Source organism: Blennius ocellaris, assembly GCF_963422515.1.
Source record: "Blennius ocellaris genome assembly, chromosome: 12".
NCBI classification, from domain to species: Eukaryota; Metazoa; Chordata; class Actinopteri; order Blenniiformes; family Blenniidae; genus Blennius; species Blennius ocellaris.
In genome coordinates this window covers 5,175,074-5,318,102 of record NC_137661.1, presented here as the reverse complement: position 1 = coordinate 5,318,102, position 143,029 = coordinate 5,175,074, and the positions used below count along the sequence as shown (strand labels likewise).

General features: G+C 42.4%; 10 protein-coding genes across 10 annotated transcripts in view; 2 read left to right on the top strand and 8 right to left on the bottom strand.

The window, feature by feature from the left end:
- LOC308137870 (uncharacterized protein) overlaps positions 1 to 193 on the bottom strand; it is a 2,484-nt gene extending 2,291 nt beyond the window's left edge. Inside the window, exon 1 of the mRNA XM_080506748.1 lies at positions 113 to 193. Coding sequence (XP_080362874.1) covers positions 113 to 164 — 52 coding nt within the window. The 5' untranslated portion in view covers positions 165 to 193. The remainder of the gene's footprint in view (positions 1 to 112) is intronic.
- A 23,019-nt stretch (positions 194 to 23,212) lies between these two features.
- LOC308138046 (uncharacterized protein) lies at positions 23,213 to 25,821 on the bottom strand. Its single transcript, XM_080506982.1, has 5 exons — positions 25,741 to 25,821; positions 25,211 to 25,321; positions 24,946 to 25,107; positions 24,710 to 24,826; positions 23,213 to 24,429 (listed from the first exon to the last, which is right to left on the bottom strand). Exons 1-5 carry the CDS (start codon positions 25,790 to 25,792, stop codon positions 23,687 to 23,689), a joined length of 1,185 nt encoding a protein of 394 aa, XP_080363108.1. The 5' UTR covers positions 25,793 to 25,821; the 3' UTR covers positions 23,213 to 23,686.
- Positions 25,822 to 44,445: 18,624 nt separating this feature from the next.
- Positions 44,446 to 47,022, bottom strand: LOC308137944 (uncharacterized protein). The gene is made up of 5 exons (XM_080506849.1): positions 46,942 to 47,022; positions 46,408 to 46,518; positions 46,143 to 46,304; positions 45,907 to 46,023; positions 44,446 to 45,626 (listed from the first exon to the last, which is right to left on the bottom strand). Exons 1-5 carry the CDS (start codon positions 46,991 to 46,993, stop codon positions 44,905 to 44,907), a joined length of 1,164 nt encoding a protein of 387 aa, XP_080362975.1. The 5' UTR covers positions 46,994 to 47,022; the 3' UTR covers positions 44,446 to 44,904.
- A 17,345-nt stretch (positions 47,023 to 64,367) lies between these two features.
- Positions 64,368 to 66,739, top strand: LOC308137742 (uncharacterized protein). Its single transcript, XM_080506548.1, has 5 exons — positions 64,368 to 64,445; positions 64,865 to 64,975; positions 65,079 to 65,240; positions 65,360 to 65,476; positions 65,757 to 66,739. Exons 1-5 carry the CDS (start codon positions 64,394 to 64,396, stop codon positions 66,485 to 66,487), a joined length of 1,173 nt encoding a protein of 390 aa, XP_080362674.1. The 5' UTR covers positions 64,368 to 64,393; the 3' UTR covers positions 66,488 to 66,739.
- A 10,544-nt stretch (positions 66,740 to 77,283) lies between these two features.
- Positions 77,284 to 79,538, top strand: LOC308137833 (uncharacterized protein). Its single transcript, XM_080506695.1, has 5 exons — positions 77,284 to 77,361; positions 77,780 to 77,890; positions 77,994 to 78,155; positions 78,275 to 78,391; positions 78,671 to 79,538. Exons 1-5 carry the CDS (start codon positions 77,310 to 77,312, stop codon positions 79,357 to 79,359), a joined length of 1,131 nt encoding a protein of 376 aa, XP_080362821.1. The 5' UTR covers positions 77,284 to 77,309; the 3' UTR covers positions 79,360 to 79,538.
- A 6,108-nt stretch (positions 79,539 to 85,646) lies between these two features.
- On the bottom strand, positions 85,647 to 88,355 carry LOC308137263 (uncharacterized protein). Its single transcript, XM_080505879.1, has 5 exons — positions 88,280 to 88,355; positions 87,759 to 87,869; positions 87,494 to 87,655; positions 87,258 to 87,374; positions 85,647 to 86,601 (listed from the first exon to the last, which is right to left on the bottom strand). Exons 1-5 carry the CDS (start codon positions 88,329 to 88,331, stop codon positions 85,850 to 85,852), a joined length of 1,194 nt encoding a protein of 397 aa, XP_080362005.1. The 5' UTR covers positions 88,332 to 88,355; the 3' UTR covers positions 85,647 to 85,849.
- A 4,230-nt stretch (positions 88,356 to 92,585) lies between these two features.
- LOC308137108 (protein wntless homolog) lies at positions 92,586 to 109,699 on the bottom strand (the record flags this gene model as incomplete). The annotated part of the gene is made up of 12 exons (XM_080505682.1): positions 92,586 to 92,677; positions 92,871 to 93,036; positions 95,028 to 95,111; positions 95,841 to 95,984; positions 96,280 to 96,343; positions 96,427 to 96,524; positions 96,602 to 96,770; positions 98,464 to 98,600; positions 99,116 to 99,271; positions 108,345 to 108,469; positions 109,238 to 109,501; positions 109,594 to 109,699. The coding sequence occupies 12 exons, from the start codon at positions 109,697 to 109,699 to the stop codon at positions 92,586 to 92,588; spliced, it is 1,605 nt and encodes a 534-aa protein (XP_080361808.1).
- A 1,948-nt stretch (positions 109,700 to 111,647) lies between these two features.
- Positions 111,648 to 116,851, bottom strand: dr1 (down-regulator of transcription 1). Its single transcript, XM_080506846.1, has 3 exons — positions 116,112 to 116,851; positions 114,309 to 114,472; positions 111,648 to 111,956 (listed from the first exon to the last, which is right to left on the bottom strand). The coding sequence occupies exons 1-3, from the start codon at positions 116,329 to 116,331 to the stop codon at positions 111,795 to 111,797; spliced, it is 546 nt and encodes a 181-aa protein (XP_080362972.1). The 5' UTR covers positions 116,332 to 116,851; the 3' UTR covers positions 111,648 to 111,794.
- A 7,541-nt stretch (positions 116,852 to 124,392) lies between these two features.
- Positions 124,393 to 127,732, bottom strand: LOC308137987 (retinol dehydrogenase 8; the record flags this gene model as incomplete). The annotated part of the gene is made up of 6 exons (XM_080506906.1): positions 124,393 to 124,620; positions 124,730 to 124,913; positions 125,020 to 125,113; positions 125,187 to 125,366; positions 125,700 to 125,861; positions 127,636 to 127,732. The coding sequence occupies 6 exons, from the start codon at positions 127,730 to 127,732 to the stop codon at positions 124,393 to 124,395; spliced, it is 945 nt and encodes a 314-aa protein (XP_080363032.1).
- A 278-nt stretch (positions 127,733 to 128,010) lies between these two features.
- scinla (scinderin like a) lies at positions 128,011 to 137,713 on the bottom strand. The gene is made up of 17 exons (XM_080505639.1): positions 137,607 to 137,713; positions 133,873 to 134,070; positions 133,586 to 133,740; positions 133,317 to 133,478; positions 133,064 to 133,213; positions 132,897 to 132,983; positions 131,607 to 131,739; positions 131,087 to 131,175; positions 130,763 to 130,978; positions 130,537 to 130,670; positions 130,183 to 130,273; positions 129,694 to 129,864; positions 129,431 to 129,605; positions 129,225 to 129,340; positions 128,681 to 128,758; positions 128,529 to 128,589; positions 128,011 to 128,443 (listed from the first exon to the last, which is right to left on the bottom strand). Exons 2-17 carry the CDS (start codon positions 134,060 to 134,062, stop codon positions 128,298 to 128,300), a joined length of 2,154 nt encoding a protein of 717 aa, XP_080361765.1. The 5' UTR covers positions 134,063 to 134,070; positions 137,607 to 137,713; the 3' UTR covers positions 128,011 to 128,297.
- Positions 137,714 to 143,029: the final 5,316 nt, after the last annotated feature.

Genomic DNA, 143,029 nt, shown 5'->3' with positions numbered 1-143,029 from the left:
TTAACAGATCATTAAACTTTCTTTTACTGATTTTAAATTGTATTTCTGTGTTAATAATACATGAGGTTGTGTTGTACCTGCATAAGTTGTATAGTAAAATAAGTTTGGTTACCTGTGCTGGAGAATGCCCAGAGGAGAGTGAGAGAGAGGATCAGCTTCATCATGATGATCAGGAGTTTACAGCAGAGTCTTCCTGAAGGCTGGATCTGTCTCTGCTGAGCATTATTCGTCTTTTTATATCGTTCAGGTGTTCAAGCATTTGATGAAAAATGTGCGCGGAAGCACCTTAATTACTGGGTGTGTTGTCCATTCTTACAGGATGATCGTTCAGACACTCCTGATTTGATTCTTTTGAACAGTCACCACACCCTTTTTATTTATTTGAAATGTTCCTCAGCTCAAAACACTGACGGCATTTCTCTGTGCTAAACTTAGGTGTTTGGCTTTGTGTGCACACTGAACTGTCCACCTCCCTTTATATTTCACTTGACAACTGAATCATTGTGTGTCGACTGTGAAACCATGCTCACTGTTCTCTATTTATGGAAATGAAGAGTTTCCATTAGGTCAATGAATATTTAAACGCTCCCTAAATCTTGAAAAAGCATCACATTGATGCTACAAACAGATGCAGCCACCATCATAGTTTCACCTCATTTATTTCTTCCATTCATATTTATTTTATTTACAGAAACCCTATCAAACAACTTCTTTCATCTCAGCACATTCAGTGTTATTTTTATTGATTCAGTTTGAGAGGTTTATGTAGTTATGACTAAGATTTCTTATCACAGTTTGTCAAAATGTTTTTTAAATGAAGTTATTCAAATGACATTATAATAGTATTTTGAATTGAATATTTTTCCCCAATTGTACACGAGCTGATTAAGATTGCTTTATGAAAGCCGAAAGGACAGTGGGGGAGTATTGCCAGACCTGGATCAACAAACGGACAGACGGACAGACGGACAGACAGATAAAACCAACTGCTTTTGTCTCTTCACATATGAAATACATATTTTTTTATCAAATTAATTCAATTCAATTTAACTTAATTTAATTTATATAGCAACAAATAAAACACAGTCATTTCTAGGTGCTGTTGGGATTTATGATTGGTTATTTGCATTAAAATGAATGTAAATAATAGATTACTGAAAGTAATAAATCACTGGAAGTAATTTATGAAAAATAAAAATTATTAATGGAAGTAAATGGTCATTTACCCATTAACAACTCCTTGAGTCATTAAGTAATTACTTAAAAGTGAATAAATTGTCAAAAATTATTTATTTATGCAAATTTTCATAAATTGGTTATTTATCAAGTAATTATAAAATTGGGGCACCACCAGCTAAAGTGGAAATAGCTAATACCAAAATATCAGTGTCATTTGTGTCCTTTTGTCTTTCACCCGCACAGAAAAGAGAGGACAGATCTCTTGGTTAAGGGAAGCCGCGGTGAACTTTAAATATAGTTCAACAAACCTTGAGATTGGATTAACACAGTAATTTATTACAAAAGACAGAAACACTGGCCATGTAGAGAATCGCCTTATACTTAGCCGTTAAAGCAGCTGAGGATAAACGCGCCTCATGTCAGTCGAAGAGCAGAAGGAAGAAGAACGCTCCACACAGTGCTTCCGCCAGATCAAACACGCGCGCTGCTTAATCCCCTCTTCCCATTGGCCACCGCTGGAAGGAGGCGTAAGCAACGTGCTCTCCTATTGGCGGACCTTCACACAGACAGAACAAACTACGGTACCCATGATGCATTTCGGTATTTGTCCATCATCTACAGCTCAATAACAAAACAGTCCGCCGCCATTTTAACAGTTTGAATAAGTCCATGCAGGAAGCGTCACAGTTCGGAGGTCAAAGAAAACGTCATAACTCTAACAATAGCTCTCTTGATGTGATTCTATCACATCACAAATAAACATTAAAAGAGAACAGATTAGTTTCATCTTCTGGATCAAAATGACCTGGTTCACCTGTGGAAGTTAACAATGCCATATTTACTACATCCTGTTTGTCAGGGGAGATGGCAGTGTTAATCAAACGAGTAAGAAGCTCTCTATTACATGGAATGCAACAACAAATAGAAATCAACACAGACATTACCAAAACCTTGTAATTACCAAACATGTCAGCCAAACCGTCCCACATGAATGTATCAACTCCTGAATGATGATGAATAATAATTTTTTTATATTGAGTGTACGCAAACCTTCTAGAGTCCTAGTTAAGGTGCCATCTGCTGTTGTGTTATTAGGGATGAAAATACACTTATCACCAAACATAGCACATACTCCTCCTTCAGCCAGGAGCATATCAACGGCTATGCGGGTCGGATAAGCCATAGTTGAGGTTTCTTGAAGCTGTTCGTGGACGGCTGCAAAACCCATTTCTGTCCAATTGCCTAAACGTTGAACATTATAATGAATATAATTAATCCTATCTACATTTTTATTAGGTGTCACCGGAAAAACATTGAGATAATTGGTAGGTTTTCAAAACCTGCTGCTATTTGATCAACTAATTTGTATTCATCAGGCACTCCTATCGCATCTATATAAGTTGGATCTAATTGTCTTCTCCAATCTCTTTTGCGACGTTTAAAATGACTTTTTGGTGCACCTCAGTGCGTTGTATTAGAGTAGAAATTTGATCTATGTTTAAAAGCAGGACTTTTACTGGAATTATTAAAATTACAAATGCATATAAACCTCTAGCCTGTCTTGGGAGTCCATCATAAATTTTATTTGATCCACACCACCACCATACATCTGACCTAGTTAATAGCGTGAAATCAATGGGAACTTGAAGTGTTTTTTTCACACCAAGTTGAATCAAGAGTTCCTAATTTGTGTTCAACTTTATCAGCATTTACTTTAATACAGGTGAAGTTTTGTTTAGCGACTGTGCTATGAAATAGGGTTTTTAAGTTTAGATATTGTAGTTATGAGAAAAGTTTCTTACAGGTGTTACTAGGTATAGTTTGATTCATTAAGTTGACTATACAATTTGAGTTTACTGGAGTCGGCACTACCTTAAGTAGAGGTCGAGAATGCATACACAAACATGAACCTTTAATTGTGTCCTGGGAGATTTTAGAAGCTTGCTCTGCCATTAGCAACCAATTATTTACATCACCTAAAATTCCTGTTGTTATTTTGAAATAATCATTTACTTCTTTAACTTGAGTAATGGTCCTAATTCCTACACGTTTTGTTGCTGGAGACATCCAAGCTTTAGCTCCTATTTTATTTTGGCAGAGGTAATCACACAATTTTATTGGGAAAGGTACATCTCCCTTATCTCTCAATTCCCATAGAAGGAAATCCCAACACACTCCAAAATTACCTTTAGGGAAAACAGGGGGAAAAGTAGTATGGTTGTTAGTTAGATCTACCTTAATTTCTATTGATTCACTATTTGAAGTTGGTGATTTTAGCGTGTGGCTGATGTAAGTGTGTTTACTTGATTTACATTCGTTAGAGAACTAATACCTTTACCTGCGGGATGGGCGGTGACATGTACAAAAACCAGGATGATAAGACAATTAGTAATGTAAGTATTAATCTACATAAACATTTCCATGATCCACACATACTGGACCTCTGGCTATGACCAGAACCTTCACAGTTTTTTCAGCCACTTCATCCTCTGTTCTTCTGTGAAGATGAATTCTTGATTAATTCTTTCCGTCTTTCTATATCAGTGCTGCTCCTTGGATCTTTGTGTTGTACAATGTTTTGCGATCTTCTGACCGGCTTGAACCTAACAATGTTTTCTCTTTAATCGTCAGGGGTTGCTGCAGTGCACCCCTGGGGATCTCTTGTCGTCGGTGTCGTCGCGATGATTTCCTCCTGGTGTCGATTCTGCGTAGGATGCTCCCTCGTTGTCATTTGGCCCCTCCTGGTCGTTGAATTCCTAGTCGTTGTCAGGAACGATGATCTCTCTGTCGGATGAATCTGCCTTGGTGCAGTAATGAAGATGGCACCACGCTCGATGTCCTCCGACCCTCACGGCGTGTGATGTCTTCTCCGTCACTCAGAATGGACTCCATCACCTTGGATTCCTGTAAACATTACAAAAAATTCTCCAGAGATGGGGGAAGACTCGAGTGTCTTTCCTCACCTGCTGTGAGCAGGAAACTTCACCATTCACTTGCTCTCTCTTTTGTCTTGTAGATAGCTGGTGTTGTTTACAATCTCACCCAGCTTTTATTACCCCTTTTTGATGTGGTTTGCGGGCCGTCTGCTGAGGAGTTATCTCTATTTCAAAGGGATTGCATACACCATGTGTGTGTGTGTGTGTGTGTGTGTGTGTGGAGACAAGAGAATTGAAAGGAGCATTTGTGTGAGTTGTGTCATGGAAGTACAAAACAAGATGGTGGATCACAAAATACTACATTTCAAATGGCAGTTCTCAGAGAGCAGGAGAACTGTCCTTGGTCTCCACCATGTGTTGATGACAATGGAACAATAGAAGCTTAGCCGTAGCATCTGCTTCCTATGTGTCTTTGCTAAAGGACCATTTCTAGAATAAGTTTATGTGAATGCGATTTATCTTGTAAAACGTCATAAGTCATCAGCTGGTGTTCAGTCGCAGTGTGATGTTGTCTTTGATATATGTGTAGGATTGTGAATTAACCAGTTAGTAAAACAGATAAGCATGCAGACCCTGTGTCTGTGGCAGAGTCAACGTTGGTTTACACATTATTATCTGCTCCTAATATCATTATCAAAAGAATGCGATCACTGTAACAGAATTAACACATTTTCATGAAAGTTAAACAGTTCTATGCATAATCATCAAGTTTAACTAATCTCAATTAAACCCCAATTGTTACCACTGCCTTAAAGCAGTTCAGTTGTCGTCTTGCTGGAGGGAAACTGGTGTCTTCTCCTTTAGTTAGCAGCTCCTGCTAACTGTGGCTGCTGGTTCTGCAGGCTGAGGAGAAGAAAATGAAGTTGGTGTTTCAGGAGCTGTCCTTTACAGCTCCGAGTTGGTCCCCTCCAGACTGAAGACCTGGTGGCTCCAAGCTATGACGGTTTTCCTGCTTGTTTGAGGAAAACACAAAGAAGTTATGTGAGATGTCTTTTCTTGGTCCCGTCTTGGAAGAACCGGTCGGTTCCCTGGAAAGCAGACTCTGGATCGCTGGTCTCTGGATGTGGGAGGTCTGACCCTCATGGTAGGGTCAGCAAAGTTGAGGAGTGGAGGTCGCTGGTTTAAAAGCCTCTCATGTTAGTAATTAACGTTGGGTGAGTTGAACTGCTGTAACTCACCTCCTCTGAGCGAGGCTCCCAGGACCCCCTGTGACACGAGTGCATCCAGAGGTGTGAAAAGTCTGCTAGCTGAAGCAGTCTTAATTACACGTTGTAAACAGAGAAAGAGGAAGGGGGAAGGAGATCCTGCAGAGCTCCTCCAACCCCCTACTAGGTGCGATAGTCAATCACATTCCTGAGTCTTTTTTCATGTCATGGCTGCGTCTTGTCCTTTTGTCTTTCACCCGCACAGAAAGAGAGGACAGATCTCTTGGTTAAGGGAAGCAGCGGTGAACTTTAAATATAGTTCAACAAACCTTGAGATTGGATTAACACAGTAATTTATTACAAAAGACAGAAATACTGGCCTAACAAAGATTAGTCTTATACTTAGCCGATAAACGCGAAGGAAAACAGCCAAGGATGAAACAGGTCAGCACAGCACAAGGAGGAAATGGACAGAGAGCGTGAGGCAGCTGGAGCGTCCGCTCTATATAAAACACGCGCTGCTGTAAATCCCCTCTTCCCATTGGGCACCGCTGGAAGGAGGCGTAAGCAACGTGCTCTCCTATTGGCGGACCTTCACACAGACAGAACAAACTACGGTACCCATGATGCATTTCGGTATTTGTCCATCATCTACAGCTCAATAACAAAACAGTCCGCCGCCATTTTAACAGTTTGAATAAGTCCATGCAGGAAGCGTCACAGTTCGGAGGTCAAAGAAAATGTCATAACTCTAACAGTCTCATGACAAATGGAGATTTTTTCTACTAAAATTAACAATCCAAATTAACAATCCTTCTGTGATCCTGTGTAATCCCAACATTCCCCCTGTGGCCTCAGAAGCATTGTCGACAAATGATTCTGAGGGCACACATGTTCAGTCTACAGATAAGAAAGTTCATATATTAATTCATTCATGTGGTATCATCTGGACACCTGGTAAACAATTAGGCCTTGTCGGTACAATCTACCTCTGCTATGCAATAGTACTACAAAACAATCCTTCAGGTTATGAAACACAATTCAGAAAAACCACAATAACACTGGCATGATGTTAAATAACTACTTTTGTCCCAGTTAATGTTGGTGAGACACAGGGTTGGTAATTAAAATAAGTTGAAGGGGGGTCACCTCAATGAGCACTGTATGTGAATGTATATTTATATGACTATGTGTAAGTCATACTGAATCCTTACTAGTGTTTCAACGTACCTATGTGTCTGACAAAATTGTGCACACATTTAATACAAGTGTACTTGTTAAGTGGACAGCGATGTTTTAAGTCCATCTGAGGTTAATAGCAGGGTGTCTTGCTATTACTTGTTTAGGAATCGAATTCCTGCTTTTGCAGCTCAAGTCTGCCTGTCTGCAGAGAACAAAGAACTCATTACAATAGCAACTGTATCAATGTTGCTGCGGGGGTTGTCTGTGGACAAGCCCTGGTTCTTGGAGACAGAGAGACAGTTAGAGGCATTCAAATTCATCACATGCCGCTAAAATGTCCCTCAAATTCATTTCAAATTCTTCACTTTTTTCCTTCATTCTCATACTAACTATTCCATCTTTCCACAATACCAATACTCTTTACTCTCATTTGCTGGGCTAACTTTTTCTACCTGCCTTGTTCCTTTCTTTCCATAATAGCCAACAAAATAACATACTTTTCCTTCAAAACACACTTCCTCTTCTCCTTCAATATAAATCACATTTCTATTTCTCGTTCTTTTACTTAAACCACTTTCTATTTCTCGTCCTTTTACTTAAACCACTTTCTACATGAAGAGGGGGTTTCTGCTTTACTTCTCCCCTTATCCTGTGTCTTTATCCCTTTTTCTCCTACTCAAGCACATGGAGATAACAAAGCACACAGCATCCATTTTTTTTTCTTTCTTATACTTTAAAATGCCACTTTTTCAGTTTCAAAGCTGAGAAATGTCTCACTTCAAACTGCCTAAAGATCTCCAATAAAAGGCTGTCTTTACTCCACTAGAATAACCACACCGTAAGGTTTATCAGTCATCTAGTGTTTCAATTCGGACACTTTTCATTCACACAGTCATTCACAGTGTTATTCTCGGATTGAAAACTACTTTTTCCACTTATGATAAAACAACAACACAACTATATCAACTTACAGCATCACCCACACAATTGTGTATTTTACCAGAACATGAGCCTGATGCAAACGCACAATACATACAAACCACTCACACAATCTCTTCATGCTTATAAAATATTAAAAAAATGACTGCAGTTTCCCTTAAATAGCGCTTTTCTAGTCTAACGCGTCCCGGACGCGGGGCAAAGTTTGCAAGTGGTAAAACTCCAAACTTTGCGGGCCTTTAACCCTTATAGTTTCTTTTTAAACTTTGACTATAGAATTCTCCAGAATCTTGTTTAAAGTTCCCCGAACTGTAATTATTTCACGAGACTTTAAAATCTCTATTTAACGTACCCAGTACGGTTTTTTGTTTCGGACTTATAGATCCTAAGGTCCCTGACCTCAAGCCCCAGGCTTTGAAAAAACACTTTTAAGTACTTTCTCCTTCAGCGTGCCCCAGGCACCTGGGATATAAAAAACTGTATAATCCACTCTCAAGTTTTTGAACTTTAACATATTTACCGTTAATTCTATAAAATTTAGCAATATCAAACGGCGTTCAACTTCACGTACCACAGAGCCAATTTATCGTGTCCAATGTACAGTTATTCGGTAAAACAGGAAACTGCGCACCTTTCAATTTAACCCGGGCGGCTCAGTATTACGTTCAGAAAAAAATAGTTTTTCACTCACCGGACCAATTCGTCCAAACTTCCCTTCCGTTAAAAATCGTGTTCGTGGCGCCATTTTGTCCTGTGTTTCACTCCCCAGCACAGAAGAGAGGACAGATCTCTTGGTTAAGGGAAGCCGCGGTGAACTTTAAATATAGTTCAACAAACCTTGAGATTGGATTAACACAGTAATTTATTACAAAAGACAGAAACACTGGCCATGTAGAGAATCGCCTTATACTTAGCCGTTAAAGCAGCTGAGGATAAACGCGCCTCATGTCAGTCGAAGAGCAGAAGGAAGAAGAACGCTCCACACAGTGCTTCCGCCAGATCAAACACGCGCGCTGCTTAATCCCCTCTTCCCATTGGCCACCGCTGGAAGGAGGCGTAAGCAACGTGCTCTCCTATTGGCGGACCTTCACACAGACAGAACAAACTACGGTACCCATGATGCATTTCGGTATTTGTCCATCATCTACAGCTCAATAACAAAACAGTCCGCCGCCATTTTAACAGTTTGAATAAGTCCATGCAGGAAGCGTCACAGTTCGGAGGTCAAAGAAAACGTCATAACTCTAACATTTGTAAAAAGGGTTCTTTAAATTCGTTAAATTTTATGTGCAAAATATAAGCATCTTAAATAACAGGGAAGGTGTAAGATTCGAGCACAGACTGTTACAAACCAGTGAATTGTCAATAATAAATACACATTGATTACCAGGAATCAATCAGTTCAGCTAAAAGGCATTTATTAACAAAAATTTATTAATTCAGAAATTATTCAGAAATTATTTTATAAACCAACACAATCAATGTGTTAGATGTGGCATCTAACACAGAGATCTAATCTACTGAACAGCAAACACTATGTACAAAGAAAGAGGATGTGTGTGTGTGTGTGTGTGTGTGTGTGTGTGTGTGTGTGTGTGTGTGTGTGTGTGTGTGTGTGTGTGTGTGTGTGTGTGTGTGTGTGTGTGTGTGTGTGTGTGTGTGTGTGTGTGTGTGCGTGCGTGCGTGTGGGAGTGTCTTGGGAGTCTGAGTGGGGATATAATGACCCCGAGTGTCCACCAGGTGGCGACGGACCTTGGAGGGTCAGCTTGAGCGGATGCCAGAGGGAGGCAGGTGTCTGGTTCGGGGCAGTGACTGTGACAACCATGAGGGGTGCGCAGAGGGAGCGCGCAATGACTTGATGTGACCACCAGGTGGGTGTAAAGTGTGATTGCGATGACCCATGCAGCCATTAGATGCGCTCGACTCATTCTTTCTCAGAACGCGGCAGTTGCTTGGCCACCAGACACATCCATTGTGCGTTCCCACGATCCAAAAAAAAGAAAAATGGAAAGAGAAAAAGGATAGTCCAAACAGTGTGTTCTGCTCGCCAGCGGGCTGAACCTTGGTTTGGTTCTGTGGTACACTTTGTGCTCTCTTGGTCTTCCCGGTGATGCAGAGACGTGCTCGGGAGTCGGGGTGAGAAGCGGGGGGGGCAGTTGGTTGGGAGGCAGTTTGACCAAGTTTGAATTTCGGACACCTGCGGTGTCCAGGTCGGGTTCCCAACCTGGGGCTTTTGGGCCTCAGGGTCACTGCCCTCCCCCCCATACTGTTTTATTGCCTTTCCATTGTTCCCTGCAGTTTGTCCTCTTGGGTGGGGAAACTGCTGCATGAAGTTGAAGCCTGGATGCTGGGCCCAACAGTGCTTTTAACAGAGAGAACCCCAACAAATCCACATGAGCGACTGTGGAAAGGAAAAATTCGCACCTCCCGTGTGGGTTTGTTTTGAGTTAGAATTTGTGATAGAAGGAGTTGTGCATGCTATAAATTCTGGCCTGGCCATGAGCCTCATTATTATGTCTCTGACGGACGAATAAAATCATTGGCGTATATCTGTTTGTCTGTATGTATGTTAGCTAGATTATGTCAAACGTACTGCACAGATTTGTCAAAGTTTTCAGCACACATATGTAAATCTTATACCGTGGAAGATTCCATTAAGTTTTGGAGAGGACCAAAAATCAGACCGGGCACCAACAGATGCACATAGAAAAGCCAGTGTGGGCATTTCACTTGTTAAAATGCTGGAAGATGTTATTCTGATAGATATATGAAGTACTTTGAACCTATCAGCGAGAGATTTTACTTTTGTCAGGTTTAGGCTACAGACATTTATTAAATCTGCAAGAAAGAAGAAGACAACACGAATGAGCTTTGGTTACTCGCGAGGAGAATGGCCTAGGAGCGTGTTCAGATTACACCTCCTGCCCACTCTGAGCTTCAGACCATTCTCCTGCGTTTTTATTTCATTAAACAAAGGGGAGGGTTTACAGGATACACATCATAGTAACAAAACATTCTGTGAGTTTTAACAGTTTATCAACTATGAATACAATCAAAGGACATCCCGCGCATGGGACGTCGAGATGGCAGCTGTGTGGAAGACGCGGCTCATCTTGTTTATCAGCCTCGGTCAGGTTGACCTGCTCAAAACATGTGATTAGTGAGCAGCGCCTGAGAGGCGCTGCTAAGAGAGAATACACAGAAATAAGATAGAACTTGAATATGAATATAATTAAGCACGAATATGACAACTACATATAAAATTACTCTGACATATTCCCCCTGTTTGTCATATCTGTGCTTACATTCTCACATCACTTGTAACCAACCACTTCAATATTGATTTTCAGCTGCAAGATCATTTTTGCAAGAACACAAAACAGTTACACTCAGGTTTCTAATGTTTTACTGTTACTCGTAATCTTCAGGGTCTGAAAAAAGGTCGGGCAAGGATGGAAAGTCATCATACTCGCTAATTTCAGAGTCATGATCAGCATTCCCCAACAACGGATAAGCCTGCGCCAGGTCCTGTTTCATGGGAGAGATAGCAGTGTTGATTAGGCGGGTGAGAAGGGCGCGGATACATGGAATACAGCAGCAGCCACACAGGGTGAGGATGGCGATGAAGATAGCCGAGGAGACCAAAACAGACATTACTAGAGCCTTGTATCTCCCAAACATATCAACCCAACCATCCCACATAGATGTGTCGACGCCAGAGTGATCTTTCATCTTTTTATTCAAAGTACGAAGACCCTCCACGGCGCGTGTGAGCGTCCCATCTGCTGCTGTGTTGTTCGGAATAAAGGTACAACATTTGTCACCAAACATCGAACACACACCCCCCTTCTCTGCCAACAACATATCAACCGCTATACGTGTCTGGAAAGCCGTCGTCGATGTTGCTGAAAGCATCAGTCTGCAACAACTTCTCAGAGATTTGAGTTACATGCAGGGGAAGGACGTTTTACTGGAATGATTAAAATTATGAGTGCACACAATCCTTGAGCTCGCTTAGGAAGGCCATCATAGATTTTGTTTGGGCCACACCACCACCACACGTCTGCTCGTGCTCATGGTGTGAATTTGGTTGGAGCTTGAACTGTTTCAAGGCACCAGGAATTGTTTAGGCTTCCAAGGAAATGTTTAGGGTTTGTGCTCGTGATGTTTATGCAGGTGAAGTTCTGAGGTGCTACGGTGTATCTTTTATGTCATTAGTTAAGTAGTCAGTAAGTCTGTTTGGAATAACAGTACAGCACATTTTCATATGTTGACAATGAGACAATGTCTAAAAAGAAAAGGGAAAAAAAAAAAATCAAAAGTACCTCCTATCTGTTCCTGTCTCGAAAATTATTTTCCCCAAAAATTTTAACGCAAACTAAGTATTTGTTTTTCCTTAAACAGTTATTTAAACTGAATTTATTAATATTAAACAATTTAAGTTGATCTTGTTGGCGGTGCAGCAACATCAGTTCAGGATCCACCTGCAACATCTCACATCAGATTAGACAGTTCGATAATTTTATTAATGATCAACCACCAAAGAAATACTGACTTTAAATTATTGTCATTAGAATTTATTCTATGTGCTCCTTATTACCAAATGTGTCTTTTGAAGATTATCTTTTAACTCTCATCATGTTTTTTTTATTGCTTTTATATATTTATTGCCATTCCCCCTTTTATAACAGAAATAGAAAACATTAAATAATCTTTTACTTTTAATTTAACATTACTTTTAATTTAAAGTATTCCCCATTTATCCTTTATTCCACATCAACACAAAAACATCTCTAGTTGGATCACTGTGCTCCTCCTGTTCTCCTCTGTCAGCGTCTCCCATGAGAACTGTCCTGGACAAAACATCGTCTCGTGAGGAAGTCATGTTTCCACCTCATGCTCCTCGTCTGTGGTGTTTCTGATGTGTCACAACAATCTCTGCAGAGAACCCACGGTCTGTCCTGAACTTCTTATCAGGCAGGTGGTGTTCCCTTCATACCACAAACAACGTCTGAGTCTGTTGAGGGACTGGACAACGATGGTCAAGAGGATAAGAGGCTGAGGTGACAGTCCGAGGATGCATCAGTAGATTTAATTATCATCATTTGAATTCAAAGGGAATGGCTTTGCCCGTCGCATTAGTTTGACTTTAAACAGGTAAAAAACCGTAAAACTAGTTATTTTCATATCTCTTGGTTGGTTCATTTATTGGTTTATTAACTTTATTCATACACTTTTTCCTGTAGAAAGTTGAATCACTAAATTTGGAGTTTGAAAGTATTGCCCTGGTGGTGGTCTGTTTAAATTGCATCTGATGGTTTGTTATTTGGACTTTTAGTTCAGTTCTTTTGATATTAATTATGAGACCCACAAGATCTCTTTCTGAAACTTTTACTCCTGGTAAGTAAGTAATTAAGCAAAATTTATTTATAAAGCGCTTTTCACAGATAAAAATCACAAAGTGCTGTACAGGAGAAAAGGTAAAAACAACAATATAAAATGTATATACATGTGTAAAATTTAAGTGACACTAGTGAAAAAATACCCATCAACCAAAAGCTCTTCTAATTAAACATGTTTTCAAATCCTTTTTAAACGAGTCTGCCAGGTAGACAGTATTAACTAGAACCTGTTCTGTTAGTTCTTTTAACTAAACCTGCTGGTTGGAAGTGATAACTTTAATTTAATTTAATTTAGTTTAATTTAATTTAATCAATTTATATTAACCATGTTTCTTTTCATTTATTTTACTTGTTAGATTAAATCTACATCAGTTAAAAAACATTATTTTAGAATAATGGCTGGTAGTGTGTTTGATCTAGTTTGGTTTCTTTCACTGTGTTGAGGCGGTTCCCACAGGAACCACACTAAGGCAAAAAGCATTATTACGATTGCTACGACGGTTAGGGTCCGTTTGACTTTGTCATTACTGCTCAGTTCGGCTTCCGCTAAGTCACTTCACGGCTTGTAATGGTTCTTCTGCTGACTTTCAGGTCTACCCAGGCTCTAAACGTCTGAATCCACCCTATTATCAGTCTTTTGCTCGCTAGGTGGGGTCGGAGACTCAGCAGTGATGACTTTTTTACAATGTGATAAATGTATCTAAGTTTGCCTTTCTGCTATTTTGAATATATTTCCACTAAACCAGCTCTTTCTGGACAAAAGCACAACGATTTTTAATTTCATTTAATTTTGTTCCTAAATTTTCTGATACCTTCTATGTGAATTTGTTTACCGAATGGCTTCCATTATCGCTGTAAATTCTTTTTGCTATTCCGTATGTTGGGATTTATAATTTTTGCAAAGTGCTTTTGCTAATGTTACAGTATCTGGATGTTATGTTGGAAATAGTTCTATCCATTTAAAAAATGCATCTATTATCACTATTCTGGTTTTGGAAATTTACCTCCTTTTTTGTTTTCTGTTTTATACAGATTATACATACTGCTCCAAAAAAATTTTTTTGTGAGACCTCAAATTCAATAGCCACATTAAGACAATAACAAAATCAGCTTACTACCATCTGAACAATATTACAAGAATCAAAGGATTTCTGACCAACAGGATTCTGAGAAACTCGTTCATACATTTATTTTCAGTAGGTTGGATTACTGTAATGGTGTGTTTACAGGCCTCAGTAACAAAATCTGTCAGCCAACTGCAGCTCATCCAGAATGCTGCAGTGAGAGTCCTCACCACCACGAAGAGGGTGGAGCACATTACACCCATGCTCCACCATCTCCACTGGCTGCCTGTGTGCCAAAGGATTGACTTCAAAATCTTACCTCTGGTCTATAAAGCTCTGAATGGCCTCGGGCCCAAATACATCTCAGATTTACTTGTAGAATAAAAACCTCTAGACCTCTGAGGTCCTCAGGAAGAGGTTTCCTCAGTGTTCCCAGAGTCTGAAACAAACAAGGTGAAGCAGCTTTTAGTTGCTACCTCCTCCGCTGGGGAACGAACTTCCTGAACACCTGAAGACTGCTGACACACTCACTTCTTTCAAATCAGGACATAAAACATTCTTATTTGCACAGGCTTTTGAATTAAAAAAAAAAAAAAATTTCTACTTTATTAAACTTATTTTATTAAACACCTTACCTTAATTATTATACTTTTCTTAATTATTTGCTTTCATGCATTTCTTTCATTTCTTGTAAAGCTTTAATGTATTTTTTTATTGTGTATTTTGTTAGAATTATAACGTTTTCTTTGACCTCCGAACTGTCACGCTTCCTGCATGGACTTATTCAAACTGTTAAAATGGCGGCGGACTGTTTTGTTATTGAGCTGTAGATGGTGGACAAATACCGAAATGCATCATGGGTAGCGTAGTTTGTTCAGTCTGTGTGAAGGTCCGCCAATAGGAGAGCACGTTGCTTACGCCTCCTTCTAGCGGTGGCCAATGGGAAGAGGGGATTTACAGCAGCGCGTGTTTTATCTGGCGGAAGGTCCTGTTGGCTCTCTCTCTGTTTTTTCCTCCTCGTGCTGAGCCGACGTGTTTCATCCTTGGCTGTTTTCCTTCGCGTTTATCGGCTAAGTATAAGACTAATCTTTGTTAGGCCAGTATTTCTGTCTTTTATAATAAATTACTGTGTTAATCCAATCTCAAGGTTTGATGAACTATATTTAAAGTTCGCCGCTGCTTCCCTTGAAAAGAGATCTGTCCTCTCTTTCTGTGTGGGTGAAAGACAAAAGGACAATTTCTTTAACTTCTTTTAAATTTTTATGTAAAGCACTGTGAATTGCCTTTTGTTTTAATAGTGCTCTATAAATAAACTTGCCTTGCCTTGCCTAGTGGTTACATACATGCTATCCACCCTTAACACCCATAATTACTGTGAACATTATAATAATGACACATCATTTGCATCTGCACAAGCAGAATGGCAACTTCATAATATTCTGAATGCGGAATTGGCCTCGGTGGCACAGTGGATTACAGCCAACAAATTAGTTATTAATGTTGAAAAAACTAAATGCGTAGTAGTAGTTCAAAACGCCTATTAAAAACGACACGGATGTTATATCTCACTTTAGGAAATACATTACTATGCATTACTAGGATTTTTGTTGTCAGAAAAATGTTTTTAAAAGAAATTGAAAGTGTTTTTGTTTGCACAAGAGTGAATTTTGGTTAACTCTCTGTGATCAGCAATTAATAATGATGATGGTTGTAATATCAATAATAATGTAATAATAACAATGATAATTGTTATTGTTGTTACTGTTTCATTTTTATTTTTTGATGACCCCATAGTTATTATAGTTACTGCAAGTGATGGCCAAATGAAGCTTCAATGAAGATTCATGAACTACTTTCTATATTTGCTGACTCCTCCAGATGGCACTCTTGGTTTGCAGATTGAGTCTGAAGACTGGCAATGTATTTTGAAACATTTAAGGTTAGGGTTAGGGTTAGGCTGGTTCGCAGAGGCAGCAGTCTAAGCAGGGATGCCCAGACTTCCCTCACCCCAGACACTTCCTCCACCTTTTCCGGTGGCACCCCAAGGTGTTCCCAGGCCCACCAAGACACATAGTCCCTCCAGCGTGTCCTAGGTCTGCTCCGAGGCCTCCTACCGGAAGGACATGCCCGGAAAGCCTCCCTGGGGAGGCGTCCATCCTAAAGAGATGCCCGAGCCACCTCAGCTGGCTCCTCTCGATGTGGAGGAGCAGCGGCTCTACTCCGAGCTCCTCCCTGGTGACTGAGCTCCTCACCCTATCTCTAAGGGTACGCCCAGCCACCCTACGGAGGAAGCTCATTTCAGCCGCTTGTATCCAGGTTCTCCTTCTTTCGGTCATGACCCATAGCTCATGACCATAGGTGAGGGTAGGAACGAAGATTGAAAATCGAGAGCCTGGTCTTTTGGCTCAGCTCCTTCTTCACCATGATGGACCGATACAACATCTGCATAACTGCAGACGCCGCACCAATCTTCCTGTCGATCTCATGCTCCATCTTACCCCACTCGTAAACAAGACCCGGTGTACTTGAACTCCTCCAGTTGGGACAAGGGCTCTCCACTGACTCGAAGGGGGAAAGCCACCTTTTTCCGGTCGAGAACCATGGCCTCGGATTTAGAGGTGCTGATCCTCATCCCAGTTGCTTCACACTCGGCTGTGAACCACGCCAGTGCACACTGAAGGTCCAGGTTTGATGAAGCCAACAGAACCACATCATCTGCAAAAAGCAAAGACAAGATCCTGTGGTCCCCAAACCAGACCCCCTCCAGTCCCTGGCTGTGCATAGAAATTCTGTCCATGTAGGTAATGAACAGAACCGGTGACAAAGGACAGCCCTGCCGGAGGCCACCATGCACTGGGAATAGGTCCGACTTACTGCCGGCAATGCGAACCAAACTCCTGCTCCAGGAGTACAGGGACTTTAACAGCCCTTAACAAAGGGCCCCATACTCCACAGTCCCAGAGCACTCCCCACAGGATGTCCTGAGGGACAAGGTTGAATGTCTTCTCCAGATCCACAAAACACGTGGACCTGGTGGAGAGTATAGCGCTGGTCCAGTGTTCTGCGACCAGGAGAAAAACTGCATTGTTCCGCTTGGATCTGAGGTTCGAATAAATGCCGGATCCTCCTCTCCAGTACCCTGGAATAGACTTTCCCAGAGAGGCTGAGGAGTGTGATCCCCCTGTAGTTGGAACAGGAGCCCGGCCGGGAAGACAGTGGCTCATGAAGCTTTATTGAAACTTCATTTGGTCAACATTAGTTACTACGTGGTGTTTTTGGATTTATGTGTTCTTTTGACATGTTTGGTTTCACAGTCAGCTTAACGGTTTGTCGCGTGATTGTGTGTGTGTGTGTGTGTATGTGCATGTGACTTTGCATGTAATTTTGTAGATAAAATTTGTAATGAAAAAGGAGACCCCAGGCAGAATAACACCTGCAATTAGTCAGGAGCATATGGGGCTCTCATTAAAATGAACAAATGAACCTTGGAATTCTCACATGTACGTATGTACATATGTATGTTGTAAAGGAAAAAGAAAAAATAGGAATTGTCAAATGTAGCACTGTGTCATGGGGTTGATAAAACTCTAAACTCTAATTTTCCATCTTTAAAGTTGGACCAAATCAGTCTTTTTAAAAAAATAGCATTTACGACACATTATAGGGAACAAGTCAAAATCCTGTCAGTTGGCAAATTGTGAATTGTCAAATTGTTGGTTGATTGACTAAACTTTGAGCAAGAGTACTTTCATATAAAAGTGATAAACTGGAGCTTTACCAGCCCCTGGGTCAACCCAGGACTCGCTGGATTATAGAACATCTGCTCAGGTCAAGCTCCTAATTTATCATCTTAGATAGCTGAAATAATAGTTCATCAGTAAACGATGCAGCAGTTTACAAACCACATGGCACCACGTTTTGGCAAAATAAACTATTTGGAGCTTATTTTTTATTCATACTCAAGGCTGATTTGAGGATTATGAGAGAGAGAGAGAGAGAGAGAGAGAGAGAGAGAGAGAGAGAGAGAGAGAGAGAACTTTACAGTGCATTAATATATGTTCCTCATTCTCTTTCACACCACATCTCTCACACTTGTCAGTATTGTTTTTACCCATTATATCCATTGTGCCATTCAGACCAGTATGTCCTACCCTGAGTCTCATCATGATTTCTTCTGTTCCTTTCTTTAAAGATTTTTGTTTTCTATGTTGTAATATTTCCTTCCTTTCTCATCTTTTTCCCATCTTTCCTGCCATATTTTCATACCCATTTCCCTTATCATTGTTTTACCCTCTCCTTTTCCATGGGGTATTTTAACTGTTATACTCTTATCCAGAGTCTTTTTTGCTTGGTTATCTGCCACCTCATTGCCCTTCTGCCCTGTGTGAGCTGGCCCCCAGCAGGACTGTACCTCAATGCCCCCCCTGTGCAGTCTATGTAGATTGTGTTGCATTTCAGTGAGCAAGTCTTCCCTAATACTGTGTGTTGACTGGAGGCTTTTGAAAATAGCAAGTGAGTCAGTGCATACCACCACCCTATCTGCTCTGACCTCCTCCACCCACTGGAGACTGATGATTGCTGCAACCATTTCTGCTGTGAAGACTGACAAGCCATCTGATAGGCGTTTTACATGTACTAGGTTTATGATAGGATTCCACTCTAAATGTCTATGTGCTCTGTCTTCTTCTGTGTTTTTGATGTTTTTGGTGACTCACTGCGCTCATAAAGGCCTGGCATGTGTACTACATGCCCTGAAGCCTCGTGTTGAGCCGTGTTCATATTGAGGGGTGGACAGAATTTCTTTTGAGAAGGCTGGGGAGAAAAAAGAGGGGTTTTTTCGTCGTGTGGATGTGGCCTTAGACATCCAATCTCAGCCTCAATCCATGAGCTGGAGGACTTTATAACAGGAATAAAAAATATATCCAAATAGTTTACATGTATTCACTGAGAAGGATGATGTTTGGGAAGAGCAACCAGGCGATAAAGGTGATGATGACAAGCCCTCACCTTGAATACTCTTCCTTCCTGTCTGGCATCATGAAAGAAGCTCTTCAGTCATGACGTGAAAAAATAAAAATAAAAAAAACAACAACACACTCCATCCAACCTGTCACCGCTGAGGGAAATGGAGCAGTCCTCGGTGTGGTTGCAGCTCCTGGAGTGGTTGTTTTGCATGTTTTTCTCCTGAAGCTTTCCTCTCGTGAAAATCTCAGTGTGAAAATAAAACTCAGCTTTAATTTTAGAAAAAAAAACTGCAGGTTAATAACAATACTTATGTTAAAAGGAGAAATGAAATTTATTTTGGCCGGACCAGAGAGAGAGAAAGAGAGAAAGAGTCTGTGCTTCTTTAAGGCTGCTTCATCTTTCTTCTATTAAATATTTACACAGAGTGGCTAAATTAGCAGTAATTTTGCGCTGGGTGCTGAAACATGGCAGATTTGCCAGCCGTCACTCTGTGAGAGAGATAGACGGATGTGGTTCTTTAATTAAACATTTAGGTTAATTGATTGTTTGTGTTCACATGATATAATTGGCCCGTTTAGTTAGCAAAAGGTGTTTTAAAAACTTAAATATTCTGTGACATCTTTATCGCTGTGTTGCTGGAACAACACGCAGCCTGTGTTTCAGGACCTCATGATTTACAAATGAAGCTCTGCACTGAGACCAAAGAAACTGTGTTAGTAGTATGTGATCAAAACTGGCATATTAAGGGGTACGTTTCAGTGTTGGTGGATCAGATCATGGCATAGAATAAACAAGAAACAATTCACAAAGAAGAAAATAATATTTTATTCCAATTGAAGGTTCAAAGTGCAAATCGTCTTTTTAACAGACCCAAGTGTTAGCCCAATGCATAACTTCAGGTATTTATCTGCATCTATTTGAGACGTGAACATTCATATTTTACATGAAGGTTGAATTCCAATCAGGTAAAATGTCAATTCATTGAACCAACTTGTGGCCTATCATAACCTGCATACCATACAGCTGCTGGAGGGATTGTTTACCTTTTTATTGGTTAATTAAATAATGTTTTTACCCAAAGGAACATCTTTAATTTCAAGTATGCATTGTCTCACATTACAAATGCTTGAATTCATCAAGTAATGTATTAGTTAACATAACATATGAAGCCCCTGATTAGTGAAAAACACTTTCTGTGCAAATGAGATATTTTTCTGACATAATCATTTGAAAAGTAGAATTTAAAGTCTCCACTCTTGTCTATTAATGTTGCACTTTATCATGCACACAGCACAGGAGCAGAGTAGTAAAACTGTATTTTTTCTCTCTGGCATCTACAAAACAGCTATTTTCTCCACTAGTAACTAATCAATAAAGCAACAAGTTGCATTAAACATGTGAAACGGTGAGGAGGCTGGCCGAGGACGCTTGAAGCGGGAAGCCGTGGAGCGCATTCGCAAGCAGGTTACTCGTACGAGAGACACAATCTTCTGGCACCGGACCCGCCTCACTGCAGGGCTAAAGAAGTGGGAGCAATCAATTACTCAATTACCTGCAGGAGTGTCAGTGAGGGAGGATCCGGTGTGGAGCGAGGTGTGGATCCTCACAGTAGCCCCCTCTCAATGGTCGCCACCTGGCAGCCTACCTGGCTTGTCTGGGTGCTCAGCGTAGAAGTCCGAGATGAGCGTCTCTTCCAGGATGAGCCGACGGGGAAGCCAGGACCGCTCCTCTGGACCGTACCCCTCCCAGTCCACCAGATATTGGAAACCCCTACCCTGGGGCCACACATCCATGATCTTGGACACGGTGAAGGCAGGATGGTCGTCGATGATCCGAGGGGGTGGTGGGGGTTCAGCAGGAGGACACAGGGGGCTGGAGGAGACTGGTTTGAGAAGAGAGACATGAAACGTAGGGTGTACCTTGAGGGAGTCGGGGAGCTGGAGGTGGACAGCCGTGGGGTTGATCACTTTAGCGACCGGGAATGGGCCGATGTAGCGAGGAGCCAGCTTCGGCGACTCGACCTGGAGGTGAAGGTCTCGGGAGGACAACCATGCCATCTGCCCAGGTCTGTAGTCAGGAGCAGGAGTGCGGTGACGGTCTGCGAGTCATTTGTTGGACTCCGCGGATCAGGAGAGCGCTGCCCTGGCCGATCTCCATACCTCCCGGACCCGACGTAGGTGGTCCTTGACCACGGGGACAGCCACGTCGAGGTCCTGATGTGGTCTTGACCTCCCCTGTTCCTGATTTGGGAACAGGGGAGGTTGAAAATCGTAACAAACCATGAACGGCGACATCCCAGTGGCTGAGTAGTAGAGGGAGTTGTGGGCGTATTCGATCCATGGAAGATGGGAGCTCCAGGATGAAGGGAACTGCGTAGCCATGCACCGGAGAGCCGCATCGAGGTTCTGGTTTGCCCGCTCCGTCTGGCCGTTGGTCTGGGGGTGACATCCAGAGGAGAGGCTGGCCGTTTCCCCCAGGGCCGAGCAGAACGCCTGCCACACCCGGGAGGCGAATTGAGGTCCCCGGTCGGACACAACATCCAAGGGAATTCCGTAGAGCCTGAACACATGGAGAACCAGGAGGTCAGCCGTCTCCCGGGCCGTCGGCAACTTCCGGAGAGGGACGTAGTGGACGAACTTCGAAAAACAGTCCACTATGGTCACGATGCTGCTGTTCCCGTCTGAAGGGGGAGCCCGGTGACGAAGTCCATGGCGATGTGGGACCATGGCCGGCTGGGAATTGGCAGCGGTCGCAGGAGACCTGACGGAGTTTGATGGGAGGACTTACTGCGGGCACAGGTGGAACATGCTGCACTGAACTCCCGGGCCATACCAGGCCACCAGAAATGTCGCTGCAGGAAGGAGAGGGTGCGTCCGGCTCCAGGGTGGCAGGTGAGTTTGGAATGGTGCCCACACTGAAGAACCTGGGAGCGCATGGAGTCCGGAACGTAGATGTGGTCCGGCAGACCGGTGCCAGGATCCGGGCCTGCCACCTGAGCCTCCCAGACGGTCGCTTCGATGTCCCAGGCGGCGGCACCCAGGATGCAGGACGGTGGGATAATGAGGTCTGGTGACTCAGGAGGAAGGGGAGGAGTGGAGCCGAGACAGGGCATCGGGTTTGATGTTCTTGGATCCAGGTCGGAAGGACAGAGTGCAGTGGAACCAACTGAGGAAGAGGGACCAGCGTGCCTGACAGGAGTTGAGCCTGCGGGCCAAGCGAAGGTACTCCAGGTTTTTATGGTCCGTCCAAATGATGAATGGAACTGTTGCACCCTCCGACCAGTGTCTCCACTCTTGCAGAGCCCGCACCACCGCCAGCAGTTCCCGGTTCCCCACGTTGTAGTTTCTCTCGGCCGGAGAGAGCCTGCGGAAGAAGTAGGCGCAGGGGTGGAGCTTGTGGGAGCCAGGATGCCGTTGGGAGAGCACCGCTCCAACCCCGGTGTCGGAGGCATCTACTTCTACCACGAACTCCTGAGATGGAGTATTGTAAAATAAGTTTGGTTACCTGTGCTGGAGAATGCCCAGAGGAGAGTGAGCAAGAGGATCAGCTTAAAAGTGATAAACTGGAGCTTTACCAGCCCCAACCCAGGACTCGCTGGAGAGATTGGTCTGGGAGCGACTTGGGGTACCCCCAGAAGAGCTGGAGGAAGTAGAGGGGGGTAGATACACTGAACAGGAAAGAAGATGGATGGTTGGATGTTAAATGATTAAAAAAAAAAAGCTGATTAATTCAACTGACCAAACCTTTCTGCCTTCACTAAAAGATAAATCAAAGTTGTAATGTTTCTAACTCCCTACAATGACTGCATTCCACCATAATGGCCGCAGATACAATACTGTGTCTTGATGGCTTTCAACACTCACACACTTTTTCTTCAGAAACTACCATTCTTGTTATTACAGTGATGACAGACGTGACAGTGTCAGTTGGCACAGTGAAATGGAATGCATTCCTAAACCAGGTGATAGAAAATAATTCTGTGCAAAGATTCAGTTCTTGTTCATGTTTGTGACATGTATGGATGTAACTTTGGGCACACATTGAATACATACATTACTCTGCTCTTTTCTAAAGTGATTTCTTTATTCTACACCTGGTGAGTAAACTGGTGACAAGAGCAGCAGCAATGAAGACGCTGTTAAACCTCCTTGTGCACCTCTGAGCAGCAATACTGCAGCTGCAAGAGGGAAATCAGTTGATACTGAGAAAAGAAAAAGGCTAAAGGTAGTAGGTAGTAGTAAAACTGCCCATTCAGTATTTCAGAGACTTTTTTGGTGCTGAACCTTTGAACAATATTGTGGCACAAAGCAATCTCTACTGCAACCAAAAAATTTTAATTTCATTTATCGTGTGAAAGATAAAATTGCTTTGTCTTGCCAAAAAACATAACAGACAGAAAATGGGAAAAAAATTAAAAAGTAAAACATCTTAATCAGTTGCAAATATAGCTTTAATGAAGTGAAAATTGAAACATGGAAGAACAGTAGATGAAATTAAAACTAAATTATAGGATGAATCCCATTTACATACAAAGTATTTTACTGAGAATAAAATCCTTTCCTTTGAATTTACCAAAACAGATAAAAGTCACAATTGAAATCTGTAAGTGAACCACAGTGATTGTTGCAAAACTGATTACGTCCCTTTATTAATTATTTGAGAAGCATAACTTTCTTAAACAGAAAATTAAATGAGAAAATCTAAAAAGAACAAACATGATTGACTAAAATCGTTAAACTGTCTTGAAGAACAATCATTTCATAATTTTACCAAGGAGAAAAATAGAAATTCAAATCCAAAAGTTAATTACAAAAGATTAATAAATTATTGAACAGAGGGTGACTGATATCTAATCTTCATCTTTGGGAGAGCTACTACTGGTCACAGCGGTACTGCAGGTTACTGGCGTAGTGGGGCAGCAGGTTATAGTGGTGGCTCTGGAGAAGTCCTTGTATTTGGTAGAGGACCTGTTGTTCTTCCTGGAAGAGCGCCAGCAGGTTCTGTTGCCCGCAGAGAGAACCGTGGATCTGATGCAGCAGCACCTGGTGGTTGTTTACCAGCAGGCATTGCTGGTAGTGAAGTGGAAGTTGATGGTGGTGGTCGACTGGCAGGTCCTCTTGTTGTTCCAGCAGGTTGTTTTGGTCACTAAGCAACTTTAGATGCAGTTGGAAAAGCACCAGTTGTTGTTGCTTAAGCAGCTCAAGGTTTATGTTGGCAGACAGTAGTCGTACTTTCAGCAGCAGAGCTTTTATTTGTGCTAAGAGCTCACGAGACGGGGTGTAAACTGTTGTTGGGTCACTAACAGTAGTATAAGCCGGAGTGGTTGTGGTTGGTTCAGGAGTGGTTGTAGTTGGTTCAGGAGTGGTTGTAGTTGGTTCAGGAGTGGTTGTAGTTGGTTCAGGAGTGGTTGTAGTTGGTTCAGGAGTGGTTGTAGTTGGCTCAGGAGTGGTTGTGGTTGGGGCAGGTGTAGTTGTTGTGGTAACAAGGAAACAGGTTGGTGTACCAATAACTGTACCCACTTCTTCCAGGAAAGGCAGATTTCTGATGTCATTAGCGATGTCACACACATTTGAAGTTCCACATCCACCAACAGAGATCAGTTGACGATCTATCAAGACTGTGGATGAAAAGATTGAATTTCGTGGTCAAATAAATGTCTTCATTACTCATGTCAGACAAATATATACTGATTCAAGAGATGGAGAAAACTGATTCACATTTTTTTGTATCTACAGAGAAAGAAAAAGTGCATTCTTGATGACTTTGAAATATATATCAATCGTTCGCCTGTTCAAAGGCATGCAGTGATTTTATGTCCTTACACTCGTGAAACAAGTTTAAACAGAAGCAAAGCAGATTCAGAGATTTTTTGTTAAATGTACAATAAAAATACTGACTTTGTGTCTGAAAGCAGGTGTCCTCCTCTCCTCCACAATTCACTACTGAGTCGCAGTTGTCAGTGCTGGGATCACAACCCCTGCATTCTATACCATTTTCTCCAGGAATAGCAGGGACTGAAACAAAAGATATGAAACCATAGAGTGAATATTTAAGCCTTTTGACTTGAAAAGTATTTTGAAAAATTTGTTGTTTGTTCTTTTCATCACAATTCTTCTGATCCAAATATACTTACATTCCAGGTCCCTCAAGTTGCAGTCATCAGAATCATCACAGCACTCAGCATTTGCAACTGTGTGTATCCCACCCAGGTTGGCTGCAATAGTAGGGAAGCCTGTGGCTGGACAAACCTCGCTGTTTGCACAGTCCCTGTAGATTCTCTGTATTCCATTGGCTTCTGTTGTCAAAAAAGAGCATTGTGAATTTCATGGAACACACATTTCATTTGTTAAAATATGTAGTTCAGTGAAAATGAAAAGCTGATCTGAAGAAAAGAATACCTGTGATGAAGACATTCAAACAGACTTCATCATCTGCACATTCAACTGTCCGTCCAAAAGCACAGCTCAGATCATTGACATCTGTACATACGTGACAACGGATTGCTCCAGCTGTGATGGGAACAAACAGGACAAAATATTATTTTAGGAAAAGAAATGTGTGAACAGTGAAAAGTCTTTGTCACATTATTGAGATTTAACATGAAGCTTTAATCCTGGTACATATGTACATTACTACTTTTCTTTCTTGAATTCCTATCTCCAGAGGTTTTCCCCTGTGCTGTCACATTGCAATATCTGTCATAGAAATGAATAACTAATTATGTTTCATCTATTCTTTTAATCTGTCATTAATTCCAGAAATCAAAGTAAAACTTGGCAGCTTTAGCAGATTCACTAATGTATACATGTTGTAATATTAACAGATCATTAAACTTTCTTTTACTGATTTTAAATTGTATTTCTGTGTTAATAATACATGAGATTGGGTTGTCCCTGCGTAAGTTGAATTGTAAAATAAGTTTGGTTACCTGTGCTGGAGAATGCCCAGAGGAGAGTGAGAGAGAGGATCAGCTTCATCATGATGATCAGGAGTTTACAGCAGAGTCTTCCTGAAGGCTGGATCTGTCTCTGCTGAGCATTACTCGTCTTTTTATATCGTTCAGGTGTTCAAGTATTTGATGAAAGATGTGCGCACAACAACCTTAATTACTGGGTGTGTTGTCCATTCTTACAGGATGTTCAGACACTCCCTATGATTCATTGGAACAATCACTACACCCTGTTTATTAACAATGAAGGCCTGTGAGTTAACAAACAAAAATCAAAGTTAATTGGCTTCATGTGTACTTTCAACAATGAACCTTCCACCTACCTTTATATTTCATTTGACAATTGAATCGTTGTGTGTCAGCTGTGAGCGCATGCACACTGTTCTACAGTTTTGCATTATATCTATAAATATTTAAACGCTCCCTGAATCTTGAAATAGCATCACATTGATGGCTACAAACAGATGCATCAGGTTTTTAGGTTATTTTTTGATGTGTTTGTTTTTTCACACATTTATATAAAATTATTACACAACAAGTTTTTCAAACATTGATTGATGTGAACTACTCCACTGAGCAAGGCTCGTCCATATCACACCTTCCACACGTCATTTCCGTCCCTCCAGAAGACGTCTTCACGGAGGTGAGAATGACATTTTTTTCTACGTCTTTCCTGGACATTGCAATGGAGGTCTTGTCTGGACGTCATATGAATGTCCAAACAAGTCTCCTGGATGACGTGATGCAATGAAAGAAAATGTTAATTTTGACCCCACCTGGCTTCAAAACCAACCGTGTTTCATGATAGACTCCTGTCCACTGGCCCAACGACACACTATAGATTATGTTAAGTCTTACAATACTTTTGTAATAAGTGTTATTTCAGGCACACTGTTAGTCATGTCTGGATACTTTTTTAAGCTCGTAATATATAAGTGACGTGCTTACAAAATTATTGTCAGAATCAATGTGATTTAGAGTGTGTTGTTGGTTTAGTGGATAGCAGTCTTACCTGTCATGACAGAGCTGGAGTAATAATTATTTTTTCATTTGTTTGGACGTTCATATGACGTCCAGACAGGACATCTATACAATGTCTAGGACAGATATACAAAAATAACTTTCATTCTGGCCTCCCAGAAGACGTGTTCTGGAGGTATGGAAATGACGTCTTAAAGACGTGATTTCAGCCACTGTTGCTCGCTGGGAAACGCCCCGTTTTGTTCTCCTTTGTTACAACACCTATCATTTCACTCCACCCTGACAATCCTAAAAAGGAAATGTACGTCAGCTGACGTACATTCACATCTGCATTCTAAACTTTTAAATATTTTTAAGCTGCCCCTTCAGTACCCGGTATACGTTTTTTGTCGTGTTGTTCCCCACATTACATCTCAGTTCAATAGGTAGTCAAGAGTATTTTTTTTACTATAAAAGTGCAATTATGTGTGTAGAAAGAGACAAAGACTGAAAACAGAAGATAAAATAGTGCTATGTGAAAGTACCATAACCTCTACACTAACTAGTAGAACGACCAGGGGACACTGGTAGAATGACTAAGTCTTACTAGTAATGGTTTTTCCCCTACAAGTGCCAATTTTGGCCTCGTGGTGCACAATCAAACCTTACTAGTAAACTACTGTGCTGCACTAGTAATACTACTAGGTCCAACTAGTAGGCATGTGTCACTCACTAGTAGCCTCTTACACCCTACTAGTCGTGCTAAAATACCCACTAGTAGCCCTCGTGAGGCTTTTTTGACGTCACTAGTATTTCTAGTAAGTTCCAAAATGTCCACTAGTTGTACTAGTGGAGTATGTTTTATCTCACTAGTACTACTAGTAACAGCAAGGATGCCCACCAGTACTACTAGTACGGTACAAATTGTTTAGTAGTAGCACTAGTAAGGTGCTACAAGTGGACAAGTATGGAGTTATTGTCTGTATTGATTCAGTATTTGTTCCAGTTTTGTACAGTTCACAAATGAATCAAAGAGAATCTGAAAGTGAAGAAATGAAGTCCAAGAGCAAAACAATGAAGAAAAAAATGTGTGTGTACAGAACAAAGGAGATATTTTATTTTACATCTACTCGACATGCATGAGTCAATTGTCATCCATAACAAGTTGGAAAAGCTGAAATTTAAATGAAAGAAACACACAGATCGACAAAAGTAAATAAATTACATACGATACTGTATGTGTACCAGCATGTGGAGCAGTCACTCTGGAATATCAGTAAATATCGGGATCTCAGTAAGTGCAAAGAAAGGCGTCAATGTTAGATTGGATTTAGTCAGTGACGTGTTTATTATACACCTAATTTTCTCCAGTTTAATAAACGCATGTATCTTTAATTCAGGACGAATGGGAGGGGGCCACAGCTCACTTCCACTTCAGCAGAGTTATATTTAATGCCATCATGACAAAAGCTACATAATCTGCCTAAATCTTTTGGGAGCGGTAATACATGCTGAGATCGAAGCAAATATTTGTTGGTACTTTAGTCTTTGAAGGGCTGTGATGTTTGAATTGCAGTGATACTGATTCCTCTATTTGAGAATTTGTGTCTGAGATTGTTGCAATGAGCAACGAGTAAAACACGTTAAATTGAGATATATCCTCAATGATGTTGTCGCTGATGATTGAAAAACCCTGATCTTGCATCCCCCGCACACCCAGGCATCCCCGAGTCCAACACGAGACTGGCTCACCCCATGGGGCCGCCCCACGTCGGCACCACCATCCACCCGAAAGCGGAGACCCAGAAGGGCCCCCCCCCCCCCCACCGCAGAACCCATCCTGCCCCCACTACACAAGTGCCCAGGAACACACCCCAGTGAGCAGCAGCCAACCCGACTGTGAGTACTCTGTGTCCCGGCTCGGGAGAGGGCTGGGCCCTTTTTTTTCCTAAAGATTTTTCCAACCATTATTTGATTTAATCAGTAAATTTCAGTTTCTTTTTTTGTTTTTTTGTTTGTTTTTACAATTGACTAAAAACTGCTCAATTAACAATTAAACTGGGTTACATAATGTGGTTATGATAAAAGTTTACATATCGTGTAGTTAACAGTTCTATAGTAAAAGAAAACATCTCATACAGTGAATATGGTGGAAATCAAATATTTATAAAAACAACATTTTCATGGCTAAGAAAACAACAACAACAACAACAACAAAGTTTTCTGTGCCTGAGAAAGAGACATTTCCTGCACAGGGCTTCAGGGTTGATTTGAGTGTTTGTCTTCCTCTAGTGTCAAAGTCTGCACCCTACAGCTATGAGCAAATGTTTTGCGTTAAAACGACAAAACTGATTTAAAATGACAAAGCAATTCCCCTACATTGTTGAAAATGACAGTTGAAATGGCCAAAACAGCAATGATGGCAAAACTATTGAGTGAAACTAAAGCAACAATAACTGAAAGAGTTGTGATGGTAAAAGAGCTCAAACTGTCAAAACAGCTGAAACAGACAATTGGCTGAAATGATGAAAATACCTATTAAAGTTAAACAGTTAAAACATTAAAATGGATAATATGACAACTGAAAGTGCGAAAAGTGTTAATGAATATAAAATGTTATTGATGTTTTATGGGAAATTGTTTCCATTCAGCAGCGCAAAACACAGACATTCTGCAGTCAACAACACTCCTGATAATATGGTGATGAGGCTCAGGCCAGCTGTTCCCAACATCAGGACATATAGAGGCAAATGTTGAGTCTGACGAGTCAGCCAGCAGGACATCCAGCAAAGTGTGACAACGATGAACACCGCAAGCCTGAAACAGGAAGTGGAAAGCCAAGAGAGCACAGGACATGAATATGATCATATAAAAGCAGGATTACTGTTGCAACTACACGTCATCAGCAGGGTAAAACTAACCTGTCTCACCACGGTCTAATCCCAGCTCACGTTCCCTATCAGTGGGTGAACAATCCAACGCTTGGTGAATTCTGCTTCACAATGATACCTGGCTGTGTCCCACCACTTTTGAGTGACAACTATGTGTGACGTCAAACTCGTCATCTAAGCTTCCGGCAACTCAAACTTGAAACAAAGAATTATGGTCGTATTTTATTTCCTGATCTTTGTTTCAGAAAATATTGGGAAACCGGAAACCATCCAATTTCCATTTTTTGATTTTCAATTTTAAAAGGAAAAGCAGGAGTTGGCCCGTCTCCCGTTTTTCATTTCCAGTGGTGTGCGGTCAGGGGCAGCAAACTTATAACTTTTTTAATAATTAAAAAGTGATTCTGAAATCTGTGTATGGAATCAATTAGTGACTTTAGCAACTTTATCCAGAAGATGACTGGTTATACTTTGTGGAGCTCAAGTCTCCTATGTCCTCTAAACGCATAACAGCTCATGATGTGTTATTGACGGACCGCCTTAGGACCAGCAGGGTTTCTAGTGCTGGTCTTGCTGTCGTCATTGAAATGAGCTTGACTGATTGGCCCATGGGCAGGTGGTGATGACGCTCTGTTAATATCTGCTACTCTGGAGTGATGGCGGCTATTTTAACAGCAAGATCCATGACACGATAGTAGACCTGCTTCAGGGCCTTTTTCAATTGTGGGATGAAGAAGAAGACCAACACCAGACATGGATGAGCTAACTCAGACCAACAAAGGCTTTGTGCAGCATTTTACAGAAGGATGGGTTTAATCTACAAGGGATGGTGAGTGCTAGCTTTTACTTATTTATTTATTTTTACTTTCTCTGGATTAGATTGGCGCTGCTGTTGGCATTTGGTGCATTTTTTTTTTTTTAAGTGGTGTTTCCCATACAATCATGCACACAGACAGACAAGCACACATGCATGACAGCAGTGCGCGAGACCCCCCCCCCCCCCACACACACACACACACACACGCAAACACAGGAAAAGGGTATGGCGGCGAAGCTGCAGTGTCTTGATGGGTTGTGTGTCACGGCTGGGGGCCGGCGCGTGGAGTGTCCTGAACCCAAAAGCAGACCTCAAGCAGAAAGTTGTTTGCAAACAGTTAATGTTTTATTGAGGGAACAGGGAAAGGGGAGCTGGAACGGTGACGGGACCCGGGGAACCTCTTGGAACCGGGACGGGACCCGGGGGAATCTCTTGGGGGCCCTCTTGGAACCGGGACGGGACCCGGGGGGAATCTCAGGGGGGGCCTCTTGGAACCGGGACGGGACCCGGGGGGAATCTCAGGGGGGGCCTCTTGGAACCGGGACGGGACCCGGGGGGAATCTCAGGGGGGGCCTCTTGGAACCGGGACGGGACCCGGGGGGAATCTCAGGGGGGGAACTTCTTGGAGCCGGGACGGGAGCCGGGGAATCTCTGGGGGGACTTCTTGGAGCCGGGACGGGAGCCGGGGAATCTCTGGGGGGACTTCTTGGAGCCGGGACGGGAGCCGGGGAATCTCTGGGGGGACTTCTTGGAGCCGGGACGGGAGCCGGGGAATCTCTGGGGGGGCTTCTTGGAGCCGGGACGGGAGCCGGGGAATCTCTGGGGGGGCTTCTTGGAGCCGGGACGGGAGCCGGGGAATCTCTGGGGGGGCTTCTTGGAGCCGGGACGGGAGCCGGGGAATCTCTGGGGGGGGCTTCTTGGAACCGGCGTCGGAACAGGAACGGGAACCACCCCGGGGAGGACACTCACTCCCCGGGGAGGACAACACCGACTCACCTCCACGCGGAGTGAAGACTAGGCAATCCTCTGGCACCGGACCCTCCTCCCTGCAGGGCTTAAGACTGCTTGACAATCAATTAGCTGATTGCCTGCAGGAGTGCCAGAGAGGATCCGGTGCTGGAGCGAGGTGTGTGACTCCTGACATTGTGGCTGTTGGTCAGCTGTCATGTTGTTGTGAATTAAGTACTGATGCAGAGTCGTGGCCTTTCATTGGATTAGGATTGTGTTTTAACTGTAGAACATTCATTCATGTGATATATTCATTTTAAATCAGCCAATATCCATTAAGCAAACCAATCAAACCATCCAGCCAACATGTATCTGAGGCAAGCAGGACAAATAAACTAATTTGCTGAAAATTAAGTGTTAAATCTTCTCCTATCCAGCCAACATCACCAACAACTGTCTAACTTCTTCCATTTTATTTTACTTTTGTTTTTCCACCCCCCCAGGATTAATAATATTTTGGCCATTGACAGGAATAACGTGTAGCTGGCAATCATTCCGTCACACCTATCGCTGGTGTTTCGGATTAACTGGCGTCCGTGTTAACTAGTGACTTAATTTAGTCGTTGATGTTCGTCACTGCAGATATTAAAATAAGACTCACTTCAAAACCTTCTTGTAAAATCAGTTAAACGGCACTGATTAGGACTGCTACGAATTTCTGTCGGGTTTGTTTTATCTGGTGTCGTTCGCCAGTTAACATGGAAACCAGTTAATTATTATAACCATTTGATATAAATCTTTATTGAATACAATGCTTTGTGCCGAGTCAGCGATCGGCCTCCGCTGCTGAAACGTGGCCAGTGGTCAGCCGGTTCTATGAGTAGTGTTGGATATCGTTGAAGCAGAAGTCGAGCCCCAGGCTCTGCTGCAGTCTGACGTGTTCATGTTGCAGCGGCCGCAGTGGCAGGTCAGAGCCACGGGGTAGGCCACGCTGGGGTCCATGTCAGGGGGGCAGTCTGGGATCTGGAAGGTCTCGTAGTACATGTCTCCGTACACGCACACGTGCTGGTAAAACTTGTGGAACGACACCTTGATCCGGGAAAATATACGACCTGGAGATGAAGTGAAGTCTGAAATGTCACTGCTGATATCTTTCTTTTCCCTTCTGTTGAATGTTTTTCTATTCTGCTCTCTGATCCATGTGGTTTTTTTTTTCCAACAATGTTTTTTATTTATTTTTACATTTTAACAGAGTATGAACACAGGAACAATGAAAACTCTGTATGACCACATGCACCCTCTCAGATACAAAAAAACAGAAAAAGGAAAATGAACAAATAATAATCAATCAAATTACCATTCAGTGAGAGGCTGTTATTTGTCAATTCCCCCAGACAAGTATTATTGTCCACGATACTCTTCTTCATCCCCAGATATTGTACATCCCTCCACAAAGTTCACAAATGGTGTCCAGACCTTCTCAAAGACGTCCTCTTTCCCTTTCAGTATATACGTGATTCGTTCCAGTGGTAATGCCGCCAACATTTGCTTCATCCAATGTCCAATAGCCGGTTCCCTTGTCTCTTTCCACTTTAGTGCAATTAGTCTCTTTGCTTGCAACAAACCCATATTAATAAACACCTGTTTCCATTTTGTGTATCTTATATTTTTAGGGTATAATCCCAAAATGAGGAAACCAGGATCCAGGGCAACTTCTTTCGATATGACTTCTTTTATAGTATGTGTCACTGCTACCCAAAAAGTTCTAATCTTCCTGCAGTCCCAAATACAATGCCAGAGTGTACCTTTGTCGTCGTTACATTTGGTACATGTATCTGGTATATCTGGGTTGTATTTATTTAATTTTTCAGGTGTAATATATATTCGCATTAGCCACTTGTATTGCAGCAACCTTAATCTAGAATTAATGGTTTGTTTATGAGCTTTCGCACAAACAAATTGCCATTCCTCTATAGACACATCTTTTCTTAAATCAGTTTTCCAAGCATTCAACCTTCCTAGTGAGTTATCTGACGTTTTTGACATAAACAACTTGTATATTTCTGATATTGCCCCTCTTTTTGAACTGCTTTTACTAATCATTTCTTCCAGTTTAGTTTTTAGTGGTTTGGTGAAAATATTGTTTTGCTTTGCTCCAATGTAACTCCTTATCTGGAGGTATTTGAAAAATTGCTTTCTATCAATATTGTATTTATACCTAAGTACATCAAAAGACATCATATATTTAGATTCTGCTAAATACAAATCTTTAATTTTTTGGATTCCTTTAGTTGCCCATTGTTTAAATATCCCATCCTCTTTTCCTGGTATGAAATCCTGGTTTCCCCATATCGGTGTAAACTGTGATAAGACAACAGGATCCTTCATAAACCTTTTTACATCGTAAAACACTTTAACCATGTTTTTTACTATTGGATTATTCGTTTTCTTGATCAACTTCACTTCTGTATCCGAAAAAAAATATAAAGGCAAAGATGGACGCAAGGTAGCGCTTTCCATTTCTGTCCACTGAGGAGCATTATTTGAATTAAAATAATATCTTATAGACCTTAATTGACATGCCCAGTAATACCACTTAATATTCGGACACAATATGCCACCCTCATAATAGGGCAGATGAAGTAACGACAATCTAATCCTGGGTCGCTTATTTTTCCATATAAAGCTAAGGATAAGCCTTCTAAATGTATTAAACCAGTCAGCAGGAGGCAACAGAGGTATGTTCTGATAAACATATATCACTTTTGGCAGTATGTTCATTTTGTAGATATTGACCCGACCAATCAAAGACATGGGAAGAGACATCCATCTATTTACATTATCCGTTATTTCTTTGGTTAGATTTTTGTAATTATTTTCAACAATCTCGCTTAACTTTGGTGAAATTTGTATCCCTAAATATATAAATTCCTTTACCGTTTTGAAATGTGATGTTACTGCAGGTGGGTTTCTTCTTTCTCCTTCCTCTAGCATTAATATGGCTGACTTAGATTTGTTGACAACATATCCTGAGACGTGACCAAACTCCTCTATCAAGCAAAGCAAAGCAGGGATAGATTTATTTAAATTCGAAAGATATACAATTACATCATCTGCATACAGTGAGATCCTATGTTCCGTTTGTTCTACCACAATTCCTGTCAAAGTTAAGCTGGAACGTACAGCTATAGCAAAAGGTTCCATAGCCAGTACGAACAACAGTGGGCCTATCGGTGAACCTTGAGGGCATCCCTGCTTTACCATTATTGGCTTGGAAACATTTTTATTTGTCAAGATTTTGGCAGTTGGATTTAAATGTAGCAATTGTATCCATCTCCGGAACACTTCTCCATAGCCAAATCGGGTCAAAATATCAAAAAGATAGGGCCATTCAACCCTGTCAAATGCTTTCTCAGCATCTAGGGAAAGCAAGGCCTTATCCGAAGTGTTACTTAGCCCGTGTATAATATTAAGAACCCTCCTTACATTGTGCAGACCTTGGCGTCCTGAAATAAAACCATTCCGATCTCTATGAATAACGGATGGGAGAGTATCCTGCAGCCGTGCTGCTAATATTTTACCCAACACCTTGAGGTCAGAATTAAGCAAACTTATTGGTCTCATATTCTCACATTTATTACTGGGCTTTCCTGCTTTAGGCAAAAGGATGATAAGTGCTCTAGTCACAGATTCAGGAAGGCTGCCTTCACCAAGTGATTCCTGGTACATTTCCAGTAGTGGTTTTAATAATTTTCCTTTAAATGTTTTGTAAAAATCGATTGGGAATCCATCCTCTCCGGCTTTTTTGCCTGATTTCATGTTATCAATTGCCCTGCTCGTTTCTTCTTCAGTAATTTCTGCATCTAATTGTTGTTTGACTTCATCATCAATAGTAGGCATATTTATCCTGTCTAGAAATTTATTTCTGGAGTTTTGATCTGAACTATCCTGAGAATCATACAGTTTTTCATAGTAATTTCTAAACTCCTTATTTATTCCAATTGGGTCCAATATTGTTTTCCCTTCCCTGTTTATAATTGATGTTATATTTTTTTGCGCTTCCAATTGTCTTATTTGCCATGCTAAGATTTTTCCAGGTTTTTCTCCTTGTTCATAAAAAGACTGATTCAATCTCAGGATGTTTGAAGCTGCTCTATCTGCTGATTCCTTATTATATTGTGCTTTTAATAATAACAATTCTTTCTCTATTAACGGGTTTCTATTGTTAAACACTTGTTCCTCTAGCTTCTTTATTTTCTCCTCCATATGTTGTCTTATTTTTCATTTTTCTTTAGATTTTGATGAGGTATATGCAATTATAATTCCCCTTAAACAAGCTTTAAATGCCTCCCATCTGATACGAGCATTCGTTTGTGTTGTATTTATAGTGAAAAATGCATCTATTTCTTTTCCTACATAAACAAGAAATCCCTCATCATTCAGCCACTTCTGATGCAAGCACCACCTATATTCCATTATCAAATTGTTGTGTGTACATACAATGTTACAGGGGGCATGATCTGATATTAATATACTGCCATATGAACAATCTTTTATATTGGACAAGAGTTCTGCTGATATTAAAAAATAATCTATTCGAGAGTATGTATTAAATGTTTTTGAATGGCATGAGTAAATTATGTCATCAGGTTTTAAATGCCGCCAGATATCTATTATATTTAATTCTTTCATGAAATTAGAAATAGTCTTCCGGCTTTTGGGATGGGTTTGGTCAGTCCCAGTTGATCTGTCTTGAGTTGGATCCATAACGCAGTTCCAATCTCCCCCTATAATGAATTTTCCTGGGAGAGATGAAAGCGTAAGAAAAAAATTTGTAAAAAATGTATCATCATCTGAGTTAGGTCCATATACATTTACCAAGTTGATTGTTTCTTTTAGAAGGGATCCCTGAACAATCAGATATCTGCCAAATTTGTCTTTTATCACATTTGTGACCTGAAAGGGTATTGATTTATGGATTAATGTGATTACACCTCGAGCGTTGGATCTATACGAAGCTGCATATAGAGACCCCTGCCACCTCCTGCCAACTTTAATGTTTTCCTCTTCCAAGGAGTGTGTCTCCTGCAAGAAAACTATTTTAGCTTCCAAATCTTTCATTTTGTTCATCACTTGTTTTATCTTTTTGTTTCCTTTTAGGCCTCTACAATTCCAAGAAGTACATTTAATTTCCATTTTCTGTGTCATTCAATCACCATGTATGTTAATAACCAGTGTTTAAACACGCCTGAGAGGGCACACAAACCAAAACACCAAACACAACATTCAAAAGAACAATAACTCACACACAGAACAACCCCCCCTCTCCCAGTTACCCGGGTACCCCATTTAAATGCTCTACCTCCAACTTCTACCATGTACAGATCTCAATTTAAGATCTGCTTTAACTAAGATAACTAAGACATTATGTCTGGCCCCTACCTGCTCCCCAGGTCTTCACTCAATCCTTTAAAACTATTTATATTCCCTTGCTCCTACTGTTTTTTCTTTGGTTTTTTTTCCCTTCTTCCCTTACCTTCTAAGTACCATCCCCACATTATCAACAGTACTGTCACAGTTTCCACAATGGCGATGTCAAACAAAGGCTCCCCCAGCTACCACATTACTCTGAAAGCTGTGTTCCTATTAGCAGTCCTCAGACCTCACTTTGCTGGATCTTCTCTATGAAGCTTTGGACCTCTGCTGGTGTGTCAAACCTGTGGACTTTCTCCTTGTATGTCAGTATCAGTTTAGCTGGTGGTATGATGCCGCTTCTCAGTCCCATTTTCCAGAGTTGTTGCCGTACGCCTTCAAACTTTTTCTTTTGCTTGTGTACTTCTGTGGCGACGTCCTCGTAGAATCTCACCCTTTTGTTCTTGTATAAAATATCCTTTTTCGATCTTGCAGCCCTGAGCACCATGTCCTTCTGCATATAGTTGAGAAAGCACATAATTAGGGTTCTTGGAGGTTCCTCGGGCTTTCTCTTCGGTCCAATGCGGTGCGCCCTCTCAATCACTAAAGGCTTCTGTGATATGTTCAGGTCAAGTACATCTTGTATCCAGCTTTGCAGAAAACCACAGGTGTCCATGCCCTCCTCGCCCTCTGGAACACCAACCAGTCTGAGGTTATTACGCCGGGATCTTGTTTCCAAATCTATCAATTTGTCCTCTAGGTATTTATTCTTTTTCTCCAACCTCGTTACGGCAGCCCCCATGACAGCATGGTCATCTTCAATATCTGAAATGCGTTTCTCCGCCTGATCCACTCTTCCCACACAGTCGGATAGATTTTTCTACATTTCGTTCATGGCTGCCACAACCTCAGCTGCTTTGTTAGAAAACTTGGTCACAGCACCTTCCAGTTTGTCACAGAGTTCAGTTTGCGTGTTCGCGAGTTTGGCTTGTATACTTTCAAACTCCTCTCGTATGGTACGTTGCACTTTCTCCTCCATTCTTTCGCTGCCAGTGGGGCTGCGTGCACTAGCGTTAGCTTGCTCATTAGCTGCGTTAGCTGCGTTAGCTTCGCTAGCGCTAGCTGCGCTGTTAGTGATCGGTAGCTTAGTTTGCGTAGTTGTCTTTGTTTTATCTTTACTCGCTTTTCCCGTTGCAGGCATCATGAGTCAATACCGAACTCTGTTTCTGTACTTCGGAGCGTTTTACTGCAGGCATTTAAGGATTTAGCTGAGTTACCTCACGGAGCAGCTCGGGGCACAACCGCTCGCTATGGTGACGTCATCGGAACCTGATCCATGTGTTTAATACAAACAAACATGGACATAGGAAATCATTTCCAACAGTGTACTAGCAATTACAAATTGTTTATCACTTCACCATTCAATCTTGTTCTGAATCTATGACATATTCTGACCTTTACCCATTCAAATTGACTGATAAAATTAAAAGAAAGAAAGAAAACGAACTTGAAGTGGAACTAACAATTGTCAGGAAGCTACCGTGGAGGTACAAAACTAACGCGGTCCTGAAAATATCAATTTAGGACGTGTTTTTCCATTTTTTAAGCTCAAAACTCACAAACAGACATAAGAACCACATCGACATGGAGGAGAAGAAGAAAAGAGTCAGAACAAGGTAAGCAAAGGATGGAACTTTGTGTTGAGAACTGAAAACATGATGAAAACAGCTGCTCGCTTCCAGATTTCAGAAGGTCAACAGAAGGAAAAATCGACAGAAATCAGTATATCAATCTTTAATATTTACTTTTTAACATTAGCTTAGAGAAAGTGATTCCTACTACGAGCATAAGTTTTCCTCTTAGTTGTTTCTTTGCACTAAAATTAAAAAAAAAAGTCCCAAGAAAACTAATTTAAATTGAATTCAGTTGAGATGAACTAATTGTTTTTGTGTGATTCGTTATTAACAATTAATCTTCATCACAAGGGATGGTTTCAGGCCTGATCTTGATTATAGAACATCTGCTCAGGTCAAGCTCCTAATTTATCATCTTAGATAGCTGAAATAATAGTTCATCAGTAAACGATGCAGCAGTATACAAACCACATGGCACCACGTTTTGGCAAAATAAACTATTTGGAGCTTATTTTTTATTCATACTCAAGGCTGATTTGAGGATTATGAGAGAGAGAGAGAGAGAGAGAGAGAGAGAGAGAGAGAGAGAAAGAGAGAGAGAGAGAGAGATTTACAGTGCATTAATATATGTTCCTCATTCTCTTTCACACCACATCTCTCACATTTGTCAGTATTATTTTTACCCATTATATCCATTGTGTCATTCACACCAGTACGTCCTACCCTGAGTCTCATCATGATTTCTTCTGTTCCTTTCTTTAAAGATTTTTGTTTTCTATGTTGTAATATTTCCTTCCTTTCTCATCTTTTTCCCATCTTTCCTGCCATATTCTCATACCCATTTCCATTATCATTGTTTTACCCTCTCCTTTTCCATGGGGTATTTTAACTGTCATACTCTTATCCAGAGTCTTTTTTGCTTGGTTATCTGCCACCTCATTGCCCTTCTGCCCTGTGTGAGCTGGCCCCCAGCAGGACTGTACCTCAATGCCCCCCCTGTGCAGTCTATGTAGATTGTGTTGCATTTCAGTGAGCAAGTCTTCCCTAATACTGTGTGTTGACTGGAGGCTTTTGAAAATAGCAAGTGAGTCAGTACATACCACCACCCTATCTGCTCTGACCTCCTCCATCCACTGGAGACTGATGATTGCTGCAACCATTTCTACTGTGAAGACTGACAAGCCATCTGATAGGCGTTTTACATGTACTAGGTTTATGATAGGATTCCACTCTAAATGTCTATGTGCTCTGTCTTCTTCTGTGTTTTTGATGTTTTTGGTGACTCACTGCGCTCATAAAGGCCTGGCATGTGTACTACATGCCCTGAAGCCTCGTGTTGAGCCGTGTTCATATTGAGGGGTGGACAGAATTTCTTTTGAGAAGGCTGGGGAGAAAAAAGAGGGGTTTTTTCGTCGTGTGGATGTGGCCTTAGACATCCAATCTCAGCCTCAATCCATGAGCTGGAGGACTTTATAACAGGAATAAAAAATATATCCAAATAGTTTATATGTATTTACTGAGAAGGATGATCTTTGGGAAGAGAAGAAAGGCGATAAAGGTGATGATGACAAGCCCTCACCTTGAACACTCTTCCTTCCTGTCTGGCATCATGAAAGAAGCTCTTCAGTCATGACGTGAAAAAATTAAAATAAAAAAAACAACAACACACTCCATCCAACCTGTCACCGCTGAGGGAAGTGGAGCAGTCCTCGGTGTGGTTGCAGCTCCTGGAGTGGTTGTTTTGCATGTTTTTCTCCTGAAACTTTCCTCTCGTGAAAATCTCAGTGTGAAAATAAAACTCAGCTTTAATTTTAGAAAAAAAAACTGCAGGTTAATAACAATACTTATGTTAAAAGGAGAAATGAAATTAATTTTGGCCGGACCAGAGAGAGAGAAAGAGAGAAAGAGTCTGTGCTTCTTTAAGGCTGCTTCATCTTTCTTCTATTAAATATTTACACAGAGTGGCTAAATTAGCAGTAATTTTGCGCTGGGTGCTGAAACATGGCAGATTTGCCAGCTGTCACTCTGTGAGAGAGATAGACGGATGTGGTTCTTTAATTAAACATTTAGGTTAATTGATTGTTTGTGTTCACATGATATTATTGGCCCGTTTAGTTAGCAAAAGGTGTTTTAAAAACGTAAATATTCTGTGACATCTTTATCGCTGTGTTGCTGGAACAACACGCAGCCTGTGTTTCAGGACGTCATGATTTACAAATGAAGCTCTGCACTGAGACCAAAGAAACTGTGTTATCTAAGTTAGTAGTATGTGATCAAAACTGGCATATAAAGGGTTACGCTTCAGTGTTGGTGGATCAGATCATGGCATAGAATAAACAAGAAACAATTCACAAAGAAGAAAATAATATTTTATTCCAATTGAAGGTTCAAAGTGCAAATCGTCTTTTTAACAGACCCAACTTTTAGCCCAATGCATAACTTCAGGTATTTATCTGCATCTATTTGAGACGTGAACATTCATATTTTACATGAAGGTTGAATTCCAATCAGGTAAAATGTCAATTCATTGAACCAACTTGTGGCCTATCATAACCTGCATACCATACAGCTGCTGGAGGGATTGTTTACCTTTTTATTGGTGCATTAAATAATGTTATTAACCAAAGGAACATCTTTAATTTCAAGTATGCATTGTCTCACATTACAAATGCTTGAATTCATCAAGTAATGTATTAGTTAACATAACATATGAAGCCCCTGATTAGTGAAAAACACTTTCTGTGCAAATGAGATATTTTTCTGACATAATCATTTTAAAAGTAGAATTTAAAGTCTACACTCTTGTCTATTAATGTTTCACGTTATCATGCACATAGCACAGGAGCAGAGTAGTAAAACTGTATTTTTCTCTCTGGCATCTACAAAACAGCTATTTTCTCCACTAGTAACTAATCAATAAAGCAACAAGTTGCATTAAACATGAGAAATGGCGAGGAAGCTGGCCGAGTACGCTTGAAGCGGGAAGCCGTGGAGCGCATTCGCAAGCAGGTTACTCGTACGAGAGACACAATCTTCTGGCACCGGACCCGCCTCACTGCAGGGCTAAAGAAGTGGGAGCAATCAATTACTCAATTACCTGCAGGAGTGTCAGTGAGGGAGGATCCGGTGTGGAGCGAGGTGTGGATCCTCACAGTAGCCCCCTCTCAATGGTCGCCACCTGGCAGCCTACCTGGCTTGTCTGGGTGCTCAGCGTAGAAGTCCGAGATGAGCGTCTCTTCCAGGATGAGCCGACGGGGAAGCCAGGACCGCTCCTCTGGACCGTACCCCTCCCAGTCCACCAGATATTGGAAACCCCTACCCTGGGGCCACACATCCATGATCTTGGACACGGTGAAGGCAGGATGGTCATCGATGATCCGAGGGGGTGGTGGGGGTTCAGCAGGACGACACAGGGGGCTGGAGGAGACTGGTTTGAGAAGAGAGACATGAAACGTAGGGTGTACCTTGAGGGAGTCGGGGAGCTGGAGGTGGACAGCCGTGGGGTTGATCACTTTATCGACCGGGAATGGGCCGATGTAGCGAGGAGCCAGCTTCGGCGACTCGACCTGGAGGTGAAGGTCTCGGGAGGACAACCATGCCATCTGCCCAGGTCTGTAGTCAGGAGCAGGAGTGCGGTGACGGTCTGCGAGTCATTTGTTGGACTCCGCGGATATGGAGAGCGCTGCCCTGGCCGATCTCCATACCTCCCGGACCCGACGTAGGTGGTCCTTGACCACGGGGACAGCCACGTCGAGGTCCTGATGTGGTCTTGACCTCCCCTGTTCCTGATTTGGGAACAGGGGAGGTTGAAAATCGCAACAAACCATGAACGGCGACATCCCAGTGGCTGAGTAGTAGAGGGAGTTGTGGGCGTATTCGATCCATGGAAGATGGGAGCTCCAGGATGAAGGGAACTGCGTGGCCATGCACCGGAGAGCCGCATCGAGGTTCTGGTTTGCCCGCTCCGTCTGGCCGTTGGTCTGGGGGTGACATCCAGAGGAGAGGCTGGCCGTTTCCCCCAGGGCCGAGCAGAACGCCTGCCACACCCGGGAGGCGAATTGAGGTCCCCGGTCGGACACAACATCCAAGGGAATTCCGTAGAGCCTGAACACATGGAGAACCAGGAGGTCAGCCGTCTCCCGGGCCGTCGGCAACTTCCGGAGAGGGACGTAGTGGACGAACTTCGAAAAACAGTCCACTATGGTCACGATGCTGGTGTTCCCATCTGAAGGGGGAGCCCGGTGACGAAGTCCATGGCGATGTGGGACCATGGCCGGCTGGGAATTGGCAGCGGTCGCAGGAGACCTGACGGAGTTTGATGGGAGGACTTACTGCGGGCACAGGTGGAACATGCTGCACTGAACTCCCGGGCCATACCAGGCCACCAGAAATGTCGCTGCAGGAAGGAGAGGGTGCGGCCGGCTCCAGGGTGGCAGGTGAGTTTGGAATGGTGCCCACACTGAAGAACCTGGGAGCGCATGGAGTCCGGAACGTAGATGTGGTCCGGCAGACCGGTGCCAGGATCCGGGCCTGCCACCTGAGCCTCCCAGACGGTCGCTTCGATGTCCCAGGCGGCGGCACCCAGGATGCAGGACGGTGGGATAATGAGGTCTGGTGACTCAGGAGGAAGGGGAGGAGTGGAGCCGAGACAGGGCATCGGGTTTGATGTTCTTGGATCCAGGTCGGAAGGACAGAGTGCAGTGGAACCAACTGAGGAAGAGGGACCAGCGTGCCTGACAGGAGTTGAGCCTGCGGGCCAAGCGAAGGTACTCCAGGTTTTTATGGTCCGTCCAAATGATGAATGGAACTGTTGCACCCTCCGACCAGTGTCTCCACTCTTGCAGAGCCCGCACCACCGCCAGCAGTTCCCGGTTCCCCACGTTGTAGTTTCTCTCGGCCGGAGAGAGCCTGCGGAAGAAGTAGGCGCAGGGGTGGAGCTTGTGGGAGCCAGGATGCCGTTGGGAGAGCACCGCTCCAACCCCGGTGTCGGAGGCATCTACTTCTACCACGAACTGCTGAGATGGAGTATTGTAAAATAAGTTTGGTTACCTGTGCTGGAGAATGCCCAGAGGAGAGTGAGAAAGAGGATCAGCTTAAAAGTGATAAACTGGAGCTTTACCAGCCCCAACCCAGGACTCGCTGGAGAGATTGGTCTGGGAGCGACTTGGGGTACCCCCAGAAGAGCTGGAGGAAGTAGAGGGGGGTATATACACTGAACAGGAAAGAAGATGGATGGTTGGATGTTAAATGATTTAAAAAAAAAACTGATTAATTCAACTGACCAAACCTTTCTGCCTTCACTAAAAGATAAATCAAAGTTGTAATGTTTCTAACTCCCTACAATGACTGCATTCCACCATAATGGCCGCAGATACAATACTGTGTCTTGATGGCTTTCAACACTCACACACTTTTTATTTAGAAACTACCATTCTTGTTATTACAGTGATGACAGAGGTGACAGTGTCAGTTGGCACAGTGAAATGGAATACATTCCTAAACCAGGTGATAGAAAATAATTCTGTGCAAAGATTCAGTTCTTGTTCATGTTTGTGACATTTATGGATGTAACTATGGGCACACATTGAATACATACATTACTCTGCTCTTTTCTAAAGTGATTTCTTTATTCTACACCTGGTGAGTAAACTGGTGACAAGAGCAGCAGCAATGAAGACGCTGTTAAACCTCCTTGTGCACCTCTGAGCAGCAATACTGCAGCTGCAAGAGGGAAATCAGTTGATACTGAGAAAAGAAAAAAGCTAAAGGTAGTAGGAGAAACTGTAAAGCAGCAGATCTCAGTAAAGGAAGTTCCAGATTGACAAGATGCTCTTCCTGATGGTGATTCAATAAAACTGCCCATTCAGTATTTCAGAGACTTTTTTGGTGCTGAACCTTTGAACAATATTGTGGCACAAAGCAATCTCTACTGCAACCAAAAATGTTTAATTTCATTTATCGTGTGAAAGATAAAATTGCTTTGTCTTGCCAAAAAACATAAGACAGAAAATGGGAAAAAAATTAAAAAGTAAAACATCTTAATCAATTGCAAATATAGCTTTAATGAAGTGAAAATTGAAACATGGAAGAACAGTAGATGAAATTAAAACTAAATTATAGGATGAATCCAATTTACATACAAAGTATTTTACTGAAAATAAAATCCTTTCCTTTGAATTTACCAAAACAGATAAAAGTCACAATTGAAATCTGTAAGTGAACCACAGTGATTGTTGCAAAACTGATTACGTCCCTTTATTGATTATTTGAGAAGCATAACTTTCTTAAACAGAAAATTAAATGAGAAAACCTAAAAAGAACAAACATGATTGACTAAAACCGTTAAACTGTCTTGAAGAACAATCATTTCATAATTTTACCAAGGAGAAAAATAGAAATTCAAATCCAAAAGTTAATTACATAAGATTAATAAATTATTGAACAGAGGGTGACTGATATCTAATCTTCAGCTTTGGGAGAGCTACTACTGGTCACAGCGGTACTGCAGGTTACTGGCGTAGTGGGGCAGCAGGTTATAGTGGTGGCTCTGGAGAAGTCCTTGTATTTGGTAGAGGACCTGTTGTTCTTCCTGGAAGAGCGCCAGCAGGTTCTGTTGCCCGCAGAGAGAACCGTGGATCTGATGCAGCAGCACCTGGTGGTTGTTTACCAGCAGGCATTGCTGGTAGTGAAGTGGAAGTTGATGGTGGTGGTCGACTGGCAGGTCCTCTTGTTGTTCCAGCAGGTTGTTTTGGTCACTAAGCAACTTTAGATGCAGTTGGAAAAGCACCAGTTGTTGTTGCTTAAGCAGCTCAAGGTTTATGTTGGCAGACAGTAGTCGTACTTTCAGCAGCAGAGCTTTTATTTGTGCTAAGAGCTCACGAGACGGGGTGTAAACTGTTGTTGGGTCACTAACAGTAGTATAAGCCGGAGTGGTTGTGGTCAGTTCAGGAGTGGTTGTAGTTGGTTCAGGAGTGGTTGTAGTTGGTTCAGGAGTGGTTGTAGTTGGCTCAGGAGTGGTTGTAGTCGGCTCAGGAGTGGTTGTGGTTGGGGCAGGTGTAGTTGTTGTGGTAACAAGGAAACAGGTTGGTGTACCAATAACTGTACCCACTTCTTCCAGGAAAGGCAGATTTCTGATGTCATTAGCGATGTCACACACATTTGAAGTTCCACATCCACCAACGGAGATCAGTTGACGATCTATCAAGACTGTGGATGAAAAGATTGAATTTCGTGGTCAAATAAATGTCTTCATTACTCATGTCAGACAAATATATACTGATTCAAGAGATGGAGAAAACTGATTCACATTTTTTTGTATCTACAGAGAAAGAAAAAGTGCATTCTTGATGACTTTGAAATATATATCAATCGTTCGCCTGTTCAAAGGCATGCAGTGATTTTATGTCCTTACACTCGTGAAACAAGTTTAAACAGAAGCAAAGCAGATTCAGAGATTTTTTGTTAAATGTACAATAAAAATACTGACTTTGTGTCTGAAAGCAGGTGTCCTCCTCTCCTCCACAATTCACTACTGAGTCGCAGTTGTCAGTGCTGGGATCACAACCCCTGCATTCTATACCATTTTCTCCAGGAATAGCAGGGACTGAAACAAAAGATATGAAACCAACGAGTGAATATTTAAGCCTTTTGACTTGAAAAGTATTTTGAAAAATTTGTTGTTTGTTCTTTTCATCACAATTCTTCTGATCCAAATATACTTACATTCCAGGTCCCTCAAGTTGCAGTCATCAGAATCATCACAGCACTCAGCATTTGCAACTGTGTGTATCCCACCCAGGTTGGCTGCAATAGTAGGGAAGCCTGTGGCTGGACAAACCTCGCTGTTTGCACAGTCCCTGTAGATTCTCTGTATTCCATTGGCTTCTGTTGTCAAAAAAGAGCATTGTGAATTTCATGGAACACACATTTCATTTGTTAAAATATGTAGTTCAGTGAAAATGAAAAGCTGATCTGAAGAAAAGAATACCTGTGATGAAGACATTCAAACAGACTTCATCATCTGCACATTCAACTGTCCGTCCAAAAGCACAGCTCAGATCATTGACATCTGTACATACGTGACAACGGATTGCTCCAGCTGTGATGGGAACAAACAGGACAAAATATTATTTTAGGAAAAGAAATGTGTGAATGGTGAAAAGTCTTTGTCACATTATTGAGATTTAACATGAAGCTTTAATCCTGGTTTTTACATGTGTACATTACTACTTTTTTTTCTTGAATTCCTATCTCCAGAGGTTTTCCCCTGTGCTGTCACATTGCAATATCTGTCATAGAAATGAATAACTAATTATGTTTCATCTATTCTTTTAATCTGTCATTAATTCCAGAAATCAAAGTAAAACTTGGCAGCTTTAGCAGATTCACTAATGTATACATGTTGTAATATTAACAGATCATTAAACTTTCTTTTACTGATTTTAAATTGTATTTCTGTGTTAATAATACATGAGATTGGGTTGTCCCTGCGTAAGTTGAATTGTAAAATAAGTTTGGTTACCTGTGCTGGAGAATGCCCAGAGGAGAGTGAGAGAGAGGATCAGCTTCATCATGATGATCAGGAGTTTACAGCAGAGTCTTCCTGAAGGCTGGATCTGTCTCTGCTGAGCATTACTCGTCTTTTTATATCGTTCAGGTGTTCAAGTATTTGATGAAAGATGTGCGCACAACAACCTTAATTACTAGGTGTGTTGTCCATTCTTACAGGATGTTCAGACACTCCCTATGATTCATTGGAACAATCACCACACCCTGTTTATTAACAATGAAGGCCTGTGAGTTAACAAACAAAAATCAAAGTTAATTGGCTTCATGTGTACTTTCAACAATGAACCTTCCACCTACCTTTATATTTCATTTGACAATTGAATCGTTGTGTGTCAGCTGTGAGCCCATGCACACTGTTCTACAGTTTTGCATTATATCTATAAATATTTAAACGCTCCCTGAATCTTGAAATAGCATCACATTGATGGCTACAAACAGATGCATCAGGTTTTTAGGTTATTTTTTGATGTGTTTGTTTTTTCACACATTTATATAAAATTATTACACAACAAGTTTTTAAAACATTGATTGATGTGAACTACTCCACTGAGCAAGGCTCGTCCATATCAAACCTTCCACACGTCATTTCCGTCCCTCCAGAAGACGTCTTCACGGAGGTGAGAATGACATTTTTTTCTACGTCTTTCCTGGACATTGCAATGGAGGTCTTGTCTGGACGTCATATGAATGTCCAAACAAGTCTCCTGGATGACGTGATGCAATGAAAGAAAATGTTAATTTTGACCCCACCTGGCTTCGAAACCAACCGTGTTTCATGATAGACTCCTGTCCACTGGCCCAACGACACACTATAGATTATGTTAAGTTTTACAATACTTTTGTAATAAGTGTTATTTCAGGCACACTGTTAGTCATGTCTGGATACTTTTTTTAAGCTCGTCATATATAAGTGACATGCTTACAAAATTATTGTCAGAATCAATGTGATTTAGAGTGTGTTGTTGGTTTAGTGGATAGCAGTCTTACCTGTCATGACAGAGCTGGAGTAATAATTATTTTTTCATTTGTTTGGACGTTCATATGACGTCCAGACAGGACATCTATACAATGTCTAGGAAAGATATACAAAAATAACTTTCATTCTGGCCTCCCAGAAGACGTGTTCTGGAGGTATGGAAATGACGTCTTAAAGACGTGATTTCAGCCACTGTTGCTCGCTGGGAAACGCCCCGTTTTGTTCTCCTTTGTTACAACACCTATCATTTCACTACACCCTGACAATCCTAAAAAGGAAATGTACGTCAGCTGACGTACATTCACATCTGCATTCTAAACTTTTAAATATTTTTAAGCTGCCCCTTCAGTACCCGGTATACGTTTTTTGTCGTGTTGTTCCCCACATTACATCTCAGTTCAATAGGTAGTCAAGAGTATTTTTTTTACTATAAAAGTGCAATTATGTGTGTAGAAAGAGACAAAGACTGAAAACAGAAGATAAACTAGTGCTATGTGAATGTACCATAACCTCTACACTAACTAGTAGAACGACCAAGGGACACTGGTAGAATGACTAAGTCTTACTAGTAATGGTTTTTCCTCTACAAGTGCCAATTTTGGCCTCGTGGTGCACAATCAAACCTTACTAGTAAACTACTGTGCTGCACTAGTAATACTACTAGGTCCAACTAGTAGGCATGTGTCACTCACTAGTAGCCTCTTACACCCTACTAGTCGTGCTAAAATACCCACTAGTAGCCCTCGTGAGGCTTTTTTGACGTCACTAGTATTTCTAGTAAGTTCCAAAATGTCCACTAGTTGTACTAGTGGAGTATGTTTTATCTCACTAGTACTACTAGTAACAGCAAGGATGCCCACCAGTACTACTAGTACGGTACAAATTGTTTAGTAGTAGCACTAGTAAGGTGCTACAAGTGGACAAGTATGGAGTTATTGTCTGTATTGATTCAGTATTTGTTCCAGTTTTGTACAGTTCACAAATGAATCAAAGAGAATCTGAAAGTGAAGAAATGAAGTCCAAGAGCAAAACAATGAAGAAAAAAATGTATGTGTACAGAACAAAGGAGATATTTTATTTTACATCGACTCGACATGCATGAGTCAATTGTCATCCATAACAAGTTGGAAAAGCTGAAATTTAAATGAAAGAAAAACACAGATCGACAAAAGTAAATAAATTACATAAGATACTGTATGTGTACCAGCATGTGGAGCAGTCACTCTGGAACATCAGTAAATATCGGGATCTCAGTAAGTGCAAAGAAAGGCGTCAATGTTAGATTGAATTTAGTCAGTGACGTGTTTATTATACACCTAATTTTAGTTTAATAAACGCATGCATCTTTAATTCAGGACGAATGGGAGGGGGCCACAGCTCACTTCCACTTCAGCAGAGTTATATTTAATGCCATCATGACAAAAGCTACATAATCTGCCTAAATCTTTTGGGAGCGGTAATACATGCTGAGATCAAAGCAAATATTTGTTGGTACTTTAGTCTTTGAAGGGCTGTGATGTTTGAATTGCAGTGATGCTGATTCCTCTATTTGAGAATTTGTGTCTGAGATTGTTGCACTGAGCTACGAGTAAAAGACGTTAAATTGAGATGCATCCTCAATGATGTAGCTGATGATTGAAAAATCCTGATCTTGCAGCTTCCAATGTTTTAAAATGATTACACTGTTTTGTTTTGTTTTTGTTTTTTTTCTCTCGACACTTCACTTTCACATTTCCCTCTTGCCAAACTCTCAGAGAATCAGTTATCATCAGAGGTATCTTTTTGATTTTTGCACTTTAATGCCCATCGCCAGCCCTCCCTGAATGTGATGCAGAAATAACTAACCAGTGTCTTCCAACTATGCCCAGTGGGGGGATTCTGCACATCTGAGGGTCTTGTCAAGAGTCGGAGTGATTTTCACCCATGCAGGTGGGGCGACCAAAAGAGTCCTGAAGTCTGGTCTAGGTGTGACGGGACTCCACGGACCGACATCACCCCAATGGGACTCAGCTCAAGGTGCCCCTGCATGAGTCAGAGCACGCAGGGGTCAACCTGCACGCTCTGGTCCCACCCAGACCTGGCCAGAGCCTAAGCCAATGTCAGCTGAGGATGTGTCCCCTGCACATCGGGGGCCCCGAGGACACAGGAGACCAATCCCCCGCACACCCAGGCATCCCCGAGTCCATCACGAGACTGGCTCACCCCATGGGGCCGCCCCACGTAGGCACCACGATCCACCCGAAAGCAGAGACCCAGAAGGCCCCCCCCCCCCTGCAGAACCCATCCTGCCCCCACTACACAAGTGCCCAGGAACACACCCCAGTGAGCAGCAGCCAACCCGACTGTGAGTACTCTGTGTCCCGGCTCGGGAGAGGGCTGGGCCCCACGAGCCATGCCAGGCAATAAAGGTGCTGTTCCCTCCCTTTTAATATGTTTCTCGATCCCTGACGAACAACATTCCCCAACCCAGTGACTTGGTGTTACAAGGTGCTGTGTGGTGAATTAAAATTAGGTGCGCGGATGTGCAAGGTGGGGTCTGCTGGGCCTCAATGGCCAGCGTGTTCAGATGAAGAGGAGAAGACTCAGTAGATGGTTGAGAAGCTGAATACTTTTATTACAGATATCTGGACAGTTGATACAGGCAGCGAAGCGGCGAGTAGCAAATGCCCCGAACAGAGGCTTGCGTGATTCTTTATAGCAATGTTGAGGCGTTGTCTCGATTCCTAGTATGGTAATGAATAGCATATGGGGAAGTGGAGCAACATCTGCCGATGTACAAATATGGTATAAGATGATATGGCGGGATGTCAAGCAGACACGTACTTCGGGTATGGCACATGTGATCGATATCTCAAAAACAGGATGCGTGCACACAGGATACACATGTGGTATGTCTGGCCGCGTCTCAGCAGGTTCCTGTCTCAGCAGGTTTCTGCGTGGGTGTATGAGTCTAGCACATTTGGTATTATTACTTCAGGTCCCAGCAGAGGGCAGGGCAATTAATTTGCTTTTAATGTACAAGCACCGGGTTCTTCAAACTCATGTGTACCAGTAATAAAAGCATGAAACTGTAAACATTTTAAATAAAACTTCCTTTTTGACTGAATCACGTCAATGTTTAACAATTATTTTCACTTTAAATCTAAGGATTGTAAAGCATTTTGAACTTTCCCGCTTTAGCTCAATCAAGGACTTTTTTTCTTCTCCAAGTGGAACAAGTGGTGAGGGACAATTTCCACAACACTTACATACCTCAAATAATTGTCAGCTTTATGTTTGGAAGGTGAATGTTTGTGATGTTTAACAAGATTATATTTCAAGTCTCGTGACACCACTGAATTCCAAATTAAAGTAGGTGCATAACCTTTTAGCCACAACATTATAACAACCATATAGCTGCTGATCCCACCGATCAAAAAAGTAAAAAGAAACATTTAAAATCAATAATAGCACTTGAACCAGGTCTGGCTAATTCAGAGACAGCAGCTCAACCATTCAACCACTACTAAAGCTACTAATTTTTGAGATTCTTAAAAAGTTTTACTCATGGCATCACACATGTTACCACCAGTTGCTTTACGTTTCTCTGCTATAATATGAGTTTCAAACTCGTACTCATGAATAATCGACCTAATTAATCTTGATTCTTAACTGTTAGCTTTAGCTGCTAACAAGCTGCTATTTGTGACGACTTGCTCTGGTTCTGTGAAGCAGTGCCGACATCAGTGCTGGCCAATCAGCTCTGAGCCTCTAAATCACGTTGTTAGTGGGGCTTCAGGCTTCAAGCCCCACTAACAACGTGATGGTTTTGTGCCATCATCTACATTGTTTGTTTGTTTTGAGTTATCCCATATTACAAAATATATGGTGTACTTGTTTTCAGATGTGCTGCTATTATAAGTTATATGAATACTTCATGTGACGTAAATACCTGCCAGACTGTCGTAAATATGTTGGTTTTTTTTGGCCAATTTCCGGCACTTTACGTCTGTGTTTCTCGAGCAGGCAATCTTTCAATCTGTAGTCACTGATGTTCTCCCTGTGCAATAAAAAGAATTAAAGACAGCGAACTCGAACATGTATTACGTGTAATCCTTCCCCAACATGGATGAAGAAACCGGAGGCTTCATCAAAATCTAGTGATGACTAAATGAAGCTTCAACAAAGCTTCATTTATTCTGTGTTTGAAAACACGCTTCATTGCCAGTCTTCAATCTTCAAACCAAGTGTGCCATCTAGTGGAGTCAGAAAATATAGAATGTGGTTCATGAATCTTCATTGAAGCTTCATTTGGCCATCATATCGAATTCCCAAGACTTTATAATGTCACAGTCACACATGAATTAGAGATGGAGGAAGCATGATTTTCAATGCTTATATCAAAATCATCATTTTCACAGCAAAGAATATGTGCAGTTTTCCAAACACGTGTCAACATTTTGGAAGTGAAAATTGGATCGATCATAGGTCCATAGAATTAACCCCACCTGCGTGGATTCTGCAGATATTATTCCTCAGGATTTTGGAAAGAAAAATGAATTCCTCCCCACCGCTCCAGCAGGGGGGAGAACCACATGGTATCAATTGATCAATCATGTTATTTGTTAATGGGTGTAATACTAAACCGGAAGTCAGTTGGCGACTTAAGCTTAAAAAAAGATGAATTCAGGCAAAATTATACAGTGACAAGAAGTGATGGCCATTATGTATATATTTCAGACACTTTGAGAAACCCGTCTGCCATTTTTTGAAAATTAACTGTGCAAATGATGGCTTGATGACACGCTGAATGCAACCTTGATCCTCCATAAACACTGCCTGATGTCTAAGTATCACCTCCTTGATAGCACAAGCATCAAGGAGGTGATGGTGTTTGTATTAGTATTTGAAATTTGGTTCCCAGTTCAACTGTCGCCTCTTAAGCCATTTCTGGCCAAACAACGTTGACCAGAGGAAGAGCAGCTTGCTGGTATCATGATGTACCCTCTGCAATACTTTGGTGTAAATATGATTACAGCTTTAGCCCAAGTGCTAGTTGTATGAGGAAATTTGCAACATATGTCCTGCAGAAACTCTTAGACAACACTGACACTGTCGCTCTTATATCCAGTAGCAGAGGTGTGTTTTTGTATCCAGTGTAACTCTATATTAACTGTATATCTTTTATTTTCACAGGATAAACAGCACTGAAACTGCTCCAAAAAGTTCCTCCTCATCATCAAGTCCTCTGGAAACATGTCTCTCCATTTTCCCATACAGAGATTGAGATGTCACATTTCCTCTTCTGTAAACTCGAGCTTTGTGTCCACTTGTAGAACACTTTTGGTTTTTAAACCTGCAGTCATGCCCAATGTGTTTTACTCCACAATAATAGCATGTTTGCTGTAACCCAGTGTAATTTGTTTTACCCACTTCTGTTGTTTTTCTCTGTTGTATATTTGTTGTTTTGCTACTTCTTTCGTCTATTTGGAATCACCATTTTAAAAAGGTGTTTACCTGCTGAGGTTCACTTTGTCCAGAGAACAGCATCATGCTCTTGCATGCAACACCAACACACCACCACTGACAACAGCAACACCACCAACAATGACAATGACACCACAGCCATCAATAACGACAACACCACCAATAATGACAACACTCGCACCACCACCACTAATAACAATGACAAAACCACCGCCACCATCACAAGCTCCACCAAAGACACCAAGAATCCATTAGATTTTGAGATTGAACAACTTCTGGAGATATTTATTCCATTGTAGACATGCTGGAGATCCGCTATGAGCCATCCATCAGCAGTGAAGCAAGAGCCCAACTTTTTTTTCAGACGCAGTCAGAACATCAATGTTTGAACCTCATCTGGAGGCATCGAGTCCTGAATGCATGAGCAGAGAGCGCTCATATGCAGCGTCCTCTACAACAAAGTCACCCAAGGAATCAACTTGAGTGTCACATCTATGCACGTTCACCAACGACACGCACAGTGTTGGTACTTGCAGCAGACTTGTCAAAACCAGCATCTCCTATAGAATTTTCCTTGTCACTCTCAGCTAAAACCACAGACTATCTCAAATCTTTTTGTTCCTTTGTTCCACCTGTAACAACTCATCCTGCTGGTCATCCCCACAGTGTGAAGATTGAAAGATGTGTGACATATGTTTATGAGAACAAGAAGATCCTAACCACTCTTCGGGAGGAGGTCAAATCTTCCAAAGCCAACACAGATTATCCACATCAGCTGTTTCCCACTGAAAAGACACGCATGGTGTGTCATGATCAGATTTGGTTACATTCTAATGACTAATAAATGTTATTTGGTCACATCCCAGTGATATTTGCCCATTATAAACTCATGCTCAACTGAGTCAAAAACCTAGCAGAAATCAATGAAAAGTATAAAGACATTATTGTTAATCAAATAATTGTAATCAATAGGGTCGAATACCAAGCAAATATTATTGTGGATCGATCTTCCTTTGAGAAATCCTGATTGAGTAGGAATAATAATGTTGGATATACCTACATTTAACCTTTCTGCCCATACAAATCTAAGTGTTTCATAATCTGTATTCAGGAATGTAATAGGACCTAGATTACTTAATAAATGCCTACCTGCTAATTTATACTCTTGCTTAAAAATCCTGTTACAGTCTAGATAGAGCTGCTCAGGTTGGTTTAATCAAGAAAACCATGTTACTGTCTAGATAGAGCTGCTGAGGCTGTTTTAATCTAGAAAATCATGTTCAATCAATCAAAGTTTTCATCAATGACAGGACTCAGATCCTTTATCTCATTAAAAAGTAATTTTGTCTTTGATTTAGAATAAGAAGATGTAAACAGGTTGCTGATCTCCTTGACTATACTTTTTGTTCTAATCATTCTTCCTCATTCATCATGAGAGTGTGACTTGTGTGTTTTTCTTATCTATGTTTTCTAACTTACTGATCAACTGATCTACAATCAATTTGGCTCTGGAAGTTATAAATGCTCTGACCTTTATTAAAAAAAAAAACTACCTTCCTGCGGACTTGTGCATTCATAGAACTGAACATTTTCCTGGGACCAATGCAGTCAGAAACTTTTAGACACTGACATCATTTTAGTATTTCAAGATGGTGGCGACTATGTACAAGTATGGCAGCGCCCGTAATGCTGCCATGTTGGACGCCGCACTGGCAGGGTTTCAATTCTTGAGAGTATTACTAGTGCTGCGCATGTTCTACCACCTCCCACTGACAGTGGGGCTGTGGTGGTGCTTCGGAACAAAATGGCGACGATAGGCAAAAGTGGCCATATTGTCAGCCATCTTGAAATGTTGGGATCTTTTGGTTGACGCTGCTTTTAGCCATCCTTCCCGATTTCCATCGCCATTCTCAGCCAATCACATGCCAACTCATTCCCACGGTGCGTTCAGTAACACAAAAGAATAGAAAACCGAACATCGTTTAATCTTGTCATTGCAAGTTGGAGTTGGTGAAGGTATGTGCTGCGCCGAGTGCCTGTTCGTGTTGTTAATGTCAAGCACTTTGTATTTCATTATGTTATAAAAATAAAGCTGACTTCCCTTGACAACGAAAAGGAGAAAATGAGAATAAAATACTGCAGACACACACACACACACACACACACACACACACACACACACACACACACACACACACACACACACACACACGCACACACACACACACACACACTGTCCTCACAATATTGCCTGAAGTCAGTCTTGTGTAGTCAGTCTCTGTACCGCCTCTCTGAAAGCACCCTTGTCACTCCCAGTAATCAGCTCTGCCACTGTGGCGTCATCTGGTGTGTAGCTATGTTTGAACAGGGAGAAGAGGAAGCGGCTCAGCGTAGAACCTTATGGAACCACAGCACTGAGTGAAAGGGTGGAAGGGTGGTGGAGACCCATTCTATTCTGTGAGAAACTCCGATCTCCACAAGCAGATGTCACTCATGACCATGATGTTGAAGTTATACATCTTAGAAAACTGTGGCCCACAAATAGGAACCGAGCAAATCGTCCTTGCTGTTCCAGGTGCGGAAGGCCCAAGTGTAGCGAAGATGGTTTCATTCTGACATTGATTTTCTCGCAGGCAAATTAATATTGGTTGAGGGTGTGGGTGATGGTAGACTTAATGTTTATCAGTGTCAGTTTTTCCAGGTATGTCACAGCCACCAGCCTATAGTCATTCAGGCAGGTAATTGCAGCATGCTTGGAGACTGGAACTATGATACATGTCTTTAGACAATAAGGCACATTGCTCTGTGGCAGGGAGTGGTTGAAGCAAACAGTTCTCCTGTCCAATTCGTGAGGACAAATCTAGAAACACTATTAGGTCCTGCCACTTTGAGAATGTTGATGCTCTGGACGGTGTGAAAGAGATCAGTCAATAGAGTCAAAGTCTGACTGCTGATGGGGGAGGCGTTGATCTGATTTATGGTTTCTGCCAAAATAAGTGGTTTTATCGCTCTTCCAGTGAGGGGTTTCCACTGCAGGGTTTTTTTCCCTCGGTAAGATAAAAGGTGTGTGTCCTGCCATGTGCTAAAAGGGCATGAGTTGTAAAAGTTGCTCTGAGTGCAAAGTTCAAAGTGATTTTATTGTTACTTGTTGGTAGATCTGTTCTGCGGTTATGTTATTCTATGCTATGCTATGTTATGCTATGCTATGCTATGCTATGCTATGCTATGCTATGCTATGCTATGCTATGCTATGCTATGTCATGCTATGTTATGCCATGCTATGCTATGCTATGCTATGATATGTGTGATATATGTTTGTTATGCTATGCTACGGTACGATATGTTACAATAGGTTATGTTACGCTGTGTTATGTTATGCTATGGTACACTACATGATGCTACGTTACGCTACGCAAAAAAAGAAGAAAAAAAAAAAAGATGTGTTCTGCGGTAGCAGGGGAGAGCATCAAACAAATCACAGATGTTTAATACACATTACAGTAAATGCAGCCTAAAACACAGACATTGACAGGTAACTGCAGCCTCACTGAACAGGATTAAATGAGAAATTAATAAAAGAACCATTGAAATAGTTTTCTCTCTATCGGCAGCGTTGGCCTTCCTGGTGAACCATTTGAGGTTTGAATTGGCTGCACTGCACTGTACAGTTTCACTGACACAAAAGGCCTTCAACAGCTTCTGGACATCCTTGGTCATCTATGGTCTGTTTTGATAGAAGACATGGACTTGTCTTATTGGGTGGGATCATATTGCTCCACAATAAGTAACATGTGAACCACAACTTGTCTTTGATTTCTCTTGTACGTCTTCATATTATAGAAGCTAAAATGTTCAGAAAGAAGAAAACAAAACAATAAAACCAATGCAAAATAGACAACAAAGGCTTGTGTTTGTTAGTAACTGAAGACACCCTATAGTTGATGGCATAAAAAAGGTTAGGGAGAGTCCTAATTTCAACAGGTGTGGCAACCCTTAATAGCAAAGCACTGACTAAGAGAGACATGTTTTTACTATCTTTGGAGTCTTAAAAATGCATCTTTGAACCTAGATTGTGCATTAATACCATGACTACAGTAACCTGAGGACTGAAATAACACGTCTTGCACAAATACATTTTCTCTGCATGTCATTCTTTTCTTACATGAACAAAAAAATATCACTACGTAATGGGAGCCTGAGTACAATAAAGAAAGGTCATATGAGCATGTTTCACGTAACCTTTCACAGTGAAAGAAGACAACACTTTTATAGTATACAATTAAAGACAATAAGGAACCGGCAGTAGCATCATTTGAACAAGTGCAGGTGTGGCAAAAAGCAAACACAACAATGGAGCGTTGATTGACAAGTCGATGTCACAAAGTGTCTAGGAATGTAACTGTTTTCAAAGTTATGACGGTAAAAATAGCCCACAAATTATTAGCTGCCTTTAAGAAATTAAGAAACTGCTAATATGCAGTACCAAGTGAGAAAATCATCCCATGGCTGTTTATCCTCTATACTCATTTTCCTCCTGAGTAAAATCATGGGAGGTGAGAGTTGACCTCAACACAAAGAACTGTCGAGAAGAAATACTGGCTCAAACCCAGTGATAGCAAAAAGACACACAGTCATATCCTCCTGTTGAAGAAGAATAATTGAGGAGACCTTGCTCAACTTGTTTACTTGCTATTTAAGCAGGCAATAAGCAATACTTTTTGATTTTCACCTTTTCATCCATGATTTAGACAGAAATCAGTGTTATCACATTGAGACTCAGCATGTCTTCAGTGAAACCTGTCATTTTGATTGCAGGGGTAAACAAATTTAATGTCCAACAATTTCTGTTGCCTTTTTTTTTCCTCAACAAATTCTATGAGACACAGTGTTATCATAGCTGAGCAAATTATATTGATATGTGATTTCTGTGTGGTAAAATATGTGGTGCATATTGTGGAGCACTCACACAATAACCTCAAAATGTTTCATCTGACCGGAAACCAGAAGTAAGGGATGCCGTCAAAGCTGAAGAAGGAGTCCTATAGGGCACTGTTAGCTCATAGGACTTCTGAGGCAGTTGACAGGTACTGGCGGACCAATCGAGCTGCAGGCCGGGCTCTGGTGGCGGCTAAAACTCGGGTCTGGGAGGAGTTCGGAGAGGCCATGGAGGAAGACTTTAGGTCGGCCCCGAGACAATTCTGGCAAACTGTCCGGTGCCTCAGGCGGGGGAAGCAGTTCTCCACCAACACTGTTTACAGTGGATGTGGGGAGCTGTTGACCTCAACTGGGGATGTCGTCAGGCGGTGGAAGGAATACTTCGAGGACCTCCTCAATCCCACCACCACGTCTTCCATTGAGGAAGCAGAGGCTGGGTTCTCAGAGGTGGACTCGTCCATTTCCCAAGCTGAAGTCACCGAGGTTGTTGTGAAGCTCCTCGGTGGCAAGGCACCGGGAGTGGATGAGATTCGCCCAGAGTTCCTTAAGTCTCTGGATGTGCAGGGACTGTCGTGGCTGACTCATCTCTGCAACATCGCGTGGCGGGCGGGGACAGTACCTCTGGACTGGCAGACCGGGGTGGTGGTCCCTCTCTTTAAGAAGGGGGATCGGAGGGTGTGTTCCAACTACAGAGGGATCACACTCCTCAGCCTCCCCGGGTAAGTTTATTCCAGGGTACTGGAGAGGAGGGTCCGGCCGTTAGTCGAACCTCGGATTCAAGAGGAACAATGCGGTTTTCGTCCTGGTCGTGGAACACTGGACCAGCTCTATACCCTCCACCAGGTGCTTGAGGGTTCGTGGGAGTTCGCCCAACCAGTCCACATGTGTTTTGTGGATCTGGAGAAGGCGTTCGACCGCGTCACCCGAGATGTCCTGTGGGGGGTGCTCCGGGAGTACGGAGTCCAGGGTCCCTTGTTGAGGGCTGTTCGGTCTTTGTATTCCCAGAGTAGGAGTCTGGTTCGCATTGCCGGCAATAAGGCAGACCTGTTCCCAGTGCACGTTGGCCTCCAGCAGGGCTGTCCTTTGTCACTGATTCTGTTCATTACATACATGGACAGAATTTCTAGGCACAGCCAGAGGCCGGCGGGAGTCCAGTTTTGGGACCACAGGATCTCGTCTCTGCTATTTGCAGATGACGTAGTTCTGTTGGCTCCATCAAACCTGGACCTTCAGCGTCCACTGACGCATTTCGCAGCTGAGTGAAGCAGCTGGAATGAGGATCAGCACCTCTAAATCCGAGGCCATGGTTGTCGAACGGAAAAAGGTGGCTTGCCCCCTCCAGGTCGGTGGAGTGCCCTTGTCACAGGTGGAGAAGTTCAAGTGTCTTGGGGTCTTGTTCATGAGTGGAGGAAACATGGAGCGTGAGATCGACAGGCGGATCCGTGTGGCCTCTGCAGTTATGCGGACGTTGTATTGGTCCGTCGTGGTGAAGAAGGAGCTGAGCCAAAAAGCGAAGCTCTCAATTTACCGGTCGATCTTCGTTCCTACCCTCACCTATGGTCATGAACTATGGGTCATCAACGAGATCCCGGATAAAAGCGGCTGAAATTAGTTTCCTCCGAAGGGTGGCTGGGCGTACCCTTAGAGATTGGGTGAGGAGCTCAATCACCAGGGAAGAGCTCGGAGTAGAGCCGTTGCTCCTCCATGTCGAGAGGACCCAGCTGAGGTGGCTTTGGGCACCTGTTTCGGATGCCCCCCCGGACGCCTCCCTGGGGAGGTGTTCCGGGCATGTCCCTCCGGTAGGAGGCCTCGGGGCAGACCCAGGACACGCTGGAGGGACTATGTCTCTCGGCTGGCCTGGGAACGCCTTGGGGTGCCACCGGAAGACCTGGAGGAAGTGTCTGGGGTGAGGGAAGTCTGGGCAACTCTGCTCAGACTGCTGCCTCCGCGACCCGGCCCCAGATAAGTGGCAGAAAATGGATGGATGTTTCATCTAAAAAATGTATAAATTATTCTTATAATATATAATATAATAATAATAATAATAATAATAATGATAATAATAATAATAATAATAATAATAATAATAATAATAATGTATTTTATTTATTTTATTATTGTAGTTTACATTTGTGAATCTCTCTAGTGCCACAAAAAATAATTGAAAAAACTATTTTAAACATTTAAAACAGCAATAGAAATCAAAACATGCAATTCAGAAAGGTTTTCAGCCCCCTTTAGAAAGATTTAATGGCCTTTGGTGCCCTAAGATGGTCCGAAGGTCAATTCCATAGGCAGGAAGCAGCAGAGCACGAAGCTTGGTCCCCTGTGGTGAGTTTGGTCCTTGGGACATGGAGGTAAATGAGCAGACTGGAGGAAGAGTGTTGTGGTGAGCGGGGTGAGCAGTTCCTTGACGTAGGGGGGTGCATTACTTTGGATACACTGGTAAGTGAGGAGGCAGATATTGTGTTGTATTCCGGTAGAGATGGGGAGCCAATGGAGGGATTGCAAGGCTGGTGTGATGTGGTGTTTCTTGGTTTTTGTGAGTAGTATGGCAACGCTGTCCTGGAAATATTGGAGTTTCTGAAGGTTTTAGTTTGTGATGCCAAAAAAGGAATGAATTGAAGTATTCAAACCGCCATGAGATAAAGGCATGGACACGCTTTTCAATGTTGGTTGATGGACAGAGGCTCGTAATGTTCTACGGAGCCTGATGGTGTGGAGGCGGTGCAGCAGGATGGTGTGACCAATGGTATCAAGGACTATGGACAGATCAAGGAAGATTTCTGGGTCCATGTCAGTTTTGGTTTTTTTTTCAAATGAGGCTTGATTATGATACTTCAGTTGAGATGAAACAGAACAGCAGACTGTAGAGAGTGACTGATCATAGTGGTGACCTGAGCTACAAAAGTTGTCTTGACCAGGCCAGATGTAAAAGAGTTGAGGGTGTCTGTGGTAGTCTTCATTTTCCTGACCACATCCAGAATCTCCTGCAGGGAAACAGGGAGGGAGGAGCAGAGAGGCTGGAAGATCCTGAACTGTAGATCAAGGGGTTCAGTCCTGGTGTTCAGATCAAGGGGACCAGATGAAGAACACAGCGGATCCTGTGGATTTTATCATTGGAAAAGTCTGGAAATATATTGCAGCGATCATCTGTACAGATCAGAAGATCAGTTGCCAAGATCATAGTTTCAATGTCTTTTATGGTCCTGAATGAAATCTGACAGTTGTTCCTGTGATGGGGGAAGACAGGAGAAACACCCAGGTCATTCACTTGAAGGTGTAGGAATTTCATACCTCATAAAGATCACTAGGACCCATTTATGTTGTAGTTGGCTATCGATGATAATTAATAATTATCAAAGACAGTTATTTATTATGTTATTGAAATTTAATCTGATCTGTATCAGGTTACCTCAGAGCTCCACCTGTCTTAGGAGATAATAGCCAATTCAGTTATATCAGTCTCAAGATATACTAAACAGTTAATCAGGAATTTTAATTAATAGTTAAATTAAATACAATTACCAGAATTAACAGTAAAGCTTGAAGGATTTTTGGAGTTCTTGACACAGAAGAGGTCGACATTTCATTCACCTTTGTGTACGTTAATAACACAGCAAGCATAATTCCAAAAATTATATTTATTAACAATGAAAACAAATAAATGCAGATTCTAACTACCTATAAACAGCTGTGTGTGTGTGTGTGTGTGTGTGTGTGTGTGTGTGTGTGTGTGTGTGTGTGTGTGTGTGTGTGTGTGTGTGTGTGTGTGTGTGTGTGTGTGTGTGTGTGTGTGTGTGTGTGAGGAGAGAGAGAGAAAGAGAGAGAGTGAGAGAGAGAGAGAGAGAGAGGTGGAGGGAGTGTGTGTGACACATATGATGGAACTACAAAACAAGATGGCGGATCATAAGAAACTACATTCAAATGGAGGTTATCAGAGAGCAGGAAGTCTGTCCTGGGTCTCAACCATGTGCTGGAGAACAATGGAACATGGAAGCTAGTCTATAGCATCTGCTTCCTGTGTGTCTCTGCTAAAGGACCATTTCTAGAATGAGTTTATGTGAATGCGACTTGCTTTGTAAAACGTCAGGAGTCATCAGATGGTGTTCAGTTACTGTGTGATGTTGTCTTTGATGTGATATGTGTAGGATTGTGAGTTAACAAGTTAGTAAAGCAAAGATTAGCATGCAGACCCTGTGTCTGCGGCAGAGCTAACAATGGTTTACAGATTGATAACTGCTCCTAATATCATTATCTATAGAACTCAATCACTGTAATAGAATCAACACATCTTCATGAAGTTAAACAGTTCTATCATAGTATCAGGTTTAGCTAATCTCAGGTAATGCCCAGTTGTTGTTACCACCTCGTTGAAGGAGTTCGGTTGTTGTCCTGGCTGGAGGGAAGCTGGTGTCTTCTCCTGTAGTTAGCACCTCCTGCTAACTGTGGTTTGCTGGTTCTGCAGGCTGAGGAGAAGAGGATGGAGTTGATGTTTTAGGAGTCCTTCTTTACAGCTCCTGGTTGTCCCTTTGTCCAGACTGAGGAGCTGGTCGCTCAGGTCTATGATGGTTTTCCTGCTGGTTGAGGAAAACACAAAGAAGTTCTGTGAGGCGTCGTTTCCCTGGTCCGTCCTGGAGGAACTCGTTGGTTTTCCTTGGTTGATGGGAGATCAGACTCTGGGTGCTGATCTCTGGCTCAGGGGAAGCTCTGACCCTCGTGGTCGGGTCAGCAGAGGAGTCAGCAGAGGAGCCTCTGGTGTTAGCTGTAAGCTAACGCTGGGTGAGCTGAGCTGCTGGGACACAGCTCTTCCAGGCTGTTCACCGGAGAAGACTCTCTGCAAGACATCTTTAAAGAGTCCCTTCCAGAGGCTTTTTGTTGAAGCTTTGTGGATTCGAAGGTATCAAATCCTGAAAGCTTCACCCAATCAGTGACTGGCTGAATGCATGGGGAAGTGTCTTTTGAGCAGAAAGTGGGGGAGGATTTGCATGGGTCTGCTGTGGCAAAAGTTCCCCCCCACTGGGTGTGATGGTCAATCACATTCATGGGTCCAAATTCATATGTCATGACTGTGTAGACGACATCACACCAGTGTTAGCTTCTCTTCACTGGCTTCCTGTGGAGTCTAGAAAGACATTTAAAATGGATCTTTGTTGGGATCTCACAAGACCACAGAAAGTTTGTTTATTTCTGGGAAAACAATTTTCATTTGTCATTATCCCCTGCTCGTTCCTGTCAGTACTCTTGTGGCAGCAATTATTTGCACCTCCTCATAATAGGGAATTACAATAGTTTAGTAACAAATGCTTCTCAGTATCACTCTGAGTTAAAATATTCAAATTTTAGAGACATTAGACAGGTGAAAAAAGGCCGCCCTGTAGACTTGTTTAATGTTGGCGTAAATGGGTAAGTCTCTGTCAAACATAGCTCAAAGCTTCCTCACAGTGGTCCTGAAGGTCAATGTGATACCATCCAGTGTTTTTTTTTTGATAGGGTTTCTTCAATAAAACAAATATGAATGGAAGAAATGACAAATAAATGAGGTGAAACTATGATGGTGGCTGCATCTCTTTGTAGCCGTCAATGTGATGCTTTTTCAAGATGTGAGGAGCGTTTAAATATTTATTGACCTAATGGAAATTCTTCATTTCCATAAATAGAGAACGGTGAGCATGGTATCACAGTCGACACACAATGATTCAGTTGTCAAGTGAAACATAAAGGGAAGTGGACAGTTCAGTGTGCACACAAAGCCAAAGACCTAAGTTTAGCACAGAGAAATGCCGTCAGTGTTTTGAGCTGAGGAACATTTCAACTAAATGAAAAGGGTGTGGTGTTCAAAAGAATCAAATCAGGAGTGTCTGAACGATCATCCTGTAAGAATGGACAACACACCCAGTAATTAAGATTGTTATGCGTACATTTTTCATCAAATGCTTGAACACCTGAACGATATAAAAAGACGAGTAATGCTCAGCAGAGACAGATCCAGCCTTCAGGAAGACTCTGCTGTAAACTCCTGATCATCATGATGAAGCTGATCCTCTCTCTCACTCTCCTCTGGGCATTCTCCAGCACAGGTAACCAAACTTATTTTACTATACAACTTATGCAGGTACAACACAACCTCATTTATTATTAACACAGAAATACAATTTAAAAACAGTAAAAGAAAGTTTAGTGATCTGTTAATATTACAACATGTATACATTAGTGAATCTGCTAAAGCTGCTAAGTTTTACTTTGATTTCTGGAATTAATGACAGATTAAAAGAATAGATGAAACATAATTAGTTATTAATTTCTATGACAGACATTGAAATGTGACAGCACAGGAGAGAACCTCTGGAGATAGGAATTCAAGAAAAAAAAGTAATAATGTACATATGTACCAGGATTAAAGCTTCATGTTAAATCTCAATAATGTGACAAAGACTTTTCACTGTTCACACATTTCTTTTCCTAAAATAATATTTTGTCCTGTTTGTTCCCATCACAGCTGGAGCAATCCGTTGTCACGTATGTACAGATTTCAATGATCTGAGCTGTGCTTTTGGACGGACAGTTGAATGTGCAGATGATGAAGTCTGTTTGAATGTCTTCATCACAGGTATTCTTTTCTTCAGATCAGCTTTTCATTTTCACTGAACTACATATTTTAACAAATTAAATGTGTGTTCCATGAAATTCACAATGCTCTTTTTTGACAACAGAAGCCAATGGAATACAGAGAATCTACAGGGCCTGTGCAAACAGCGAGGTTTGTCCAGCCACAGGCTTCCCTACTATTGCAGCCAACCTGGGTGGGATACACACAGTTGCAAATGCTGAGTGCTGTGATGATTCTGATGACTGCAACTTGAGGGACCTGGAATGTAAGTATATTTGGATCAGAAGAATTGTGATGAAAAGAACAAACAACAAATTTTTCAAAATACTTTTCAAGTCAAGAGGCTTAAATATTCACTCTATGGTTTCATATCTTTTGTTTCAGTCCCTGCTATTCCTGGAGAAAATGGTATAGAATGCAGGGGTTGTGATCCCAGCACTGACAACTGCGACTCAGTAGTGAATTGTAGAGGAGAGGAGGACACCTGCTTTCAGACACAAAGTCAGTATTTTTATTGTACATTTAACAAAAAATCTCTGAATCTGTTTTGCTTCTGTTTAAACTTGTTTCATGAGTGTAAGGACATAAAATCACTGCATGCCTTTGAACAGGAGAACGATTGATATATATTTCAAAGTCATCAAGAATGCACTTTTTCTTTCTCTGTAGATACAGAAGATTCTGAATCAGTTTTCTCCATCCCTTGAATCAGTATATATTTGTCTGACATGAGTAATGAAGACATTTATTTGACCATGAAATTCAATCTTTTCATCCACAGTCTTGATAGATCGTCAACTGATCTCTGTTGGTGGATGTGGAACTTCAAATGTGTGTGACATCGCTAATGACATCAGAAATCTGCCTTTCCTGGAAGAAGTGGGTACAGTTATTGGTACACCAACCTGTTTCCTTGTTACCACAACAACTACACCTGCCCCAACCACAACCACTCCTGAGCCGACTACAACCACTCCTGAACCAACCACAACCACTCCTGAACCAACTACAACCACTCCTGAACCAACTACAACCACTCCTGAACCAACTACAACCACTCTGGGTTATACTACTGTTAGTGACCCAACAACAGTTTACACCCCGTCTCGTGAGCTCTTAGCACAAATAAAAGCTCTGCTGCTGAAACTACGGCAACTGTCTGTCAAGATAAAACTTCAGGTGATCCAGCAACAACAACTGGGGCTTTTCCAACTGCATCTGCAGCTGCTTGACTTCCAACAACAACTGGTACTCCAACAGGAAGAACTGCCAATCGACCACCACGATCAACTTCCACTTCACTACCAGCAATGCATGCTGATAAACCATCACCAGCTGCTGCTCCATCAGATCCAACTTTCTCTCTGCGGGCAACTGAACCTGCTGGCGCTCTTCAAAGAACAACAACTGGTTCTCCACCAACTATTTGGGCTGCTGCATGGCCACCACCACCATCTGCTGCCCCACTACCACAGTTACCTGCTGCACCAGTCTGCCAAGTCTGCACATTAGACAATTTATGGAGTTTTACAGAAACTCGCCTTGTTTAATTAGTCTCACTGTTCCATTTTGATTATTAAATGGACCGTTTCTGTTAATATCTGATTTCTCAAAATTGTTTTTTAATTACTGCTAATTAAGTCAAAGTAATACCAATCAGGTTTAATGAATCAAGTCAATCAGGATTTTCTTAAAGTTTAGATTTTGTCATCTATTTTGCTGTCATTTCCTCAATCAACCAATAAAGCTACTTTTGCAATTTAATATGATGCCACATTTTTCTGTTTCTCACTTTTACAAAGGCACGATCAAGGCCTTTTATATGAGGACACAATGGATTATGGGTGGCAACAAATCTTAAACTAAGATTTGATGGGAAATTGAAGTTTCTTGATTAGAATTGTAGTTTGCTACCAGATAATTTCAAACATACTGAAAGCAGAAAGCTATTGTGCCCAAACTCGGTGCCAAAAGAATATTTGCTTCCTCTATAATATTGTATTAAACTTAATCAATGCATGAGACAGTGATGATGTGTTTTGTGTGTACAGTTGACAACATAGGGTTGTTTAAGTCTCTAAATAAGTGATACTTTAACCAAGATGTAGACAAAAACAACTGTTGAATCCCTTGCAGCGGTTGTCTCCCTCGGTGTCCGGGAGCTCTCCCCAGACGGTCCAGCCGACGTAGATATCACTACACACACACGGGCTTAACTACTTGTCGGTAAACAAAGTTACGCAGGAGACATTTTCAGAACACAGGTGTGGTCACTCTCCATCAACGGAAGAGAAGCGCCGCCCACTTCTTTATTAACCTGTAGTGACCGCGTAAAACAACATACGTCACGTACGCTTACAAAGATCATTGTGTGACAGACATCGCACTCTAACAACAACAAAACAGACAATTGTTTTTTTTTAGTAAAATGCACTGTGGAGAGTTGCCTTGGGAGATAGAAGGGTCTGCATATTCTCAAAGAAAAAGAAAGAAAACGTACGTCTGGCCAGCATTGTCTCTCAATGACCACAGTCTGTGTGCGCCAGCTGTCTAGATCAGTTTTTCAACCTTTTTTGAGCCAAGGCACACTTTTTGGTTTGGAAAAATCTGGAGGCACACCACCACCCGAAAATGTTAAAATATGAAACTCTGTAGCCTCTATTAACAATATAAAGTCATTCTAATCAATGCTTTATCAACAGGAATCAAATAAATTCAGAAAAAAAGTATTTCCCAATTTCTTTTTTTATTATTTGTACTCACTCAGTGTGAAACCTGGACCTGATGGATGAACACAGAGCTGAGATCCTGGTTAGCATTCTTCCTTTTCAAAAACTTCTCCATCACGGCCACTGACCCAGTACTTTGATACAAGATGGTAGCAGCCGCAGGTGGTGGTGATTAACCAGACTGACGTCTGTCAGTTTCAATTTCACCCGCACACCCTAACATCTTGTCTCAAAGTACTGTGCTGCCATCTATTGGCGAAGAGTATTTATACATCATTACTCTGCAACACACTGTCGGCTGTGAGAGCAAATGTTTTTTAGGAAAAAAATGTGAAATTGGATAATTTCCCACAGCACACCTGACTATATCTCGCGGAACACCAGTGTGTCACCAGTGGTTGAAAAACACTGCTCTAGATAGACACAAGCCACCTCGACTCGTCCTACCAGAGTGCGATTGTGCTGTCTGCCCAGTAGATGGCGTGGCCTGCTCGCTCCATGGCTGAATCTGGGCTGTTCCCATGTAGCTATGTATAGATTATCACATTGACACAGCTGCTAATGTGGTGGTTGGCCATCTACAGCTTGATATCCTCCTTTTTTTTTTGTTTCAATTTTTTATTGTCAGGTGGAGACAAAAAATAGAATACAAATGTACAGCCACATAGTGCAACCTCCCCACGTTCTCTTTAATCATTAAATGAAACAAGGACAAAAAAAGAAAAAAGAACAACCGAAGAGAAATAACCTGGAGCTGCATATTCAAATGAAAAGTACAAACAAAATAGGTTTCGTGATATTTAAATTCAAACATCATTTAGTTGTACTTCCACATATCCATCCACCTACATAAACACACAACAGACCGACACAGACTTGTACCCATACAGTCAAGTGCAAATAAAAAAATAAGAATTACAGTAAATGATAGGTATTGAAATCTTCTTGAGGGCTCAAAGATAATATGAAGAAAATAAAGAGAGAGAGAGAGAGAGAGAGAGAGAAAAGAAAAGGACACTTAACTCGGTGGCATAGGGAATCTCAGTGTGGCCGTGTGGTGAACAACCAGAAGAGCGGCAGCACTATATACAAATGTTTTGTTTCTTTGAAGCAAGGATTGACCAATTCTCACATGTTTGCCAGCCCAAATGAATGATGATATTATACAATCAATGTTATTAAAAATTGATCTGGGAAGGAAGAGTGGGAGACTCTGAAAAATATACAGGTATCGCGGCAGAATATTCATTTTGACAGTTTGCACTCTTCCAGCTAGCAAAAGTGGTAGATTGTTCCATCTTTGTAGGTCAGATTTTACAGATAATGTCAATACTGTACGGCTTTGTTCCCATAGTGACTTAATAGATTTAGTAATCTTGATGCCCAGATATTTAAATCCTGCATTAGAAAATTTAGAGGGAATTGGGGATGTTGATAAATCACAAGCTAGTTGGTTCACAGGGAAACACTCACGATGAGTATGATGAGCATTTTCCCTTATTAGTATAGCCGCTCCTCTAGTTTTTGAGTTAAATGTAGAGTGTAAAATCTGTCCAATCCATGGTCTATTAAATTTTTTCTAATCTGAATTACGTAAATGTGTTTCTTGAATAAACTGTCCTGTCGTGTTTCTCCCCAGCACAGAAGAGAGGACAGATCTCTTGTTGAAGGGAAGCAGCGGCGAACATTAAGTATAGTTCAACAAACCTTGATATTGGATTAACACAGTAATTTATTACAAAAGACAGAAATACTGGCCTTCCAAAGAATTGTGCAAGTCGTCGAAGCGGCACAAAATAGCACACGGGTCCAGCTTACAGGAGGAAAGGACAGAGAGTGAGCCAGCAGGACCTTCCGCTAGATAAAACACTCGCTCCGGTAAATCCCCTCTTCCCATTGGCCACCGCTAGAAGGAGGCGTAAGCAACGTGCTCTCCTATTGGCGGACCTTCACACAGACAGAACAAACTACGCTTCCCATGATGCATTTCAGTATTTGTCCACCATCTACAGCTCAATAACAAAACAGTCCGACGCCATTTTAACAGTTTGAATAAGTCCATGCGGGAAGCGTCACAGTTCGGAGGTCAAAGAAAACGTCATAACTCTAACAAAACATTAGATCTGCATTGAGACTCTTAACATGTGCGAAGATCTTTGTTCGCGTTTAGGCCATCAGTGTTTAACGAAATGATCCTCACTGCTCGTCGGCCACCGGCTGCCCCACCAGTCATGTCAGCCATGCTGCAACGAGTAAAACTTTGGAAGGTGGATTGAGTTCAGAGCCCAAACAGCAGAACCACTAGAAATACAACCGAGATGTACAAAACTAAATGGTTTATGCAAGCTCAGTATGTAAAGACTCTCACGTGGAGTGTAAAGAGAAAAAGAGAACTGCCCACCCACCCATATTTCCCACCCCCCCAGACACAAACTCTCCAAACCCATACCTCTTCTTCTAGAAAACACAACTCTTCTGCCACTTTTCATGGCACAAACCTTCCTTTTCCAAGTCTTTCCTTTCACAATACATGCCAGCACCTGTATCCCTTTATAAATAAACCCCAATTATTAAGTGTTAGAAATAAACAAGAACTGCAACAGCAGTTAATACTGGATATTACATGCATCGAACATGATCATAAACATGCCATACTCAGTCAGGCTGAATAAGTTAAGTAGCGCGCAGCGTCTTGCAGTACCAGAACAACCTCTTAACACTATATCCTGTAGAAAACATAAGGAACCAACTGCAGCTTGAAATATTACTTACACACTGTGGAAATTTGAGGTCCATGTAGATCAAGTTGTATAACGTCATCTATAGCGTCATTTATTAATTCTATATTGCTGTAACCTGGTCATTAAAATGATGACAACTGGACTATGTGGTCTGATTTTTACTTCTTTTTTTTCTCAGATCATTCAGTCATTGTCAACGGGAGTTATTCTCTGACAGAATGGTCCAGTTTCATATGAAGCTGAGAGATGTGTTCCACAGGCATCAAGATCATGTGTGTCTGAAGTACAATTCATAACCAGAAGTGGCGCCTTCCTCAGAGTGGCCTCTAGGGGGACATGCTACTGTTGACAACCTGTGACAGGTTCCAAGGGAGATCATCAGAAAGGATTGGCGGTGGAACCATCTCTCAGTCACACTGATTCTCCATCAACTCACACTCAACATCTATGACTTGTGAGTCTCCAGATGTGCTCTGGAGCTCGCTACACACATGTAGACCTCGAGACATTGTTTGATTTTACAGTTACTTAATTACTTACTGACTCTGTTATGTACGTAATCATCTTGCTCATTGGGGTGTGTCGAGCCGATGACTGTTGTCATGTTTCACAGTTGCCATGGGTTAAAAAAACAAAACAATGTTGTTGGGATTGACTAAAGGCATCGTGGATAAAATGCCTGTGAGAATGTACACTTGAGAAACTGGTTTATGCTGAGAGTGCCAAGTTCAAAGCTCTGAGCGCAAAGTTCAAAGTGACCTTATTGTTACTTGTTAGTAGATCTGTTCTGCGGTAGTAGGAGAGGGCATCAAACAAATCACAGACGTTTAAGACACATTACAGTAAAAACAGCCTAAAACACAGACATTGACAGGTAACTGCAGCCTCACTGAACATGATTAAATGAGAAATGAATAAAAGAGCCACTGAAATAGTTTTCTCTCTATCAGCAGCATTGGCCTTGCTGGTGAACCATTTGAGGTTTGAATTGGCTGCACTGTACTGTACAGTTTCACTGACACAAAAGGCCTTCAACAGCTTCTGGACATCTTTGGTCATCTATGGTCTGTTTTGATAGAAGACATGGACTTGTCTTATTGGGTGGGATCATATTGCTCCACAATAAGTAACATGTGAACCACAACTGGTCTCTTGTACGTCTTCATATTATAGAAGCTAAATTGTTCAGAAAGAACAAAACAAAACAATTAAACCAATGCAAAATAGACAACAAAGGCTTGTGTTTGTTAGTAACTGAAGACACCCTATAGTTGATGGCATAAAAAAGGTTAGGGAGAGTCCTAATTTCAACAGGTTTGGCAACCCTTAATAGCAAAGCACTGACTAAGAGAGACATGTTTTTACTATCTTTGGAGTCTTAAAAATGCATCTTTGAACCTAGATTGTGCATTAATACCATGACTACAGTAACCTGAGGACTGAAATAACATGTCTTGCACAAATACATTTTCTCTGTATGTCATTCTTTTCTTACATGAACAAAAAAATATCACTACGTAATGGGAGCCTGAGTACAATAAAGAAAGGTCATATGAGCATGTTTCACGTAACCTTTCACAGTGAAAGAAGACAACACCTTTATAGTATACAATTAAAGACAATAAGGAACCGGCAGTGGCATCATTTGAACAAGTGCAGGTGTGGCAAAAAGCAAACACAACAATGGAGCGTTGATTGACAAGTCGATTTCACAAAGTGTCTAGGAATGTAATTGTTTTTAAAGTTATGACGTTAAAAATAGCCCACAAATTATTAGCTGCCTTTAAGAAATTAAGAAACTGCTAATATGCAGTACCAAGTGAGAAAATCATCCCATGGCTGTTTATCCTCTATACTCATTTTCCTCCTGAGTAAAATCATGGGAGGTGAGAGTTGACCTCAACACAAAGAACTGTCGAGAAGAAATACTGGCTCAAACCCAGTGATAACAAAAAGACACACAGTCATATCCTCCTGTTGAAGAAGAATGCTTGAGGAGACCTTGCTCAACTTGTTTACTTGCTATTTAAGCAGGCAATAATTATTACTTTTTGATTTTCACCTCAACAAATTCTGTTGCCTTTTTTTCCCCTCAACAAATTATTTGAGACACGAGTACCATAGCTGAGAAAATTATATTGATATGTGATTTCTGTGTGATAAAATATGTGGTGCATATTGAGGAGCACTCACACAATCAATAACCTCAAAATGGTTTTTTTGAAAAAATACATATCCATCCATCCATCCATTGGCTACCGCTTTATCCGGGGCCGGGTCACGGAGGCAGCAGTCTGAGCAGAGTTGCCCAGACTTCCCTCGCCCCAGACACTTCCTCCAGCTCCTCCGGTGGCACCCCAAGGCGTTCCCAGGCCAGCCGAGAGACATAGTCCCTCCAGCGTGTCCTGGGTCTGCCCCGAGGCCTCCTACCGGAGGGACATGCCCGAAACACCTCCCTCGGGAGGCGTCCGGGGGGCATCCGAAATAGATGCCCGAGCCACCTCAGCTGGCTCCTCTGGATGTGGAGGAGCAGCGGCTCTACTCCGAGCTCCTCCCTGGTGACTGAGCTCCTCACCCAATCTCTAAGGGTACGCCCAGCCACCCTACGGAGGAAGCTCATTTCAGCCGCTTGTATCCGAGATCTCGTTCTTTCGGTCATGACCCATAGTTCATGACCATAGGTGAGGGTAGGAACGAAGATCGACCGGTAAATCGAGAGCTTCGCTTTTTGGCTCAGCTCCTTCTTCACCACGACGGACCGATACAACGTCCGCATGACTGCAGACGCTGCACCGATCCGCCTGTCGATCTCACGCTCCATCTTTCCCCCACTCGTGAACAAGACCCCAAGATACTTGAACTCCTCCACCTGGGACAAGGGCACTCCACCGACCTGGAGGGGGCAAGCCACCTTTTTCCGGTCGAGAACCATGGCCTCGGATTTAGAGGTGCTGATCCTCATCCCAGCTGCTTCACACTCGGCTGCGAACCGTGTCAGTGCACGCTGGAGATCCAGGCTTGATGGGGCCAACAGAACCACATCATCCGCAAATAGCAGAGATGAGATTCTGTGGTCCCCAAACCGGACCCCCTCTGGCCCCCGGCTGTGCCTAGAAATTCTGTCCATATATATGATGAACAGAACCGGTGACAAAGGACACCCCTGCCGGAGGCCAACGTGCACAGGAAACAGGTCCGACTTACTGCCGGCAATGCGAACCAGACTCCTGCTCTGGGAATACAAGGACCGAACAGCCCTTAACAAAGGGCCCCGGACTCCGTACTCCCGGAGCACCCCCCACAGGACATCTCGGGGGACGCGGTCGAACGCCTTCTCCAGATCCACAAAACACATGTGGACTGGTTGGGCGAACTCCCACGAACCCTCAAGCACCTGGTGGAGGGTATAGAGCTGGTCCAGTGTTCCACGACCAGGACGAAAACCGCATTGTTCCTCTTGGATCCGAGGTTCGACTAACGGCCGGACCCTCCTCTCCAGTACCCTGGAATAGACTTTCCCGGGGAGGCTGAGGAGTGTGATCCCTCTGTAGTTGGAACACACCCTCCGATCCCCCTTCTTAAAGAGAGGGACCACCACCCCGGTCTGCCAGTCCAGAGGTACTGTCCCCGCCCGCCACGCGATGTTGCAGAGACGAGTCAGCCACGACAGTCCCTGCACATCCAGAGACTTAAGGAACTCTGGGCGAATCTCATCCACTCCCGGTGCCTTGCCACCGAGGAGCTTCACAACAACCTCGGTGACTTCAGCTTGGGAAATGGACGAGTCCACCTCTGAGAACCCAGTCTCTGCTTCCTCAATGGAAGACGTGGTGGTGGGATTGAGGAGGTCCTCGAAGTATTCCTTCCACCGCCCGACAATGTCCCCAGTTGAGGTCAACAGCTCCCCACTTCCACTGTAAACAGTGTTGGTGGAGAACTGCTTCCCGCGCCTGAGGCGCCGGACAGTTTGCCAGAATTTCCTCGAGGCCGACCGAAAGTCCTCCTCCATGGCCTCTCCGAACTCCTCCCAGACCCGAGTTTTTGCCTCCACCACAGCCCGGGCTGCAGCTCGCTTGGCCTGCCGGTACCTGTCGATTGCCTCGGGAGTCCTATGAGCTAACAGTGCCCGGTAGGACTCCTTCTTCAGCTTGACGGCATCCCTTACTTCCGGTGTCCACCACCGGGTTCGGGGATTGCCGCCACGACAGGCGCCAGAGACCCTGCGGCCACAGCTCCGAGCAGCAGCTTCGACAATGGAAGTTGAGAACATGGTCCACTCGGACTCAATGTCTCCAACTTCCCTCGGGATCTGTGAGAAGCTCTCCCGGAGGTGGGAGTTGAAGGCTGCGCGGACGGAAGGCTCGGCCAGATGTTCCCAGCAGACCCTCACAACACGTTTGGGCCTGCCGAGTCTATCCGGCCTCCTCCCAGTCCAGCGCATCCAACTCACCACCAGGTGGTGATCAGTTGACAGCTCTGCCCCTCTCTTTACCCGAGTGTCCAAGACACGCGGCCAGAGATCAGATGACACGACCACAAAGTCTATCATTGACCTCCGGCCTAGGGTGTCCTGGTGCCATGTGCACTTATGGACACCCCTGTGCTCGAACATGGTGTTCGTTATGGACAAGCTGTGACTGGCACAGAAGTCCAATAACAGAACACCACTCGGGTTCAGATCGGGGAGGCCGTTCCTCCCAATCACCCCCTTCCAAGTCTCGCTGTCATTGCCCACGTGGGCGTTGAAGTCCCCCAGGAGAACAATGGAGAAAAACAGGAGAAAATACATAAATTATTATTATTATTGTTGTTATTTATTATTATTAATAACAAGATGTATTATTATTATTATTAATAATAATAATAATAATAGTAGTAATAATAATAATAATAATAATGTATCCTATTTATTTTATTATTGTAGTGTATTGTAGTGTAGTCCTCAGCCTCCCCGGGAAAGTCTATTCCAGGGTACTGGAGAGGAGGGTCCAGCCGTTAGTCGAACCATGGTTCTCAACCGGAAAAAGGTGGCTTGCCCCCTCCAGGTCGGTGGAGTGCCCTTGTCACAGGTGGAGGAGTTCAAGTATCTTGGGGTCTTGTTCACGAGTGGGCGAAAGATGGAGCGTGAGATCGACAGGCGGATCCGTGCGGCGTCTGCAGTTAAGCAGACGTTGTATCGGTCCGTCGTGGTGAAGAAGGAGCTGAGCCAAAAAGCGAAGCTCTCGATTTACCGGTCGATCTTCATTCCTACCCTCAACTATGGTCATGAACTATGGGTCATGACCGAAAGAACGAGATCCCGGATACAAGCGGCTGAAATGAGTTTCCTCCGTAGGGTGGCTGGGCGTACCCTTAGAGATAGGGTGAGGAGCTCAGTCACCCTTAGAGACAGGGTGAGGAGCTCAGCCACCAGGGAGGAGCTCGGAGTAGAGCCGCTGCTCCTCCACATCAAGAGGAGCCAGCTGAGGTGGCTCGGGCATCTATTTCGGATGCCCCCCGGACGCCTCCCTAGGGAGGTGTTCCGGGCATGTCCCTCCGGTAGGAGGCCTCGGGGCAGACCCAGGACACGCTGGAGGGACTATGTCACTCGGCTGACCTGGGAACGCCTTGGGGTGCCACCGGAAGAGCTGGAGGAAGTGTCTGGGGCGAGGGAAGTCTGGGCAACTCTGCTCAGACTGCTGCCTCCGCGACCCGGCCCCGGATAAGCGGCAGAAAATGGATGGATGGATGTAGTGAACTTTACATTTGTGAATCTCTCTAGTGCCACAAAAAAGGAGAAATTTTTTTTGAAAAAACTATTTTAAACACTTAAAACAGCAATAGAAATCCAAACATGGTCAATCAACAGGCCAAACATACAGCAGCAAAACCAAGGAACCTCCAATTAGCCAGCATTCTGAGAACCACGTGTTCTGCTGGGGTAACATGGGACAGACAGCTATATGATGGATGCTTGGTTCTCAGACATTTATACTTAAATGATCTATGTTAAATGTCTTTCTAGACTCCACAGGAAGCCAGTGAAGAGAAGCTAACACTGGTGTGATGTCGTCTCCCCAGCTCGTTCCTGTCAGTACTCTTGTGGCAGCAATTATTTGCACATCCTCATAATAGGGAATTACAATAGTTTAGTAACAAATGCTTCTCAGTATCACTCTGAGTTAAAATATTCTAATTTTAGAGACATTAGACAGGTGAAAAAAGGCCGCCCTGTAGATTTGTTTAATGTTGGCGTAAATGGGTAAGTCTCTGTCAAACATAGCTCAAAGCTTCCTCACAGTGGTCCTGGAGGTCAATGTGATACCATCCAGCGGTTTTTTGATAGGGTTTCTTCAATAAAACAAATATGAATGGAAGAAATGACAAATAAATGAGGTCAAACTATGATGCTGGCTGCATCTCTTTGTAGCCGTCAATGTGATGCTTTTTCAAGATTTAGGGAGCGTTTAAATATCCATAGACCTAATGGAAACTCTTCATTTCCATAAATAGAGAACAGTGTGCATGGTTTCATAGTTGACACACAATGATTCAATTATCAAATGAAATATAAAGGGAGGTGGACAGTTCAGTGTGCACACAAAGCCAAAGACCTAAGTTTAGCACAGAGAAATGCCGTCAGTGTTTTGAGCTTAGGAACATTTCAAATAAATAAAAAGGGTGCGGTGATTGTTCAAAAGAATCAAATCGGGAGTGTCTGAACGATCATCCTGTAAGAATGAACAACACACCCAGTAATTAAGATTGTTATGCATACATTTTTCATCAAATGCTTGAACACCTGAACGATATAAAAAGACGAGTAATGCTCAGCAGAGACAGATCCAGCCTTCAGGAAGACTCTGCTGTAAACTCCTGATCATCATGATGAAGCTGATCCTCTCTCTCACTCTCCTCTGGGCATTCTCCAGCACAGGTAACCAAACTTATTTTACTATACAACTTATGCAGGTACAACACAACCTCATTTATTATTAACACAAAAATACAATTTAAAAACAGTAAAAGAAAGTTTAGTGATCTGTTAATATTACAACATGTACACATTAGTGAATCTGCTAAAGCTGCTAAGTTTTACTTTGATTTCTGGAATTAATGACAGATTAAAAGAATAGATGAAACATAATTAGTTATTCATTTCTATGACCGATATTGCAATGTGACAGCACAGGGGAAAACCTCTGGAGATAGGAAATGAAGAAAAAAAGTAGTAATGTACATATGTACCAGGATTAAAGCTTCATGTTAAATCTCAATAATGTGACAAAGACTTTTCACTGTTCACACATTTCTTTTCCTAAAATAATATTTTGTCCTGTTTGTTCCCATCACAGCTGGAGCAATCCGTTGTCACGTATGTACAGATTTCAATGATCTGAGCTGTGCTTTTGGACGGACAGTTGAATGTGCAGATGATGAAGTCTGTTTGAATGTCTTCATCACAGGTATTCTTTTCTTCAGATCAGCTTTTCATTTTCACTGAACTACATATTTTAACAAATGAAATGTGTGTTCCATGAAATTCACAATGCTCTTTTTTGACAACAGAAGCCAATGGAATACAGAGAATCTACAGGGACTGTGCAAACAGCGAGGTTTGTCCAGCCACAGGCTTCCCTACTATTGCAGCCAACCTGGGTGGGATACACACAGTTGCAAATGCTGAGTGCTGTGATGATTCTGATGACTGCAACTTGAGGGACCTGGAATGTAAGTATATTTGGATCAGAAGAATTGTGATGAAAACAACAAACAACAAATATTTCAAAATACTTTTAAAGTCAAAAGGCTTAAATATTCACTCTATGGTTTCATATCTTTTGTTTCAGTCCCTGCTATTCCTGGAGAAAATGATATACAATGCAGGGGTTGTGATCCCAGCACTGACAACTGCGACTCAGTAGTGAATTGTAGAGGAGAGGAGGACACCTGCTTTCAGACACAAAGTCAGTATTTTTGTTGTACATTTAACAAAAAATCTCTGAATCTGCTTTGATTCTGTTTAAACTTGTTTCACGAGTGTACGGACTTAAAATCACTGTATGCCTTTGAACAGGAGGACGATTGCTGTATATTTCAAAGTCATCAAGAATGCACTTTTTCTTTCTCTGTAGATACAGAAGACTCTGAATGAATTTTCTCCATCCCTTGAATCAGTATATATTTGTCTGACATGACTAATGAAGAAATTATTTGACTCTGAAATTCAATCTTTTCATCCACAGTCTTGATAGATCGTCAACTGATCTCTGTTGGTGGATGTGGAACTTCAAATGTGTGTAACATCGCTAATGACATCAGAAATCTGCCTTTCCTGGAAGAAGTGGGTACAGTTATTGGTACACCAACCTGTTTCCTTGTTACCACAACAACTACACCTGCCCCAACCACAACCACTCCTGAGCCGACTACAACCACTCCTGAACCAACTACAACCACTCCTGAACCAACTACAACCACTCTGGGTTATACTACTGTTAGTGACCCAACAACAGTTTACACCCCGTCTCGTGAGCTCTTAGCACAAATAAAAGCTCTGCTGCTGAAACTACGGCAACTGTCTGTCAAGATAAAACTTCAGCTGATCCAACAACAACAACTGGGGCTTTTCCAAATGCATCTGCAGCTGCTTGACTTCCAACAACAACTGGTACTCCAACAGGAAGAACTGCCAATCGACCACCACGATCAACTTCCACTTCACTACCAGCAATGCATGCTGATAAACCATCACCAGCTGCTGCTCCATCAGATCCAACTTTCTCTCTGCGGGCAACTGAACCTGCTGGCGCTCTTCAAAGAACAACAACTGGTTCTCCACCAACTATTTGGGCTGCTGCATGGCCACCACCACCATCTGCTGCCCCACTACCACAGTTACCTGCTGCACCAGTCTGCCAAGTCTGCACATTAGACAATTTATGGAGTTTTACAGAAACTCGACTTGTGTAATTAGTCTCACTTTTCCATTCTAATCAACTTTCTTTCACTATCTTTCTTTTCTCAGAAAAAAGTCATTTCTATGCTGCTGTCATTTGCTATCAATATATCTATCAATATATCTATCTATCAATAAAGCTACATTTGCAATTCCATATGATTTCACTTTTTGTCTGTTTATCATGTTAGCATGATGAAGGCTATTTTTAATTAAAGACACAACGGAATACAGATGGTAACACATTTTAGACTAAGATCCACTGTTGTATTGAAACTTCTTGATTTGGATTGTAGTTTGCTGCCAGATAATTTCTAATATAGGGAAATATTGGAAAGGAGAAAACTATTGTGGCCAAACTAGGACCCGAAAGCTTAGTTGCTGCCTTTTAGATATTTGGTCATATTTTAAAACTGCATACAACACTGGTAGTGATGTGTACAATGTGTACACAACATGCTTTTTCAAGTCTGTAACTGAGTAATAGTTTAAGCAAAGTTGTCAATGACAGAATCCTCTTTTTTTGGGACTGAAGTAGTGGTCTGTTGGATCCATACATCCATCGCCATGGATTGTTGTATCTATGACTTGCTGACATCACCACCATCCTCTTCTTTCGCTGACCATAACACTTTCAAGAAGACTCCAAACTGAGTCTCCAGCAATTTGAATGCTGCTCTCCCCAGGGTTGATAATAATAATAATAAGAGATGAACCAACAACAAATAAAAAATTTTTTTTACTGAAGTCTTTGACACTGAATGAATGAGTAAATGTTGGAGAGGGTAAGGGTTGGTATGCCATTAAAACTTAAAGAAATGTTCCTCGACTCTATCACTATTATCACCATTATTATCATTGTTATTTGTGAGCCAACATTGCCTTGCACATCCCTCCTCAGTCTTTTCATCTTCACCTTCAAGATTAGTTATGGAGTTGTTGATGAAGGGAATAGGCCAACGCACTCGCTAAGAGCATGTAGCTGTGCATTACTGTTACTGAGGTCACTGCAAGAGTGGAAGAGTTTTCTGAAAGTGCCTGAAAAGGGTTTCTGTGTTATGCTGGTGCTGATTACATTTAGCAACCTGACTGGAGTGAATGTGTAACTCGGACTTGTACTGTGTCCGTCCTTTGTCTCTGTATCCCACCGCACGGAGGAGAGGACAGATCTCCTGCTGAAGGGAAGCAGCGGCGAACAGTAAGTCATAGTCCTACAAACCTTGAGATTGGATTAACACAGTAATTTATTACAAAAGACAGAAACACTGGCCATCCAGAGAATCGCCTTATACTTAGCCGTTAACCGCGGAGTAAAACAGCTGAGGATAAACGCGCGTCAGGTCAGTCGAAGAGCGGAAAACAAGAGAGCCAGCCAGCCGGAGCAGGCGTGAGTTCAAACCCGCGCTTCGCTCAATCCCCTCTTCCCATTGGCCGCCGCTAGAAAGAGGCGTAAGCAACGTAATCTCCTATTGGCGGGCCTTCACACAGACAGAAAAAGACTTCGCTTCCCATAATGCATTTCAGTATTCTTCCACCATCTACAGCTCAATAACAAAACAGTCCGACGCCATTTTAACAGTTTGAATAAGTCCATGCGGGAAGCGTCACAGTTCGGAGGTCAAAGAAAACGTCATAACTCTAACAACTGCTTTCCCTCGGCATGACCATTGCCCTGCAGAGGATGAGGACTAGAAATGATGTGTTTGAAATTTCGCTGTCTTGCGAGGTTTCAGGACTCCGCACTGGAAAACTGTGGGCCATTGTCACTCGTCATCTTATTCATCACAAACCTCACAGATGTCGCACGGCAGAGGGGTGGTTTTATTGCCTTTGTGAATGATTTTATTAGTTTTTATACACGTTTCATTTCATTATATATCTTGGTTGATTGTTATCTTTTATCGTGGTTTTAACTTGAAATGGTGAGTTTTATTGTTTCACTTCCTGTTGAAGCCTCTGTTATTGTGCCAATCACTGCACCTGTGAAACACTCTCCTGACACACTGACCAATGGTGCTGAGCAATAGGTCATGTTGTGGTTCTCCCGAAAGTACTAGGGAGTAAGTTATTCTTAAGTTGTGGACCTGGAATTCAGGTGGTACTGGGAACACGTACTGTGTGATGTTTAATGTGAAATAAGAATAGAATAAGAACTACAATTGGCGAGGAAGCTTCAAACGAGAACGTGCAGTTAAATCTGACAGATGGGGAGACGGGGCCCTCAGGTTTACTGCTGATATCTCCCTTCGATGGGCTGTCTGACTCAATTCAGCTGTAGACCACTGAGAAAGGTTATGATAAGGGCCTCCACCAACACCACACTAATCTTGCCAGTGGAACCAGAGACATGGCGGCACTGTGGTGTTTGCAACTGGTCAGTTTCTCGAGGATGGGACCAGGGAAACGGCACCTCACAGAACGTCTTTGTGTTTTCCTCAACAAGCAGGAAAACCATCACAGACCTGAGCGGCCAGCTCCTCAGTCTGAACAAAGGGGACAACCAGGAGCTGCAAAGAAAGACAGCTCCTGAAACATCAACTTCATCTTCTTCTCCTCAACCTGCAGAACCAGCCAATCACAGTTAGCAGGAGGTGCTAACTACAGGAGAAGACACCAGCTTCCCTCCAGCCAGAAAAACAACTGAACTCCTTCAAGGAAGTGGTAACAACAACTGGGCATTACCTGAGACTAGTTAAACCTGATGCTATGCATAGAACTGTTTAACTTTTATGAAGATGTGTTGATTCTATTACAGTGATTGAGTTCTAAAGATAATGATACTAGCAGCAGTTATTAACCTGTAAACCAACGTTAGCTCTGCCACAGACACAGGGTCTGCATCCTAATCTTTGCATTACTAACCTGTTAACTCACAATCCTACACATATCACATCAAAGACAACATCACACAGTAACTGAACACCATCTGATGACTCCTGACGTTTTACAAAACAAGTCTCATTCACATAAACTCATTCTAGAAATGGTCCTTTAGCAGAGACACACAGGAAGCAGACGCTAAAGACGAGCTTCAATGTTCCATTGGGCTCAGCACATGGTGGAGACCCAGGACAGACTTCCTGCTCTCTGATAACCTCCATTTGGAATGTATTTTCTTGTGATCCGCCATCTTGTTTTGTAGTTCCATCTGTCTGTCACTCTCTCTCTCTCTCTCTCTCTCTCTCTCTCTCTCTCTCTCTCTGTCTCTCTCTCTCTCTCTCCACACACACCCAGCTGTATATAGGTAGTTAGAATATGTGTTTTATTTGTTTTCATTGTAAATAAATACAATTTTTGGAATTATACTTGCTGTGTTATTAATGTAGGCAAAGGTGAATGAAATTTTGACCTCTTCTGTGTCAAGAACTCCAAAATCCTTCAAGTTTATTGTGGTAATTGTAATTAACTATTACTTCAATTAATTAATTCAAATTCCTAATTAATTGTTTAGTATATCTTATGAGACTGACATAACTGAATTGGCTATTATTATTAACAGGTGGTGCTCCAAGGTATCGGATACAAATCAGATTAAATTTTCGTTAAGATAATTAATAACTATCTTTGATAATTATTAATCATTATCGATAGCCAAACACAACATAAACCTAGTGATCCTTATGACGTAAGAAATCCATACATCGTCTACCCCCTACAGACCTGCACCTCCGGAACGTACGGACCTCTCCCTTGTCCCTAAGGGCTATCATGACCTGGCTCGTTGCCTCCGCATCACCCCTATGACTGCCCGATTAACCTCTTGCCTGGCGTCACACTCCCTCGGTCGCCTGTATAACCTGTCCCAACCCGAACGCACTGCCATGGAAACCTACATAACCCTAACCCTAACCCTTTTTGAAGCTCCTTGGTGATGCTCAGTTTCAGGAACATGAATGGAGATGAGTCAGGAACTCTGATGCACAACACACCTTGCCCTCTAAAGTCTGCTAATCACAGCTGGATAGGCACCAGCCTGACAATGGATCAAAATATATGGTCATGGGGCAAACGGGAGCAAGAAGATCAGGGCGCATCTGTGAATTCCTTAGATAACGGCACAAGGCTGTCTTTGTGTACATAATTCTGAAAATCTAAGAAAGGTGTGAGGAACCACACCTCGCTCCAGCATCGGATCCTCCCTCACTGACACTCCTGCAGGTAATTTACTAATTGATTGCTCCAACCTCTTAAGCCCTGCAGTGAGGCAAGAAGATTGTTTCTCTGCTCCGAGTCACCTGCTTCCTAAATGCGCTCCACGACTCCCTGCCTCAAGCGTCCTCGGCCATCCTCCTCGCCACACAGCGCTCTCTCCTGCGACATCCTAAGGGACATGATTGATCGCTTCGTCTTCAGCTACCTCGATGACATTCTCATTTACTCCTGCGACACAAAGGAACACACTCAACATGTCCGCCAAGTCCTAGAGCGCCTCTTGAAGAACCAGCTCTATGTGAAGGCAGATAAGTGTGAGTTCCACTAGACCACCATTTTGTTTCTGGGCTACATCATCTTGCAGGAGGAGATGAGCATAGATCCCGGCATGGTTGCAGTAGTTCAGGATTGACCGCAACCCGAGAATCAGAAGCAGCTCCACCGATTCCTTGGTTTTGCGAACTTCTAAGGCGATTCATCCGGGACTACAGCATGTTGGTGCTGTCATACCTTGCTCCTCTGCAGCCTCATAGGAGGGTTATAGTGCTGCAGGTGTGTTTCCCTCTCCTCTGCTACATGTTTCAGTTGGGTGTGTCAGGCGGTTGTGTGCAGAGAGGGGAGAAGCGCTCAAAGCAGTTTATTTTTTATTTTAGTCCTTTTGGAGGCACAATCCTAAACGCTTTGGAAGATGGGCTGATGAGATGAATCATGAAAATACACCGGAGTTTGGCTTTAGTTTTCAGTCTTTTGTCATTTTGAGTAAACCAGCCCCAAAAAAATCTAATAGTAAATTAAAGAACAATGAAGAGACCCAGAGAACAACTTTTCCACCAGCCGCCACTGGGTAAAACCCAACAAAAACAAGAAATATACTTTACTAAAGTTAAAGTGTAAACAATAACTTGTGTACAATCATCTGAAATATTCTCAACATTTAACAGTTTCTCAAGTGTACATTCTCACAGGCATTTTATCCACGATACCAACAACATTGTTTTGTTTTTAACCCATGGCAACTGTGAAACATGACAAGTCGTTGGCTCTACACACCCCTATGAGCAAGATGATTACATACATAAGAGTCAGTAAGTAATTAAGTAACTGTAAAATCAAACACTGTCTTGAGGTCTACATGTGTGTAGCGAGCTCCAGAGCACATCTGGAGACTCACAAGTCATAAATGTTGATAGAGAATCGGTGTGACTGAGAGATGGTTCCACCGCCAATCCTTTCTGATGATCTCCCTTGGAACCTGTCACAGGTACCTGCTTGTCAACAGTAGCATGTCCCCCTATAGGCCACTCTGAGGAAGGTGGCACTTCTGGTTATGAATTGTACCTCAGACACACATGATCCTGATGCCTGTGGAACACATCTCTCAGCTTCATATGAAACTGGACCATTCTGACCGGAGAAAAAAAAAAAAGAAGGAAAAATCAGACCAAAACAGCCCAGTTGTCGTCATTTTAATGACCAGGTTACATCAATATAGAATTAATAAATGACGTTGTACCATCAAAAAAAAATTTTTTTTAACTTGAGAACACCTTGAAACATATTGTAATGCACACATCAGGTTGTAAAACTTATTTAGTCACACGGTGCCTTGTTTCCTGTCTTATCAGCATTGATGTTATTCATCATTGAGAGACATTGCTGCCCAGATGTGCAGTTTCTTTTTTTGTTGTTGAAGATGCAGACCCTTCTATCTCCCAAGGGAACTTTTGATTAAAGGTATCACTTATTTAGAGACTTAAACAACCCTATGTTGTCAACTGTACACACAAAACACATCATCACTGTCTCATGCATTGATTAAGATTAATAAAATATCTAAGAGGCAGCAAATATTATTTTGGCACCGAGTTTGGGCACAATAGCTTTCTGCTTTCAGTATGTTTGAAATTATCTGGTAGCAAACTACAATTCAAATCACGAAACTTCAATTTCCCATCAAATCTTGGTTTAAGATTTGTTGCCACCTATAATCCATTGTGTCCTCATATAAAAGGCCTTGATCATGCCTTTGTGAAAGTGAGAAACAGAAAAATGTGGCATCATATTAAATTGCAAAAGTAGCTTTATTGGTTGATTGAGGAAATGACAGCAAAATAGATGACTAAATCAAAACTTTAAGAAAATCCCGATTGACTTGATTCATTAAACCTGATTGGTATTACTTTGACTTAATTAGCAGTAATTAAAAAACAATTTTGAGAAATCAGATATTAACAGAAACGGTCCATTTAATAATCAAAATGGAACAGTGAGACTAATTAAACAAGGCGAGTTTCTGTAAAACTCCATAAATTGTCTAATGTGCAGACTTGGCAGACTGGTGCAGCAGGTAACTGTGGTAGTGGGGCAGCAGATGGTGGTGGTGGCCATGCAGCAGCCCAAATAGTTGGTGGAGAACCAGTTGTTGTTCTTTGAAGAGCGCCAGCAGGTTCAGTTGCCCGCAGAGAGAAAGTTGGATCTGATGGAGCAGCAGCTGGTGATGGTTTATCAGCATGCATTGCTGGTAGTGAAGTGGAAGTTGATCGTGGTGGTCGATTGGAAGTTCTTCCTGTTGGAGTACCAGTTGTTGTTGGAAGTCAAGCAGCTGCAGATGCATTTGGAAAAGCCCCAGTTGTTGTTGTTGGATCAGCTGAAGTTTTATCTTGACACACAGTTGCCGTAGTTTCAGCAGCAGAGCTTTTATTTGTGCTAAGAGCTCACGAGACGGGGTGTAAACTGTTGTTGGGTCACTAATGGTAATATAACCCGGAGTGGTTGTGGTCAGTTCAGGAGTGGTTGTGGTCAGTTCAGGAGTGGTTGTAGTTGGTTCAGGAGTGGTTGTAGTTGGTTCAGGAGTGGTTGTAGTTGGTTCAGGAGTGGTTGTAGTTGGCTCAGGAGTGGTTGTGGTTGGGGCAGGTGTAGTTGTTGTGGTAACAAGGAAACAGGTTGGTGTACCAATAACTGTACCCACTTCTTCCAGGAAAGGCAGATTTCTGATGTCATTAGCGATGTTACACACATTTGAAGTTCCACATCCACCAACAGAGATCAGTTGACGATCTATCAAGACTGTGGATGAAAAGATTGAATTTCATGGTCAAATAATTTCTTCATTAGTCATGTTAGACAAATACTATATGGCAATTAAAGTACATTCAGAGTTTTTGGTATCTGTAGAGACCGAGTGCTTCTGTTGGGAAAAGACAGTGATCTGAATACTGCAGTTGCAGTAGTAACAGCTCTTCAATCAATACATGCCCACAATTTCATGCAAATCAACAATGGATGTATGTGTATACATCGTAACTGCCCTTACTAAGTCAGCGTGATAATTCATTGCTGGCAATGAAAATATCACTATATTTTTGGTTATGGCTTCAGCATTGCTATCAATCACCTGCCCACATCCTGAGAGCAAAGGAGAGCAGGCTGTCTCAGGATTTTAAAACTTGTTTGAGCAGGTGATATTTGCTGAATCTTTTAAAATAATTTAAAAACTTAAATCAATTAAATGTCACTTACAAATTCAGATTGTTGATTTATGTGGTATGAAGGAGTCATAAAAAGTGTATTTACTGCTTCATGATGACTTTGAAATATATATCAATCGTTCTCCTGTTCAAAGGCATGCAGTGATTTTAAGTCCTTACACTCATGAAACAAGTTTAAACAGAAGCAAAACAGATTCAGAGATTTTTTGTTAAATGTACAACAAAAATACTGACTTTGTGTCCGAAAGCAGGTGTCCTCCTCTCCTCTACAATTCACTACTGAGTTGCAGTTGTCAGTGGTGGGATCACAACCCCTGCATTCTATACCATTTTCTCCAGGAATAGCAGGGACTGAAACAAAAGATATGAAGCCATAGAGTGAATATTTAAGCCTTTTGACTTTAAAAGTATTTTGAAATATTCATTGTTTGTTCTTTTCATCACAATTCTTCTGATCCAAATATACTTACATTCCAGGTCCCTCAAGTTGCAGTCATCAGAATCATCACAGCACTCAGCATTTGCAACTGAGTGTATCCCACCCAGGTTGGCTGCAATAGTAGGGAAGCCTGTGGCTGGACAAACCTCGCTGTTTGCACAGGCCCTGTAGATTCTCTGTATTCCATTGGCTTCTGTTGTCAAAAAAGAGCATTGTGAATTTCATGGAACACACATTTAATTTGTTAAAATATGTAGTTCAGTGAAAATGAAAAAATGATCTGAAGAAAAGAATACCTGTGATGAAGACATTCAAACAGACTTCATCATCTGCACATTCAACTGTCCGTCCAAAAACACAGCTCAGATCATTGAAATCTGTACATACGTGACAACGGATTGCTCCAGCTGTGATGGGAACAAACAGGACAAAATATTATTTTAGGAAAAGAAATGTGTGAACAGTGAAAAGTCTTTGTCACATTATTGAGATTTAACATGAAGCTTTAATCCTGGTACATATGTACATTACTACTTTTCTTTCTTGAATTCCTATCTCCAGAGGTTCTCTCCTGTGCTGTCACATTTCAATATCTGTCATAGAAATGAATAACTAATTATGTTTCATCTATTCTTTTAATCTGTCATTAATTCCAGAAATCAAAGTAAAACTTAGCAGATTCACTAATGTGTACATGTTATAATATTAACAGATCATTAAACTTTCTTTTCCTGTTTTTAAATTGTATTTCTGTGTTAATAATAAATGAGGTTGTGTTGTACCTGCATAAGTTGTATAGTAAAATAAGTTTGGTTACCTGTGCTGGAGAATGCCCAGAGGAGAGTGAGAGAGAGGATCAGCTTCATCATGATGATCAGGAGTTTACAGCAGAGTCTTCCTGAAGGCTGGATCTGTCTCTGCTGAGCATTACTCGTCTTTTTATATCGTTCAGGTGTTCAAGTATTTGATGAAAGATGTGCGCGGAAGCACCTTAATTACTGGGTGTGTTGTCCATCCTTACAGGATGATTCGTTCAGACACTCCCGATTTGATTCTTTTGAACAGTCACCACACCCTTTTTATTTATTTGAAATGTTCCTCAGCTCAAAACACTTGCGGCATGTCTCTGTGTTAGAAATAGTTGCTTGGCTTTGTGGGCACTTAGAACAATGAATTGTTATCCTCTTATATTTTGGCAATTGAATCATTTGGCATCAGCTGTGATGACATACACACTCTTCTATGCAGTTGCATCGAAATAAAAGTGCTTCCACTATGTCTATGAATAGCTAAATGCACCCTGAATCTCAAGATATATAATATTTTATTCTAATGAAATTGGGGTTTGGTTAAATAAATATAGTGATTCTAAAAGTCTAAATCTATTATTTGTATTTTTTTCCATTCATCATGGCCAGGTTTTGCTCGTAAATGAGATCATTACATCTCAGTCAACTGCCTGGTAAAATAAAGGTCTCATAAATCATTGTTAGTGTTATCCAGCCTGGAGTCATAAGGCAGAGCCTTCGCAAAGGTAAGGTGCATCTTATCCCATAAGTCAGTAACTCATATTCATCACACCTTCTAGCAAATTCAAGTCACCAATTCAATTCAGTTGTATTTATAAAGCATCAAATGCAACGGAGTCATTTCAAGTCCCTTTTCCAGAGAAGAACCCAACAATTCTACAGGATCAAGCATAAGTGACTGGAAGTGGCTGGAAGGAAAAACTCCCTTTTGTCACAGGAGGAAATCTGCAAAGCCAGACCAAGAGGTAGAGACTTTTTGAAAAACCAGATGAGGTAGAAATTTTCTGCTCTTCCAGTTGGGGTTAGAGAACATAAAGAAAGATGGGGAAAAACAGGGCAGACATACAGATTGTGGGTAGGGATTGAAATCCTGATTCTGGTTGGGAGTATGGATTCTTCCCATTTCAGGCGGTGGTAGGGATTCAAACCCTTGTTAAAGGTTAGGACTCGTACTTGTCTTTTAAAAAAGTGGTATCTGTGCATACCTACAGCAAAGCCTTACAATTTCCAGTCAACAAAGGTGATGAATGTTTGCTGAAGATGGGGACATATCATTATTTGCAAGAGAGAGTTATAGTTTATTTTATTGCAAGCAGGGCTTTGTTCACACACGTCTTAGTTGAGGAACTATCTCACGGTTTAGCAGGTCTGAGAGCACTCATCTCGTGTGAGCTTGCAAAATGTTAAATAAAATGTTACTTATATACATGTTTCATAAATTCAGGTAACACAAAGTACTTTACATATTACCCAATAAAAGTAAAATTAAAAATACAAAGACCCCCCCTCTACACACACACCCACACACACACACACATACACAAACACAAACAACCCCACCCCTCACTCCTCCATGAGGAAACTGGGCTAAAAATAAGTAAGAAAAATTAAAATGAATCGATGAATAAACTAACAGAGATTATATTTAATAAATTGGTTACATCAAAACTAAAAATAAGTTAATTGACTGATTAAGAGCTGAATTAAAAAGGTGGTTTTGAGCCTGCTTTAGAAATGGGAGCAGGTATAGTTGTAATTATCTCCTTTCTTGTATGAAATATGTTGGCTTCAAGTGTCATTTCTTCAAGTGTGACAGGTTTTAAATTGTAGACTCATTGATCTTTATGCTGGCTTTGTCTAAATACCTTGCAAACCATTTGGAGAAAGTTGTGGTTTAGTGTCTTGCACAGGTGAGCCTGAATGGGGAATTGAAATGCCAACATTGAGCAACACCTCCGGCATTTTTATGTTATTTAACATGACACAAAGTGCATTTAGCATCAACCAGTAAACTTTCTGCTAAAGACTGTGAACATAAGTCAGTCTTTAACAGATAGGTAATATTACTTCGCTGGTAAGTTATTTAATCTCACAAACACAGAACTGTTTAAAGGGCCTCGAGCCTTTTGCACAAAGTGCAACTTTTTTGACACATTTATCAAATTTTGCGAATGAAATACTAATTAAACTTAAATAGAACTCGACAAAATCTAACCATTTGAACAACGTAGATGCATACACTTTTAAACCTGGGGCACACTGGAGCACCGCAGTGAAACATCAGATAGTGAGGCCTGCCATTAGCCGCCTGAAAGCACACAGCAAATTCAACTCTGAAGCTACCAGCTAATATCTCGGTTCAGCAAGTGTCCACAAATACCTGTGTGAGCACAATGACTCGGGTAGTAGTTTATCTGTATGCTCAGTGTTTCGCACAGTGATGTTTCTATCTGACAGGCTGGTTCGCGTCGATATGAGCTAATGGCTAGCATGCGAGCAATGCGAACCTAGTTCCATAAACAAATTGGGCTTTGGTGAAGGTATATATTCTACCAGGTGCCCGTTCTCGTTACAGACTTGAAAAAGTGTGTTGTCTGCTGTACTCAGTGCACTGTCGTAGGCGTTTATAATTCTGACCTAATATCCGAGAGGCAGCTAATCTTGTTTAGGTTCCAAGTTTGGTCATGGTTGGTTTCTGCTTTGCAATGTCCACCTGTATTTGAAACGCGCTGGTAGCAATCCACAATTCAAATTGAGGAACTGGATGTTCAGTCTTTTTATAACTATAACAAACAGGTCAGGAAATCAAAATAAGAGGAAAGAATTTTATAGTCTGAATATTCAACAACGCCCTACATACCAGATATGACAACTATGAAAACACACCCTTGAGTGTTTTATTGCTAATTTGCATACATGACACTGTCTGAGAACAAATGTTGATAAACCAGTGGAAGAATGTTTGAGATACATTTCCAACAATTTCAAACATGCATCTATTAGTTTCTGTTGTTCAGAAAGCATTGTGACATCAACCATATGCGGAATCAACCATAATCCGAAATAACTATACTTTATTTCAAGCAGAGAGAGAGAGAGAGAGAGAGAGAGAGAGAGAGAGAGAGAGAGAGAGAGAGAGAGAGAGAGAGAGAGAGAGAGAGAGAGAGAGAGAGAGAGAGAGAGAGAGAGAGAGAGAGAGAGAGAGAGAGAGAGAGAGAGAGAGAGAGAGAGAGAGAGAGAGAGAGAGCATGCACATTCCAGCTCGCTATTGACTATCAGTCATATTTTAATCATATTTAGCATGCAACATCTCTTCTGTATGAGCCCAGCAGACTATGGGTGAAGCGGGCAGCTGCCCAGGGCGCAAATTCAACGGGGGCTCACCGAGCACCGGCTCAGACTCGATCTTGTGACTCCGCCCCCTGTCTGCACAGACAGCTGTCAGCTCCTGCAGTTCAAACCAGACCAACATTGCAGCTCGGATCCAAACTTTCCGTTTTATTACTGAAAAAGTTCAGAGAAATGTATTTCTGTAAAAAAAAAATAAGCTATGCAGTTGAAAAGTTAAAACGCCGCTTCATAGCTCACAGCTTTGAGTGATGTGTTCAGATGCATCACGTAAGCCCGCCATCTGACCTGTTAAGGAACTGAGGGGCTCATACAGTAGTGACATTACATGCTTGAATTACATGCATGATTAAAATATGACTGAGAGTCATTAGCGAGCTGGAACGTGCATGCACAGCATGGCCAGGTCCGCCACTGACTGCAGGAGCTGACAGCTGTCCATGCATACAGGGGATGGAGTCACAAGACCGTATCTGAGCGGGTACACGGTGCGCCCCTGTTGGGTTTGTGCCCTGGGCAGCTGCCCACTTCACCCATAGCAAAATCCGCCACTGGCAGAAGCCATTTATACTCATTATGGTTATGCAGTTTATTGAAATATTTTGTTATTGCTGCATGATTTGGACATTTGGTGGCGGTGTTTGGACTCAGGCTGAGGGCACAGGTAGGAGCCGGTTACACAGTTCTCGCCAGACCAGGAACAGACAACTCGTACAATTATACAATTTGCTACTGGAAAATCCCGGTATGTTCTTCATTTACTTTCAGCAAATAAACATCAACTAAACTACAAGCGTATTTGACTGGAAATGCTGTTTTTGAGTCTGCGATGGTTCATTCCTAATCCACCTGTGTAGTGATGGAAATAACTGGACAATGGGACATTGAATAATTGTCATTACGCCTTCAGTAAAATTAACAGATGATAATCCAGGACGTTTTCTGGAGCACCGTTGAGGTTGGTTGTTATTCCTCAGCCACCTTCCCTGTGATTCTGTAGGACTCTGTGGGCCCATGCTCTCCTAATGTCTCCTCAGTCTCGGGCTTCTCGGTCACATCTGAAGGACATTTCATTACAAAGCAAAAAAAAACAACACTCTGCTGTGTGAAAGTCAAAGAAACCACAATCAGACAGTTTCTACAATCTAGAGCAGAGAGTTAATTTCCCTGTAATGTGTTGGGGACCACAACCTTCAGGTTTTCTTTCTGCCCAACTGAATTTTAATTACATAGTTGGTTGTTTTTGCAAACTTGCCTGTTGACCACCTCCTGACTTGTTCCTCTTGTCCTTGTGTGAGGGGGCATAGAGGAAGATGATGGTGAGGACGTAGAGGTTCCACATGCCGTAGATGCCTGTGAGGAAGGCGCTGTGGATTTGAAGCTTATAGTTTCCCCAGTGCCAATTACTTTCACTGACCTGTTGGGAAAATGGGTATATTTTGTAAGACTTGAGACATCCTCCTACCAACTATACATGTACCCACTGTTGGGATCTCACAGGACCACAGAAAGTTGGTTCATTTCTAGGAAAAGACAATTGTCATATGTCCTGATACACAGTCATGACATATGAATTCTGACCCAGGAATGTGATTGTCTTCCGCACCGAGTGCAAAGGGGGCTTCTGCAGGACCCCCCCCCCCCCTTCTCCTCACAAGACTCTTCCCCCACTGCATTCACACAGTCACTGATTGGTCGAAGCTCCCAGGTTTTGACACCTCTGAATTCACACGTCGAACAAAAGGCTTCAGCCAGCCTCCACTCGCTCTCTTGCACGACTACACTCCGAGGAGGTGAGTTGCTGAAGAGCTGCTTCCCAGCAGCTCAACTCACCCAGCGTTAGCACACAGCTAACACGAGTGGCCGGCAACCAGAGGCCTTCATTTCTCAACTCCTCTGCTGACCCAACCACGAGGATCAGACCTTCCCCTGATCCAGAGACCAGCGCACAGAGTCTGCTCTCCAGGGAAACCAACCGGTTCCTCCAGGACGGGACCAGGGAAACAACACCTCACAGAACTTCTTTGTGTTTTTCCTGAACAAGCAGGAAAACCATCACAGACCTGAGCGACCAGCTCCTCAGTCTGAACAAAGGGAACAACCAGGAGCTGTAAGAAGGACTCCTGAAACATCAACTCCATCTTCTTCTCCTCAGCCTGCAGAACCAGCAACCACAGTTAGCAGGAGGTGCTAACTACAGGAGAAGACACCAGCTTCCCTCCAGCAGGACAACAACTGAACTCCTTCAAGGAAGTGGTAACAACTGGGCATTACTCGAGATTAGTTAAACCTGATGCTATGCATAGAACTGTTTAACTTTTATGAAGATGTGTTGATTCTGTTACAGTGATTGAGTTCTTTTGATAATGATGTTAGGAGCCGTTATCAACTTGTAAACCACTGTTAGCTCTACCATAGACACAGGGTCTGCATGCTAATCTTTGCTTTACTAACGTGTTAACTCACAATCCTACACATATCACATCAAAGACAACATCACACCGTAACCGAACACCATCTGACGACTCCTGACGTTTTACAAAGCAAGTCGCAGTCACATAAACTCATTCTAGAAATGGTCCTTTAGCAGAGACACACCAGAAGCAGACGCTAAAGACTAGCTTCCATTGTTCCGTTGTGCTCAGCACATGGCCGAGACCCAGGACAGACTTCCTGTTCTCTGACAACCTCCATTTGGAATGTAGTTTCTTTTGATCCACCATCTTGTTTTGTAGTTCCATCACACGTCTCACACACACACACTCCCTCCAACTCTCTCTCTCTCTTTTCTCTCCACACACACACACACACACGCGCACACCTACACACACCCAGCTGTATATAGGTAGTTAGAATCTGTGTTTTATTTGTTTTCATTGTTAATAAATATAATTTTTGGAATCATACTTGCTGTTTTATTAATGTGCACAAAGGTGAATGAAATATCGACCTCTTCTGTGTCAAGAACTCCAAATTCCTTCAAGCTTTACTGTTAATTCTGGTAATTGTAATTAATTTAACTATTAATTCAAATTCCTGATTAACTGTTTAGTATGTCTTATGAGACTGATAGAACTGAACTGACTATCATTTCTGTTAAGACAGGTGGAGCTCCGAGGTTCTGATACAGATCAGATTAAATTTCAATAACATTATTAATAACTATCTTTGATAATTATTAATCATTATCGATAGCCAACCAAAACATAAATAGTGATCCATATGAGGTAGTAAATCCCTACACCACCCACACAACCCGCACAGCAAGACATACAGTCATACTCCTATGTACAGTCCTACTTACGGTGTTAGAAACACTCATATGATCTTCATCCTTGTATTTGTTTACAGTGATCAGTCTGAACAGTTTCATGCTTGGACATTTAAACTTACCTGGCTTCAAGTTACCTGGTTCAAGATGAAGAAGACAACAGTCATGGCTGCACATGCAAGAGTTACAAGCATCAGGAACTTAAACCTGAAGATTATACCCTTAAAAAAAACATAAAAACAAAGAAAGAATGTTAACATTTAAGCTACTCTATAAAAGCTGTTTCATTTAGGGATGCATAATGATATTGACAGAATATAGGTATCTGCCATTAAACATTAAAAAAAAGTAACATCAGCATGAAACGCTGATGGTTGTATGCTGATTTATCTATTTACTCTGCACAACCAGCATGGGCACGCCATGAACACGATGAGAACGACTTCAGTATGACACAAGTTCATAAGGCCTTCAGGGTTAGGAGGATATAATTGTTGTGTGCCGCCCAATGAGTTGCTGTTAATGAGTCTATCAATCATACTTCAATCATGTGTAGCATGTGGCACTCTTTAGCAGGTAGCGTGTAGCACGAAATGTAGCATGTCAGACCAAACCAAGATGGCAGTACACAAACTTTCTCTTTTATTACTAAACCATTACAGTGAAAAGTATTCCTGAGAAGTTTGAGGTGAGAAATAAGCTGTGCAGCTGCTGAATCTGTTCTTGTTTTGGTTCCACTCAATTGGTTAAACATTTTTATTAAAAGTTCCGTGATGAATCGGATTGCCGCTCCCCGTGTCCTATTTACATAGAGTTCACTGAATGTAACGTTACGCAAAGCACCTGAGGGTAACTCCGGGGCAACGCAAGGCACACACAAGACAATGACTGTGAAGCAGAATCCTGTGGACGTACTAATTTTTTTTTCACGACAGCCAAACGAGACCCACCTTATAGCGCACCCTTCTGGCTTCTGGCATCGCAGGAAGTTGTTGCATTTTTCCACTGATGCTCCTAAACACACAACCCACTGTGCGACACAGGGAAATGAAATACAGACAAACAGAAATCCCTGCCACAAATATGAAGGTCATCTGTGGGAGACGTTAAAGAACAGACACACAGTCTTATGATTCACACAAGGGGACACTGTTGGGATAATGCTGCTTGAGAATTTCCTGGACAAACAGCATAAAGTTTGACACCTTCCAATGATGCTTTCATACACTTCATTCCCCAGAAACTGACACGCTCCATAATTCCAGTAACATCTAAATGTCTGCACGTGCTTTACTTTGTGTTTTCTTGTGCACGATGACCTTTGCTCTGCATATTACTGAGGAACAGTGTATAATCACATCCAATACAATATGAATATCTGCAGGATACGGAAACCTTCGTCCCAAATTCAGATGCCCACACACTGTGGAAAGGATTGGTCAAGTGAACCCCCCTTGGAAAAAAGATGAGAAGAAAATTGCTTAAAAGAGAGGTGAAGCAACATCAATAGACAGGTTTTCAAATAAAGAGATGTACCTTTCACTCAGATCAAATATAAAAAGAACAGATGAGCCAAACATCATCAGTCCGACCTGCCACCAGTACGCTGAGAGCCGATTCCTCTGACTTTGGTCCTGAGAAAAGCAAGAACATCCCCTGGGAGTAATGTAGGAAAAAAACTAGTTGAATTAAACATCGATGAAATTCAAACCATGAGATGCTCTCCACAAAAGATGATCCAGAAACAGAAGAGTGTGGAGTAAAACGCCCCCTGCTGGGCATCTTCAAACAGAAGCGTCCACGTCCACTCAATGTGCAGAGACAGCCACTCCAACGGTACATTCATGAAGGTCATTGAAACACCCAGAGCCAAAATCACCCTGAAAAAGGCAAATGCACTCCTCACTGTATTAAATAAATAAATAAGTAAAAAAAATCCCACATCTGCTCTGAGATGACATGTTCCATTTCTGACCCAGTTCCAGGCAATCATGCACTTTAAATCAAGCACTTTTCATTTCCTCTGCCTGCCTTGTGGCCTATCTTATCTCTTTACAGTGTGCCACAAGGTGTACCCATGGTTTTTAGCTCGTACAGCGAGAAAGAATGAACCTGGGATTCACTACAGCCGTAAAGCTGCATCTTCACTTTGTTTGTCACAACATGTCCAAGATGTGGTGACTCTGCCGAGCCGTGGAGAAATGTATGGAGACAACTTTGATCTTAGAAAAGATAGGGTTTTTTGGGGGGGTTGTTTATTTTTACATATTAGAAATGTGCTTATTTAAAACATTTTAAATCTGACCTGGGTTATATTAAGTCCTCCTAGCTGCAAAAATACTCGATAAAACTGTGAAAATTGCCTTCATGTATTTTTATACTCTTTATACTCCTGCAGCTTTTAATCAGTTAATTGCCAGAATATATCATATTGATCATAAAAATGTTACTAACTTTATTAATATCTTGGGATCTTAAATCTTAGAGATGAAAACTGTTTACATACTCTCAACTTTGGTCAAGTTCAATATTTTAAATGTGTAAATGGAGAACTCACAGTTCTCATCTACAGGGATTTGACAACATAACTTCACGAAACTAATTTTAACTCAACTTTGTTTTTCCTGAATGGATGGCGCGTGCTTATGACGTTTTATTCTTGCATCGCGGTTGCGTAATCACATGGAGTCGGCGCAGCTTCAGCTTGTACAGTCTGCAAAAACGATCATTTAAATTCATCCCGAACAGCCATGAACAGTGTAAAGGCTTTGATGACCCCGGTGGCCAAAAATGCTTTGTTTCGACGAGATGTTGAGATGAAGAGAACGGCAGTGAGTCGCCGATTGTTAACACTGTCACATCTCTTCTAATTTAACCGTTTCAAAGAGAGAGAAATTTGGCTGAAAAGCTGCAGGTCGGGTTCAACATTCTCTACCATAGTTTTTTTTTAAATTCACACAAACATTAATGTGTTCAGAATTTTGCAAATGTGTCCAGGTTTAATATTTATAAATGTTTCGATATACTCATATTTATTAATGGCTGAAAAGCATGCACTTACAAAAGGACGGTTTGAGGTACAATTCTAAAAATGCTTTGAAAGATGGATTGATGTGTTGTGTGAAAATATACCTGAGCTAGACTTTGGTTTGACTGTCATTTCAGGTAAACCAGCCACAAAACATGTTCATTTTATCAAAAACACTAATTCATCGTCTGCTTGTATTTGTTTACAACTATGTTAATAAAAGTGTGATATTTATAAGTGCTCTCTATTGACAAGCTGTTTAAAAGTACCATAATGTTCTTGACTGGCCCTATGTGCTTTATAAACACACTGTAATTAAATTAAGTTAACATTGGCTGAAATTGAATGATAATAAAAAAGCACCCACTACTGGCCGAACATGAAAACTACATAATTTTCAGCATTTCTACTGTTTCCGCATAAATATATATCAACATATTGCCGAAAAAAGCACAAAACTTTTCTGAAGGAAAGATGCGAAAAACCAATGCAAGGTAGACGCTGCCTTAATCAATACATCTCCCCTCTTCCTTATCATCACGTACTTTTCCAAAAGTACTGCGGGTCTCGTCATGAGACTGATGCGACGCCAGTACCAAGCTGTGGCCGCAAAGATCCCAGGGCTGAACACGGTCTTCATGCCAAGCCACACTGTGGTGAAGCCTCCATTCTGGTGGATGCCCTTGGAGAGACGGGACATCGAGTGTTTAGATCAGGCCTATTCAACTGGCGGCCCACGGGCCAACTCCGGCCCGCGGATGACATCAGACCGGCCCGCAGATCAAGTTCTGTTTACTTTTTTAAAAATTATTATTATTTTAAAAAAGAAAGACATTTTAAAATGCTTGAAAGAAAGGGATTTGTATTACAAGTAGAGATGTCAGAATTTACAAAATTATACAGAAAGACATACATAATCTTTCAGATGTTTCAAATGTGTGTTTATGGGGCTGTAACAGCCTTTGTTCCAAAACAAAAACAGTATGATGTGTATAAAGTCAGTGATTTGTACTTTTTTCCCATGTACCAAAATAAAACACTTTTGAATGTGGCAGAGCATCGTGTCAGGTTGAGATCAGGAATAATTGCTCAGGGAATTGTCCTTTGCTTCCTGAAAATGTGGCCCTCCCAAAAATATAGTTGAATAGTCCTGGTTTAGATATTCAGAGACGATGGAGGTGTGAGGATGTCGCTCACCACTATGTGGATGTCCTTTATCTCGCCGATGCCGACGTTCATGGTGTCATTCACAGGCAGGCGCATGTTGATGAGGAAATACTTGTGGGCCACGCTACCCAGCTCCACGAGAGGGACCGGCTCACACTGGTAGAAACGCCCCTCATTTTCATAAATCTGCAAAAGCATTGATGACACTGATGTGGGGCCAGGGGATATTTATTCATTTTGCTTGCATCACATTTCTTTCATGTCTTCTCAAGTTTGTTTTTGAAGCAACAAGAACTTTAAAAAAAAAAGAAAGAAAGGAAGAAAATAAACTTTACCCCACATAAGGTTTTTCTGGTATGACCCCTAAAACGTTTAAGATTTCCAGAGCAAACTTTTTCTTGAGAGATCCAAGGATAATTTATGAATTGGGCTAATATATGTAAATTTTAAAAAAAAAATGTGTTTGTTTTTATTTTAGGTGGAAACAGTGCATTATAAATAAATGCAGTATATGACAGCCCTAATCTCATGACCCAATTATAATTAAAGCTGCAAGCAGCATTGGTCGGGACCTCGAGATTGCCCGTCGGGGGGGTGGCTATGAACGGTTAATAAAAAAAAAAATTATTTAAGCAAAAAAAAAAAAAAAAAAAAATTAGGACTTTTATTTTGAAAAAACGGAGTCGGAACCAGCTAATTAGCTAGTGATTTGTGACCGCAGCACCCCCATTAGGCCACCTACCAAATTTCAGCTCAATCGAACAATGTTTACTAGCATGCTAACGGGCATGCTATGCCGCAAGCTAGCGGATACACCTGAAAATCTCAGTGTGCTACTCCCCAGGTTGCCCCGATCCCAAATCTGGTCTTACTTCAATTCTAGTATGAATGACACTGCACTTATGGAACAATAAAGGTTTTTCAAAAACTTCCACCGACATGAATTATATGGCCTCAGGCCAGGCCTCCTACGGAGGTCAGTGTGTGACATGAGAGTGACCTGGTGGAGTGCCGGGCCTAGGAGGCCCGGCCTTTGTCGGCGGTGTGCGAAGGTGTGAATGATGCAATAAAGGTTTTTCACAAACTTCCACCGACATGAATTACATGTCTCAGGTCAGGCCTCCAACAAAGGTCAGTGCGATACATGACAGTGACCTGGTGGAGTGCCGGGCCTAGGAGGCCCGGCCTTTGTCAGCGTGAACGAAGGTGTGAATGATGCATCAATGAAGGTTTTTCACAAACTTCCACCGACATGAATTACATGTCTCAGGCCAGACCTCGTACAGGTTTTGCATGTCCTCATGACAGGAGAACATGAGACATGAGAGTGAGGTCAGGTCACATGAGAGTAACCTGACCTGAGAATGACTGGTGAGGTCACTCTCAGGTCAAACTGCAGGATATGACAGGCTGTCAATCACACAGCAGTGATGAGCCTGAAGCTACAGGAAGCTGCCCATATATGGAGTGATGCACTGACCAATCACAGTGGAGAATTTCACAGCTGCACCGAGCGCGGACACTCTGACGTCAGAGTGAGACAGGGAGGATTATATTCAAAGATTTTGCGAACAAGTGCTCTTAATCTATACTTATCGGGGGAGTATGTGGATAAAAATACCATACTTTTGTAGGAATTTTTGTCCTCTTTAAGACGGTGTACGCTTGGAAGCAGTCGGAGGTAAACTTTGGACACCAGGGGGCGCTGTTTGGCAGGAACGGCAGATTTGGCTCCATCCGCTATAGTGTTAAGATTTCGGACGAGAAAAATGTTACTGTGTCGCTTTAACTCGTCATTCTGGGGACTTGTTTTGGAATTTTCCCCACATATGTTACATCCCCTTGTTCGGCAGGGTCTCGCGGTCGTGGCGATGCCCTCGGTTTGTGGCTGAGAGTCACGGTTTGCAAACAGTTAAGAGTAGTTCGGGGAGTTTTAAATCGTTGATTTTCGGCGAGAATTTTCCGTCTCCCCATGTTAATGGATGACAGGAGCCAAAAAGCCGATTGGGGGGTGGGGAGCTTGGACGGCTAATAAAAATTGAACTGGACTAGGTAAGAAAATTTCCCTCTAGAGTTCAGTAGTAAACAATCTCCTCTATTTTTGTATATCTCAATTTAACCGATGCGACCTTCGCCCTATGAGGAGTTAAATTTTCCGTTTCGGCCTTTTTTTCCCTTTTTTGGGCAGAAGCCTTACATTGAAAGGCAAATAGCGGCCTTCCTGTTGGAGTTAGGTCAAAAGTTAGAGCGCGTGAGTTGTAGGTCTCGAGTAGACGAACAAATTTCGTATTCGCGACACTTCTCTACGACATTCCTACGGATCGTGGCGGGCGATTACAATTTTCTAGGTGGCGCTAGAGAGCCATTTTTAGACTTTCCTAGAATGTTTTGACATGGTCTTCTGAAGACAGCGAGTTTTCACGAGACTGCCAAATTTGGTCACGTAGTTTTCGTGTTTAGGGGGTCAAATATGAGCGTAAGTGAAAAGAAAAATATATAATAATAATAATTAAAGCTGCAAGCAGCATTGGTCGGGACCTCGAGATTGCCCGTCGGGGGGGTGGCTATGAACGGTTAATTAAAAAAAATATTATTTAAGCAAAAAAAAAAAAAAAAAAAAATTAGTACTTTTATTTTGAAAATGCGGGGTCAAAACCAGGTAATTAGTTAGTGGTTTGTGACCGCAGCGCTCCCATTAGGCCACCTACCAAATTTCAGCTCAATCGGACAATGTTTGGTAGCATGCTAATGTGCATGCTATGCCGCAAGCTAGCGGATACACCTGAAAAGCTCAGTGTGGTACTCCCCAGGTTGCCCCGATCCCGAATCTGGTCTTACTTCAATTCTAGTGTAAAAGACACAGCACTTATGGAACAATAAAGGTTTTTCAAAAACTTCCACCGACATGAATTATATGGCCTCAGGCCAGGCCTCCTACGGAGGTCAATGTGGGACGATGGAGTGACCTGGTGGAGTGCCGGGCCTAGGAGGCCCGGCCTTTGTCGGCGTAAACGAAGGTGTGATTGATCCAGCAATAAAGGTTTTTCACAAACTCTCACCGACATGAATTACATGTCTCAGGCCAGACCTCGTACAGGTTTTGCATGTCCTCATGACAGGAGAACATGAGACATGAGAGTGAGGTCAGGTCACATGAGAGTAACCTGACCTGAGAATGACTGCTGAGGTCACTCTCAGGTCAAACTGCAGGATATGACAGGCTGTCAATCACACAGCAGTGATGAGCCTGAAGCTACAGGAAGCTGCCCATATATGGAGTGATGCACTGACCAATCACAGTGGAGAATTTCACAGCTGCACCGAGCGCGGACACTCTGACGTCAGAGTGTGAGACAGGGAGGATTATATTAGAAGATTTTGCGAACAACTGCTCTTAATCTATACTTATCGGGGGAGTATGTGGACAAAAATACCATACTTTTGTAGGAATTTTTGTCCTCTTTAATACTGTCTGGGTTTGGAAGCAGTCAGAGGTAAACTTTGGACACCAGGGGGCGCTGTTTGGCAGGAACGGCAGATTTGCCTCCATCCGCTATAGTGTTAAGATTTCGGACGAGAAAAATGTTACTGTGTCGCTTTAACTCGTCATTCTGGGGACTTGTTTTGGAATTTTCCCCACATATGTTACATCCTCTTGTTCGGCAGGGTCTCGTGGGCGTGGCGATGCCCTCGGTTTGTGGCTGAGAGTCACGGTTTGCAAACAGTTAAGAGTAGTTCGGGGAGTTTAAAATCGTGGATTTTGGGGGAGAATTTTATGTTTCCCCATGTTAATGGATGACAGGAGCCAAAAAGGCGATTAGGGGGTGGGGAGCTTGGACGGCTAATAAAAATTAAACTGGACTAGGTAAGAAAATTTCCCTCTAGAGTTCAGTAGTAAACAATCTCCTCTATTTTTGTATATCTCAATTTAACCGATGCGACCTTCGCCCTATGAGGAGTTAAATTTTCCGTTTCTGCCTTTTTTTCCCTTTTTTGGGCGAACACCTTACTTTGAAAGGCAAATAGCCGGCTTCCTGTTGGAGTTAGGTCAAAAGTTAGAGCGCGTGAGTCGTAGGGCTCGAGTAGACGAACAAGTTTCGTATTCGCGACATTTCTCTACGACATTCCTACGGACCGTGGCGGGCGATTGCAATTTTCTAGGTGGCGCTAGAGAGCCATTTTTTGATTTTTTGGGAATTTTTTGACGTGAGATTGTGGAGTGCCACACTTTTGACGAGTCTCCCAAATTTGGTGAGTTTTTGAGCGTGTTTAGGGGGTTCGGAGGGCCCGCACTTTTGGCGACGACGAAATCCAAAAGAGACCTGCCGTTGGCTGGGCCTAGGGCCCAGCCGTTGGCGAGGTCCCTAATTAAAGCTGCAAGCAGCATTGGTCGGGACCTCGAGACTGCCCGTCGGGGGGGTGGCTATGAACGGTTAATAAAAAAGACAATTTTTTAAGTAAAAAAAAAAAAGAAAAAAAAAAGACTTTTATTTTGAAAAAACGGCATCAAAACCAGCTAATTAGCTAGTGATTTGTGATCGCAGCAACCCCATTAGGCTACCTACCAAATTTCGGCTCAAGCAGACAATGTTTGCGACCATGCTAGCAGGCATGCTAAGCCGCAAGCTAGCCGAGCTGCCTGAAAATGTCTGTTGGGTACTCCCCAGATGGCCCCGATCCTGAATCTGGTCTTACTTTAATTGTAGTGTAAAAGACACAGCACTTATGGCACAATAAAGGTTTTTCAAAAACTTCCACCGACATGAATTACATGGCCTCAGGCCAAGCCTCCTACAGAGGTCAGTGTGGGACATGAGAGTGACCTGGTGGAGTGCCGGGCCTAGGAGGCCCGGCCTTTGTCGGCGTGAACGAAGGTGTGAATGATGCATCAATGAGGGTTTTTCACAAACTTCCACCGACATGAATTACATGTCTCAGGCCAGGTCTCATACAGGTTTTGCATGTCCTCATGACAGGAGAACATGAGACATGAGAGTGAGGTCAGGTCACATGAGAGTAACCTGACCTGAGAATGACTGGTGAGGTCACTCTCAGGTCAAACTGCAGGATATGACAGGCTGTCAATCACACAGCAGTGATGAGCCTGAAGCTACAGGAAGCTGCCCATATATGGAGTGATGCACTGACCAATCACAGTGGAGAATTTCACAGCTGCACCGAGCGCGGACACTCTGACGTCAGAGTGAGACAGGGAGGATTATATTCAAAGATTTTGCGAACAAGTGCTCTTAATCTATACTTATCGGGGGAGTATGTGGATAAAAATACCATACTTTTGTAGGAATTTTTGTCCTCTTTAAGACGGTGTACGCTTGGAAGCAGTCGGAGGTAAACTTTGGACACCAGGGGGCGCTGTTTGGCAGGAACGGCAGATTTGGCTCCATCCGCTATAGTGTTAAGATTTCGGACGAGAAAAATGTTACTGTGTCGCTTTAACTCGTCATTCTGGGGACTTGTTTTGGAATTTTCCCCACATATGTTACATCCTCTTGTTCGGCAGGGTCTCGCGGTAGTGGCGATGCCCTCGGTTTGTGGCTGAGAGTCACGGTTTGCAAACAGTTAAGAGTAGTTCGGGGAGTTTAAAATCGTAGATTTTGGGGGAGAATTTTCGGTTTCCCCATGTTAATGGATGACAGGAGCCAAAAAGGCGTTTAGGGGGTGGGGAGCTTGGACGGCTAATAAAAATTAAACTGGACTAGGTAAGAAAATTTCCCTCTAGAGTTCAGTAGTAAACAATCTCCTCTATTTTTGTATATCTCAATTTAACCGATGCGACCTTCGCCCTATGAGGAGTTAAATTTTCCGTTTCTGCCTTTTTTTCCCTTTTTTGGGCGAACACCTTACATTGAAAGGCAAATAGCCGGCTTCCTGTTGGAGTTAGGGCAAAAGTTAGAGCGCGTGAGTCGTAGGGCTCGAGTAGACGAACAAATTTCGTATTCGCGACATTTCTCTACGACATTCCTACGGACCGTGGCGGGCAATTAAAATTTTCTAGGTGGCGCTAGAGAGCCATTTTTGGACTTTTTGGGGATTTTTTTACAGAAACCTCGAATGGAGCGCGGTCGTGACGAAACTTCCAAATTTGGTGAGTTTTCGAGCGTGTTTAGGGGGTGAAAAATGAGGCTAAGCGCAAAAAAAACACTTTTGGCGACGACGAAATCCAAAAGAGACCTGCCGTTGGCTGGGCCTAGGGGCCCAGCCGTTGGCGAGGTCCCTAATTAAAGCTGCAAGCAGCATTGGTCGGGACCTCGAGATTGCCCGTCAGGGGGGTGGCTATGAACGGTTCAAAATATTTGCTTAAATATAAAAAAAAAAAAAAAAAAATTTTTTACGACTTTTATTTTGAAAAAACTGCGTCAAAACCAGCTAATTAGCTAGTGATTTGTGATCGCAGCACCCCCATTAGGCTACCTACCAAATTTCGGCTCAATCGGACAATGTTTGCTCGCATGCTAACAGGTGTGCTAAACCGCAAGCTAGCCAAGCTGCCTGAAAATGTCTGTTGGGTACTCCCCAGATGGCCCCGATCCTGAATCTGGTCTTACTTCAATTCTAGTGTAAAAGACACAGCACTTATGGCACAATAAAGGTTTTTCAAAAACTTCCACCGACATGAATTATATGGCCTCAGGCCAGGCCTCCTACGGAGGTCAGTGTGTGACAAGAGACTGACCTGGTGGAGTGCCGGGCCTAGGAGGCCCGGCCTTTGTCGGCGGTGTGCGAAGGTGTGAATGATGCCATAAAGGTTTTTCAAAAACTTCCACCTACATGAATTATATGGCCTCAGGCCAGGCCTCCTACGGAGGTCAGTGTGTGACATGAGAGTGACCTGGTGGAGTGCCGGGCCTAGGAGGCCCGGCCTTTGTCGGCAGTGTGCGAAGGTGTGAATGATGCAATAAAGGTTTTTCACAAACTTCCACCGACATGAATTACATGTCTCAGGCCAGACCTCGTACAGGTTTTGCATGTCCTCATGACAGGAGAACATGAGACATGAGAGTGAGGTCAGGTCACATAAGAGTAACCTGACCTGAGAATGACTGCTGAGGTCACTCTCAGGTCAAACTGCAGGATATGACAGGCTGTCAATCACACAGCAGTGATGAGCCTGAAGCTACAGGAAGCTGCCCATATATGGAGTGATGCACTGACCAATCACAGTGGAGAATTTCACAGCTGCACCGAGCGCGGACACTCTGACGTCAGAGTGAGCCAGAGAGGATTATATTAGAAGATTTTGCGAACAACTGCTCTTAATCTATACTTATCGGGGGAGTATGTGGATAAAAATACCATACTTTTGTAGGAATTTTTGTCCTCTTTAATAGTGTGTGGGTTTGGAAGCAGTCAGAGGTAAACTTTGGACACCAGGGGGCGCTGTTTGGCAGGAACGGCAGATTTGGCTCCATCCGCTATAGTGTTAAGATTTCGGACGAGAAAAATTTTACTGTGTCGCTTTAACTCGTCATTCTGGGGACTTGTTTTGGAATTTTCCCCACATATGTTACATCCTCTTGTTCGGCAGGGTCTCGTGTACGTGGCGATGCCCTCGGTTTGTGGCTGAGAGTCACGGTTTGCAAACAGTTAAGAGTAGTTCGGGGAGTTGTAAATCGTTGATTTTCGGCGAGAATTTTCCGTTTCCCCATGTTAATGGATGACAGGAGCCAAAATGCCGATTAGGGGGTGGGGAGCTTGGACGGCTAATAAAAATTAAACTGGACTAGGTAAGAAAATTTCCCTCTAGAGTTCAGTAGTAAACAATCTCCTCTATTTTTGTATATCTCAATTTAACCGATGCGACCTTCGCCCTATGAGGAGTTAAATTTTCCGTTTCTGCCTTTTTTTCCCTTTTTTGGGCGAATACCTTACATTGAAAGGCAAATAGCCGGCTTCCTGTTGGAGTTAGGTCAAAAGTTAGAGCACGTGAGTCGTAGGGGTCGAGTAGACGAAGAAGTTTCGTATTCGCTGTTTTTCTCTACGACATTCTTACGGACCGTGGCGGGTGATTGCAATTTTCTAGGTGGCGCTAGAGAGCCATTTTTGGATTTTTGGGGAATTTTTTGACGTGAGATTGTGGAGTGCCACACTTTTGACGAGTCTCCCAAATTTGGTGAGTTTTTGAGCGTGTTTAGGGGGTTCGGAGGGCCCGCACTTTTGGCGACGACGAAATCCAAAAGAGACCTGCCGTTGGCTGGGCCTAGGGCCCACCCGTTGGCGAGGTCCCTAATAATAAGAAACATTCGAAAAACAATATATAATTTCGCCACCAGGTAGTGGCCGTGCCCCCGAAGGGGGCGCGGCCACTCTGAGAGGGTCAGGGGAGGTCCTGGATGAGTGTGGGGCCTCCTGCGGAGGCCCCACACTTTTGGCGACGACGAAATCCAAAAGAGACCTGCCGTTGGCTGGGCTTAGGGCCCAGCCGTTGGCGAGGTCCCTAATTACTGAGGCATCAGCAGGGATGCCAGATCTGATTTACGCTTTTCAGCCCTGGGACAAGATGAAGTCCAGCCAACTCAGTAAAAACCAGCCAAAATCACAACATCTCCAGAAACCATAACAAAATTCTAAGATAAAACACAACATAAGCGCAACACTTCTCAAGTGCCGAAAATCAATCAACTAATTGCTTCTTGTTTATTTGTCTATTTATTTGTTTCCCTTTGTATTTACTTGTTCTGCATTTATCTACCTATATGTATATCCTTGCCAGGCTGAATCTTTTTATATGCTAATTTGTCCATTCCCTGTATGTTTTGCGTCGATTTTCTTGGGGTGGGGGGGGGGGGGGGTTCTTTTTGTTTTCAGTTTCTCGAATACTGGCTACGATCTATTTTAAGTAAACAATGCTTCTTTGCTAATTGGTAGCAATTCTATTGCTGGGGTACATTAATAATAATAATAACAATAATAATAATTTATTATTATTATTATTATTATTATTATCGATTTTATTTATAATGCATTTTACATTCAAACAGTGTCAAAGAGCTTCAAGAAGAAAATAGATACAATGTATAAGGTAAGTTAAAGAAAAACTGTTTAAAATGTTATTGAGTTCAATAAAGAACACCATAAAAGACATTTAAGAGAAGGTTTGTTTTTTGTATTTTTTTAAAGGAAGGCATTGAGTGTTTGTATAAAAACATCTGTAGCCGTCGGCTGGTCAGGGAGGACACTCCACGGTCTTGGGGCAGCAGAGGAAAAAGGGTCGATCTCAGCTGCAGTCATGCCATTTTACCTTGGGGAGAGAAAACGTGCACCTGAGCGGCCTTTGCTCGACAGAGTGGGCTTTTGTCGCCCACTCGGAGGTCAAATCGTCCCGGTATCCAAGACGAGCGTCGATAGTCACAACAACATCGTCCTCTGCACAGACAGGAACACGTTTCACTTCATCAGACATTCACAGTCAAAACAGGAGTGGCTGATAAAGGCACACAGGACGTTTATTGAGTGCACAGGAAAATCGCACTTTATTTAATTAGTAATTATTCCTATGATAATGTGGCTCTCTGTATGATACACTGTAAAAAAAAAAAAAATCTTATCAGAGGCTGACTGAGCAATAATTTCACCAGTGTGTGTTCTGGTTTTTGCTTCTATGAACCTGAAAGCATCTTTCCCATGGGGCTTGTTTCCAGCTGAGTGAGGCTTGAGACCGTGAAGGGTGCCTCCATGTTGGAGGACGGCCCACTCTGCCTCCAGTGTTCTCAATTCACTTAGGGGAAGAGCTCTCTCTTCTTTTTCTCTCTTCTATATGGCAGTTTTCCACCTGGTCAGCAGTCCCCGAAGTGCTTTACGCTGTTTATCACATTCACACGCCAATGGAGGGGGGGGGGGGGCCACCACCACCATGCAAGGCACTCAGTCCATCTGACTTGCTCGAGGGCACTTCGACGTGTGGATATGAGAATCGAACAGCTTGGGAGACGACCACTCTACCAAATTTGTAATGGATTACGAGTTTTTACTCCTGGGGAAAAGGATAGCTGGTTGTTTGTCAAAAGAGATTGTCAGGACGTAAAGGAAACGGTGTCATCTCATTCCTTCAGTAACTCCCAAAGTGGGGGCCATGGTCATTTCTCCTGAAATATAGGAAATTTGGAGCCTCAGACTCAAATTGGTGAAACTTACCGATCTGATTGATCACTTTGAAGGCGATGTCGAACTGCAGAACCGTCAGCATGTACTGGAACCAGGGGCTCATCTCCTTGTTGGGAAGCGGGACGTGCACCGCGAAAACGATGTCGTTGGCATCCAGAGTTTTGGCCAGAGGCTCGTCGAAGCTCGTGACCTGCTGGCATCGGCTCGGACCCCACGGCATGAGCCACGCACGCGTCCGCTGGCGGTTGATGCATTTGGTGGCCAAGTAATGGATGGCACTGGTGGGACTGGGAGCTGTGGCAAGAAGAGAAATAGGATTTAGTTTAACTGGAGAACAGAAAGGTGGATTACAAGACTTTTAATTGAACATAAATGTGTGAACTCACCTATCAAGGCTCCGATCAGGATGGAAAAAACTTGAAAAGCCAGAATGATCAAAACAAATAAAGATAATTTTTTAGTGCTCATGCTCTCAATAATTGCACCTGCCATTTCTAAAGGGATCGACTAAACTGGAATAAAGATCGTGGTCCTGTGTGGCTGCACTACTATACTGCTCACACGCAGCCGACTCCTCAGGGAATGGGAAAAAGAAAAAAAAACTGAACGGGAGGAGAGGGGTGGGTACTTGAAAAGCACTTCAGTACAAAAAAACAAAGACAATTCCTCTTATTACGTTTGAAACCATGGCTTACTGAAATAATAAAAGTCATAAGATATTGGTGTCTATCATGATGCATAAATGTCACATTAGTATTATTGACAGAAAGGCAAATGTAACAGATGAATTAAAAAAAAAACAACACAAGTTCTCCGAATATTGAAGGAAGAGTCCCTCCATGAACCACATTTTGCCTCCAATGAATACATTGTGCTTGAAGGCAGAACTTCTTGATGTTCTTGGTTTGACATTATACACTGTGTGCAGAACAATTAGGCTCGTTGTTTTTTTGTTGACTCATTTTGATCTGTAACAACTAAAGTGCTCTGACTGAATCTAAAATTATAATAAAGCTCAAACTTGACTATTTATTGACTTATCATTGGGCAACTGAATGAAAAACAGCAAATCTCTCATCTCACTTCTTTATTTTCATGTTTAACTGAAGAGAATGAACAACTGAAAACGTAAACATAAAGCACCTCTAACATTTCCACAAAAAGTCAGGAGAGAAAGGCCACCATGTCATTTCCCTGTCCTCTTTAAGGTCTTTACTGATGTGAAGTCATGCAGTGAGGTACTTTGTCCTGCAGAAACATCATGGTCTCCTTGAAGGATGCGGGCTTTTTTTCTGGACCCCTGGACTGGCCAGTCATCCCATCAGTCCACAAAGAACTGGAGGACAACGGGTGTCTCGTAGCGTCACACTTGCATTTATTGTCAATTTTTGGCAGTGAAATCATCTATTTTTTTCTCAACACTTTTCGATCAACCCTGTTGACTTCTTTGCCAACAACACTTACCAATAGCTTTGATCATGACCCCAAATGTCTTTTGCAAATTCACTCATTCTGCCTCCTTTATGACTTTGTAGATCCCCGGCTTCAGTTTATTTTGAGATCAAATAAAATCAGTTAACAGGGTATGCGTGGTGGTAAACTGGGTCAAATAATCAAAGTGTGGACGATTAAAACAAACTGAGCAGGCAACTCTGAAACATGTTTCTTTTATTGCTTATTAAGAATACAACTTTTCAGTATAAGCAATGAGAATGTACAATTAGGTGACACTGGCGACTGGTCACGTTTTGACACTGCACCCGAGGGGGGGGGTTGGAATAACAATAATCCTATTCAATTAAAAATGTCTAGTCAGCCATGACAACACCATAAGAAAAAAGAAAAAATCCTGGTTGCTCTCCATCTTTGGTTTTACAAGACAAAAAAGTATTCTTTTATAGTGTAGCTAATAACCAATACTGGAGGTGAGGAAGAATAAGCAAGGTGTACTCAAACACACTTTATTTCTCTATTTAAGAAAACTCAATAATCACAATCTCTCCAGAGAACCACTGAACAGATACATCTTTAATATAGATGACTCTTTATGTAAAAAAACACACACACACACACACACACACACACACACACACACACACACACACACACACACACACACACACACACACACACACACACACACACACACACACACACGGAACTTGCTCTCAACACCAATAGTGTGATGACACAAAAAACCTGGTGCAATAAATGTTGGAGCCAAAGCATGAACAGAGCAATCCACCCCCCCCCCCCCCCCCCCCTTACAAAAAAAAAAAATCATGGAAATTCAATGTGTCCAGTGACACATCCACAAATCTACAAATTTCAACCAAATACTGAAACATTCAGACAGGAGAGAAAAAAAAGAAAGAAGCTAAATCAGGTTTAATCACAACCACCCCCTGCGCTGCCCCCCTCCCCCCTCCATCAACCTCGTCATTGTCCTTTCCACACACGTGCACTTGAACACGCCAGTGCCGGCAGGTGAAATGCGTCCCGCGTCTGCTGGCGGCGGCGCAGCGGGGAATTTCCCGCGTCCCTCCCAAGGGGGATCCAGACAGGTGGAGTGGCGGGGGCAGAGGAATCACATGTCGTCGTCGTTGTCGTCGTCGTCGTCGTCGTCGTCCTGAAAGGAGCAGGACTGCTGGGAGGTGCTGGTGGACGGCACCGCCATCTCCACTTGTTGGGTGGCCTGTTGCATCTGCAGCCACTCCTGCTGCGCCAGCTCCGCCTGCTGCTGCCGCGCCTGCACCACACACACACACACACACACACACACACAACACACGTCACAACCTTTTTTGACCAGTGTACCCCTTGAGCTGGTTTCCATGTGAAAAGTACCCCCTCTCTCGTGTGTGATTATTCGCCTTAATGTGTACTTATATTTAACCCTTTGTCTTTCTATCTATCCAACTGCTCATTTAAATAAAACAATTATTGTGAGTGTAAAAACATACCTTTTAATGAGACACTTGCGCTTGCTTGTCTTTCATAAGTCTTTCATAATTCCTTTTTTCACTGGGCTCCCCTGTGCCTGCGTCCGAGGCGACGGTAGCAGTAGCGGTAGCTGGACGTTTACTCCTGCCTAGCCATGCATCCATGTTTACAGTCGGTATGCAGCTAGAGTTAGCTAGCTTCGCGAATTGTGCGCGCCCCCAGCAAGAACGTGAACCTTTTTTTTTTTTTTTTTTTTTTAAAGCGCGCCACTTTATAGTCTTTTCATATTATGTGCATTGTAGTGTTACAATCACTGTGGATGAACTGCTACTCATGGAAAATAAACGTATGGCCTTACTAAAATTCATGATATAATACAATATAATATAGTATAATTTTTTTTTTTTTGTGTGTGGATACTGTAGGCTAATTTATAATCTGTCTGCGTACCCCCTGCAATACCCTCGCGTACCCCTAGGGGTCCGTGTACCCCCGGTTGGGAATCACTGTTTTAGAGGGATTTTGCTCGTTTTGGGGGAAATTCTCTCATATTGAGAAGGATAAAGGTCAGATGGAATGTAAACTATTCCCTGTCAAAACATCAAGAGGAGGCGAAACATAGTTTGTACGATACAATATTCAGAAACACTGAAAATGATATAGCTAGCATTAGTGGCTGGTGTGTATTTGTCTAATAAAACCCACACACATGCATGCAGAGAACAATAAGCTGCTGGAACTTTGTGACCTGGCAACGAGGGGGGTGTTTCTGTAGGAAAGCTGCCGCGACGGCAGCTTTCCTACAGAAACACCCCCCTCGAGTACGCCATTGACCCGCAGAGCATTCAGAGAATAAGACAAGGACCTGCGAGAGGTTCGACAAGTTCATCTTTGTGCTTCTGCAGGAGAATATTTAGTTTAGAAAGATCAGATGAGAGCAAATCCCCGACAGACTTTGAGATGTTTGGTTCAAGAGGTGGCGTCCCGAGAGCAGAAGATGTAAAACAAACCAAGTTCTAAGTCTGTATTAATAATAAAAAAAAAAAAAACTTTTTGCATCTCGAATTGAATACACAGAGAAAAAACTATTCATATCCATCCATCCAGTCATCTTCTGTATCACTTTATCAAACTTGTACAGGCAACAAGAGATCAGTGATCCCTCACAAGGCAGATATTCACTTCGAGGAGCAACTTTAAAACAACAGGAACCTCAAGCGCATGTTTTTGGAAACCAGAGGATGGAGAATTTCTCTGGCAGAACAGGCAAACTCCACATAGAAAGGCCTCCATGGTTCACAACACACTGTGTTGCCAACATTTTTCATATCCAGGCTATTTGTGTTACACAGACACAAGAGAAAGCGCGTCTGCCCAACACCCCCTGATGAATGAGGTAGAAGTGTACATGGAAACCTGAACTGCAGTACCAACATTTTAACAACACACTTACACACTTGGTGATGTGCCACATTTGCCAAAGCTGAATACATTTGCCATAAATCCCAACACATTAAAATCTTAGATTTCACACTGAAACTTGTTACACTACATTTGAGGCCTGTTGACACGACGTCCAGTGAAAACGCAAAACCGCCGTTGTGCTTTGCGTGTCCATTTAAAACATGGTGTTCGGAGCCACTGGAGCTCTCAAAGTGGAGCTCTTAAAGAATGCTCCATCTCCATGGAAATGAGGGAAAACACAACTCCTCTGAGACGCTGCTGTGCATTCACGCCACGTAAATAGTTCTTCTGCACATGCTCAGTAGATGGACAACGTTTCCTCCAGAGTGTCACGACTCCCTATCCTCCTGGGACTTGGTAGTTTTATTGTCGAGTGCCACTCTCCATTATTAATGTTTATATCACATTGTTCTTGCAGGCGTGTGTGTGGTTTTAATACAAAATCAAACGGCACCTATTAGAGGCCCGGGCTACGTGCTAACCATGTCATTTTCATGTAAACGAACATCGTTTTCAAAATGTTGATGTGTAAATGCTACACGCTACTCAAGCAAAAACGATTACAAAAACATTTTCATCTGACGTCATGTAAACGGGGTCTAGAACTCGTGGTTTGTAGCGCTCCTGCTCAAAGGTCAGTTCAGGAGACCTGGTGAGGTTAGAGACTGCTCTGGTGGACGGTTTGGTTCGGTACCTTGGCAAACAGCTCCTGCTGCTGTCTGAGAAGCTCCTCCTCCGGTATGCCCAGGTTCTCCAGTCGAGAGTTGGCTTTCCTTCTCTTTAGTGCTACAGTTTTACACTCCTGCACGACTTCCTTCACGTTGGCGATGTACGATCCAAAACCGAGGCTCTCGAGTGCTGCGACAAAAGAGGAGAAGCAACAAATAGTTGCTCTGTGGGTCAAAACTACAGGAGGGAACACGACGCCGTAAGTTGCGTTTCACTCAGAAACATCCTAAAACTGAGTTTTAAATCTGTTCGATAAAGGTGATGTGATGCCTGTGATTAGTTCCAGAGCAAATCAGTCAGATATGTGATGGCGACATCGCTGCACATGCACAGAAACATAATCAGCAAAACTGTCAGTCTTGTGCATCTACATGCATATTGCACAATTTGATGAGGCGATAGATGCACAACATTGTTCAGCCCAAATATTAATTCAATTCCATTCTATATAATACAAAACACCACACTAGACTACCTAAAACTTGAACAAGGTATGAGTTGGCACAGTAGATAGCACCAATACTTGCATGCTCTTCCTGCACCAGCATTTTCTCAAGGTGTTTCAACAATCCAAAGATAAACTTGTTAGTTTACAAGATCATTGATAATCGTGGTGTCTGTGTGTGCTGTGGTGGATTGATGATTTACCCATGTTTATACCCATGCTTTAGGTCTCACATCTAATTACAATGAGGGATTTATTATTGGGTGATGAAACCCTAAACAGACTGAAGTTTGTTGGAGCAACAAGTCTAGAACATGCAGGACTCCCGGTACCAGGGTAGGACTACAAGCTGGACCTAGCTGGTATAAAACATGTATGGATGCATGGTGTGAACTTGGGCTGCAAAAAATAAAATAAAAAATGAAACAAATTGGCAAGTTTAACATAAACACAATGACAAGCATGATACAGATATCGCAAAAAAAAAAAAAATTGAGTGAGCTGTAAAAATGTATTTTTATGCACCGTGCATTCATACAGAAAAACACATTTCCATGCACAAGGACATTATCAGCACACACTTCAATGTATGTTTATGCTTCTTGCTGGGTGCACTGAGTAACTTGAAAACACAAAGTTACAACAGGTATCAGAATAGGTGAAACAAGCCGGAATTGAATGTTTAGAAAACTAAATGTATTATTCATAGTAATCGTGCACTGCATTGAGATTAGATGCTTTTACTTGCATTACCATGGTGTGAATATTGAGCAGGTTAATGAGGCCAAGTTGCAGGTACAGATCAAATACTATACAGGGTGTGCTTGTTTTTTAATTGACAGAACAATCAGTATTTGGTCTTGAGCCATACAGACTAGTGCCCAGCAGTGTGGTCCTTGCCAAGCACCAAGTTTGTTCAGAGCAGAGCTGCAGGACTGGCTCTTCATTGCTCTATGATGAGTAAAGTTCATTTCGTGCAAAGAAAGCCTGCTGGCTGAAAGGTTCGCATGCAGTCTTATTGTTTATATTCTCCACAAGCCCACATGATTATGATACCAGACATGCGACAAGCTGAAGCTTGACCCTACCTGATCCTCCATCCAATACTGGAGAAACTCCTTTTTGATTGTGGATGTCTCTGTATTGGTCTTTTTTATTTGTTTATATATGTGTATTTGTTGTTTATGAATTTAACGAGTAATCTATGCGTACCAAGTAACGGATGTGTAACTTTCTGGACACCAGGAGGAATAGTTGTCCCTAAACATCCTCGGTTTGAAGCAGGCAGCAGGTGCAGCCACACGCCCACTGTGCAACACTCACCACTAATGACATGCTCCGGAGAAATGGTCTTCTTATCGGACTTGTTGCATATCTCGTTGGCCTCCGACGACACCAGATGGATGAACTCCGTGCAGCAGTTGACCACCAGCTCCCGGGCGTCGTTGGCCACCCGCACGTTCGGAAGGGTTTCTTTTATCATCTTGTTGATAGCGGCTCTCGGGATGGTGAGGTCGTCGTCGTTTCCAGAGGACGAAGCCATCGTGACAAGTGAAAGAAAAAAAAAAAGAAACCCACGCAGAGAGAGATAGAGGGAGGGAGGGAGCCGCTGGAGACTCACAGAGACGTCCGAGTCGACTCCTCCAGGGTCGATCTCAGTTTCCTCAAACTTCACCGGCTGAAGCTTGCCTGCTAACTGTGTAACCGCGAGAACAGCAGGAGAGCGAGAAACATAGAACGCGATTGGAAGAAAAAACTTTAAAGGTCCAAGTTAAAGAACCAAAAATGGAAGGAACGCGTGGGAAGGGAAACAGCCAGTGCAGTAAAAGAGGGGGGAAAGCCCGGTCAGCTACTCACCGAGCCGGCTCGTAGCGTTACCGGGAGCGTGGTGGAGGCTAGGCTAAGTTAGGCTAGGCTAACAATGAGGCGCATCCAGCGTGTGGAACTAAATGTTCCAGAGACACTGCACAACGGTGACGCCGCCGGCCGCCCTACCGTGCAGCCGCAAAGCAACCACGCATTTTACACACGGACACTTGTTTTGAATCTTAACATGTAGGGGAAACACCAGCTTCAGTTTGTCCGACTACAACGACAAATGGACGAAGAAGAAAATAAAACCGGGCCATTCGTTGGTACATTAAAATGCGTTTGAAGCACACAAGTAAGCAGGTACCGCCACCTGGTGTTCGCACAGAGACACTGACGGAAGGACACGGGAGTCGTTTATTTTGAGAAGCCGTCAGTGAAGAATCCAAAATGGCCGACAATATGTCCGCTTCCTGATGACCGCCGCCATCTTGTTTTGCCATTTTGATCCGAATCACCACCCCAGCGCCACTGTTGGTGGGAGGCAGTAGTACATGCAATATGGCTGCTTCCTGTGGATCGCCGCGTTATTTTGTTCCGACGCACAATTACAACGTCACTGTCGATGGGAAGCAAGAGTACATGATCCGCAGAAAATAATGCTTTGAACAAAAATATAATGGAGGTTTCATTATCAACCTCTATGCATCTTCTTAAAAAAATGCTGAATCACTTTTCAACTACATAAATGATCTGATTCTCGTAAACAAAGAAAACTTTACAAATGTTGAAGAGGATGGTACGGAATCAAATTTTGAACAATTTAATTCAATGTATAATCATAAAAACAGCCTCTGATCTCCAGGCTCAGATGGAATAACTATACAAAAATTTCTGAAAAGAAATTAAACGTTGCTATTTGAGGCAATAATGAATTACTGGTAAGGAATTATTGACAATGAAATGAGGCAGAATTATTTCAGCCATCCTGAATAAGCTTTCCTTCTATTTGTCATGTTTCCTTACCTTCAGGACAACATAGTGTCTCATCTAACCCCACTCTTCTCTATTCTAAATACTGCATTACATTTACATTTCACATCACTGCGCCTCTTATTTTATATCCCACACTGTTGCTGAGCCACGTAGCAAAGGTTTATTCTGTATACACTTGCTGTGGACATGATTGATGAAGTTGTCCAACTCTCTCTGAACCTATTTCAGCAAGACACTGCAGCTGGAACCACATCTGTAGAGTTCAGCTACTAAACTGATCTGCTGCTTCATTCATGCAGTGACAATGTGTGGTGCATTAAGCAAAACTAACTACAAGAATGGAGAGTAACTGTAGTTACTTCAGCAGTAAAGGAGTAAATTTCCATGACAAACCTTCAAAAAGTACCTCTGACAACTTTAAAAGAATAAAACATCCATGGATCATGTCATTGTTCTTTATTTTATACACAGGCACAGGTGACTTTGATAGAAAAAACTCATATGAGCAAGTGTGGAAAGGAAAAAGTCCCTCTAACAGGAAGACCCTTTGGAGAAACCAGTCAGAGGTGGCGTCTTTTCTGCTGACCTGTTGAGGGGAGAGGACAGTATCTCTTCTGACAGACAGACAGATAGATAGATAGATAGATAGATAGATAGATAGATAGATAGATAGATAGATAGATAGATAGATAGATAGATAGATAGATAGATAGATAGATAAGAGAGAGATCCACTCTGAAAGCTCCGCCTCCATTCTACTTTTAGAAAACCGAGGAACCTCCAGTAAACCAACACTCTGAGAACCAAAAGTAAAGGTAAAGATTCCAATAGATAAGACGGTTATGAGCAGCAGCAGCGCAGCTACACTCAGGTGAAAACAGAAGTTATAAGCTTACTACACCATCACCAGATGCATTCAGACTCTTGTTCATCATGTCCGGTTGGTTAGTCTGTGAGAGTGTTAGAGCTTTCTCCCACTGGCTATGATGACCTCTGCCTCAAACCTTGTGTGACCTTAGCCCATCAGGATGTTGATGATGATCTGAAAAACATTGACAAGCTGCATGTAGACAGGTTTCAAAAGACACAAAATATTGACCACTCGACTTCTATGATGTCCTCCATTTGATTGATCATCTTACTTCTGGAAGTATAACATCAAAAACATAACTGATGAGTCCCTCTTCTTGGTTCCTGTGACCTCCTCCATCTCTTCCAGTAGCTCCAACATCTGTTACAATACAGAGAAATAAAAGTAAACAAATCAAGCTTATGTTACGTAAAAACTCTCAAACTTGATTGAAGAGATGTTTTCTGACCTGCTGGTCACTGAAACAACATCTTCATGATGACGTGCTGCTGGAGGGCAGGTGATGCAGACGACATCTTCCAGAGGTTCATTCTGTCTAAACGGATGCTCACCTCCATGAGATCATCATGAAGCTCTGAAGACAAAGAGCAAAGAGAGAAGAGAGAACATAAGAGAATAGAACCACTAACAGCACAGTTTGTTTCACTCATCTTGATCTACCCTATGGAAAACACAGTGAGGATCCCTCACCTCCTTCAACAGCCTCAATGATCCTGCAGAGAAAAATATGTTGTGAAAACCAATGAAAAGACGCAGCAGAAAAGTTACACTTTGATTAAAGTCAAAACTGTCTGGGAATTATTGTTTCTGTGATTTAAACAATATTAATCAGCCAAGATGCAGAATCAGTTGATATTTTACTTTGACAATATAATCATCAAACTACTGTTGATGATTAAAACCTCTTTATGAAAGTAGTGATCTCATATAAAGACACAACATCAACACAAAGAGTGCAGAATAAATATCTCACCAAGTGGTTCAGTCATTTCTGCCATACGACACACATCTATTGAATAACTGTACAAACTATTGTTGTAGTACCTTGTGCTCTCATTCGTGGTGTTACATCCACAGCTGGATGACTCCTCCAGATGTTTGTGGGATTTTAAGGCACAACCAACATGCAGCCAGCCTTTGCAAAGTTTGCACTGCATTCATTCCAGCATTTCTGTGCCTGGATTAAAAAAATCCTGCAAAACAAGAGATGTATTCACATTATTGTTGTTTTATTTTATTTAAAATATAAGATTTGCTCTGAAAAAAGAACAAGTCAATCATCATCATTTATATTTGTTATAACTTTCTGTTCACTTTACTGTGTTGATTTCACTGCAGTGTTTACATTATTTAACTTTTTATACTTCTCTTAACTTCTCATATTCATAGCCTGTATATATGTTACCTCAATCATTTCTATTTTTAGTGTGTGAAATTATTTTTTAAATGCAGATGTGAAGAGAAATGCAATTTCAATTCTCTATATGTGTGGCACAGACATAAACATTTAACTTTATTGACAAACATCTAAATGATTTGTTGCACTATGTTATCCATTTGATTTGAAAATTTCTCTCATAACCTTTAATAACTTTCTCATGTGAATGCACTGATAAAAAGTTTCATCCCAGATACATGCTTCCTATTAAGAGGCCTGATTATAATAAATTAATTATTAGTCACATTTTAGTGACCGAGGATGAATAGTAATGTAATTTTACACATAAAGACACATGGTGACACAAAGTGAATATATATATATATATATATATATATATATATATATATATATATATATATATATATATATACACAGCATCTATCTGGGATAAAAACACAGCAGCAAGCTCATTGTATACATCCATTAATACAGAATGATATGATTACTGGTGCAGTTCAATGTCGGCACATTCTTAGTTCTTAACACACCGAAAGTTACTGGAGAAAGTTTTCACAAGACAAGAAATGACACTTAATACACCAAAACAAGGCATGTAGATAGAAAGAGCAACTTAAACTTTCATTGCTCCTAACTTAACCACAAAACTCCTCCTACTCTCATTAACACTGATAAACTGCTGCTTCTTATTAGAGCAGGCTGATCGTTTCTATATAGACAACAAGGCAAATCTTTACCTTATGAGATGACAATCCTCCTTCTGTTGAGATATGAAAGACTGGAAAAAAAGAAACGATAAATGTGCGTCTTTTCAGCGAATGACTTCTATTTGGCGTCATATCCGGCGAGTGGGTCCCGCTACGCCACTTCTCAAGTGTTCATGTCGTCTACGTACCTTCCTGCATGCTCGATCAGAACGTAACTAACTGTGGGTCGGCCTCCGTAAACGTAATTCCCTACGTTTTCAGTCCTATTGACCTTATTCCGCACCGCCCACTTTTACTTCTGTCCCTCACTTCCGTTTGAAACGCACTTCCGGTTACAGCGAAATCGCATTCATTTCTACGGAGAACTACTGGGAAGACTTGCATCTAAAATATCATATAAGGTGGCTATTTTGCGTGAAATGTGCTATGATCATGTACACCAACAAGTAAACGATGCATTGCTTCTGTTGATAGTTTGAAAACGACTTTGAGGTGTTTATAGAGCCCGTTTGCCGGTCAGATGGCATCCCTTCTGTGTGCTCAGTACGGAGCTCCTCTTCACTGAGGAGAGCAAAGAGCAACAATCTGGAGGATTCTTAAGTGTGGAAACACAATATTCCATATAGAGCTGACTTTATTACAGACTACAGTCTAAATCAGAGTGTGTCCAGTGCTACATGCTGTCATTTTAGTGCCGCAGCGCGGAGTTGGCAGTGTTTACAAGACGACAGGCTAACGTTGCTAACTAGTTAGCTTCCAGCCGGTCTAGTGATTCTTAAGCCGCGTCTTGCTTAGGAAATTAAGGCATCTCTTAAACAAACCCAGCGACTAAAAACTACCAAAAACTTGCTTTGTAAAGATATGCAGCATGTCCATGTCGGGAAATATTTAGCTGCTGCAGGAACAGAAATAACCATAAAGCTATTTGCTATTAGCAGACACAACAAAATCAATATGAAATAGCAGATTAATACAAAAAGGCCAATCGAGTAGCAGGGTTAGGGTTAGATTTTAATTAATGCTCACTACCATCACCTTGGGCCCAGACATTTGATGCTGATAATGTAGTCTAGTCTATTCTAAAACTGAGAACAGTAAAGCATGAATGTAAAAACTAAAGTACAGCTACTTTATCTCTTATTATACTTTCTGTTGCACCAATAGTCTGTTATATTGTATTTCCATTTGTAAAACTTTGTTTTTCTGACTCTGCTAATTACTTGTCTTTCACTGTCTGTCACAGAAACATGGAGAGAACGACATGGGAAGAGACCACACATGCACTGAGGAGCTCAGGAGGAATTTTAATGTACAAATAAACAAATAAACAAAGCCTACACTGGCCTACTTCTCCTCCATGATGTCTTACCACAGCGATGTAATCTTGCTGACTTGTGACTGTGCTTTAAATTGGAAACAATTAAACAGACTGGTATCGCAAATCAAGTAGCGCGGCGCTAAACCGGAAGTGTGATTACGCGCATGGCGCCGCCCACGCAAACTTCCGGAATAAGGTCAATACGTCCCTTCCTGTATGTCACTTATGTGAACATCACTTCCTGTGCGTCATTTTGCGTCATTTCCGGTCACGCTTCGGCCTTGCTCGATTTCAAGATGGCGGCGACCTGTAAATAAGTATGGCGGCGCCATCTTGGATTTCCCCACTGACATCGCTTGTTTCTTTTTCGTTACATTCAACAAGAAAAGTCAGTTTTTTTGACCGGGTTTGGTAGAACATCTCGCTTCTCTTGGATCAGCTCACTGGAATTTGATTCTTTTGGTCAAGAACACTAAAAAAAGTTGGTTCATTTTGTTTCAGTTCAGTAAAAAGAGTTTGTTCTTTTTGACTGACTATAAAGAGCTGATTATTTTGGCTCGGCCCCCCAAAAAATAGTTGGTACTTTTTGGCTCGGGTCACTAAAAATAATGGTTTCTTTCTTTTTTGCTTGAATTAAATGATTCAAGATACTTTTTCACTATTAGTGGCACTTTATTCATACTTTAGAATGATTACAGGTACTTCATTCATACTTTATTACTTTTTCTGGTACTATATTGATCATTCTTAACTATACTCAACAAAAATATAAACGCAACACTTTTGTTTTTGCTCCCGTTTTTCATGAGATGGACTTAAAGATCTAAAATTCATTCCAGATACACAATATTACCATTTCTCTCAAACATTGTTCACAAATCTGTCTAAATGTGTGATAGATATACGACAGCGTGCACCAGTTCCCACTAATATCCAGCAACTTGGCACAGCCATTGAAGAGGAGTGGACCAACATTCCACAGGCCACAATTGACAATCTGATAAACTCTATGCGAAGAAGATGTGTTGCACTGCATGAGGCAAATGGTGGTCACACCAGATACTGACTGGTTCTGAGTCCCCAGACCCCCAAAAAGCAAAAAAATTCACATTTCAGAGTGGCCTTTTATTGTGGACAGTCTAAGGCACACCTGTGCACTAGTCATGGTGTCAGATCAGCATCTTGATGTGGCACACCTGTGAGGTGGGAAAGCAGAAGTGCTCACAGCAAAGCAGAAGTGCTCACTATCACACATTTAGACAGATTTGTGAACAATGTTTGAGAGAAATGGTAATATTGTGTATCTGGAATGAATTTTTGATCTTTTAGTCCATCTCATGGAAAATGGGAGCAAAAACAAAAGTGTTGCGTTTCTATTTTTGTTGAGTGTATTATTGATACTTTATTGGTACTTTTTCTACTACTACTTGTACTTCATTGATACTTTTTAGCTGTTACTGGGACTTTAATGATACTTTATCTATTAGTGGTACTTTATTTATAGTTTATTAAACTATTACTGAGACAATATTGCTACTTTTTACCACTCATACCATGACATTAATTGCTACATTTATCTAATACCGTTCATGTATTGCTACGTTTTACTATTATTGGTACTTTATTGATACATGTTTCACTACTACTAATACTTTTTTGATACTTTTCTACTACTAGTGGTACTTTATTAATTCTGTTACTACCTACTGTCACTTCAGTTGTAATATTACGGGTACTTTATTCATACTCTTTAATTCTTACTGTTATTATTACACATACATCTTATCCTCTCTCCCTCTCAGACACACTCATACACACAATGACTATTACTATTTCAAATTACTTAATAGCTAATACTTAATACCGGATGCCCCCCGGACGCCTCCCTGGGGAGGTGTTCCGGGCATGTCCCTCTGGTAGGAGGCCTCGGGGCAGACCCAGGACACGCTGGAGGGACTATGTCTCTCGGCCGGCCTGGGAACGCCTTGGGGTGCCACCGGAGGAGCTGGAGGAAGTGTCTGGGGTGAGGGAAGTCTGGGCAACTCTGCTCAGACTGCTGCCTCCGCGACCCGGCCCCGGATAAGCGGCAGACAATGGATGGATGGATGGATTACTTAAGAGGCAGCAGAGAGGGAGTTACATCCAGCAGGTGGAGTGACAGCTTGGGAACAGACAGTGTCTTTGGGCCTAAGCTCTTAAATGAGCTTGGGTCCACAGAATGCAGCAGCTTCTCTGCATCTCTTTGAATCCAGGATTACGGTGTAAACACCTTACACAACACAAACACAATGTGTCTTGGCTTATGGGCAAAATGACACATGGAGTGTTTTGAAGGTTCTCATTAACGCTGCATTATTTTCCCATTACTGACACGTGTAAGGAGGCGGTACAAAACTATTGAAGGCTTTTCGTGTCTTTATTTGCTGCAGCATTCACAGTCGCAAAGGACACATCAAATGCTTGTAAACAGTGCAGATACAGGATGACACGTGGACTTTATGGCTCTACTCTTTTTCCAGGGTGAAACTCTTTCGACTTCTCCAGCGCAGCAGCTTGAGGAAGTTCAAGCTGGCATTGAAAACCTTGTCGTGCTCGAAAACCATCTTGTAGAATGTGTCGATCGGAAGGTCGCCGTTGGGGTCGGCATATTTCAGCGTGGTCATGGGGGTGTAAAGGGTGTTAGTCTGATGGCGGAAAGGGGGATCGTCCATGGTGATGATCTTGACAGTATGCTAGGAAGTGAAGCACAGGTAAATACGAACCATGAACACAGATTAAGGATGCTGGAATGTATATACGTTTTTACCTAACAGCTGAGGGATGTTTGTGGTTTTTCTGTACCTCGGCTACATCCTCAGCAGTCTGCCCGAGGCTCTCAAAGATTTGCTTGTAGTTCTTCAGGTAGATATTCAAGAACATGTCGGCAGTCACTTTGTCGGCTTTGCTAAGATCTGTCTTCATCCCCTCGTCGAAAACCTTCCTCTCAAACTCTGTTATCACCGGACCTGGCTCTATCAGGCTGATGCTACAAGACGGATACGAGAGAAGCACAAGTGTGTGTTTGTATCAAACATGACAGACAGGAATTACCACGATGACTGCAGGAGCCGAGGGGAAACTCTGTGTCTTACTTGAGATTGAACCTCAAGGCTTGGACTGCCAAGCTTTCACAAAAGCCTTCCACCGCAAACTTGGAAGCCGCGTAGACGTCATTGAATAAGATCCCTAAAGTGGAGACAGCAAATGTCAGGCAACTGTCTCATGAACAAGCACCCTCAACATGAGTGGCTCTCCTCACCCTGAATGCCCATCACGCTGCTGATGACCACAATGTGGCCCTTTTTCCTCCGCTTCATGTCCGGCAGGACCTCCTTCAGCAGCCGCACCAGACCGAAGAAGTTGGTGTCCATGACTGTCCTCATCTCGTCAATGGACTGACACTCGATAGGGCCGATCAGACCCATCCCCGCATTGCTTACTGACAGAGGAGGTGAAGAAGAGGGGCAACTTTGAAGATGATAGATTTGTTTATCAATGAGTTGTGGTAAATTGCTGACTCAATCTGACTTTCACTGTGGTCATGGTTTGAAGCAAAGTGTTTCGAGAAATATCGTATTTAAAACTTTATCCACCAGCTTTAGCAAAATGTTTACAATAAAAGACTGCTTCACTTTGTTTTTGAATTATATGAAGAAAAAAAATTCCATATTGTAATTCCATGACGTGTGATATTATGGTGCATACAATAAAAATATAAAATAATGTGAATATTCATTCAAAAAAAGATTAAGAGTTAATTTTGCAGACTTACTGAGGATATCCACCTTGCGTTCCGGCAGGCTGTCCACACAGGCTTTGATTGAGTTCTCGTCACATACGTCCAACTGCTTGATCTCTAAAGTCCTGCCCAGTGTCCGACCGGCTGCCTCGACCAGCGCCTCGCCCTTACTCAGGTTCCTCATGGTAGCATAGACTACAACAGACAAAGACCTGGTTAATAAAATAAAATAAAATAAAATAAAATGGAATGAAATGAAATGAAATGAAATGAAATGAAATGAACTGAAATGAAATGAAATAAAATAAAATCAAGCTAAATTAAATTCAATTAAATTGCCATTGTATCTAAAGCTAAAAAAAGAAGGTATTTTTTAATTGATTTCCTTAATAAAAAATAACAATATCTCTCACTTTTGTCAAGCATAGCCAGCAGAGAATCAGTGGGTACATGGTTAAAAAAAAGTCACAAAAACAATCGTTCAAAACCATCAAAATGATGTGAGGAACACAGAATTAACAGCGACGTGTTAAAAGACCTTGAACTGTTGAAACCCACTCACATGAAGAAGATAAATTAAAATAATCATCACATTTTTTTCTGTCACACCAAATCATTTGTAACCGAGCATCTCCACAGTGTGGCCACTGGGCGGCAGTAAGTCACAGCCACTCCCAGTTTGTCTTTTGCATTTCTGTCAGTTTTGTAAGTTTGTTTATTTGATATTAATATATCCAAGCACCGTGCTCTGTTATGTTTATCATTAATTCGGACAGGTTTATGATTGGACCGAGGACAGACTGCTTGCTGGATTTTTAAAACTGGACAGGCCCGGTCAGCCTGCTAACTTCAGTACCGTATTTAAACCTAAAGCAAAACGCACAACTCTTGATTTCCCAAAAGCGCTTATTTTATTTAAGGTTTTACATATAAGAGTGCCTTCAAAGTTACATAGTAGAAGCCCACAGTTTCACAAAGGTTGGAACGGTCTGCAAGCAATCGTATTCCAGATAATGCTGGCCATGATGTTCAAAGCATTAGCACATTATTAATGCTATTATTGAATTGCCATGCTTCAGGAACATGTGACCACATATCCCTGTGGATAATCCACAAGCCTTGGTGGATGGAAGCTGATGGAACTGAGGCTTTCAAGTTCTACCGAGTAAATCAAGGTGTCATTTCTGGAAAGAAGCAGTGCATTTTGGGTTAGTGCTCATATTAATCCAACAAAATAGGCAGTCTGGTTTAAAACATTTATGTTTTGAAATATTACGGGACGTTGAATAGACTGATACCTTTTAAATCATTCATTTGTTATGAAAGTCATAAAGCTCTACTGACTCAACTGAGATGGGTGTTTCCAAGTTGTACAAACTTAAATATGGAAGTTGCTTGATCACATCATCTTGTTAAAATCTTATTGAAGGCCACAGGATCAAAAGTCCATATTGTGTAGTTTGGCACAATTGATATTTGCCGAACAATTTTTATTTTCATTGAGCTGAAACGTGCCAAAAAATTCTAAATATTCTATTAAAAACACATTTTTCTGACCAATGTTGGAAATTTTTACAAGAGTTCAAATTTTAAATATTAATTTCTATTAAATCACAGTTTGTGTTTGTCAAGGCCTAGACATTTCATTAAGAAGTAAAGATAATAGCGAAACATCCAACTGTTGAGATTCTGATATTATCAGCATGTGAACTTAGGTGGATGGAAAAACTGTTCATGTGTGCCTCTTTTGTACAACTAATATTTACACGATGTGAATTTGGCACTGAACATTGAGGCAATAGTAACGCAGTGCAGCAAACTGGACTCATAAACAAAAAGACATGAGGGATGAAATTGAAATCCAAAGCTAAAGAGAATAAGAAGCATGACAGCATTTCAAAGAACCAAAGAACAACGTAATGAAATCCTCTCAGCGTGTTTAAAGAAAGCCTTTCAAACCCAAATTTACCCATGAACCTCTTCTTCTCGTCTTTTGCGATGCGGGCAGCCAAAGCCAGGCCGATCCCGGAGGAGCAGCCCGTGATGAGAACCACCTTCTGGTTCATTGTTGACCGCTCACGCTTTGTTTTGGATCTCCGACAGCAGACGATGGCTGAGAAGCAAGAGAAGTGGAAGGGAGGCACGACGTGGAGTCACTTTAAAAGCCGGCTCTTTAATCCACAAGTCTGCAACTCAGCAGATATGGCCGCATGCACATGGCCTGAAGATGATCATCCAGCCTGGCCTCCCTCTGGCTCCCCAGTGGAATGAAGATTTATGACACTTTAATATTCCAATACCTCTGATTTATTGAGCTTCAACTAATAGGAACAACACAGTGGAATAGGTTTTTTTTTTTTATTCTTTGGACTCGATTACAAAGCAGGAAAAAGACGAAATATGAAAACCGGAAGCAAAACTAAATTTCCCAAACTTTCCCATTAATGATTTTACACACTCATGTTGTTTGCATTTTATTATAAGAGCTCCACTTCCAAAGCAACCCAAGTCTTTTATTGTTGAACAATAGTGGAATATCATTTGTTGACTGTCATGGCTGTTGACATTGTGTTTTTCAAAGCCCCAGACCAGAACCATAGCGGTTAACCAGGTTTCTTTGTGTTGTTTCCACTAATATCTGTAGCAGCCGCTGGCCCACATGTCAGGATCCCAGGCCTGGAACCAGCCAGTGAACATAGCAAGCTCCTCCCCTTGCTGCATGGTGCAGATGGGGACACCAGTACGGCCAGAGGGGTCTGATTTCAGGTATTCTTCAGCTACGAGTACAAAAAAACAAAACATTAGTAGGATGAAATCTCTCCCACACCGACTCTTCAGGTCATATCAATTAATTTTCCTTACCAATTTTAATGGCTCCTTGTTTCTCCTCCTCCCTGGCATCTTTTCCGATCCAAACAAGAAGCTGGTGAGAGAAAAGACCAGAGGAGTTTAAGGAATCATATAATCTAGAATGAAAAGCAATGTCAAGATAGAGAATAACAGTGGAGACAAACCATGGTCTTGGTGTCAAGAATCATGACATCATCAGGAGCCAGGTCCGACTGGGATATTTCACCAGGAACCTCCTCCACCTAATCATCGAAACAAACACTTATAATAGACTCAGACTCTTAACTCTTCGGTATCAGGGATCGCAAAATGCCAACATTTTTTTTTAACCGGACACTGGTCCAGTAATCACGCAGTTTTTACTGGACTGAAGTAAAGTTTGATGAAAATATTGTTTTATACGAGGCTGTAATAAACTCCTCTCTACAGTAAAGTATGAAATGTAGGAATGTTTGCATGTTTTCTCTCAAAAGGCAACTTGAGGTTAGTAGAAGGTCAGAAAAGGAAGCAGGACAAACTATTTTTGTTCCATGAGGACAATGTGGGGGTCTGCGCTACTATTTATGTCACCGTCCAAAAATGGTGTGTATTGGAAGAATGCAGGAATTTTGTTGTCACAACAGCATCATTTTGACATTCATTTAAAATGGAAACAACCAAAAAGCTTCAACCTTGTATCTTAAAACTGATGAAAACTTGAATGCTCACCTTCAGCCTGCCTGTTTTGTTCGAACAGGCAAAGAGTCGTGGAACGTAGAAAACTTCCCGCAGGGTTTCGGAGGTCTGGTAATCCTTTTTGCCACCCAGTGCTTCCCAGAAAGAATCTAGCAACAAGTAGAAAGCCGCAGCCATACACTGGAAACGTTGCACACGAGAGTCTGGCAGATGCGACAGGTCAATGTATTGACTCTTACCTGGCTCCTCGGCCTCATTCACCTCGGTAGCTTTTCCTCCAAGCAGAGCTGCAACAAATTCAGCTGCAGCCATTTCCTCAGATGTTGCTCCTTTTCCCTTCCATATCCACACAGAAGAGGGTGACTTCAGCACAAAAATGTCATTTGTGTTCAGAGAGCTGGCCACAGGTTCCACCTGATTCAGGGAGACACAAAGAAATGGTGTGAGCCGTTTACTGCAAACTGTCACATGATGTACTTTCAATTCAGCATTTGAAGCCAACCTCAACAGATCTTGGGACTTTGGAGAGGCCCTCTCGGATGTGGAAGAGTCGCGTGCTGGCAGGTTGTGAGTCACCACCGTCACGGCTTGTCCCACCCAGATGGATGACCAAAGACGTGTCCTTGAAGATGCTGGTAAAATGTGGAGGCTCTTTGCCTTGGGTGACCCGAACCTGCGTTGCAAGAGACAAACTATGTAAAAGTGCTTTGGGCACTGCCGAAAAGTGAAAAAGGTCAATAGAAGTGGAGTTCACTCATCATAAAGACTGTACACTGGAGAAAGTGCTCAGGATACTTCTGTCTGAAGTGTCAATATAGACTAAAAATAAATGCTAACATCCACTAATCAAGTTATTTAAATGTTTCTGGGATAGCTTCTTTTTTTCCCCTCATGTTGCAAACTTTAACTAGAAATTTTAGTACTTGTAACCGAATGATTTAATATGGATACGTATATGATCAATAACACTTCAACAGTGAAAATCTCTTACCTGTGTAGGTGCTCCAGACAGAGATTGGTCCAGTCCCACTGCCAGGATGGCTGAAGCACCCAGCTCATCTTGGCTGCACTTCTGTCCTTGCCTACACAGCAAAGCCACAATACATTTTACAGTTCAGTCGTAATTTGACCATGTTGAGCCGTTGGAGTCTTCAAATGAATGCAGCTGTATGAAACAGGTGAACAACTAAAACCAACCTCCCATAACTCAATTATCATTAAGTTAACTGGAATACAGTTAGACATACAGGATCTGTTCAATTTTGCTGGAGCAAACACAACTTCAAGTCCGGTTTAGAGACTATATGGACAGAATATTTAGCGATGATGAAAACGTCACACCCACCAAATGTAGATGATATGTTTCTCGCTCCCGTCTGTGTTGTAGGTGTAAAGGACCAGGTAACAGTCTCCTCCGTAGAACTGTCCATGTTGCTTTTTGTCCACTAGTGCTTTATCACCACCTTCCACACGCCAAACCTACAAGTATTTTTATATTTACACATTCCATATTGCCAAAAATAAATAAATAAACACATATTGCTTGATTACAGCCAAGCTGGATAGTTTACCTGTATCTTCCCGGACCCATCGTCCACCATGCTGTAGTGTGCGGCCATGACCTTGTTGTCGTGGAGACTGGCGGTATCAAAGGGGATCTGCTCCACCTTGGCGATATGACCAGCGCTGTAGGGCAACGACAGGCCTGTGGTCTCATCTTTGTCCAACCAGTCTGAGAAAAACTGCTTAAACAAGGTGCTCTCAGAAAAGGCAGGTATCACCTCAATCTGTCAATACCAGAAAGAAGAAGAAAAAAAAACATACATATTCATAAACAGATGGACAAGATGAGAAGAAGGTTCTGGTAGAAAATGTACATGTCATGGCAAGATCACCTGAGTTTTGGCAGAGTAGTTTTTGTCTTTGATGAATTTCAGTGCAGCTGCATATGCCGCTTTGCGTTCCTTTACGTTTGCGTTCCGTCCTGCAGAGATGTAGAAGATCATGGTTGAACACATCAGGCGCTGGAGAAAATCAACCAACTTCCCGTTTATTGTAGAGTTGAAATAATACTCAACACATAATGCTGAGAACTCTGAGGCGCAACAATTACGAGTTCAAAGAGGAAACGTAAATAAACTTTCCAGTGGATTGTGCCGTGTTCTGGAGAGGTCCAAGAACTAAATCTCACAACCCTTGACAGGAGAGCACTTGTGCATCTGTCTTACGCGGCTGTGTGGCCATATTGTCATTTGTTCATCTCCACATTCACAAAGAATGGACTGACTGGTTAATATCTTTTAAACACTCAAGTTTGAAGTGTGAGTTAGTCAAATAAAAATATTCCGTCTCCAGCTGCAAAAATGCACCAAAACAACAAAATACTTGTATCTAAAAATGTCTCAGTTGGAATACCTTTCCAGACATACAACTTTTTATCTCCTCCATTGTCCAAGATGAAGCATTCCTCATTGGAAAGCATGTTTTGTTTGAATGGGTTCTCCTTAGCCACCACTTTTGTCTCCATGGAGCCACTAGCATTCGAAATCTGGAAAGAAAGGATGTAACTGATGCATCTTTCACCAATACCAAAAGGATCCAAGCGTCAGAGACACTTAGATCCTTTTTGGATCCAAGTGTGTCTAAGGATGTAGGTATTTTGAATACGTACATCCAAAACTAGGACGACGTCAGAGAAAGTGTTAAAACATTTAAACACAAAAAATCATGAAAAGTAAAATGATGAATTATGAAACATCATGCACTACATAAAACTAGGATCATTTATGTAAAAAGCACAATCAGGCATAGTAAAATGACTTACACTGCAAAGTGTCCATCAATAGAATAGAATAGAATGTCTTTATTGTCATTGAAACACCATACAACGAAATTGTAAGGTGCAGTCCTCTTTAAAGTGCCGTTTAATAAAAAATATCAAATAAATAATATATTAAAGAATGTGCCGATTAAAGCAAGACAACAATATAAATAAATAAATAGATTTTGCTCCAGCCACTGGTTTGCACCAATGTGTGCAGAATGATTGAGTTCTGGGTCAGTTATACCAGAACTTTAATACTTTCACCCCTTTGACTTCTTCTGCAATGATCTACTAATAACCGTGTGTCACGGCATCTCAGGAACTATTGTGAGGATGTTTGCTCGGCCTTGTGTTCTCCAGGTTGTCGTAACACAGTAAACATCTCACAGTTACAACCCCAGAGATCAATAGTTGGCCCCGTCAGCACTTAAACCCTGTGAATAGTTTGCTTGACTTACGTCTTGGACTGAGGAGGTTCTTTATGATGAACCATGTTTTAAATGACTAATTCAAGACCTGCAGTAGCAGCAGGTGGAGAGCATGGACCTCCTTACTCTGAAATGCCACAGAGCAAACAAAGCTCCCGGTGCAAACCACAGCCCTTTTGGGTGAACAATGATTAGCAGCAGACTGTCATGGTCACCTGACATCAACCCCACTGATCTTTTTTATTTATTCTCAGGAAGTTTACTAAAGGACCGGAAGCTCTTTGGGAAAGTGGCAAATGAGGCTGAAAGCACAAGGAGCAGACAAACACCTGTAGAATCTGATCATCATGGGTCTTTTTTGAGACATTTTTCCTCAAAGACTCAAGACAATTCTACCTGTATACCAAGTGTGGTCTAAGGCTGTGCAAACCAAACATCCATGTGTGTATCTACCAAGTAGAGCGTTGCCTTGCTCTTGTTGGTCTCGTCAGCAGATGTATCACGGGGTGCCGGTGGGAGCTCTGGCTTTGGTCCAAGTATCTATGAGAAGCCAACATGTTACTTAACACCTCCCTGAAAAATGGTGGAGTTCAGAATTCGAGTTTGAAAAAGCAGTTTACAAGAATGACTTCCTCAGGCTCACTGCCTTCCTCGATCCTTTTGACTGTCGCGCGGCCATTTCGCATGTTGTCGCGGATGTCGTTGGCCACCATAATGGCCTTGTTGCGCTCGAAGGGATTGCAATGAGCGCCAGACCAGCTATAGATGATCTATGATTTCACATCAGTCAAGAAAAAAAAAAAGTGGTGAATTACTACAACAAATTAAACTTGGGACTTAATCATTTCTTTGATATGTGATCAGCATAATCACCTTTCCCAGGTCTATGATGAAGCAGTCTCCATTGTTGAAATTTTTCCAAGACAAATCATGCTCATTGGCTCTGATGGTCCGACGCCCTTTAACATGGAGCAACCGTTTGACATCCGCAGAATTGGCTACCACATGTTTGAAGCCTGAAGCTGCTCCACCTTGCTGTTAAAAAAAAAAAAAAAAAAAAAAAAAGGAAAGACAACCACATCATGCTTTCAAAGAATAACCAAGATGGCCGTCTGTGTTGACAATATGCACGTATGAAGCACCTTCAATTGTATGCCCCTCTTGAAGAGGCTCAAAAAACTCATTGACTCAGCATCTTGACACTCTCTGTGCTGGCGTGGATGTCCTCCCAGGTGATCATCCAACTGAACCATGAATATCATAGCTGCACCCGTCTCATCCTGGGAACTTTCATCACCTGTGAAGAAACACACATACAGGAAGAAAGAACAAAAACGATGGACCCTTGTAAGTGAAAACTGGGAAGAGGAAGAAATCTGTCGTTCTGAGTGTGAGGTTGTGTTGAGACAATCAGCGAGGAAAACCATACCGATCCATGTGTAGATATCGTGAGAAAAAAGAGGAAGACTCCCAGAGGTGGACAACAGGATGTAGGTGTCGCCGATGAAGAACTGTCCATAACACTCGACAGGGACTGGAACCAAATCCATGTTCTCCACCCGCCACACCTTGAGGCCGGGCTTCTTCCCAGCGTTCTGAATCTCGTTGGAGGCGGCCATGATCAGGGCTGAGAGAGGACAAAAAAGTACCACGTCAATGATGAACTGGGAATAAAAAGAGAACCTCTTGGTTGCAATGGTGCGAGGAGCACAGAGAGAGCAAAATGAAGGCGATCAGGTTTCACCACTTTGTGCTTACATTACTACGAGTGCACAAGTCCTTTTGGGTTTCAAATGTTGCAGTTTGAAAATGTGGCTCCTCAAATCAGACACTGAAGGGAGCAACTGCTTTTCCAAAGGAGAGTCGGGGCCAGCGCCCCTGTGGCCTGACGTCAACAGCCTCACAACGTGATCGTAAACTGGCTGCATTTGAGTTTGGAACATGAAGCTGGACAAGATGAGCAGCAGCCACGCCACCCTGAAGTTTGGTAAATTGGAGAAGAGAGCGCGTCCCATTTGTTCTCTACAGTCTTATTCTAAACTCGGTCGTAAGGACTTCTTGCCTTAACACAGGGGTGTCAAACTCATTTCAGTTGAGGGGCCACCTCCAACCCGATCTGACCTCTGGAGGGCCGAACAAGTCAAACGGAACATATTAAACTGCAGATATGGACAAATGTCAAAGGCTTTCCTTCTTTTGATCCTTTTGTATCTGCCAGTCTATTCTTAAATGTACATATTAAAGGAAATCAGATATTATATTTGCAAAAAAAAAAACCTCAGTCTCCTGTATCTGGTATCGTATTTTTATTCCGGATTAAAACAATTTGTCATCATCTGGAAATATTTTTTGAGTTTACGTGTCCAAAGTATCACTTCACATAAATTGGACACCTTTATTGTGAAAGGTGTTGCGTTATGTGACCTCCACAGATGCATTAATTAATTCTGACCAAGGGCGGTTTTGAATGTTATTTTTGCCAATCCAGTGTTTTTAGATCAGCCTCTGTCAGTTTTCATATTTATACTTAAAAAAAAAAAAAAATAAAATCACATGGCGGGCCGGATTAGATCCTCTAGCGGGCCGCTTCTGGCCCCCGGGCCGCACGTTTAGCCCCGTTTCCACCGCACAAAAAGTGCCGGCCTAGACCGGTCTAAACAGCTCCGGTTCGCGTGTCACGACAGGAATGCAGTCTAAACCGCTCCAAAGGCGACCGCTATTCCCCTACCCTTCCGTTGGGGTGCCGGGGACCATGGAACGGGTCTGAGGTTGAGCAGCTGTCTGCTGATTGGTCAGTGATTTACGACACGCCCTCAATATTTTAATGTGCTGGCTGGATGAATCCTCTGTTGTCAGTGTGGTCAGCTGCGCACTGGTTGTTTTTATGTTCCTTTTCTTTTCTTTGCTGCTCAACTTTAGTGTTTGTGGTGAAAGAACGACTTGAGGCAGGGGGAGACCGGGGCTTTGCATCGCGTTGGAGCTTTCTGTTAGCAGCATAGCGCTCGCCGTGGCGTGGATGCGTGTCCGGGACAAGGGAGTCTGGAGCTTTCGACTCCGGTGCTGACCGCGCTCCGACAGCTCCGCTTTCCAGAGGCGGTCAGTGTTCTGTTCAGCCGCGGTCAGTGGCGCTATATCGCGGGGACGGACCGCGGAAACGATGAAAAGGAGCTCGGAGCCTCCGTGTTCCGGCGCTGAGCTGCCGGACCGTGATCAGCGCCGGAGTGGAGAACCTCCTGCGTTTAAGCAGAAAGCTCAAGACTCCTGTGTCTGTGCCTCAGCCAACCGGGGGGAACGCTCCGGTGACTTGCCCCGCACCCGAGCGCGGGGCAAGTCGCCCCAAGTCGCCGGCAAGTGGCCGGAGATTTCGCTCTCTCACAAACACGGAAGCGGCTGCGGCGCTGCAAAAAATAACCACTGCAAAATGTAACAGTGTTTTTGTTTTGTTTTTTCCCCCTGCAAAAAACAACAGTGCAAAGTGGAGGATGTAAACAACAACAGAGGATTCACAAGATCTAGATCTGATGACTTTCTTTTCTGTGGAGCTCATAAGCCCCGCCCACTTTTAAAGCTCCTCTTTGCAGTGGAAACGCGACCCAAAATTTCGGTCGGGGTCTCTATTCCGTACCGCTCCGCTCCGTCCCGGCACTTGTGTGCGGTGGAAACGGGGCTTTAGACACCCCTGCCTTAACCCTTCATACGGACAATCGAATATATGGCAACGCCCACATTTTGACTTGTTTCTGCCAAACTCCCGCAGGAGTCACAGAACACACTAGGAAATAGATTTGTTAGACACTGAGGTGGGAGCATCTGGAATTCTGCTATTCTTGAGAATTCCAGGGTGTTAGGTGCTTCAATAATATTTCACAATTTGCGTCACAGTTCTATGATGTTTCACAGTTCTGGCAAAGAAATGAATTCCACATTTATAGCACTTTTTAACTACTTGTGCAGTCCCAAAGCGCTTTACATCATGAATCACATTTACCTATTCACACACACACCAATGGAGGACGCTGCTATGCAAACACCTCATCCATCCACTGGGGGCAGTTTGGGGTTTAGCGTCTTGCTCAAGGACAGGTCGCCACGTGGACAGGCAGAGATGGGAATCAAACCTGCAAACTTCAGATTGGGAGAGGGCTGCTCTACCAACAAAGCCGAAGCCGCAGTTTCAGACCGTTTAAAAGTTCTAGAATGTTTAAGTCTGTCTGAGACGGGTGAGGACGAGGGTGAGGCAGGGCGACAGGCGTTGGCTGGACAACAGGGCGGAGCTGAGCGCCAGCAGCCAATCAGCTGCAGCGCCAAACCATTTTTTGTTAGCGCCCAACTAATCACAGCTGGTTACTTCTGCATTTCTTTCAAGCTCATGTGACAGTTAATGTCAGAGACAATTGGAGAATAAACGAGTTGGATTGTGCAGCTTGTGGACAGTTTCTATAATATTGCAGAAAATATTCTCTATTCAATGTGGCTTGCAGGATTTATATAGCACTGGATGGTTGTGTGCAATGTGGAGCAGGAAAGTAGGAAATGCATGACAAATCAATCACATTAAAGACATTTATTTGTATGGTTTTATCTTTCAATTTGTGAATTATATATATATATATATAAAACTGTTTATTATACTTTGTTCAACTTGCGTCACTGTTCTCTAAATGTACTTTAAGAAAAAAAACTACTTTAAAATGTCATTCAAGTAATTGCAGTGTGCAGTAATTGCAATAATTTTTTTTAAGCTTAATGCAACATTCACCGTTTTTAGTAATTCCCCGAGTAGTCACTCTTGCAGGACTTGTACTGCAGGTACTTGACTGCATTTAAAGTACTGTGCTTTGTTGGGGGAAAAGGAAAAAAAAAAAATCACCTGGTGCAACAGGGTGTGTCTGGTCTCACCTTTCGCAGCCAAACAACAAAGTAAGAAGTATGAAAAGCCACTCCCAGCAGAAGACGACACAGAAACGTATGTACAAGTATTGCTCTGTAGGCTGAAGCAGGGTACATTAAGCCTTTTATTCATCCCCCTCACTGCTCCTTCTTCTGACCTAACTCTGAATGCAATCAACAATATGCGTCGATCTAGTTGAAATAATTTGGATTGGAAAAAAGCTGCAAAAAGCTGAGCCAGCAGGCGACGCGTGAGAAGGACGTTTCCATTACCTGATGAAGAACAGGAGTTTAGACGGTGGATGTGAAGAAGCTGCGCCGCTGATCTTCCAGTTCTCCGCACAGACTCAGCAGCGCTCACCTCCTCTTATATCTACGGTAGGGAGGGACAAACATCCGCATTCAGGTGGCGGGGCGTTCCGGGGCCCCGCCCGCACCTGGCGCGCGCGCGCACGCGCGGCTCCACAAAAGAACACTTCATAACTTCATCAACGTGTTCTGTTTTTACACGCTGTTCAGAAAAGCGGCCAGCTATTGCATAACATTACACAGTATCACCACCAAGAGGTGAACTTCACCTGTGTTTTTATCCATTTTACTGCCAACAGCACGTCGTGCACAAAAACAATAACAAAAAAAAAATCAATAATAATATTTAATTATACTTACAAACACTGTATAGAGAGAAGCAGGAGTCAGAGTTCGAATGTCAAACACCAAATAGGCAGTAATCCTCACTCACGAGATAATAAAACGATAGGTCGGTTATTGCCGTTGTTGTTGTTCAGAGTGAAGGCTTCAGTGATTGTTTTCCCTTAGTTTTTTGTTTGTTTGTTTAATTAGGGTTTTTGTTTTTTTGCAAAAAAGCGTTCCATGTTTCAGCAAGTTACACAATCTCCAGGAAAAGTGGGCTCATAATTACAGGAAGTAGTAAGTTCAAAGGTTAATGCACACGGCTTTTTCGTTAAAAGATTTAAAAAAAAAAGTTTATTATTGGTGCATTTAGTAATTAATCAGACAACAAATTATAATCTTCATGCATAAAAAAGAATCTAAATAAACACCTGAAAAAAATATATAATTTCTTGGGGGTGCTTTGGCTATCTTAGGGGGAGCTGCAGCACCCCAAGCCACCCCCGCCCCCGGCCACCTATGATTGTATATATGATAGCAATGAGCCGACGGCTGAAGGCAAAAACAAATATGTAAAATAGGAGTTGATGCAACCTATTTTTGATGTCATAATGATGTTGTTTTTCTTCATTGGGTGTTAATGTGGTGCAGTGATGTGCGGTGAGGTTCATGGCTGGTACAATTTATTACTGTAAGAACTGAAAAGAGCTTCTAATTTCACTCTTCATGCAACAGCTTCAACTGATAATGCTTCATATCCCATCAGCATTCCTCTTTCAGTCACACTGAAAGAGGAATTTTGTCTCCATTTGGAAGGTTGCAGGTCCCCGAACCCCGAACGACCTGTGTGAATGCAGTGTGAGAGTGAATGGTTGGTGGTGGTCGGAGTGGCCGATGGCGCAAAATGGCAGCCTCGCTTCTGTCAGTAGTACGTAGTTTCACACCATCGAGTATGCAATGAATGAATAATACAATGTAAAGCATCTTTGAGTGCCGAGAAAAACACTACATACAACCAATGCATCCTTATTACATAAACACGGGAACATGTTTGTACCTGCGTGCCTCACTGGCTTGACTTTTCTCTGTGCTTTATTGTGACGATCGGCGAGAACAATTCTCTCACACATACATTAAAAACATGACACAGGCTGTAGAGAGTCCTGCTGTATAACAAATATTAGTGTATATTCATATTGTTGACATGCTGAGGAACAGAAACGTCATATGACCCAGTTTGAATTGGATCACAGTCAGATATGAGGCACAGCTCTTCACTGCCTCACCCGGGATTTCTGCCTGGATTTCATCACCTAATACTCAAACTCTTTTTCACTTCATAAAATGTCAAACATGTGTGGAGTCACACTGAAAATGCATCTTTAACACAAATAAGTGGAAAATATTAATATTTATTTTATGTACTGTACGTTTTTATTTTTTATATTATCATGATATTTTTATGTGACTATATTGTTTATATACTTCATCATATTTCATCATATATGGACATTCATCATTGTTTGAGAGAGGCAGGTCGAGGCACTCCCTGTGACAACCTGTTCTTCTTCTCTACCTGCACAGTCCAGGTGGCAAACCCATTATTATTATGTTGGCATGCCTTGGACTGCAAGGGGAGGAGGAGTGTGATTGCGTTGCACCAGCCTACCATTGGCTGAGCTGCCTCAGCACATTCTGGTTTGTTGTGCTTCGTACACACAGCCACACAGTTTGGGACACACATTCCCCACCGCACCCCAAACCTGCCACTGTCACAGGGAGAGAGCCTCTAAAGCCCCGTCTCCACCGCACACAAGTGCCGGGGCGGAGCGGAGCGGTACGGAGCAGTTCGGAAGCACAACCCCGACCGAAATTTTGGGTCGCGTCCCCACTGCAGAGAGGAGCATGAAAAGTGGGCGGGGCTTATGAGCTCCGCAGAAATGTGACATTACAACAGAAAAGAACGTCGTCAGATGTAGATCTTATGAATCCTCTGTTGTTGTTTAAATTCTCCACTTTGCACTGTTATTTTTTGCAGCGGGAAAAAAAAAAAGTTACTTTTTGCAGCAGTCATTTTTTGCAGCGGAGAGCTGCAGCCGCAACTTCCGTGTTTGTTTTGAGAGAGCGAGTCGCTCGGCCACTTGCCAGCGACTTGCCCCGCACTCGAGCGCTCGGGTGCGGGGCAAGTGGCCGGAGCGTTCCCCCCGGTTGGCTGAGGCACAGACACGGGAGTCTGAGCTTTCTGCTCAAACCCAGGAGGTTCTCCACTCTGGCGCCTCCGTGTTCCGGCAGCACAGCACCGGAACACGGAGGCGCCAAGCTCCGAGCTCCTTTTCATCGCTTCCGCGGTCCGTCCCCGCGATAAAGCGCCACTGACCGCGGTTGAACAGAACGCTGACTGCCTCTGGGAAGCGGAGCTGCCGGAGCGCGGTCAGCGCCGGAGACGAAAGCTCCAGACTCCGGTGTCACGGACGCGCATCAGCGCCACGGCGAGCGCTATGCTGCAAACAGAAAACTCCAACGCGATGCAAAATCCCGAGCCCCGGTCTCCCCCTGCCTCAAGTCGTTCTTTCACCACAAACACTAAAGTTGAGCAGCAAAGAAAAGAAAATGAAAATAAAAACAACCAGTGCGCAGCTGACCACACTGACAGCAGAGGCTTCATCCAGCCAGCACATTAAAATATTGAGGGCGTGTAGTAAATCACTGACCAATCAGCAGACTCAACCTCACCCTACCTACGGATGGGTAGCGGAAAAGCGGTCGCCTTTGGAGCGGTCTAGAGCGGTTTAGACTGCATTCCATGTCGTGACACGCGAGCCGGAGCGGTTTAAACCCGTCTAGGCAGGTACTTTCTGTGCGGTGGAGACGGGGCTTAACCTAATGCTCGCCCAAACTCATAGGGCTGCAGGCTGCTTGTTGGGACCTGAGTTGGCCTGCAGAACTACTGCAATTGGAGTTTCATAACTGCAGGATGGGCTGCTATCGTCACCAGTGCGGTTGTGTGGCTTCAGGCAAAGGCACGGCCAACATTTTGTAACATTTTGTACAAACAGGGCTATGAACGCTACAGTAGAGGTACTGTAGCTTTTTGTGTTAGAGTGGCTTCTCACTCAACACAAGACAAAACAAGACTATTTTTTTAATTAATCTTGATGCAATAATATCTATGTTTCTCTTTGCTATTTAAGCACTTTTTTATGATCATTTAAATTATTATTATTATTATATAATACAAAGTATAATCTGATTGGATTAGGATTATAGTATGATTCCATATGATAAAATAATTGTAATTTTGGGAAATGTGTTGTGAGCATTAAGTGTAATGGTGACCAAGGGGCCACTCATATAATTCATGTATTTTATCTGTACCGTGTATTTGGTTGACTACCTATTCCTTTCTGTCTTTTCTTTTTTGTTTTGGTTTTGATATACCTTTTTCAAGCCTTTTTTCTTATAATGTGTCAGGAGGTAGGCTGAGGTCTCCTTTAAGAATGGGCGGGCCTTAGGTCTGGGCTGTCCAACATCACACCTGTGGCCCCTTTCGGTACTCACCATGCCCTATATATGTCCTGTCTGTGTTTGTTCATTGTTGGTTTGTTAGTCATCCATGTCTCGTCCGTTCTGTCCAGTGTTTTGGAGTTCAAGTCTGCTGTGCTCCTCAGGTCGAGGAGCAACCTTCTATTCATCGGTCTTTGCTGTCATAATGAATAAAAGACTTGATTGAACTCAGCCTGCCTCCAGAGTCCTGCACTTGGGTCCTGTCCGTTATCCGTGACACAATGGACATGTGTACACAGGTTCAGGAAGATTAGTAGCAGCTCCGAGAGAAACAATTACTAACAATAACAATACTAATTGGTGGTTTCTTTGTTCACACAACAACGTTTCACGTGACAACACCTTATCCATTAAAAAAAAAAAGTGTGTTTACATAGCAGAAGCGGACACAGGGACAACGCTGTAGTTGGTATGCCGGGCCATGGGAGGCGCTGTTGCTTGATTTTGTAATGAAACCACAGACAGTGTGCAGAGAAGAATACACTATAAACATGAAGAAAATGGAGAGAACCCGACAAATATGATGGAGGGACTGAGGAGAGAAGGAATGGAAAGAGGAGTGAAGGAGATGCTGGTGTGGGGAGAAAGTGGAAGGGGCAGGAAATGTTCAAGTAGTTTCTTAAAAACAATGGGTTTAATGGGGAAAATGTAGTGGTGGGAATGAAATAGAGATGTAAGACCAGTAGATGGCGGTAGTGCAACATTCATGGATGCAAACGGCCGTAGAACCAAACAGAAGAAGAGAACCCGACACACTTATGGACTGATGATACATCGGATGCTATCAGGGGTGAGTCTCAACTATAAAACTACTGATATGGACAATAAAACTAGAATACTGACCGCGAGTCATACCACTACGGGTCCGCCATGTTTGTTTACAAGTGGATGGAAGGGGAAGGGAGGAGAGAGTTGCGCAGGCAGGTGTCTCTGCAGGAGGGGTGAGCAACGGTGAAAGAATCTCTCCACCTTGGGAGCCGGATTACAAACTTTGCGGATACAGTGCATCCGCACACTGGTGCCATGTAAAATAACCCCCCAACAGTGAAGAAAGTTTTTCGGATAGACTCGTAATCGTTGTTGTGTAAACAGGGCCTTAAGGTCAGTATTATTCAGTAAATTCAAATGTACATGTTTTCAATTACAAGGCTTAGGCCTAGGCTAAGGAAGGCAGGTGGAATCAGTTTCCTGATTATTGTTCATGTGGGGAAATGTGAGCTTCACGAAGATCTTCATAGTTCTTAATTCTAAGGTTACGCTGTTGAACAGATTTTCATTCTTGTGCTGTTTGGAGGATTTTTAGGCAACTCTCAAATAGCCATCACCTTCACAAAACCGAGAAGTCCTGGAGCCTGTGCAGAAGTTACTCCTGGCTTCAATGAATGCATGATTACAAGAACAAGTGCAGCAATGCAATGAAAAAGTTAAGTTGGTGGAGAGCTGAGCATTAGCAGCTATGGCTGCAGTGATCACTTGATGCTTTAATTACTTCAAGTAAT

What these genes read in the sequence shown, in the direction of transcription:
- LOC308138046 (XM_080506982.1), bottom strand. Translation starts at nt 25,792, where the DNA reads ATGATGAAGCTGATCCTCTCTCTCACTCTCCTCTGGGCATTCTCCAGC. An exon ending in TTTGAATGTCTTCATCACAG is followed by an intron (nt 25,108 to 25,210) that starts GTATTCTTTTCT and finishes TTTTGACAACAG; the next exon opens with AAGCCAATGGAATACAGAGA. An exon ending in CACCTGCTTTCAGACACAAA is followed by an intron (nt 24,430 to 24,709) that starts GTCAGTATTTTT and finishes TTTCATCCACAG; the next exon opens with TCTTGATAGATCGTCAACTG.
- LOC308137944 (XM_080506849.1), bottom strand. Translation starts at nt 46,993, where the DNA reads ATGATGAAGCTGATCCTCTCTCTCACTCTCCTCTGGGCATTCTCCAGC. An exon ending in CTGGGCATTCTCCAGCACAG is followed by an intron (nt 46,519 to 46,941) that starts GTAACCAAACTT and finishes TTCCCATCACAG; the next exon opens with CTGGAGCAATCCGTTGTCAC. An exon ending in CACCTGCTTTCAGACACAAA is followed by an intron (nt 45,627 to 45,906) that starts GTCAGTATTTTT and finishes TTTCATCCACAG; the next exon opens with TCTTGATAGATCGTCAACTG.
- LOC308137742 (XM_080506548.1), top strand. Translation starts at nt 64,394, where the DNA reads ATGATGAAGCTGATCCTCTCTCTCACTCTCCTCTGGGCATTCTCCAGC. An exon ending in CTGGGCATTCTCCAGCACAG is followed by an intron (nt 64,446 to 64,864) that starts GTAACCAAACTT and finishes TTCCCATCACAG; the next exon opens with CTGGAGCAATCCGTTGTCAC. An exon ending in CAACTTGAGGGACCTGGAAT is followed by an intron (nt 65,241 to 65,359) that starts GTAAGTATATTT and finishes CTTTTGTTTCAG; the next exon opens with TCCCTGCTATTCCTGGAGAA.
- LOC308137833 (XM_080506695.1), top strand. Translation starts at nt 77,310, where the DNA reads ATGATGAAGCTGATCCTCTCTCTCACTCTCCTCTGGGCATTCTCCAGC. An exon ending in CTGGGCATTCTCCAGCACAG is followed by an intron (nt 77,362 to 77,779) that starts GTAACCAAACTT and finishes TTCCCATCACAG; the next exon opens with CTGGAGCAATCCGTTGTCAC. An exon ending in CACCTGCTTTCAGACACAAA is followed by an intron (nt 78,392 to 78,670) that starts GTCAGTATTTTT and finishes TTTCATCCACAG; the next exon opens with TCTTGATAGATCGTCAACTG.
- LOC308137263 (XM_080505879.1), bottom strand. Translation starts at nt 88,331, where the DNA reads ATGATGAAGCTGATCCTCTCTCTCACTCTCCTCTGGGCATTCTCCAGC. An exon ending in CTGGGCATTCTCCAGCACAG is followed by an intron (nt 87,870 to 88,279) that starts GTAACCAAACTT and finishes TTCCCATCACAG; the next exon opens with CTGGAGCAATCCGTTGTCAC. An exon ending in CAACTTGAGGGACCTGGAAT is followed by an intron (nt 87,375 to 87,493) that starts GTAAGTATATTT and finishes CTTTTGTTTCAG; the next exon opens with TCCCTGCTATTCCTGGAGAA.
- dr1 (XM_080506846.1), bottom strand. Translation starts at nt 116,331, where the DNA reads ATGGCTTCGTCCTCTGGAAACGACGACGACCTCACCATCCCGAGAGCC. An exon ending in TCCGGAGCATGTCATTAGTG is followed by an intron (nt 114,473 to 116,111) that starts GTGAGTGTTGCA and finishes CTTTTGTCGCAG; the next exon opens with CACTCGAGAGCCTCGGTTTT. An exon ending in AGCAGGAGCTGTTTGCCAAG is followed by an intron (nt 111,957 to 114,308) that starts GTACCGAACCAA and finishes TGTGTGGTGCAG; the next exon opens with GCGCGGCAGCAGCAGGCGGA.
- scinla (XM_080505639.1), bottom strand. Translation starts at nt 134,062, where the DNA reads ATGGCCGCCTCCAACGAGATTCAGAACGCTGGGAAGAAGCCCGGCCTC. An exon ending in AGAGGGGCATACAATTGAAG is followed by an intron (nt 133,479 to 133,585) that starts GTGCTTCATACG and finishes TTTTTTTAACAG; the next exon opens with CAAGGTGGAGCAGCTTCAGG. An exon ending in ACAAAACAGGCAGGCTGAAG is followed by an intron (nt 128,759 to 129,224) that starts GTGAGCATTCAA and finishes TTCGATGATTAG; the next exon opens with GTGGAGGAGGTTCCTGGTGA.